This window comes from Tamandua tetradactyla, chromosome 11 (genome assembly GCF_023851605.1).
Source record: "Tamandua tetradactyla isolate mTamTet1 chromosome 11, mTamTet1.pri, whole genome shotgun sequence".
NCBI classification, from domain to species: Eukaryota; Metazoa; Chordata; class Mammalia; order Pilosa; family Myrmecophagidae; genus Tamandua; species Tamandua tetradactyla.
The window spans coordinates 1,826,522-1,970,700 of NC_135337.1; the positions used below are offsets into that span (position 1 = coordinate 1,826,522).

The 144,179-nt window shown below is 38.5% G+C and overlaps 1 long non-coding RNA gene, 1 other non-coding gene and 2 pseudogenes across 2 annotated transcripts; 1 reads left to right on the forward strand and 3 right to left on the reverse strand.

The window, feature by feature from the left end:
• Positions 1-1,594: 1,594 nt before the first annotated feature.
• Positions 1,595-2,610, forward strand: LOC143650995 (glyceraldehyde-3-phosphate dehydrogenase pseudogene; annotated as a pseudogene).
• Positions 2,611-4,543: 1,933 nt separating this feature from the next.
• On the reverse strand, positions 4,544-70,850 carry LOC143649354 (uncharacterized). Its single transcript, XR_013158954.1, has 4 exons — positions 70,781-70,850; positions 69,175-69,315; positions 52,208-52,295; positions 4,544-4,667 (listed from the first exon to the last, which is right to left on the reverse strand). It is a non-coding gene; the product is annotated as an uncharacterized LOC143649354 (long non-coding RNA).
• Positions 9,724-23,009, reverse strand: LOC143650897 (COX assembly mitochondrial protein homolog pseudogene; annotated as a pseudogene).
• LOC143651072 (U6 spliceosomal RNA) lies at positions 57,797-57,899 on the reverse strand. The gene has a single exon (XR_013159818.1). It is a non-coding gene; the product is annotated as a U6 spliceosomal RNA (small nuclear RNA).
• Positions 70,851-144,179: the final 73,329 nt, after the last annotated feature.

Consider the following 144,179-nt stretch of genomic DNA (forward strand, 5'->3'; position numbering starts at 1 on the left):
AATAGGTAAAATTTATAGTAGTAGAATCATTACCCCCATCCAACAGATAAAGGAACTGAGACCCAGATAGGTTAAATATTTTGCCCCAGGTTACAGAAGTAGGTGGTGCACTCAGTGTTTGGCACCAGGAAATCCATCTTTAGACGCTGTTATTGGAACCACTGCACCTCACTTCATCAGTCCCTTCAAAAGATGAAAATGTCTCCAGGTAAAGTGAAACTTGGAGTGCCCATCAGCTAATACTAAAGGATGGTTAGATTTCAGCCACGTCTTTAGCTTATGACTCTACTAGAACATAGCATGGGTCTGGAGGAGGATGGGTAGGGTATTTGCAAGAATTTTCCAGTTGAAGGTTAGTACTGCACAAAAAAAAGGACATGGGAAGAGCCCTAATGTTTAGGAGGGCAAGTATCAAAACACAGTTACTAGATAGAAGAAAGGTGGACTTCTGATAAGGGGCAGAATGTATATTCTGAGAGCCTAGAGGGACCAAGACTCATTAACGGGACCAAGACTCATTAACGTGACCAAGAGGATTTTAAGCTAAATATGCGAGATGAGGTTGGGGTAGAAGGTAAAAGTGCAGAATGAGCTGAACTTTGTGAAAAAATGTTCAAGCCCCTTTTGCTAAGCTTAGAACCTGCTCAGTCATTTGGTGGATGCTTATAATGTATGATAGATAAGAGAGGAAACAAAACTCCTCAGTTTCTAATAAGTTCCCATTTTCTTCACCAAGAAGAAGTGTCTTAATACTGTTATGTATAAAATGGAAAAAAATTAAAAGGGAACTGAAGTCCAGGAAAGGTGAGAAAACAGTATGAGAGCATAGAGAGGAGGTAGCATTAGCTCAGTGGGGAGAGTCTAGGTTTTGGAGTTGGGTGGACATAGGTTTGACTCCTGACTCTAAATGCATAACCGTGGTCAACTTTCTTCTCTGAAAGCTTCCATCGTATTGTGGATAGGATTAAATGCAGCGTACATGGTAAGGGCCTGACACATAATAGACCTTCAGCACGTAGCTGAGTGAACACACAGGTTTCCCAGCCTGGAGGTATTTCATAAATAAGATAAAGTCTCCTGACCTAGCTCTGTGATTATTTGTAGTCATGGTTACAGCTTATGGTAGCTACAGGTGATTTCTGTGACTAAGGGAGCTGAGCTTTAGACTTTATTGAGTTCAAGTCATCAGATCCAGATGAATCACATCTTGGGCTCTAGAAATCTTCTAGAAGAGATGATGATGATTAAGAAATGAATATTGAGAGAGGTCCTAGAAAATTGGAAAAGGGCAAATGTTATTTTGTAAAGGGGAGTTGGAAGGAAGAGAATTTAGACACTATAGACTTGGGGTCAATCCCAGGCAAAATTCTGGAATATATTAGTAAGCAGATGATTTGAGAGCTTAGAAAAGACAAACAATGATTACTAGGAGTCAGCCCAGGGCCTTTAAGACAAAGCAATTCCAACCAAATCTCATTTTGTTTTTTTGTTAAAGTTACTAAATAATTAATTAAGAGAAAATTACAGGTTCCCTGCTCCTCCCTGCTAGACAGACAGCCTCATACTTTCTTGCAGTGCTGATGGTGAAGTCACGATGGTGAAGGTCAGAATAAACGGATTTGGCCATACTGGGTGTGGGGTCACCAGGGCTGCTGGAAACTCCAGCATAGTGCAGGTTGTTGCCATCAGTGACCCTTCATTGACCTCAACTACTTGGTCTACATGTTCTAGTGTGATTCTTTCCGTTCCAGTGTGATTCTACCCATGACAAATTCAAAGGTACCGTCAAGGTTGAGAACGGGAAGCTTGTCGTTGATGGGAATCCTATTACTATCTTCCAGGAGCAAGATCCCACCAGCAGCAAATGGGGTGAAGCTGGTGCTGAATATGTTGTGGAGTCCACTGATGTCTTCACAACCGTGGAGAAAGCTGGACTTACTTGCAGGGTGGCACCAGAAGAGTCATCATCTCTGCCCCTTCAGCTGATGCTCCCCTGTTTGTGATGGGTGTGAACTATAAGAAGTATGGCGACTCCCTCAAGATTCATCAGCAATGCTTCCTGCACCACCGCCTGGCTGCCCCGGCCAAGGTCATCCATGACAACTTTGGCATTGTGGAGGGACTCATGACCAACGGCCACACCATCACTGCCAGCCAGAAGACTGTGGAATGCCCCTCCGGGAAAATGTGGTATGACAGCCATCGGGCTGCCCAGAACAACATCCCTGCATCTACCAATCCTGCCAAGGCAGTGGGCAAGGTCATTCCAGAGCTGAGTGGGAAGCTCAGTGACCTGGCCTTCTGCATCCCCGCCCCCAGTGAGTCTGTTGGGATCTGACCTGCTGACTGGAGAAAGTGTCGAAGTACGATGACATCAAGAGAGTGGTGAAGCAGGTTTAAGAGGGCCCTCTAAAGGGCATCTTGGGCAACACTGAAGAACAGATTGTCTCCTGCGACTTTAACAATGACACCCACTCTTCCAGTTTTGATGCTGGTGCTGGCATTGCCCTCAGTGACCACTTTGTCAAGATCATTTCATGGTACGACAATGAATGTGGTTACAGCAAGAAGGTGGTGGACTTTATGGTCTACACGGCTTCCAAGGGGTAAGAGCCCCTGGACCAGCATCCCCAGTGACAGCATGAGAGGAAGAGAGACTATGTTAGCTACTGGGAAATCCTGGTCCCAACTCAATCCCCAACACTGAGAATCACCAATCCTCCACAGCTTCCATCTGAGATCCCCTGAAAAAAGGAGAGGGTCTGAGAGCCATGCCTTGTCATGTACCATCAATAAATTACACCCAGCCAACAAAAAGAGAGAGAGAGAAAATACTACAGATTGGGCAGGCCACGGTGGCTCAGCAGGCAAGAATGCTTGCCTCCCACGCCAGAGGACCCGGGTTCGATTCCCGGTGCCTGCCCATGTTAAAAAAAAAATACTACAGATTAGTTAGTCACACTAGTAATGTGACATTTGACAAAGTCCAAGATATTTTGTGGATAAGATGGTGTGACATGGATTGGATGACAACAGAGCTTGAATTTATAGAATGCAAATACTCTTAATGACTGAACTGTACTGAAATCTGAAAAGAACCTCCAGGGGTTCCCCACAGGGCTCTACACTTAGCCTTATCTTCTTTGATGTCCTTATCAGCTATTTCTATGAAAATAAATTGCACTTCAGAAAAATGTTCAGTTTATGTAAGAGATGAGAGAGGAAAATAATACACTGAATGACAGAATCAAGACTTAAAAATATATTGGCAGACTTCAACAGTGGGCCATAATTAAAATCAGAAAATTTAGCAGAGATGTGTGTTTATCTTACTTAAAAATTCCAAAAAATGCAAGACTTGAAGGTATAGAAGGGGGAAACCACATTGCAAGAGGCACATATAAAAAGAAACCTATTGTTTCCTCTTGTTTTTGGAGTTGTTGACTGGAATTTAATATGAGTTAAAGCATTTTGGGATTCCACAAATAACAGATTCAATTTCAAGCTGGATGGAAGAGATTGAGATAATAGGTACACTGGACTCTGATCAGACTTTCTGTAATAATTGTAATAGTAGCAGTAGCACTCATTATAGTAGCAGTAATGGAGTCGTAGTAGCATGGTAGTTGTAGTTGTGCTAGTGGTTGTAGCAGTGATGGCTGTAGTAGTTGAAGGAGTGGTATTAGCACTAGCTGTAGTAATAGCTGTTGCAGTAATAGAAGTAGTAGTTGTAGTAGAAGTAGTACTCGAAGTTGTAGTAATAGTTGCAGTAGTCATTCTAGAGGTACTGTCGGTGATAGTGACAATGGCAAAATGATGGTAGCTACTATTTCTTGGGTGCTTACTCAAGGCATGGCAATGTATTTTTCCATGACTATATTAGCCTAGCCTATTAGCAGTTATAATCCTATTGCTGAAACTACTAAAATCTCAGTGACTTACTACAATAAAAATTTATGTCTTGCCTCTGTTTTACACTAGTCTGGATGAGGTGAGAAACAGGGATGAGGGGATGTTTCACACTATGCGGTCACACATAAACTCAGGTTCTCTCTGTCTTGTGGCTCCATTCTCCTCTGCATCCATTCAGAAGGGGAACAGGAAAGTGTGAGAACGGCACATAGGAATTTTGGGGGTGGATGGGAGCAGGCCTGGCCTGTATCACTTCTGCCCACTCTCCATTATCTGAACTCAGTCCCATGGTCTCCCCTTCCTGTAAGGGAGGCTGGGAAACGTAGCCCAGCTGTGTGCCCAAGAAGATGAGCAGATACCAGACATTGGTGAGAAACACAAACCAAGAATTAGATACTATTATTAACTCCATTTTAAAGAGGAGGAAAACAGATTCAGATTAGTGTCCTAAACTTAAGACTAATGACAGATTACGTGTTTCAAAGAAATGGGATTAATCTCTTTACAGTTGTCATGTCAATTTGATAGACCTGTTTATGATTAACCTGGAAAGGAGACAAATAGATGCTATGATAAATATCTTCAAATAGGTGAAGTCAATTTCAACATGTCATAAAGAAATGATTTTCGAAGTTGGAGCCATTCTATTAGGAGGCTTCCTGTCTCTGAAGAGTTCCTGCAGAGGCAAAGGAGTATCTCCCAAGGATATTGTTGAAGTGACTCCCAGATTGGGTAGAAGCTTTGGTTCTGTGATTCTGTGGAAACAAAGAGACGAAAACACTTTCTCACTTGGCATAATGGGTGGAAATAGGCTTTTATGAATTTGTCATGCAAACAGTAAAGTTTCTTCAAATTAGACTAAGTGGGCAGAGTATGTATGTGTAAAATTGGTGGGTGGTGGTAAGAAGGAAGTAAAATATAAGAAAGCTGGTCTGAATTAGGTATTTGGAATAAGTAAACACAATTTAAAAAAAGATATTTGATTTTATTCTACTTTTTCAACCATGTTAAATCTTACCTCCTTTTGCATGGGATTTTAGTGAATAATTTTCACTTATTGTGTGTGCTCCTTTTTTGTTAAATAATTCATGCTTCTAAATGGAATAATTGGTTTTTATTTTTCATTCAAGTGAGTTAATAGCAAGTTCCCCTCATATTCTTGGCATTCCACCCCACTAATTCACTTTGTTCATCTTTCTGAATGTGTATCAGAAATCAAACTAAGAGCTGGACTTTAGTCTAAGTATGAAAAATTCTGAATTAGGGATATTTGCATGAATGAGAAATATATACTAATGATTATTTTTGTGCCTTAAGGCAAATCTTTGAATAATTGCTACTAACATCTCACTTAGGCAAAAATAATAAAGTAAAACTGAATTTACTTTAAAAACACTCCTTTATTCATGCCTAATTAGGACTAGACTTCTTATTCCCTCCTTCTTTTCTTTCTTCCCCACCCACCATCTGCTTACTCTTGATAAATTAAGTTTGTGCTGTTTTTGTGATCCCATTCTCCCTCCCACATATATTGGCAGTGCTTATGTATAGAAAGAAGGCTCTTTAGTCTCAAGAAAGCTTGGGAGGAAGTGGGTGGAGCTGAAGAAGGGCACTGAGTGGCCAGATGACTTGCTGAAATGACTGACATTTTCTTTGTTTCACCTAAGGGACGTCATGGGTGTTGTGTAGACCCAGGTCTACAGGAAGGAGAGCAGAAGTCGTGGGCTGGAATCCCATCTCTGCCTCTCATCAGCAATGGAAATTTGGCAAATGCTTTAACCTTTTAGAACCTCAGTTACCACATTTTAAAATGGATATAAGATCACCTGTCCTATTTTCATCTACTCAGAGTAGTGTACCAAGATAGTGTTGCATGTGAAATTTCTTTGTAAGGCAGATGGTGGCTTTTTGATGTTTTCCTCCTTCTCTTCTGTCCCTCTCTCTTTCCCTTTCTTTTTGTCCCCCTCTCTCTCTTGCCTTTAAAAATTATGTCATGGATCATTTCAGGCAAAAGGTATTTCTGTGCACAACTTCCTTTGAATCAGCCTTAAAGTCTTACATGATAAGGGTTATAGAAGGGATTATGTCTCCACGACTGAATGATTCTCCTCTTTTGGATTTCAAAAACCCGGGAGAGTTGAGTTGAGCAGTGACAGAAGCATTCTGGGGAAATGTTTTGCTTCCTCATAAAGACAGGACAACTGTATCCTCAGCAGAAAGGCCAGCCCTCTGTGTCCAGGCCAGCCAGAATTTCTAATTCCAAGGAGAGGAATGTTCTGTGCATTCAAAAAAAAAAAAAAAGGCCCAAGAAGATACTGGGTTGGTTGACTTCCCTGTAGGTAAGGGTCAAGGGTGGATCTGGCTTTGCAGCCAACTCAATATCCATACCACATGCCTCACAGTTCTCCAACTACAGGGGGAAAAAAGTAACCAAGAGACCTAGATGCTAGCGATAAAATCAGCAGTCTCCTTTGCATGAGGCCGCACCACCCACGAGCTGCTCTAGCCAAGGACAGAGCAAAGGCAGGAGCTGTTGTGGGAGACGTGGGACTCTCCTGACAGCTGAGTCTGGTTGCTCAGCGACTCCTTAAAGTCTTCGTCCATCTTCCTTAGATGGCCCAGCAGCCTAGGAAGTCTCCACCAACCTTCTTTCTTACTTTCCTTCACTCAGGGTCAGATTTGTTTTCTGTTCTCAGGATTCTCAAAACTTTTCTCTGGCTCCCTCTCTGCTTCTCTCATGCACAGATTTTCCCTAATAAAATCTTCACACATTTAATCCCATCTTGACTTCTCAGAGGATCTGGAATAACACCCTTGATTTCTCATGTAAATCTCTTGGCTTCAATATTCATATTTTGTAAATTGGGAGAGTTGGGGGACAGAAGAGGGAAACTGAGACTTATTCAGGATCTATCAGGTATCAGACCCTGTCACATGCATTATTTGAGGTAATTATCAATATGCTTTTAGTATATCAGGCAGTATTGCTGTTTTAAAGAAGATGAAGCTAAGGATCAGAGAAATTAAAGAACTGTTCCTGGATTACGTAACTAAAAAGTGAAGGGTCTGGATTTGAACTCAGGTATCTTCTAATTTCAAGGTTGTATCTCCTTCATCACTGTTTCTCTTTTTCTGTCTCCTCTATTACCGTTTCTGATGATGAAAAATAACAGATGTAAAAGCACTTTGAAAAATGTAAAAAAAAAGTTACTCAAAAGGAAGAGATCATTATTTCCATTGGTTACAGTCAAGGACCATAATTGGTGGAGTCCAGTATAAAATGAAAATGTGGAGTGTCATACTCAAAATTTATGAAGACTTTCAATACAGCAATGGCAGCGCTGTTTAGGAGTCGAGTTTGGGATCCTTCTGGGTATGAAATCCATGAAACTCATTCTGATTACAACAGAATTGTCAATACAAGGGCAATCAAATTGAGCTTGTAGAGAATTTTCTAGCAGAATAAATAAAAAGTAAATTGTTCAGAGAAACAATGTAGGAAAAAGATTATATCTGGGGCTCTCAATGCACAGACATGATTTCTGGCTATCTTTAGGAGAAGCCACCATGTGTTTCAAACAAAAACAAAGACTTTTGAGCCAAAGTTGCCGATAATATTTAAGAGAAACCATGGGTCAGAGGGTAGGATGTTCTTGTAGCAATTTCTTACCAGCTCCGGTTACTCAGTGTGTTTCTGTTGCTGGATGCCTTGGCTCCTTCTGAAGACAGCCAGGAGCCTCTGCTCCAGGCCTTAGCTCATGGAAAAGCACAGGCCCTGCCATTTTCCCTACAGAGCTATATAAAGCCATGCCTGCTAAATTCGTTCTGGCCCGTTTGTGGGAAAGGCTGCTCTTTTGATGGCAAACCTTAATCTTGGCCCACAGAAACCCACACCCATTTTGCCTCACCAGATGGGTGGCACCATGGTTCTGTGGATGCTTCAGATCCAGGCAGCCTTGCTATGGGTGCCTGGATTTAGGTATGATTATGATATCTTAAGGCACCCAAAGCCAGTATGATCAGTTCTATGGATGGGGACATCTTTGGTCCTATAAAATATCCATTTACCTGAAAAATGCAGTCATGAGCTTCTTTTAGGACAGTACAAGGTGAGTGTGTGTATATATATATATACACATATGTTATATTTACACACACATGTTACTCTGGCCCATAGTGCAGTAAGTTTCCAGTGAGTACACAGAGCCTCTTAAGCTGGGCGGGGAAATCTATCAGCATGCTTCTCATTCCTGCTTGGGTTTGACCTTCCATTTTGAGCTTCTGACCTGGTTAATAAAAGCTGCTATATCATTTCATGGTATAAAAGCTGGTGACAGCCTGGAGGAAAATGGTCACGGATCTTAGAGTTATTGAATGGTGGGGACCTCGGTTTGTCCACCTCAGTGCCTTTAGATAATCTAGCACCAGCCTCATCTCTCACCACTTCCCCATTTATACTTCATGCTAACTAAAACCATGCTGTTTTACACTTGTTCACTTTTGCAGATTTCACTTAATCTGCCTGTAATGCCCTTATCTACCTTGTTCATGTGAGGAATGCCTCCATTTTCAAGATGCTGCTCAGAAATGTCCATTACTTGCTCCATCCTCCAGGCTCTCATTTCCCACTCTGAGTTAGCACTCAAATACAACCATTATTTGTTTGCATGTTGTTAACTGAACCAGCCAATGAGTGCCTCAAGAACCAGGAACTATTTACCAGGTCTTCATATACTTTACAGTGTCTAAAACATAATGCATTTTTATTAAATGGATTGTGAACAAAAAAAATGAATGATTCATCCCACATTCAGGATATCTTTCTCAGCATCCTTCCACCAAACTAAATCATCTTCTAATCCCATTTTCTCTTATTCTAGCCTCAGTGAAAATGTAGATGCCATCTCCATATAGCAACCTGTAGACCATCCTCAGCCTTCACTTCTCAAAATGAAGCAACCCTGTCTTTTTCATGAAGTCCTGCAGCCCTTATTTTTCAACAGTTTGGCCACATTCAGTGTTCTTCCCAGGAATTACTACAGGAATGAGTCATGCAAAGAACAGAGTTCATTATTCCAATTTAGTCTTTGATTTTCAGAAGGCCAAGATGCAGTCAGCATGGCTTGATAGGAAGTGTCCTGCTCTATGAAATCATTCCTCAGGGGCATGTGATTCAGTGTCCAGTTTGGGTGAGAGGAAAAAATTCCCCCAAAGATCCAAGAAGACCTATGTCTTGGGCCCCAGGCTAGGTTGAATCAACGTCATCAAGTTATCTTACAGGTTATAAGAGTCTCTGGGTTGCCAGAGGCTGACCTCTAGGTCACAGTGTCCCTATCATCCACTATTTATACTTAGAAATGCTCAGAGTCCCCTTCTGTCTCTACCTTCCCACTGAGGGTCCTGGGGCAGCCACAAAATAAGTGGATGACGGTGCACATCACCTGCGCATCATGTGAGATTTCAGAGGAATATTAATGATGGCCTGGAAGACCATGACCAATCCTGTAACAAATAGAAAAAAGAATTCAAAGCCTGGAGACTCTCCTTTAGCATTGATGGTTTTGAATGGAGAAATAAAAGATCCATCAGAAAGAAACAATCCTAAATTTGTGGTTGAGTAAAACAAATATCTAGGTCTCCAGGCTATAAGCATCTTCAGGCTGTAATGCCTAAAGATGCATCCTATGTGCAGGGCACTGTGCAACAGAACAAGTCTTTAGTCTTTTAGACACCTAGGTTTGTCAGAACTACAGCAGGTTGTGGTTTGTTTCTGTGGCCGTGATGACAAGTGTGGGGGTGGGATCCAGTTATTCATTTCTCTACTCCATGAGTCAGAGAGGAGGCTGCTTTGAGCCCGTGGAGGGAGGCCTCTGCAAGGATGGTGTGAGCTCCCTTTGCGCCTGAACACTTGGCCTCCTTGTGGCTGATTGCTGCCCCGGAGCGCGGCTGGGCTGTGGGACAAAGCAACAAGACTGCATTGCTGCCCCGGAGGGTTTCAGAGATAAGCAGGGGTGGGTTCGTGGAGCCAGACCCCACATGCTGCTGGCAGGTGGCTGAGAACTGTCCTGAGGCTGACAATGTGGGAGATGAGCGGCAGGGCCTGAGGTAGAAAACTCAGATTGTTTAGGTCTGTTCTGACTCTGAGTATCCTGTCTCATTTTTAGACCCTGTGCCTGAACATGCCTGAGTTTTAGTTCAACAATACGGTTATGACCAACACGGATAATTTGCCAAAGGCATCATCCACCCTACAGAAGATCATGTACTTCTCCCCAGAGTTCTGTCTTTGAGAGGTGCTAGCTGGGAAGAGCAGGATGTTGGGTCTCATACTTCAGAAAGCACTTTACAAACTTTTACCCAAGAACTGTCAATAGGAGTCTATTAAAAATCAGGGACTAAACAAACAAACAAAGAAAACAAACAAACAAACAGAAAACAAATCAGAGACTGTGGTTTAATAGGGATCAGCGATAATGGGTTAAACAAAGCTAAACAGATATCTTTATTGAGGGATTTCTCAGAGCCTTTATTTGCTAACATAAGCAGTAACTTTCTGAAACAACATGTAAGGTGCTTCCAAATAAGTATTGCCTAAGCAAACTTATTTCTCTGAGCATCTCCTGGTTCCACTATTCAAAAGAACACTCTTTAGAAAACGTAGCTTGGAAATAGAGTGACCTTTCAATTTTTCATCCAAGCTAGGGAAATTTTGAGAGCAAAAAGAGAACACTGTTATACCAGCACACTAGGCATAAACTAGGACTGTTCCGGGAAATCTGGGAACATATGGCCACTCTAGTTAGAAAGTATAAACTTAGCTTCTCCCAGAATAGGTTTGATGAAATGGCGTGGGACTTGTTGGCATTGAAAAGCATTGTTGCAGGGGATGCAAGAGACACCAGCGGCAGCAAAGTCACACTAGGCTGAGGGACTGTCAATGCACAGTGAGAGAAGAGGGCTCGCAAGGCTCCTTGGCAGAGCTGCAAGCAGTAGCCATCTGTAATAAAGCTGGGAAATGTGCTGCCACCCTCAGGCGGGGCCTGTGTGCCATCAGCCGACCCTACCCAGTCCCTCACGTCAACAGAGTGACATGCTCATCAGCGGCGGGTCTCAGTACGAGTGCCGGTGAGCCCTACTTGTAAAATGGCCAATTGCAAAAACAAACAAGTAGCTTTGAGGACGCTGGGAAGAGAGGATGCCATTTCACCCAGGATTTGCCAAATAGTCAGTGAAAAACAACAAAAAAAATAACTTTCTTGGGCCTAATGAGAAACAGCAAGTGTTTCTAGTTCGAGCTTCCTCTGGGTCTTCTCTCTGTGATGGGCCCCAGGAACCTGTAGTTGCTGAAGTTGCTGCTCTTTGACCACTCTTGACGTGAGCCTAGAGAAGAGGCTACCATTGGGCCTGCTGCTCAGTTGGCTTACATGGCTTGGGCTTCTTCGGAATGGTTGTAGGTATTCCATGTAGCATAGTGCCCATTTTCTTCTCCCTACAGCATGCAATTTTCCAACTCTATCATCAACTAAGACCTTTTGTTTGTTTTGCCTGACTCCTAGTCCCCTGGCTTCGACCACAGGGAGGTAAAGAGCCCACCCCAATGTCCTCTTCTTTCTCCCTGGGTCAGAAGTTGGTGAGCTCTTTGTCATTCATGAACTCATTATTTAAATGCATATTTTTGGTAAAAGCAGGGAGAGAGTGACATAAGGAGAATTAAAAAAATAAAATAACCCTCAGTTCACAGCAGCAGGACTGGTTAGAAGGAGGGGGTTCTGGGGGAAGAGAGCACATCAGGAGGATTTTGCAAGAGTCCATCTCCATCTGCACCTGGAGGCCAAGAGACCTCAGATTCCCCAGGCCCAAGTGTGCTTCTCCTGAGTTCCTCAAAGCCAGAGAAAGAAAGAGCCGGAGTTGGCAGGAGCCTGTAACAAAGGCTTGCATTTGTGCATAGAACATTAGTACTTTTTTTTTTAAACTTTTAAAATTGTATAGTATACCATATATACAAAGCAAAGAAAGAAAAAAGCAATAGTTTTCAAAGCACTCGTCAGCAAGTAGTTACAGGACAGATCCCAGAGTTTGTCATGGGTTATCAAATGATCCTCTCAGATTTTTCCTTCTAGCTGCTCCAGAATATAGGAAGCTAGAAGGAATAAATATTTTTTTTATCGTCACAATCAATTTTTTCTCTTTTTTTGTGAAAAATGCCATATATACAAAAAAGCAATAAATTTCAAAGCATAGCACCACAATTAGTTGTAGAACAGATTTCAGAGTTTGACATGGGTTACAATTCCACAATTTTAGGTTTTTCACTTCTAGCTGTTCTAAGATACTAGAGAATAAAGAGGTATCAATTTAATGATTCAGCAATCATATTCATTCATTAAACTTTACCTTCTCTGTATAATTCCACCGTCACCTTTGATCTTTCCATCCCTCCCTTTAAGGGTGTTTTGGCTATGGCCATTCTAACTTTTTCATGTTGGAAGGGGCTGTCAATAATATGGGTAGGGAGATGGAACTAGCTGATGTTCTGGAGAGGCTGGGCCCTTTAGGTCTCAGGACTTATCTGAAGCAGGAGGAAGAATATTAGTATTTTTAAAAGCACTTTCACATTTATCTCATGTGATCCTTACAGCTATCTTATGAATTTGGAATTGGATTTATACTTCCATTGAGGAAACTCTGAGACTCTCAGTGGCTGAGCATTTTTATTAATGGCCATGTGGAGGTTATAACAGAACCAAGACTAGAACCCAACCCTCCTATTTTCCAGTGATGAGTGTTCCACCTCAGTGAGCCTCTCAGCAGCCAGCAGTTCTTTCAGAGTTCAGGGTGTGTGTGTGGTGAGTTGGGGAGGGGACATGGAGGGGAAGTCTGTCTCCCCGAAAGGACAGGTTTAGCCATTCCCTGAAACAGCTCTGTCCAATAGAAATATGCAACCCACATATGTAATTTAAAATATCTTAGCAGCTGCATTAATAAAGTAGAAAGGAGAAATTAATTTCAGTAATGTAGTTTATTTAACCCAATATATCCAAACAATTATTACTGTAAAATGTCATCAATATAAAATTAATAATGCTGTATTTTACCTACTTCTATCAGTCTAAGTCTTTGAATCCGTTGTTTATTTTACATTCACAGCACATTTCAAGTTTGTCCCAGCCACTTCAAATCCTTAGTTGTCATACATGGCTAGCGGCTTCCATATTGGACAGTACAACCCTGGGCTTTCCTCTCCTGCAATAAGTTGTTGTGCATTGCATTGCTTCAGTGAGGGCAGAAGAGGGAGCAGTTCTGAAGGCCTTTTTCCTTTGGGCTGTGTCTCTTGGTGCTCTTTCAATTTCCCACTGATTTGTCCTAGTCATGTAGCTCTTCAAATTCCCACTCTTTCCCTATTAGGGGAGCGTCAGGGCTAGACTTGCCCCTGGACCACTAGAACTTCTGGAATAATGGAACAGGGCAGAATTCCTTTACAGATGTCCTGCTTCCTCACTATTGTTCTAATGTTCAACCTAGATCTTCCTCTTGGTCTGACTGAGTCTTGCTTCAGCTTTCTGCTTTCTCCCAGGAGTCAAGACTTTTCAGTCCTCCAGCCCCTAAGCTGAGTTCCAAATACTCAATGTCCTGGAGTATGATTTTAAACTCATGTTCCTCCTTCCCTCCCTTACTCTGCTGGTTGGGAGTGAGGCAGCATGCACAGCTCTGAATTTGACACTGACAAATTCTCATACTGATTCTAAAGAGATGCCCAAGACCAAATGTTACAAAGACAAACCATATGGGAGGCCCAGCTCTCTGGACCATTAATAGGAATTTTTAAATGACTGTGATTGATGTTTTAGCTCTTACAAGTCCAAGATCAATGAAAATGCATCTTGATCTTTTGAACTCCCTCATTTTTTCTTGGATTCTTTTCCTGTACAATGAGGTCCATTTCTGTGATGCCTGAAGGCATTTAGGGGCCCTTCTGATGGATTTGCCATCCATGCCTTCTCTAGCCAGCGTTTTGGTAGAATGGAAGAGCTAGGGCCTTAGAAACCAGAGTTCTCATGAGAAGCCGAGGTGCCCAAGAAGACCTTTCAAAGCAGAAAGTCCACACTCTGCCTCAAAGAGGTCTCTGGGCCAAATGAGGAACGTACATAGTGCAGACCAGGGGATGAGTATTAAGATAAATGTTTGTTCTTGAGCCTGTTTCTGTACCCCATCTACCTGGGAATAAAAGTATCCTTCTCCCCACCTCCATCGAACCAGTGTTTGTTAGAGGGGCTTGGGAGAAGACTTTGCCTTCCTCCTGTCTCGAACTCCTCCTCAAATCTGAGGGCCCCAGAATACATACACTAGTGCAATTTGGCATGAAATTTCAGTTTATTCATAAACTTCCTGTAACCCATTCATAGACCTCACATTAAAGACAATTGTTGCAGAGTTAACTATTATGGGCTTGATGCAAGGCAATCAGATTGAGGTGAGGTGTTATGACATTTACTTGTAAAATGGCAGGAAATCTCATGTTTCTCTTGTTTTCTGTGTTTCTCAGAAAGCCACAAGGATGCTTTATAAAAATAGGTTCCATGGCCAAATGAGCTTATACCTAATTATTTCCGTTCCAATCTCAGTTTGGAAAGTCACAATGCAAAATAGTATCTGCATCCATGCGCTAAGAAATTTTGGAAAATATCAAATTAATTTGAGCATGGAATCTTATTTTTATTAATAGCTCAAGCGTCTGATGGAATATACTTTGGGAAATATTGCCTAGATTAAATTTGGGCCAATGTGTAAACCACTCATCACCTTAGTTTCTCCCATGGAAACCACAGATCCTACTTCTTTTCTCCATTTCAAACTTCAGGTATGGGCTTCTGCTCCTGATATGTCCTGGGTAGCACAGCCATTAGTGAAAATGGCTAAGTAGGGGAAATAGGACCATGAATAAGTGCAGCAGGCTGACTTTTTGCACACTCTCAGGAGGTATCATGCACACTGTACTTTGTTGTGCATAGAATGCAATGCTAACACTTTGTGCTGGAGTTGTGCAGTTAGGTGGTAGTGGAGTGCTTAGTTCTTGGACATACTCATTGGCCTTTGCTCATTCTTTAGTTTGTGGACAACATTCTTTGGCATTTGCTGTGGTGATAACTCTCTGGAGTCATTCAATAGGAAGTGCATTTGTCAGGCTGTGTGAGAGACCTAGTTGAAGGAGGGTCAAAGAAAATGTTGCATGGGAGTTGGCACTGGAGGTGGCCTTGAGGGAGATGAGGCATTTAATCTAGCAATGTAGGACCTCCTTGGCAGAGGAGATGATATGAGCAAGGCCATGGAAGCTTAACAACTCATGGAAACAGTGGTCTACAGAGTGTCCACTAGAAACAGATCTATACAACTAAGGGGCATCCGATTGCATTTTTTCATGGTTCATATTCTAGAGAGGACTGTGTCAGCATGCAAACTTAATTTCATTTGAAGTAGGTTCCATAGATATATAGTAGAACATAAAGGAACTTATAGAGTCAGGTATTTGACAGAACATCCCAAACCCTTCCTCAAGGGTTTTGACACAGAAAATCCCCAAACATGGTTTCCCTCCTTCCCTTTTTAAAGCCTTTTTCTTCTGGTTAATTGTTAAGCCCTGAGTACTCTGTGGGAAGTTTAACCCATCTGTTCCTGATTCTTTCACACTTAACTTATCAAAACGTTGTTTTATAAGAGCTTTTGGATAGCCAAGCATCCTTCAGAACTATTTCCATAAGCTCTTTAAGCCTATTTACTTTGAAGCAGAAAGTTGCTATTTTGCCAAGAGAACACAGACTTGGGCTTGAGAGTCCCTACTGCAGGACATTCTGTGAACCTCACATGGGTTCAACACCTGGCCAAAGTGTCGCCTCATTTTAGACACAAGGCTGCATTCTCTCCCTCCCCACACCCCCATTTGGCAGGGACAAATTCTCTCTGTCTTTGCTATAATGGTCATTAGTTCTGTGAGAATGATCAGTTTCTTGGCACCATCAACTTGCTTAAAGCACCAAAGGAAGTGAGCTCTGTATGCAATTTTTGAATGCTCCTTCCAAATCAGATTTCTTCAAACAAGACAACTCATAGGAACATGTGGATACCTATTCACAGGGCAGCTGCCTCTCCAGGTTCCCTTTGGCTGCAATGCCAGAAACCACTTATTTATCTTTGAATCTCCAGTATTTGTTGCAGGGCTCAACATAAGATAAGTGTGCAGGAGATGTATACTGACTAAATGCTGGCTAAAGGGTCAGTGTGAAGATGGAACCACAGAAGTTCTTTTACTTCAACACAACTAAAGTAAACCAAACTTTTTTTAAAATGAATTTTCAAGGGATCCTTGTCTATGTGCATATTAAATCTTGTCCAGTTCTTAGAAGCAAACTTTATGTCTACTATATAAACAAAAACCATAGAGCTTCAATGAAAATACTATCATGCTATCAGAGTTCCAGGTGGTTTAATTTTCATGTGGGAGGATGAATGAGCTTAGAAAATAAAAGTTTTTCCTCTGGAAAGTGAAACACTTGTAAGACTGTATTGGTTCATGGCTTGGACAAGTCTAAAGCTTGCACCACAACAGGTTAGATTAGCCTAGTCAGAATTTCCAGTAGAATTTGAGAGTTTGAAATATAAATGCTCTACTCAGAGGGGGCAAAAATTCTGAGCAAAGTGGAATCAAAGAGAAGTTATGGACAGAGGAAGCTTGGTAGAGGCTCTGGCATCAGAAGACTGAGTTTGATGATAATGGTGAATACTTATTAAGAACTTGCCAGTAGGGTGGGCCACGGTGGCTCAGCAGGCAAGAATGCTTACCTGCCATGCCAGAGGACCCAGGTTCGGTTCCCCAAAAAACTTACCAGTTGCCAGAAACTATATTATCTTACTGGTAATTTTTATTTAATTTTCATAACAACCCTTGTGAGGAAGGAGCTAATATTTTCTCCATTTACCAATGTGGAAACCACAGCAAAAGATGCTGCCACTTGCTTGAGGTCATGTAGAAGAGGCAGAATTTGATCCTAACTCACAGGACAGTAGATTCTATGTTCTTAAGCCCTGCCTGGTATCTGCTTCTCAACTACATGTTATTGAGAAGGTCTTTCGAATCCTCTGACACTTGGCACTCAGAAGTATGAAGGCAGGATAATAACAATAACAATAACAATAATAATAATAATATTTATCTTTTCTAATCCTTATGATAATTCTGAACCATTTCAGGTAATAAATATGATAACATTTAAAATACATCCTGAGACATAACAGTACTTATTATCTTCTTACTTGAATAAGTGTCTGACTCAGAATAAGTGCTCAATACATATTTTCAAGTAGCTGAATAAGGAATAATACATTAACAATAAAGTAAAAGTCCCCAAATCCACTGCTCTATTTATTCAGTCCTTTTATTTTACTTAGCATAATGACTTTTTAATTATTAGTTATTTTTAATTAGAGAAGTTGTAGGTTTACAGAAAAGTCATAAAAAAGAGAGTTCTCATATAACCCCCTAAGGTTGACACTTTGCATTAGTGTGATTCCATTGTTACAACTGATGAAGGAATATTAAAGTGGTACCACTGAGTATCATCTATAGTTTACATTAGGTGTATTTCCCCCCATATAACATTAACATATTGAATAGAGTTGTAAATTTGTATACGTCATGAAAGAAGATTCTTACAGTATTAACCCCAGTCCATCGTCCATAACAGGGTTCACTGTGTTTATAGTCCTAGATTTTATCTTCTGATTTGCGCTCTAGTAACATACACACCCCCAAACTTTCCCTTTGAACTGCGTTCCCATTCATAACAAGCAATGTTAGCGACACTCACAATAATGCGCTGCCATTCACCTGATAGCTAGTGATGTTGTGCATCTTTTTATGTGCTTTTAAACCTTTTGTTTATCTTCTTTGAAGAACTGTTATTCAACGTTTTTGCCCATTTCGAAATTGAGTTATTTGTCATTTAATTGTTGAGTTATAGGATTTCTTTATATATTCTGGATATTAAATGCTTATCAGATATATGGTTTCCAAATATTTTCTTCCAATGAGTTGGTTGTTTTGCACAGTCATGAAAAAAAGTACTTTGATGCACAAATTTTTATTTTTAGGTGGTCCCTTGTATTTTTTTTTTCCTTCATTGCTTGTGCTTTGGGGGTAACGTCTAAGAAACTATTGCCCAACACAAGATTCTGAAGATGCTTCCCTACATTTTCTTCTAGGAGTTTTGTATTCCTGGCTCTTATATTTAGGTCTTTGATCCATTTTGAGTTAATCTTTTTTAAAAACATGTTTTTTAAAAAAATCTTTCTTTTAAAGATATTTTTGGCTATTTCAAGACCCCTTGCCCTTTGAAATATATTTGATAATTGTTTTTTCTATTTCTACAAAGTAAGCTATTGGGATTTTGATTGGGATTGCATTGGATCTATCAATCATTTTGTGTGGAATTGAACAGCTTAGTGATATTTAGTCTTCCAATCAATGAACGTGGAATGTCTTTCCATTTAATTAGGTCTTTGATTTCTTTTAGCAATGTTTTGCAGTTTCCTGTGTACAAGTCATTTATATTCTTGATTAAATTTGCTCTTAGATATTTTATTCTTTTATTTTAAAAAATTGTAAATGGATTTTTTCCTTAAGTTCCTTTTCCTCTTGCTCATGCTAGTGTATAGAAGCACTACTGATTTTTGACATGTTGCTCTTGTACCCTGCCACTTTGATGAATTTGTTTATTAGCTCTAGTAGCTTTGTTGTTAATTTTTAGGACTTTCTGTATATAGGATCAGATCATCTGCAAACAGTGAAAGTTTTACTTCTTTCTTTCCAACATGGATGCCTTTTAATTATTTTTCTTGCCTAACTACTCTGGCTAGAACATCCATTACAATATTGAATAACAGTAGTGATAGTGGGCATTCTTGTCTTTTTCCAGATGTTAGAAGGAAAGCTTTCAGTCTTTCACCATGTATATAATATTACCTGTGAGTTTTTCCTATATGCTCTTTATCAGGTGGAGGATGTTTCCTTCTGTTCTTGTTTTTCTAAATGTTTTTATCAAGATAGGATACTAGATTTTGTCAAATGCCTTTTCTGCATCAATTGAGCTGATTGTGTGGTCTTTTCCTTTCATTTTGTTGATGTGATGTTTTATATCAATTGATCTTGTTATGTTAAACCACCTTGCATACCTAGGATAAAACCAACTTGATAATGATGTTTAATTCCTTTGGTGTACTATTGGGTTTGATTTGCAAGTGCTTTGTTGAGTATTTTTGCATCTATATTTATAAGAGAAATTTGATCTATAATTTTCTTTTTGTGTATTGTCTTTATCTGGCTTTGGTATTAAGGTGAAGTTCTCTTCATAGAATGAATTAGGTAGGGTTTCTGCCTCTTCAATTTTTTGGAAGGATTTGAGTAGGTTTGGTATTAGTTATTCTTGGAATGATGGTAGAATTCACCTGTGAATCCATCTGGTCCTGGGCCTTTCCTTGTTGGGAGGTTTTTTTTTTTTTTACATGGGCAGGCACCGGGAATCGAACCCGGGTCCTTGGGCATGGCAGGCAAGCACTCTTACCTGCTGAGCCACCGTGGCCTGCCCACTGTTGGGAGGTTTTTAATGACTGAGTCAATCTGTTTATTTGTAATTGATCTGTTGAAGTCTTCTATTTCTTGTAGAGTCAGTGTAGGTTCTTTGTGCATTTCTAGGAATTTTGCATTTCATCTGGGTTGTCTAATTTGTTGGTATACAGTTAGCTGTTCATAGTATCTTCTCATGAGCCTTAACATTTCTGCAAGGTCAGTAGTAATGTCCCTCTTCTCATTTCTGATTTTATTTATTTGCAACTTCTCTTTCTTTTTGTCAGACTAGCTAAGGGTTTGTCAGTTTTATTGATCTTTTCAAGGAACCAAATTTTCATTTTGTTAATTATTTCTTTTGCTTTTTCAATTCTCAATTTCATTTATTTACGCTCTAATCCTTGTTACTTCTTTCCTTCTGCTTGCTTTGGGTTCAGTTTGCTGTTCTTTTTCTAGTTCCTCCAGGTGTGCAGTTATATCTTTGATTTTAACTCATTCTTCTTAAATGTAATTGTTTAGGGCTCTAAATTTTTCTCTCAGCACTACTGTCACTGCACCTCATAACTTTTTTTTTACTTTAAAAAATATTTTTATTGATAAAAATTAACATACAAACATTCCATACATGGTGTACAATCAATGGTTCACAATATCATTACATAGTTTTGTATTCATCACCATGATCATTTTTTGAACTTTTGCATCACTCCAGGAAAAAAAAATAAAAAAGAAAAACTCATACATACAATACCCCTTACCCTCCCTCTCATTGACCACTAGTATTTCCATCTACCCAATTTATTTTAATCTTTGTTCTTCCTATTATTTGTTATCTTTAGTTTTTACTAATCCATCCATACTCTAAATAAAAGGAGCATCAGACACAAGGTTTTCACAATCATCCAATCACATTGTAAAAGCCATATCATTATACAATCATTTTCAAGAAACAAGGCTACTGGAACACAGCTCAACAGTTTCAGGTACTTCCCTCTCACTCCAATATACTATAAACTAAAAAGGGAATATCTATATAATGCAGAAGAGTAACCTCCAGGATAACCTCTCGACTCTGAAATCTCTCAGCCACTGACACTTTTTTTTTCTCATTTCTCTCTTTCTCCTTTTGGTTGAGAAGGTTTGCTCAATCCCGTGATGCCAGATCCCATCTCATCCTGGGATTTCTGCCCCACATTTCCAGGGAGATTTACACCTCTGGGAGTCATGTCCTATGCGGAAGTGTTGGGGGGGAGGGCAGTGAGTTCACTTACCATGTCGGCTTAGAGACAGAGAGGCCATGTCTGAGCAACAAAGGAGGTTCTCTGGGTGTGACTCCTAGGCCTAATTTTAAGTAGGCTTAACCTATTCTTTGCAGGAATAAGTTTCATAGACGGGAACCCCAAGATTGAAGGCTCTGCCTATTGATTTGGTTGTCCCAATTGCTTGCAAGAATATCAGAAATTCTCTAAATGGGAAAGTTGAATATTTCCCTCTTTCTCCTCATTCTGCCAAGAGGACTTTGCAAATACTTGTTTATTCACTGTCCAAATCACTCGGCATCCCATAAATTTTGATATGTTATGTTCTTGTTTTCATTCATTTTAAGATATTACTGATTTGTCTTGCAATTTCTTCTTTGACCTACTGATTATTTAAGAGTGTGCTATTTAACTTCCATATATTTGTGGATTTTCCAGTTTTCTGTCTATTTTGGTATCCAGTTTCATTTCATTATGCTCAGAGGAGATCCTTTGTATACTTTCAATCTTTTAAAGTTTATTGAGACTTGTTTTATGATCCTTGTTTTATGACCTGCGGTTTATTCTGGAGAATGATCCATGTGCATTAGTGAAAAATGTATATTCTGCTGTTTCAGTGTGAAACGTTCTGTATATGTGTATTAGGTCTATTTCATTCATTATGATATTCAAGTTCTCTGTTTTCTCATTGACCTTTTGTCTAGATGTTCCATTGTCTATTGCTGAGGGCGTTGCAGTGCAGTGTCCAACAATTATAGAGACACCTATAGCTCCCTTCAGTTTTGCCCATATTTGCTCATGTATTTGGGGGCATCATGGTTAGAGGCATAAATACTTATGGTTGTTATTTCTTCTTCGTGGATTGCTCCTTTTATTAATATGTTCTGTCCTTGTTTGTCTCTTATAATAGCTTTTGCCTTAAAGTCTATTTTGTGTGACGTTGGTATAATTATTCCTGCTCTTTTTGGGTTATTCTTTTCATGAAATACCTTTCCCATCCTTTCACTTTCAACCTATTTGTGTCTTTGGGTCTATGGTGAGTGTCTTATAAACAACATGTAGTTGGATCATGCTTTTTTATCCATTCTGCCAATCATTGTCTTTGATTGGGGAGTTTACTTCGTTAACATTCAGTGTTCTTACTGTAAAGGCAGTACTTATTTTAAGCATTTTGTCCTTTGGTTTTTATATTTCATATCATTTTTCATGTCTCTTTTCCTATACTGTAACCCCCTTTTCTCTATAGTTGATCTTTTGTGATATATCAGACTGATTGCTTTCTCATTTGTGTTTCTATAAATGTTTAAAATACCTTCTTTGTAGTTACCCTGGGACTTACATTATACAATTTATATCTATAACCTACTAATTTGAAAAGACACCACCTTGCTTCAATAGCATGTGTTCTCTTCTCCATATCCCTCTGTTTCCCTCTTTATGTTGTTTTTATCCCACTTTACCACTTCATATTTTGCATGTCCATTGTCAGAAAATTTGCCTTTCCTTGTTCATTTGCATTCTGATTCTTATATGAACTAAAAATTAGAGCTGAATATTGAGGATACAGTACTATTGGGTTTTGAATTTGTTTTTTTAATTATCCTTAGTAGTGATTTTCATTTCTTCACAGCACTTCAAGCCTCTGTCTTGTCTTTTACTTTCAACTTACAGAACTCACTTTAGTAATTCCTGTAAAGTAGGTCTCTTGTTGATGGATCTCTCAGACTGCTTACTGTAAATATTTTAAGCTCTCTCTCAATTTTTTAAGAAGATCTTCATATCAGTTAAAATGGATATTTCCATAATATAAGATAAAGCAAAGACACTTCCTTATTTTGATCCCATATTTTGGGTGATTGTGCTTTGTGTAAGTATTTCAGTTCTTAAGTATCATTTGTATATTTGCCTCCATACTTGTGGGAAGCTCCTGTAGCCTTCTGGTAGTAGGTATTCCAGTTTTTCTGAATTCTTCACTTCAGGTATTCCATTTTGCACTCTTTGTAAAAGGCTGGATCATCATAGTAAGCAGTTAGATATTCTTTCAGTGCAGAATTTTATTTCCTGAATTTTATTGCCATAAGAACTTCAGAGTCCTCACAACATTTGGTAACATATGGAATGTGTTCAGAACATCTCTTTCTCTTGCCTTCTCTCTCATTATCCTAGGGATCAAAACATCTTTTTTTGACATATCTAAGATGATATTCTCTGTGGTTGAGCCTCATCTTGGTGAGCAGAAAAGGTGGTAGTCATTCGGCAGCTGCTCTCCACAGGAGGGGAAGGCCTGCTCTTGGTGACACATGCAGCCATCTGGAGCTTCCTGCCTGAGAAAGAGGAGAAGAAAGAGTACGGCACCCTTGGGGAAACAGGCCATGTTCCTTTGATGCCCTCACTTTTGAAGGACAGTTTTGCTAGACAAAGAATCCTGGCTTGAAATTTTTCTCTTTCAGTATCTTAAATATATCATAACATTGCCTTCTTGCTTCCATGGTTTCTGATGAGAAATCAGAACTTCATCTTATTGAGGATCCCTTGCATGTGATGAATTGCTTTTCTCTTGCTGCTTTCAGAATTCTCTCTTCATTTTTGGCATTTGACATCCTGATAAAATGTGTCCTAGAGTAGGTCTTCTAGGATTTATTCTATTTGGTGTACATTACACTTCCTGGACATGTATATTTACATTTTTCACAAGAGTTGGGAAGTTTTGGGTCATTATTTCCTCAAATAGTCTTTCTGCACTTTTTCCTTTCTTTTATCCTCCTGGGAGAAAGTTAATGTGTTTCAAGCTGTAACTCAAATCTCTGAGAAACTGCTAAACTTCTATTATTTTCTCTCTCTCTTCCGCTTGTGTTTTCAATTGTTCTGTCTTCTAGTTTGCTGATTCTTTCTTCTGTCTGTTCAGGTCTGCTGTTGTATGCCTTTACTGTAGATTTAATCTCTACTGTTATGTTTTCATCCCAATTTCTGTTGTTTCTTTTTATACTTTCAAGTTTGTTTTTTGTGCTCACATTTTCTTCCTAATATCTTTTATCTCCTTATGTATATTTTCCTTCATTTCCTTGAATTGATTTAGTAGACTTTTTGAAGTTTCTTGGTTAGTTGTTGAAAATTTTGAGTCTCCTCTGATGTTTTGTTTCCTTAACTGAGCCATATCTTCCATTTCTCAGTATGACTTGTAATTTTTGCTGATTCTAGGCATCTGATTATCTTGAGACGTTAACTCTGAAGGCAACTTTATCCCTCTTGACTAGGATTCTATGGTTGATTGGCTTTTCTAAAGTCTTTGATATGGCTTAATTTATTCTGAACCTTTAGAATAGTCAGAGTTTAACTGATCAGATTTTCTTAGCTCTTCTTCATCTGATTCTTGCCCTAGATATGCAGTGCAATTTTTAAGATTGCATTTTTGTGCAATTGTCACATCTTCAGGAGAGAGCTTCCTTTCCTCTGCTCCTGCTCCAAGAATCTTGATTTGTTTTGTGCAGAATTTTCTTCACAGCCTCTGTAATTTGTTTCAAATCCCTCCCTGACTCAACACCTTGTTTTCCTTGCAATTTTCAGTTCTGGGACTTATTTTATTTTACAGTAGCTCATTTAATCCCCTTTTCTTTTCTTTCTTTTTTTTTTCTGTGAGGATTTTATGCCTTCAGTTTCTTTCCTGCACTGGGAAGCCTGAAGGGGTTAATCCAGAAAGGAGGGTCACTTCAGAAAATTCTGTTTTGCATGTAAGTGTTTCAGATAACTGAAACTGGATTGGATGAGGGCCCAACAGTTCTTACTTAGCTTTCTCTTGTGGCCTCTGTCTCTCTCTCTTTTCCCCTGGAGGCATATATTTATTCGGCACTCCTCAGTGGCTGTATTTTGCCCTTGGTCTCTGTGGACTTATCCCTGTGCCTGGATATGTGTGGAGCTCTATCTCACTGCTGTGTGTCTCTGTCCATGGTGTGAAAGCTCCAGGTCATACTGTCTCTGTGTGACTCCCAAGCTGTACAGGCCCAAGTGATGGGGAGGAGAACAGGGAACTAGCCAGCAGTCCAGATGGAATTCTCCTATGTGAGATTTTTCCTGTTCTTCAATTCAGCATTGGTGAAGTCCCTCTCCAGACTCTACCATCCTCCAGGGTTCTAAGCAAGTGGGAGTTGTCCTTGTATTTGCTAAATCTATGGGGAGGCTTTTTTTTGAGGGGGGGGGGATCATTTGTCACTATGTTGATGATATCACTCTCCAAGTTCACACAGGATCTTTTAATTCACATATTTTAACACAGACCATCTCTTACAGGCAAGTCTTATAATTGGCATGCAAATCACGTAAACCTCCCGAGGAGCAAATCACGAAACTTCCCTGCATTTCAGGGGAGTTCGGAAAAGATGAGTGTCCTTAAAATCAGTTCACTTAATAATGACCTGGTCATTTATGGATTTCTGACTAGAGAGGGATGAAGATTTTAATTGTGAACCCTAAACGTTAGCAAATATTATCATTCTAAAATCTAAATATATATTTCATAGCTATCCTGCCCCATTGCTGAAAAATATTGCCATTCAAGATGGTAATGTACTCAGTAAAGAACACTGTAAACTGCATGATGACAAAAAATGTATCCCTCTTGCTCACTGCTGACCTCAAAGTCTGGCTCATAATAGGTACTCAATCAATATATATTGAAAGAATGAATGGATAAGGAATTTAGTAGAGGTCACTGCCCCACCTTCTGCCTTCCGGGTGGAAAAACCGGCCCAAGAGAAGGTTGGAAGTGAATAGCAGCAATTAGTCTTAAACTGGGTGAGTGGTGTGTGGTGAGTTGGCTGCTGCAGGAGGTGGCCGCCTGGAACACATTCATCCATGGCTGCTGCTTTTAGGAACCTCCCCACTCAGCCACTGGGAACTGTCCTTTCTGTGAAGATAAAACTTTCCTGTGTGCCCACAGGTCTCTTTCAACACCCAGGAGCAAAATACTTAGAGACGAGGTGAAATGAGCTTAGGCAAAGATGGAGGTGTGAATAGCTACACGTACATACCCATACTTGTAACTACACATCCATAAACATAACACATGGGGGTTGAACTGAACTAAATCATGAACCCTTGGTTGAATTTCTTGAATTTAAGCAGAAACCACTTATTAATATTTTTATGAACCTTGATCGTAATTGAAGCCTTTCCTATAATAACAATGATAATAAAAATCCCTAAATACACTCATGCACACCAAAGAAATGAAAACACTCCTCAAGAATCAGTTTGAACTAGAACTGACCTTCATATTTATAAAACTGTTGAGCTCCTAGGTCAAAATATTATCTAAATGGAACATTAACTAAACTCATCTTTTATTTGTTTAAATTCATTCAAATACAGAGCCGTTGTATTTTATGCAAAAAATATGGTATGGAAAAGGTGAATAGATCTACTTTTTGTGAAACAAAAATTATTTTAATAGTAATAGATGATGAGATATATAAAATGATCCTATTCTGATTAGTTTTAGAGGGAAAGATGACATTTGTGACAAGAATAATTGGATCTTGGTTTATCTTTTACATCAATGTAGATTTCCATATTGTGGCTTTTCTTGAAGTGGTCCTACTAACACACACATATAAGTATATTTTGGCAACCTGGGTGTTCTAGTTTGCTAGCTGCTGGAATGCAATATACCAGAAACAGAATGGCTTTTAAAAGGGGGGATTTAATAAGTTGCTAGTTTACAGTTCTAAGGCCAAAAATATGTCCTAATTAAAACAAGTTATAGAAATGTCCAATCTAAGGCACCCATCCAGGGAAAGATACCTTGGTTCAGGAAGGCAATGAAGTTCAGGGTTTCTCTCTCAAATAAGAAGCCACATGGCAAACACAGCCAGGGCTTCTCTCTCAGCTGGAAGGATACATGGTAAACATGGAGTCATCTGCTTACTTTCTCTCCTGGCTTCTGGTTTCATGAAGCTCCCTGGGAGGCGTTTTCCTCCTTCATCTCCAAAGGTTGCTGGCCGGTGGACTGTCTGCTTCATGGTGCTGCAGCATTCTCTGCTCTCTCTGAATCTCCCATTCTCCAAAATGTTTCCTCTTTTATAGGACTCCAGTAAACCAATCAAGACCCACTCAAATGGGTGGAGACATGTCATCACCTAATCCAGTTTAATAACCACTCTTGACTAAATCACATCATCCAGGGAGATGATCTGATTACAGTTTCAAACATACAGTATTGAATAAGGATTATTCTCCCTTTATGAAATGGGATTTTGTTTAAAACATGGCTTTTCTAGGGGGCATACATCCTTTCAAACCAGCGCACTGGGTCAGGGTAAGTCTTGGTTTCCACGGCTCCTTGTAGATTTCCTTGTCATCAAATCCCTGCTTTAAAGTACTTTACTGAGCCAAGTCAAATTCCAAAGAGTTTCTACAGTTATAGAGCCTCCTGCCCAGTGAAGGTGTTGGTTGCACATCCACATGAGTTTTGGGACATGATGTCACTGTTCCTAGGATGAAAATGAGCCCCCACGTATCCAGACACCTTAGTGTTTGTCTCCAGGCCTGATCCAAAGGGAACTGTTGCAACTCAGGACACTCCAGAGGTTGTACATGGTCCAGTAGACTTTAGTCTACTTCTGATTCTAGGTCTGCCTTCAGTGATCCATGTACAAGTAAGTAGATGATTTGATTTCCCACTGTGAAGTGTCAATTGGTAGATCCCTGGCCCGTTGAATTTGTGAAATAGAGATATTTTCTAATTATATTGTTTAATCACCCCAATTCACCATCCTGGTTCCTTCTTTTTGTAAGCCTTCCACACAAATTCTACAATAATGTTCTAAATTTTGTGAGCTATGATTATATAAGCCTGGATATCTGTCAGGAGTGATCTTATAAGGGTTAATGTATCTCACTCAGCACTATGTTGACACTTTTTTTTTTTTTACCATGAATAGTTTCCAAATTGAACTTTTTTTCTCATCATTGTTCTTTTTGTAAAAAATATTTTTATTGACAAATCTTCACACACTTACATTCCATACATCATGAATAATCATTGGCTCACAATATCACATGATTGTATATTCATCACCATGATCGTTATTAGAACATTTGCACCACTCCAGAAAAAGAAATAAAAAGAAAAAAAGAAAAAACTCATATATCCCATACCCTTTACCCCTCCCTCTCATTGACCACTAGTATTTCCATCTACCCAATTTATTTTGCCCCTTATTTCCCTTATTATTTATTTTTTTATCTATTTTTTTTTATTTATCTATCCATATCTGGATAAAACACAAGGTTTTCACAACCACACAGTCACATTGTAAAAGTTAAATCATTATACAATCATCTTCAAGAATCAAGGCTACTGGAGCACAGCTCTACATTTCAGGTACTTCCCTCTAGCCAATCTAATACACCATGAACTAAAAATTGATATCTATATAATGCGTAAGAATAACCTCCAGGATAACCTCTCAACTCTGAAATCTCTCAGCCACTGAAATTTATTTTGTCTCATTCTTTTCTTCCCGCTTTTGGTCAAGAAGTTTTTCTTAATCCTTTGATGCTGGGTCCTGGCTCGTCCTGGGAGTTCATTATTCTTTTATTGATTTTTTGGTTTGTTTTTGTGTATCCCTTCAGTTCATCCCCGACAACTCTTTCTAGACATTTCATTGAATCTACCTCTTTAGCGTATCCCACTGTCCAAGCCCACACTCTCCAACAAGAGCATTATCTAGCCCTCCATTAGAGGAGCATATCAAATGAGTGTACATAATTTTCAATTATCAGTCTAACTTAAAATTCAACACATATTAGTTCTACTCTGAAAGTGTTGCATTTGGAATTATTTCTCCATAGCTCTTAAAACTTAAAAATAGCTATGTATTTAACATATGAATAAATGTTTGTTGCGAAAATTCAAATATAAAAAATTTGTATTTCTTCTTTCTTCAGTTCTTTCCCAAGAAAAATGCTCTGAATCTAATGGCCCTTGTGCCTAAGCAGTCATTTGTTGAAGTTCATTGGAGTGTAGGTTAGTCTTTCTGATATAGGAACACATGGATACTCATCAATCTCCTACAATAATGATAGATATTTTAGCAGAATTAAATCTTCATCAATAATAATAATAATCAATGGTATTATTGATGCTTCTAACATTTATATATATTTATATATAATATAAATATATTATATATTTATATATATTTTTATATAGGTGCTTCTAACATTTAATGAGCACCTGGCATATGCTGGAAAGGTTTTCTTTAAATATATGTGTATACCTCATATGGTTTGCTTATGTTATCCCTGTCTAGAAGATGAGGAATATGAAGCTCAGAGAGGTTAAGTAATGTATTGGTTTGCTAAAGCTGCCAGAATGCAAAATATCAGAAGTAGAATATCTTTTATAAAGGGAATTTATTACATTATAAGTTTATAGTTCAAAGACCAGAAAAAATGTCTAAACTAAGGCATCCAGTAAATGAAACCTTGACTCAAGAAAAGCCAATGTCTGTCACATGGGAAGGCATGTGGCTGGTGTCCACTGGTCCTTGTTCCCAGTTCTGTTGCTCCCAGCTTCTGATGCCAGTGGTGTCCTCTTTAAACATCTGTGACCTTCACTTAGCTCTTCTGGGATACAAGTCTGGGTTGTGGCTTGCTTGGCATCTTGTGGGAAGGCACATGGTGACATCTGCTTGCCTCTGTTTATGTCTAGGCATCTGCTCTCTCCATTGGCACTCCAAGCATCTCCAGACATATTTGTCTCTGTCAGCTTGGAAACAACTGCTCTCCACACATCTGCATCTGAGGTTTCTCCAAAATGTTTCCCCTTTAAACTCTAGTTCTAACTCTTTAACTTTTAAATTCTAGTAAACTAATTAAGACCTACTTTTAATTAATGGAATCACACCTTTATCGAATTAAAAGGCCACACCCACAATTGGGTGTCACAGCCCCATGGAAACAATCCGATCAAAGTTTCTCATCCTAAACAATAGGCCTGGCCCTACAAGATTGGGTCAGTATTAAACATGTTTTTTTCTGGGGTACATAATAGTTTCAAACCAGCACATGAAACAAGTTCAAGATCACATAGTCAGTAAGGAGCAGACCCAGAATGTCAGCGTGATCTGGTTGACTTCTAAAATCTGTGAGTCTATCAGTGGTATGCTAGAGCAGGCTCATATCTGCTCATGACGGCCAATTCATCACATCTCTTCTCAACTCTGCCTTCAGAGACATCAGGCTGGTAGTTTGAAATCCTGTGCCTACACCATGGAAATTGGCAAATACTACAAATGAAAGTTTCTTCACTCCTTTGGAGAGCTGATTTACCAATATACCATTTTACCTGGTCTACTTTGCCAAGTCCACTTTTCTGAAAGGGAAGACTATAGAATTAAGCCATAGGGATGCTGAAAGGAAGTAGTTTCCTAAAACCTTTCCCCAAATATATCATATTACTTTTATCACTAAATGAGCTATGAAAAAATTCCATACCCAGAGATCTTCCATTGACATTCAATTGTTGCTCAGTAATCATCCTCATTCAATCCCCATATAGCACTTTTTGTGGAAGTTGTATCAATGTTTGCATACTCTTAACAAAGCCCTATTTCAGTGCCTCATAGTTTTACCATATTTCCTCTGAATTTCTCACATGCTCATGGGTTGAATGGGGATTCTGCAAATATAGTTAAGACAAATCTACCGGGACTGGTTATACAGGTCATGGATAATCCAGGCCCTCCTTTCCCCTACCCCTTATCACCTTCTGACCTTTTTTTACTGCTCATTAGCACCTCTGCCAGAGATTCAGGCTTGGGAAGGAAGAGTGGGTGTGAACTCCCATCAGCCCATCTGGCTTCTTGCCAAAAACTCTTGTGTAATGATGTAGAGAGGAGTAACCTAGAAACAAGGTAAATTGATCTGTAGCACATGTGGATTTTATTCAGACAAGCTACCAACCTCAGCCTCACTCACTCCCAACACACCCCGTACTGATGCCATGGATCATTAAATGTTTGTTGAATTAACTGTTGTCCTGCTCCATGGTTCTTTTATTCACCTCAACACATTTCACTGGTGGCCCATTTAGTTAACACCATTTGTGCACCTGGCCAATCATTGTGCAGGATCAGAGTAGAGATAAGATTCCAATTAAATAATACTCTCAGCGGTAATGTTGGGGAAAAGTAAAGTGCGGCTATTATGTCATTTCAGGGGCATCTCCTCAGCTGTTGCTCCCTTAATGCTGCCTGAAATTGGTGTAGTAGGAGTATAAAACATTTTATCACACACCTTTTCCTCCCCTTAAAGACCCTCCCTTACATGTTGCATCATTATAAAATTGAAATATGCCTATTAGTCAAGACTTTGGGTGTAATTGAATTTATCTCTTTCATTAATGTATTTATTCATCAAATATACTTGAACATTTACTATAAGCCAGTGCAGTGGTGGGACAGACTGGGTCTCTGCTTTCATGCTGTTTGCAGGCTTGTTGAAGGGATAAGAAAACAAATAAGTTAGAAAATTAATCACAAGTTATAATGGGCACATGATGCCAATAAATAAGATTTGGTTATGGAGAATAATGGATGATCAATTTTTTGATGTGTTGGAATGGCCTCAATGAGGAAACATTTAAACAGAGAATTGTGGAATCAGAAGAGACCAGCCATGTGAAAAGCTGGGGAAGTTTATCAAATGCAGGGCTCAGAGGCTCTGAGATGAGTGGCTGGTATGTATGAGGAAGGCTATCAGGGGATTCCCTGATGGTAAGGTTTAATAGTTTCATATTCTTTCTCCCATTCCTCAGGAGATTTTGCCAATACTTTTTGATTATCTGCTTAATATACTCTAGGATGTGTCCAGGCATTACAATAATCTATAAGGGATTAAAGGACCTTTTTTCTTGTTCTGTGCTTCCTGTTTCAGTTGTTCAAATGAGCTAAGCAGATAGGTTGATTTAGATTATGCACTACAGAGAATTTCAGTTCCAGACCAAATAAACCTTTTCCCATTGGTCTCAAAGAGTATGTGTGGTTCTAAAATAAAGACACTGTCTTCCTTACCCCTATGTTCTGAATTACTTTAACCCCAACCTGTTCGGCTTCGTTCTTATCTCTATCAGGTTATATATATAAAATTCCCTCTCAAAATCCAGAAATAATAAACACTACTCTGGACTTCATGTGTCTGCTCTAAAAGCTTACAATCTAGGCCCCTATTTTCTTATAAGCATTTTCTAAAGGTGACCATACCATTGTTGTATTTTGTTTCTGGCTTATTTTGTCTCACCAAATGTCCCGTATGTTCATTCACAATGTTGCATGCCTCACGACTTTGTTCCTTTTGCAGCAGCACAGCCTTCGTTTATAAGTATACACCATCGTTCACCAATCGACTTCTCTGTCAATGCATCCTTCAGCCACCTGAATTCATCGGGCATCATGTAGAGGGCCCAAAGCCCACAGTCCATCAATATTCTCAATTTTAGAGATTCCCAAGAGAAAGAAAACCAGTAAATACATCCTCACCAAATAGGAAATCTAAACCACCTCTTAACTCTTGTCCCTCCCCCCATTATTTACTTCTGCTGTTGCTGTGGTAGTGCTGATGTTTCCTTTTGAACATAGCTCATAGCATGCAATAGCAGTTTTCCCCTGTACCCTGGATTTAAATACTCCTTGTACAAGAATCATGTCTTTGAAGTTATTCTTGTGAGAACTAATTCATATTTCTAGTGTTAATCAGTGGGACACGTAGGTCTATACAACCCCTTTTGATCTTGTTCACCTTTAATATGGTAATATTATTTATAGACCCACTAGAGAATCACCTTCACTCCTATCTATTCCCTTACATTGGAGTTCAACCTCATTAGCTATCGGTTCACCCATCTCTAACTTCTATGTATCTCTAAGTCCCCTATAATCTGTATTATAAGCTTCTGATTATATCTTTATGCTGGTCATACAAGTGGAATTATACAACATCTATCCTTTTGTGTCTGGCTAATTTCACTCAGCATTATGTCCTCAAGGCTCATCCATCTTGTCATGTGCTTCAGAATGTCATTTTGTCTTACTGCTGCATAATAGCCCATCAAATGTATATACAACATTTTGCTGATCCACTTGTCTGTTGATGGGTGTGCTGGTTTGAAAAGAAGTATGCCCCCTAAGAAAAGCCAAGTTTTAATATAAACCCCATTTCATAAAGGTAGAATAATCTCTATTCAATACTGTATGTTTGAAACTGTGATTGGATCATCTCCCTGGTTGATGTGATTTAGTCAAGAGTGGTTGTTAAACTGGATTAGGGGATGACATGTCTCCACCCATTTGAGTGGGTCTTGATTAGTTTCTGAAGTCCTATAAAAGAGGAAACATTTTGGAGAGGGAGATTCAGAGAGAGCAGAACGACATAGCCATCTGTATTTGCTCTTCCAAAAAATGTCTGTTCATATCATTAGCCCATTTTATAATTGGGTTGTTCGTTCTTTTGTTGTTGAGTTGTATGATTTCATTGTTTATACAGGAAAACAAACCTCCGTCCAATATGTGATTTCTAAATATTTTCTCGCATTGAGTTGGCTGCCCCTTCACCTTTTTGACAAAGTCTTTTGAAGCGCAGAAGCGTTTGATTTTGAGGAGTTCCCATTTATCTATTTTTTCTTTTGTTGCTTGTGCTTTGGCTGTAAAGTTTAGGAAGCTACCTTCTACTACTAGGTCTTGAAGATGTTTCCATACATTTTCTTCTAGAAACTTTATGGTGCTAGCTCTTATATTTAGGTGTTTGATCCACTTTGAGTTACTTTTTGTGTAGGGTGTAAGTTAGGGGTCCTCTTTCATTCTCTTGGCTATTGATATCCAGTTCTTCCATGTCCAATTATTTAAAAGACTATTTTGTCCCAGTTCAGAGGATTTGGGGGACTTTTCAAAAATCAGTTGACCAGGGTGGGCCACAGTGGCTCAGCAGGGAGTGTTCTCGCCTGCCATGCTAGAGATCTAGGTTCGATTCCTGGTGCCTGCCCATGCAAAAAAGAAAAAAATCAGTTGACTATAGATTTGGTGGTCTGTTTCTGCACTCTTGATTTAATTCCATTGGTCAATGCTTCTGTCTTTGTGCCAGTACCATGCTGTTTTGACCACTGTGGCTTTATAATAGGTTTTAAAGTCAGGGAGTGTTAACCTCCCACGTTGTTCTTCTATTTTAGGATGCTTTTACCTATTCAGGGTCTCTTTCCCGTTCAAATAAATTTGGTAATTAGCTTTTACAAATCTTCAAAGTAGGTTGTTGGAATTTTGATTGGTACTGTGTTGAATCAGTAGATTAATTTGGGAAGAATTGACATCATAACTATATTTAGCCTTCCTGCCCATGAGCAGGGAATGTTTTTCCACCTATTTAGATCACCTTTGACTTATTTTAGCAATATTGCATAGTTTTCTGTGTATAAGTCTTTTACGTCCCTAGTTAAGTTCATTCCTAAGTATTTGATCCTTTTAGTTGCTATTTTGAATGGAGTTTTTTCCTTAACTGACTCCTCAACTAGGTCATTGCTTGTGTATAGAAGTGTTACTTATTTTTGCACATTCATTTTATATCCTGACACCTTGCTGAATTTATTAACTCAAGTAATTTTGCTGTAGATTTCTCAGGATCTTCCAAGTATAGTATTATATCATCTGCAAATAATGAGGGTTTTATTTCTTCTTTTCCAATTTGAATGACTTTTATTTCTTTGTCCTGCCTCTTTGCTCTAGTTAGAACTTCTAGCATGATGTTGAATAATAGTGATGACATTTGGCATCCTTGTCTCATTCCTGATCTTAGGGGGAAAATTTTCAGCATCTCTCCATTGAATACAATGCTGGCTATTGGTTTTTCATATATTCCATTTATCACATTGAGGTAGTTACCTTTGATTATTATCTTTTGGAATGTTTTTATCAGAAAAGGATGCTGAATTTTCTTGAATGCTTTTTCAGTATCAATTGAGATGATCATGGGTTTTTCCTTTTGATTTGTTAATGTGATATATTACATTAATTGATTTTCTTGTGTTGAACCATCCTTGCATTCCTGGTATTAACCCCACTTGGTCATGGTGTATAATTCTTTTAACATGTTGTTGGATTCGATTTGCTAATATTTTATTGAGAATTTTTGCATCTGTTTCCATTAGGGAGATTGGCCTGTAGTTTTCCTTTCTTATAGCATCTTTACCAGGTTTTGGTATTAAAATGATATTCGCTTCATAAATGAGTAGGTCGAGTTCCTTTTTCCTCAATTTTTTGGAAAAATTTGAGCAGGATTTGTGTTAGTTATTTTTGAAATGTCTGATAAAATTCCCCTGTGAAGTCATCTGATCCTGGGCTTTTCTTTGTAGGAATATTTTTGATGAATGATTGACTCTCTTTACTTGTGGTTGATTTGTTAAAATCTTCTATTTCTCCCTGAGTCAGTATAGCTTTGTTAGTGTGTCTCCAGGAATTTGTCCATTCCATCTAAGTTGTCTAGTTTGTTGATGTATAGTTGTTCACAGTATTCTCCTAAGGTTTCTTTTATATCATCAGGATCTGTGGTAGCACACCCCTTCTCATTTCTGATTTTGTTTATTTGAATCCTCTCTCTTTTTTCCTTTGTCAGTCTTGCTAGTGGCCCATCATTTTTTTTTATTTTCCCAAAGAACCAACTTTTGGTTTTATTGATTCTTTCTATTGTTCTTTTGTTCTCCCACTCATTTCTCTTTGCTTTAATCTTTGCTATCTCTCTTCTTCTATTTGCTTTGGGGTTAGTTTGCTGTTTTTTCTCAAGTTCCACTAGGTGTGCTAAGTGCTCAATTTTTGCTCTTTCTTTTTTTTAACATAGGCATTTATTATAAAGAGGGCAATAAATTTCCCTCTTTATTTATTACAGCCTTTGCCACATCTCATAAGTTCTGGTAAGTTGTTTACTCATTTTCACTTATCTCCAGATAGCTACTGATTTCTCTAGCAATTTCTTCTTTGACTAATGGTTATTTAAAAGTCTGTTATTTAATCTCCTTATATTTGTGAATGTCCTCATTCTTTGGTGGTTATTGAGATCCAGCTTCATCCCATTGTGATTAGAGAAAGTGCTTTGAATAATTTCAATGTTTTAAAATTTATAAGGACCTGTTTTGTGCCCCAGCATATGATCTGTCCTGGAGAATGTTCCATGAGCTCTAGAGAAGAATTTATAACCTTGTGCTTTGGGGTGCAATGACCTATACATGTCTGTTAGGTCTAATTCATTTATCAAGTCATTTATCTTCTCTATTTCTTTGTTGATCTTCTGTGTGGTTGTTTTATCTATAGAGGAGAGTGGTGTATTGAAGTCTCCTACTATTATTGTTGAAACATCTATCACTCCTTTCAGTTTTGCCAATGTCTGTCTCATGTACTTTGGAACTCACTGATTGGGAGCATGAATATTTATGATTGTTATATCTTCTTGGTGAATTGATCCTTTAATTAGTATGTAGTATTCTTCTTTGTCTCTTATGATGTCTTTACATTTGAAGTCTGTTTTGTCTGATATTAGTATAGCTACTCCTGCTTTCTTTTGTTTACAACTTGCATGAAAAATTTTTTCCATCCTTTCACTTTCAATCTATTTGTATCCTTGTGTCTGATGAGTCTCTTATAAGCAGTATATAGTTGGATCATGTTTCTTAATCCATTCTGCTAATTCGCATCTTTTTATTTTTAAGTTTAGTTCATTAGTATTCAAAGTTATTACTGAAAAGATGTTTCTTGATTCTACTGTCTTATCTTTTCATTTTATTTGTCAGATTCTTTCAGGACATCTTTGCCTGTGAAAACTTTGTCTTTCCCTCACTTTCGAAGGACAATTTGGTTGGGTGCAGAATTTTTGCCTGGAAGTCTTTCTCTTACAGAATCTTGAATATATCATACCACCGCCTTCTCCCCTTCAGGGTGCTAATTGAGTAGTCTGAACTCAGTCTTATTTGGTTTTCTTTGTATGTAGTAGATTGCTTTTCTCTTGCAATTTTAAGGATTTTCTGCTTCTCTTTAACATTTGACAGACTAATTAGTATGTGCCTTGGGGAAGGCCTATTTGGATTTATTCTGTTTGGAGTTTGCTGGGCTCCTTTGACATGTATATTCATGTCCTTTATGAGGGTTGGAAAGTTTTCCCCCATTATATCCTCAACTACTCTTTGTACCCCTCTCTTCTGGGACACCAATGATTCTTATATTTGTGCACTTTATTTTGTCTATCATTTTATTGAGATTTAATTCATTTTTTTCTATCTTTTTTTTTTTTTGCCATTTGCTGTTTTGAGTCTTTGAAGTCAGTTATCCTGTCCTCTATATCACTTATTCTTTCTTCTGTCGCTTCAAATCTATTGTTGTGTGTCTCTAATGTGTTTTTTATTTGGTCAACAGAGTCTTTAATCTCTGTGATATCTGCTATTTTTCTATTTTCTCTTTCAATTTCCTCTTTATGCTCTTCCACTGTCTTGGTCTCCTTTATGTCATTTGCTATCCCACTTATTTTATTAAATAGAATTGTATGAGCATCTTTGATTAGTTGTTCCAATGTCTGTGTCTCCTCTGGTGTTTTAATTTGGTCATTAGGCAGGGCTATATCTGTCTGCATTGTGATATGCTTAATGATTTTCTGCTGTCTTTGTGACATATAAATATCTTCATTGATATACTTTGGGAGTTGATTTCTCTCAGTTGTCTATGGCCTTGTGTTTGCAGGATGGTTGTATAGCAGGAAGCAGGGTACAGGGTGAGGCAGTCACTGTGGTGATTTGTTTCAGGGCAGGTATAGGTACAGGTTGGTGATGTTACACTGATGCTTGTGAATGTGGGTGCCCAGTGGCCAGGGAGGATGCAGCTGCATGGGTGCACCAGCCGGTGAGCCATAACCTGGTGTGCATTGGTCTAAGGCACAGGGCCCTTTGTGCACATGCATAGAGCTGTGGCAGCAGGTTGGCTTTATCCCTTCATGGATTGGGGGCTAATATGACCTGGCTGCATAGGTCAGCACTTTCTAAGAGCTGGGAAGTATGGCTTAGTACCGTGTACATATGTGGTTCCAGGTCTGCTGTAAAGTGTGGTTACCAGAGCTGAATGATGTGATTGGGGGCCCGTGCACATGTGTCGGCCTAGGAGTGCTGTCAACCAATGTGCAGAGCTCTGGTGGAGCAGGATGAGGCTGTGTGACACTATGGGCAGAGGGGAAGGGGTAGTTTAGGTATGAGGTTAGTGCCCACAGCCTTTATGCACTGGCAACAGCTTGCAGGGAACAGTGAGGGGGAGGTAGTGTTCGGGAGGGGTGTAGGAAAGGCGGATTTGGCTGCACTTGGGACGGGGGTTTGGGGCAGGTACATGCACTGGAGCCTGGTGGGGTGGGGGAACCTGGAGTGTGGGGAATGGGAGTGGGGGGTGGGGTTCGGGTATGTGGGGTGAGTCACTGGTCAAGGGGCTGCTCTGGTGAGGGTAGCATGCCCAAGGAACACAGCCTGGCTTACTTCCTAGTCCCTGGCTTCCGTCCGTGCACTCCCACAGGCTCCACACTATGCACCAGGCTCCAGCTTTCTGCCTTTCAGTTCCTTGGCCTCTGCAACCAGGGCTGCCCTATGTGGTATAGAAGACTCTCCCAGGTTAGCGGCACTGATGAATCACTGCCTCCATCACCCTCCTGTCCCGTCTCTAACTTTTCCATGAAGCAGGGTTAATCTTGAGCTACTCTATTTGGCCATCTTCCCAGAAGTCCTCTGAGTTGGTTTCCGTATAAAATGTGCAATAGGGTATCTCCTTCCTCTTCTTCTTTTTTTTTTTTTGCAAATGGACTCCAACTTTCCCAGCACCATTCACTGAAGACGCTATTCTTTCCCAATTGATTGGTCTTTGCCATCTCATAAATAATCAGTTTTCAGAGAGACTGTGGGAAGATGTTGGAGTAGAGAGCTCCAGGACTCAATCCTTCTAGCAGAACAACTATTAAACAGGCAAGAATGGACTGAAACAATAACTGTGAAGCTCTGTAGACCAGAAGAACACTGCCCAGCATCTACGGAAGAATGAGAGGAACAGGCTGATAAGTGACCGTACAGGGCAGCAAACTGGTCTCTCTGAACAGAGGCTTGACCAGCACCCACTTCCCATTCTCATGCCAGGGTGCTGTGGGGTGCAGCCCCTGGTTATCTCACTGGTCACAGAAATGGGCGTAAAAATCCTCTTCCACAAGACCAGGGATGGGTATGGAGATCACGGGTTATGGCTTTTGATTAGCAACTTCAGGTAGCTGGTGGCCTGGCTCTGCAGGTGGCCATTGTTTCAAACCACACTAGAGAAAGGCTGTGGAGGAGACTTAGGGCTGCAGGGGATGGTAGTTGAAGAGCTGCAAAGCAGTCCAAGAAAGTTCATCTTTGAGGATCCATGAAAACAGCTCTGGGCGCCCTTCCTGATGCTCTCCAGGGAACTCTGGGAGCTCGTCTGAAGCCCCTTTGTGAGTCCCTCACCCTGTCCTGTCTTTCCCAAGACGGACTTGGGAAAGTCCTCTCCTGAGTGCCCCCCCGGCCCGGATTTGCCCTCCAGACAAAAGCAGCTTGAGGAGTGTAAGAAACTATTCGAAACAGACAATATGGGGCAAAGGTTTGTCAGCTTCACACACCTTGGAAGGGACAACAAACTCCTGTAAACATGGAAACTCCAAAACAACTAACATGCAAAAGCCCAGGAAAGGCCCAGGTGCAGAAAGGCGGGGAAAACCCTGCCCACTGCATTCACTTTGCGCAGACCTTCCTGATAGAAGGGCTGTTCTGGCTTGCTACCTGCCGGAATGCAATACAACAGAAATGGAATGGCTTTTAAACGGCGAATTCAATGAGTTGCTAGTTTATAGTTCTAAGGCTGAGGGGCTGTCCCAATTAGACAAGTCTATAGAAATGTCCACTCAAAGGCATCCAGGGAAAGACACCTTGGTTCAAGTAGGCCGATGAAGTTTAGGGTTTCCCTCTCAAGTGAGTAGATACATGGTGAACACAGTTAGGGCTTCTCTTTAAGCTGGAAGGGACACATGGGGAACACGGCATCATCTGCTAGCTTTCTTTCCTGGCTTCTGGTTTCATGAAGCTCCCAGGGAGGCATTTTCCTTCTTCATCACCAAAGGTCACTGGCTCATGGACTCTCTGCTTTGTGACCATGTTATTCTGCTCTGCTCTCTCTGAATCTCTCATTCTCCAGAATGTTTCCTCTTTTATAGGACTCCAGAAACTTATCAAGACCCACCCAAATGGGTGGAGACATGTCACCTAATCCAGCTTAACAACTCTTGATTAAATCACATTTCCAGGGAGATGATCTGATTACAGTTTCAAATGTACAGTATTTAGATTAAAACATGGCTTTTCTAGGGGACATACATCCTTTCAAACCAGCACATTCCACCCTCTGGCCCCCCAAAAAGACATGTTTTCCCCATATACAAAATCCATTAATTCCATAACAATATCAGAAACCCTTAAACCATTTCAGTAGCAATACAAATGAAATACAAAGTTAGCAACAGTACAAACTCTTATCAAAGTTAGTTACAGGCATGGTCTGTTCTAAAGCAAAATTATCCTCTGGCTCTGGACCTGTGAAACTCAGAACAAATTATTTGCTGCCAACATACAGAGGAACAGTCATGGGATACATATAAGTATTTCCATAGGAAGGAAAGAACACAAAGGTCACCGGACCCAGACAATTTCGAAAACCCACAGGGCAAAGTCCACTAGATTTCAAAGTCTGAGAGTCATTTATCTTTGGAGTTTCTGAAAGCGGCAGTCCCACCCTTTCCAAGGGCCTACGCAGAGGTCTGCCTCTCTCCAAATGCAACCTTGGGGGACATTGGGGAGACCACCTTTTTCTTGTCTCCACCCTCTACAAGGATTGCAGCTGCACCTGGGCTTTCTGAAATCTTCAGGTTACACACTCAACCTCTCCATGTGGTGGCAGCCAGGCTCTCCTCAAACCCCAAGGAATGTGTTTCACCCTCTCCAAGGCCTGAGGCAGCATGACTCTTCCACTGCAATGAGGTGGAAGGCCCATTCTCTGCCTTTGGGGTAAATTCACCCTCCCCATGGGCTTGGGTGGGTCCACTCTCCTGGCCCAAGGCTTCTTGACTTCAGACCTCAGTCTCCATGGCTTTGCCTCTGAAGTTATTTTCCCCCCAATGTGTCCCTTCTCTGAACCCCACAGTCCAGACTGGCAGCAGCTCTATTTATACAGGTCCCACAGCACTCTCGTTGGCTTTCTATGCAGTAGCCTTGGATAATGCCCATAAGACATAAGGAGTTTCCACAAATCCTTCCTGGATAACTCCATGTCCGATCCTGGCTTTCTCTGAAATGGTTGACTTGTTTCACATCTGGTCAAGGCCTCACATGGAGCACTATTCTCTGGGGTCTCCCTTTCTGTAGGCCCAGAATTTTTCAGAACTTCAATTTCTGGTTTCTTTGTACTCAAGAGTTCAGTTCTCAGCTTATCTCTTTCCTGTCACATTTCACTATAAGCTGCGAGGAGAAAGCAGGCTACACTTTCCACATTTTAATTTGGAAATCTCTTCTGCTAAATATCCAAGTTCATGGCTTTTAAAATCTGCCTTCGAGCCAAAGCCACTAGTCAACTTTGCCAGATTATCTGCCATTTTAAAACAAGGATCACCTTCCTTCCAGTCTGTAATGACACGTCTCATTTCCATCTAAGGTTTTATCAGAAGTGTCTTTAGAGTCCACATTTCTACCAACAGTCTCTTCAAAGCATTCTAGACCTTCTCTATCAAGCTTCTCACAACTCCTCCAGATTCTTCCCCTTATCCATTTAAAAAACTTTTCCAACATGTTTGGTATCTGCAAACTGTAGCAGCACCCCACTCTCTGGTACCAAAATCTGTTCTAGTTTGCTAGCTGCTTGAATGCAATATACCAGAAATGGAATGGCTTTTAAAAGGAAGAATTTAATAAGTTGCTAGTTTATACTTCTAAGGCTGAGGAGATGTCCCAATTAGACAAGCCTATAGAAATGTCCAATCAAAGGCATTCAGAGAAAGATACCTTGGTTCAGGAAGGCCAATGAAGTTCAGGGTTTCTCTCTCAAGTGAGAAGGCACATAGTGAAGGTTCCTCTCTCATCTGGAAGGGCACGTGGTGAACACGGCATCATCTGCTAGCTTTCTCTCCTGGCTTCTGGTTTCATGAAGCTCCCAGGGAGGCATTTTCTTTCTTCATCACCAAAGGTCGCTGGCTCGTGGACTCGGCTTCGTGACTATGTTATTCTGCTCTGCTCTCTCTGAATCTCTCATTCTCCAGAATGTTTCCTCCAGAAACTTATCAAGACCCACCCAAATGGGTGGAGACATGTTGTCACTTAATCCAGTTTAACAACCACTCTTGATTAAATCACATCTCCAGGGAGATGATCTGATTACAGTTTCAAATGTACAGTATTTAGATTAAAGCATGGCTTTTCTAGGGGACATATATCCTTGCAAACCAGCACCAGGGCTGAAGTTAAAAAAAATCTCTGTGGTTATCAACAGCTATTTACAAAATAAAAAAAACACAAATATCTCAGAGAATAAATTCCAGAGTTTATATTTAATTTATTAAAATGTAAGTGTGCAAAATGAGCACAAGGCAAACAAAGAAAGAGGAAATGATGGCCACTCTAGAGAAAGAGGACGGAAGTTCAGAACACACTAATGAAGAGGAGCAGAAGGTGACATACTGAACAAAGTCTTTAAAAACTGTTCTTCTGTAATACAATAGCTTTGATTCTTGAAGATAACTGAATAACTACAGAGCTTTAAAGGTATGACTGAGTGATTGTGAAAACCTTATGATTGACACTCCCTTTATCCAGTATATGGATAGGTGACTAAGGAAAAAAAAAGAAACAAAAAGAATAATAGAGGGGATGAGATGTTTTGGGTACTCCCTTTTTACTTTTATTCTTATTTTAATTTTTTTATAGTAATGAAAATGTTCAAAAATTTATTGTGATGATGAATGCACAGATATATGAAAATACTGTAAACCACTGATTGCACAATTTGGATGGTTATATGGTATGTGAATATGCAATATATCTCAATAAATTGTGTTTAAAAATTCTTAAAAATATTCAAGGAAATGAAGAAAAATACAGTGACACAACTAAAGGATATCAGCATAACAATGAATGAACAATATGAGAATAAAGATATAAAAATTTTAAAAAAGAACCAAACAGAACTACTGGAGTTAAAGACCACAATAGTTGAAATGAAATATTCTCAGTATGGCTTCAAGAGCAGGTTTGATCTGGCAGAATGCACAACAAAGCACTTGAAATGAGGAGCAGAAAGATAAAAGAATAATAAAAAGTGAAAATAACCTAAAACACCCCTGGGACACAATCAAGCATGCCAATACACACATTATAGAAATGCCAGAAGGAGAAGAAGGAATAGTCAAAGAAAGAATGACAGAGAACTTCCTAAACATAGCAAAATACATTAATATGTACATCCAGGAAACCCAAAGAACACCAAATAGGATAAATGTGAAGAAAATACATGTCACTATATATTGATCACACCACTGAATGCAGAGAGCCAGGAGAGAGTTTGGAGGGCTACACGAGAAAAGCATGTACAAAGAATTCCCAATTAAATTGAGTGTTGATTTCTCATCAGAAACCATGGAGGCAAGAAGGCAGTGGTTTGAGATACTTGAAGTGCTGAGAGAAAATGACTGTCAATTAAGAATTTTATATGTGGTGAGACTTTCTTTCAAAAATGAGGAAAAGCTTAAGACATTTCCACACAAAGAAAAGCTGGAGTACATCATCACTAGATCTGCCCTACAAACAATGCCAAAGGGAGTTCTTCAGGCTAAAATTAAATGACATTAGACAGTGGTTCAAAGCAGCATAAAGAAGTAAAAACCTGCAGTAAAGGTAACCATTTGGGTAATTGTAAATGCCAGTACCAGTATTATTGTGCTGTATTATTTGGTGCATAACTCCACTTTTCATTTCCTGTAGGTGTTAAAATGAAAGTGTATAGAGGATATGATAAATGTAGTTTTTTTTCCATACAAGTACAAAGATACAAATGGAAACAAGTATCAAAAAGAATGGGGAACAATGGGGTATAAGAAAAATATGTGTATGCTATTGAAGTTAAGCTGGTATCAAATCAAATATGATTGTTATATATTTAGTATGTTCAATTTTATCCCCATGGTAACCACAGAAATAAAATGAAAAATATATCCAGATAGAAATGAGAAGGCATTCAATGTGATATGACAAAAAAATCAAATAAATATGAAAGTGAACAATGATAGAAGAATTTAGGGACCACAGAGGCATGACATATGAAGGCTAAATAGCAAAACAGTAAGAACTTCCTGCTCTGTTGATAGCAACTTTAAATGTAAATGGACCAGGGCGGGCCATGTTGGCTCAGCAGGCAGAGTTCTCACCTACCATGACGGTGACCCAGGTTCGTTTCCCGGTGCCTGCCCATGCAAAAAAAAAAAAAAGGTTAAATGGACTAAATTTTCAGTCAAAAGGAAGTGATTAATAGAATAGATAAAAAAATGCATCACTCAACTATGTGCTGTCCTTCAAGAGACTCACCTTAAAGTTAAAGACGCAAGTAGGTTGAAAGTGAACGGATGGAAAAGAATATATACTATGAGAGTAGTAACCAAAAGAGAGTTGGAGTAACTATACTATCTTCTAAAATAGACTTCAGTAAAAAACAGTTATAAGAGACAAATATGGTCATTATATGCTCATAAAGGGGACAGTCCAACAAAAAGACATAGCAACTATAAATAGAAATGAACCTAGAAGCAGAGACCCAAATATATGAAGCAAATACTGACCTTTTTAAAAGCAAAAATTGGTGATTCTACATTAATAGTAGACTAATTCAAGACATCACTTTCAATAATGGATAGCACATCTAATCAGAAGTTCAATAAGGAAATAAAAGACTTGAATGTTGTCTAATATCAACTAGACATAAAAGACACATACAGAAACTTCACCAAAAACAGAATACACATTATTCTTCAGTGTACATGGATAATTCTCCAGGATAGACCATAGGTCAGGTCACAAGACAAACCTCAATAAATTCATAAATATTGAAATTATACAATATTTATTTTCTGCACACAGCAGAATAAAGCTGGAAATCAATAACAGAGGGAGAAATGGAAAATTCATACATATGTGGAAACTAAACAACATACTCTTAGACAGCCAATAGGTTAAAGAGGAAATCAGAAGGGAAATAAGGAAGTATCTTGAGGCAAATGAAAATTAAAGACTTCAACTCAGACTGGAAGAGCTAGAAAAAGAAGAGCAAATCAAACCCAAGGAAAGCAGAAAGGAGTAAAAAATGAAGATTGAAATGGAGTAAATAAAATAGAGGATAGTAAATAATAGAAAAAAATCAAGAAAACCAAAAGTTGGTTCTTTGAAACATCAATAAAATTGACAAAACTTTAGCTAGGTTGACAAAGAAAAAAAGAAGGATGCTACAAATTACTAAAATCAGAAACGAAAAGGGAGACATTACTATTGACCCTGCTGAAATAAAAAGGACTAGAAGAGGATAATATGAAAAACTGTACACCAATAGATTAGGTAATCTGGATAATATGAACAAATTCTTAGAAACACACAGGCTAAATCTATCTCAATTATTAGTGAAGAGATTTAATTGGTAACTAAAAACTACCCAACAAATAAAACCCAGGACGAGATGGCTACATAGGGGAATTCTATCAAACATTCAGAGGACTTAACTCCAATTTTACTCAAACTCTTCCAGACAATTGAAGCGGAGGGAACATCTGCAAAGTCAACTTCACCCTCATTCCAAAGACAGATATAGATACCACAAGCAAAGAAAAATACAGACCAATATTTCTTACGAATAAAGATTCAAACATCCTCAACAAACTACTAGCAAACTAAATCTAACAGTATTTTAAGCAAAATATACACCATGATTGAGTAGGCTTTATGCCAGGTATGAAAAAATGGTTCAACATAAGAAAATCAATTAATGTGACATACCACATTAGCATAATGAAGGAAAGCAAAATATATGATCATCTCAATTCAGTTCCCTTGGTCTATATATCTGTCCCTGTGCCAGTACCGTACTGTTTCGAATACTGTGACTTTGTAATAAGTTTTAAGATCAGAAAGTGTGAGTCTTTCAACTTCAGTCTTCTTTTTCAAGTTGGCCTTAGCTAATCAGGGCCTCTTATCCTTCCAGATAAATTTGATGATTGGCTTTTCTATTTCTTCAAATAAGGTTCTTGGAATTTTGATTGAGATTGCATTGAATGTATAAATTGCTTAAGGTAGGATTGACATCTTAATGATATTTAGTCTTCCAAACCATGAACACAGAATGTTCTTCCATTTATTTCGGTCTTCTTTAATTTCTTTTAGGAATGCTTTATAGTTTTCTCTGTACAAGTCCTTTACATCCTTTTTTAGTTTGATTCCTAGATATTTGATTCTTTTAGTTGCTATTGTGAGCGGAATTTTTTTCTTTATTTCTTCTTCAGATTGTTCATTGCTTGTGTATATTAACACGACTGATTTTTTGGTTTTGATCTTGAACCCTGATAGTTTCTGAATTCATTTATTAGGTCTAGGAGTTTTGTGGGATTTTTCAGGATTGTCTACATATAGTATCACGCCATCTGCAAACAGAGAAAGTTTTACTTCTTCCTTTCCAATCTGGATGACTTTTATTCCCTTTTCTTACCTAATTGCTCTGGCTAGAACTTCCAGAACAATGTTGAATAATAATGATGACAGGTGGTATCCTTCTCTTGTTCCTGATCTTAGAGGGAAAGCTTTCAGTCTTTTCCCATTAAGTAGAATGTTAGTGGTATGTTCTCTATCATACTGAGGAATATTCCTTCCATTCTAAGTGTTTTTTTTCAAGGAGACATGCTAGATTTTGTTATATGCCTTTTCTGATCATGTGGTTTTTTTTCCCCTTCATTATGTTAATGTGGCGTTTTACATTATTTGATTTTCTTACTTTGCACCGACCTTGAACACCTCATATAAAATCCAACTTGATCCATGGTAAGGAATTTAAAATTTATTCTAAACGTATTGGAAAGACATTGAACGATCATAAGCAGAGGTGTGGCATGGAATATATTTAAAAAGCCAGCTCAGCCTGCTGCCTGGCGAATTTTTGTAAGAATCAAGAGTATAAATATGGAGTCCAATTAGGTTATCGTGAGCTTTTAGATGAGAGAGGATGTTGATATGAACCAAGGTGGTAGCACTGATGATGAAAGAGTCAAGATAAGTTTTAGAAGTAGAATTTATGGGACTTATTTGATGAGTTGTATGCAAGTAGGATAAGGGATCAAGATGACTCCAAGATTTCATTGTAGATGGTAGGACCACTTCTGAGATGGGGAAGTCTAGGATAGAGTCAGGTTAGTGGATGTAAGGAAGAATTAAGAGGTATGTTTAGCTAGAGATAACTCTCCCCTGAGCTCCAACTCAACATGCTCATAAAAATACTAAGAGAGGCTTCCAGAAATAAAAATAAAGGTGAGCTTCCACTGGCTTCTACTCAACATCCTTTCCCCCCCCCCATGAGTACTTTGAATAATCTAGTGCACACATCTGCTCTAGAATTTTGCAAGAAATCAATGCAGTTTTTGGGAAGTATTGTTTTGCCCTTTTTAGAAATTAGCTAGGATAGTTACTGTTAGTCTTTTGCTACCTCCCTCAAGCTCTGAATTGCATATTTAAACACTGATGGAGAAGTTCTTTCAGCTGTAATAATAATTACTTGCATGTATTGAGCACTTACTGTGTGACATGCACTTTTTGAAGAGTATGAGTTGTATTGGCTTATTTAAACCTCACAACAACTCTGGAAGATTACTATTATCTCCATGTTTAGATGGGGAAATGAGGAACAGTGAGGTTAGTTTACTTCTTCAAGGTCACATAGCTCACAAGGGATTGAGCAAGGGTGTGTCCCAGATCATTAGGATCTGTTATGTCCTGAGGGACCCAGTCTCTTAACTGTCAACCTCTATTGCCTCTTGATGACAGATTTGGAGAACAATCCATGTTGACTTCCCAACTTCACCCATTTTAATGGTCTAAGTCAGGGTTTCCAAAAGGAGCTGCTCATCAGAATTACCTAGAGAACTTGTTAAAACAGTGTATTTTCTTTTAGAAGAAAAACCTTCTAAATCAGAGTCCGTTTAGATTGGGGCCTGAGAATCTGTGTCTTTAACAAGCTTTCCAAGTAACTCTGATGCAGCCAATCTATGAAGCAACATTTGGGAATGAGAAATTTGAGTTATCATTTATTACCTTCTTCCCTGAGAATAAATTTCCTTGTTAATGGTGCTTATTCTGTTCTTTCTAGTTTGCAGGCAGTTCTCCTTGACTAGAAGATAGAAGCTAAATAGGAGCTGGATTTTTTTTTTCTGTCATCAGTTAAGATTTGCCCTCAACATTTTCCCCCTCATTCAAGGTATTATTTACAGTGAGAAACTGCATTTTCAGTTTTTGCCACCCTTAATACAAAGGTCAAGATTTCCTTAAGACATTTTCAATAACCCCCAGTATTTTACCATATAAGACTAATTGTTTTCAATTTGAAACCACTAAAATAAAGTGTGTAGCCTTTAAATTTTCTTGTCAGGAGTATTTTAATTTATTGGGAATAAAGGAAAACTTTTGGATTTTTGTTCCCGTGTTATGAATTTCATATTTTTCAGTCTCAAGACAAAAATGTGGTATGTTTTACTTCTGTCAAGATCTGGATCCCTACAAAATTGTTAAGGAGGCTAAGTTAACTTATTATTCTGCCCTACTTACCATTTGCATGCCATTCCTTGGTCCTGACTTGCTTTCTCAGTGGCGACTTAAAACTTGACTTGGGATGCTTTGATAGGGTGACCGAATGTCTCAGTTTGCCTGGGAATGAATGGTGTGCTAGGACATGGGAAACTAAGTGCTAAAACTGGGTCAGCCCTGGGACAGTTAATCACCCTTTTTTGTATTGTAGCAGGAGGACCAGCAGAAGGAAAGATTACTGTTCCCTTTCCTATTCCTGACATGTTATTAGCAGGTACCCCAAAGTAATAGGTTTACATTCTAAGACTGAGAGACATCACTTGTTAAAACTATACTAGGGCAAGCCACTGTCATGGTGGCCCAGTTTTAACAAAGGAAAACTGAGAGCTGAAGAAATTATCCTGAAAGTAGCCTTTCTTCTCGTTCTATTGAAAACGAAAATACAGTTTAATGTGTGCCTCTACATGAAATGTGTGGTCAAACTTTTTGTTTTAACTTAAGGATTTTTCCATAGTTTCCTGTGTACTGTTAACTACAGATTCGTTCATAGCAGGTGGGTGAATTTGTAGACCTGAACTCTGTCTGTGCTTATTCATGATATGCTGAGTGTAGATTTTTATTCTTTGCTGCCAGTGTTTTGCATGACAAGATTTTAATGGATATAACTCAGTCCTTCCATGAGGAAACACAGGCAGATTTTACATATTTCTTCCTCAATGCCAAAAAGAGTTTAGAGTATCTATCATACATAATTGCAAAATAAAAAGGCATCTTTTAACAAGAGGCCAAACATGGACTCTTTCATAAGTAGGCTTCTTTCTGGGAAGATAAACAGAGTCCACTTTGGGAAAGTTCTTGGGACAGTTCATCTTCATGGATGCTTTGCAGGAAATGCTTTAGACTCATATATTGATTTCCTATGGATGGTTAGACAATGCTTGATAATCTATGCGTTAAAACCTGGCTTCTAGCTTTATAACAGTAGCTGTCTGAATGATTGTTCCCATTTATGTTATGAAGAGGCAATATGTGTGAAAGTGGTTTTTAAATGGTAGAGGGCTGAAAAATCATATGGTGCCGGGGAATTGTTTGAGAAGCTAAATGTGGCATTTGAGGAAATTTGGACCTCTCCTATGAAGAGGGTTGGAAAACCTTACCACCCTTTCTTATGTCATCCTCCTTGTGTATTTATGTTTAATGTCCAGTCCTCATTTAGCCCCCCAGTAAATTATTTTTTTTCTAGCTCGCTATTTACATGGTGCTTTCCTTCCTGTTTTGGGGGACACATGCTTAACCTCTGAGAAATGGGAGTGCAGTGGGTGTGTGCATGTGCGTGCATGTGTATTTGTGTGCATGCACGTGTGCATTGGGCAGGATGGAAAAGGCAGGAGTTAGAAACAAACTAAATTCAGGGACGTCTGGAACCGAGATTTTAGATTTGTGCCGTTTAACTTCCTCTTCTCCTTTGTTTTATAGCTTTGTCTGTGTTATGGTTTACCTTTCTTATTTGTTTTCCACACCACCACCTCTCTACTCTCCACACTAGGCAGGGCAGGTGGGAGGAATTATTGGGTCCAGCAGTGGAGGGGTGCTGGGGCCCCATTATGTTGCATGCCAATCCCAGTTCGCCCTTTCTCCCCAGGCTCCATATTCCCTCTTAGTGGTCCTTCCTCTAACTAATTTCCACAGCTCAGATGCTACCCTTTCTTCAGTGTGCATCTCAAATGCTACATCTTCCTTGAAGTTGTCCCATAGAAGGCAGATCTATCTCCTATTTCCCAATGCATTTCATTGTTGCTGATCAGATAGTAACTTGCCTTGCAGTCTTTTGTGGCTACTTCTCACCTCTCTTGTTCTGTAATATCCTTTAAGCCTGGAATCCCGTCTTTACTTCTTTGCTTCTTCATCTGCACTTAGCACAAGGCAGGGCATCGAATGGGGTTTAGTACATGCTTGTTGATTATTACCATTGTACCTCAAATATTCTGGTTTTCTTCAATGAACCCTATGATGAGTCACTGTTCTATGGGCTTTTCTCACTTGCTTTGGCAACCATTTATATTTTCAGTCTGCATAACTTCCATAGTTATAAAATCCATCATGGAAAATGACACATTTAGTTATTTACTCTAGGTTGGCCTCGTTTCAGCTCGAGACAGTTTTTTCCCTAACGAAAGTATTTGTGTTGACTGGACACACCAGTTATGTATTCAGTAGACTTCTTGCATACTCCCTTCAGCCTTGCTCAAGAGCCTTAACAATTCATCCACTTCCCTCCCCACAAGTTCCTTCAACCATTTTGATTAGTCTCCATCTTTCCAGCTCTCTGTTGTGTTTTATCTTGTGGTTGAAGTCTTATGTCAGGAATGGTTTGGAAATGGGCATGGGGGGATGGTAATGGAGATGGAGAAAAGAGGGAAGTTGATATTCATGTCCTCAAGAAGCCTGAATTACTGTGAAGACATAGGTGTCTAATTTTCCTTCCTGGATGTGAGGTGGTAGAAGCAGGGTAAACTGGAGTTTTGAGAATTTGGCGGGGAGGGGGTGGTAGAAGCCATACGTAGGCAACCGTAAGTGTGAAGATGAGTCGATCTGTATAATTTACTATTTGATCACACGTGTGATTGGACCATTTTATACAGCAATAGATAATGACAACAGCTACCGCTCTCAAAGCTTTGGTTTTGTGCTATGTAGGTACCATCTATTTTTCTCTCTCTGCTTTATTTAATATTCATAACAATGCAAGTTAGGTATTATCCTTTTCACTTTATAATTGAGGATTCTGAGCCTCAAGAAAAGAGAAGTTAATGAACCAAGCTAAGCTCCTAAGACAAATGGCAGGCAAAGCTAGGATTTGAACCCAAATCTGTTTAAACCCAAAGTCCATGATGTTTCTGCTAAGTGCTAAAGCACTTCCCCCAGGGACTTAAAGGGTGAAGCTGGGATTTTAGTACTTTCCCAAACAAAGAGAAGGCTTTGAAGGGCCTGTTTTTCATGGAAAATCTTTCTTTCATGGGGAATGGGGGGCAGGAGACCAGATGAGTCATTAAGATTGGCAAGGAAATTGACCAGCTTGTGTAATGATAACTGCCTGGCCATGCTTGAGGGGTGTCTCCCCTGCATATCCTGGAAAAATAATGTAGACTCTTTGCTTGAAATGCATTCACTCTTTTAGGCCACTAGAGTACCATTTAGATAATATGAGAAACTGACTCTTATTAAATCAATATGTGGATGAAAATGCATTGAATAATATTGTGGGCCATCAGGTCTAGCAAAGCTGATAGCTGGGACATATTAGGATGGTCAAATCCAAATCTCATTGTTCATTATCCCTCCTGCACTAGTGGTTAAATATTTTGAATATATCTCAAGGAATTAGACATAATTTCCATCCTCAAGGAAGCAACAGAACATAAACACGTGAAACTAAATAAGGACAGCCTAGTTAGATAAAAACAAACACCATTCTCTGTCCTCCTCAATTAGTTTTACCTTTCTTCGCAGCACGTATCCACCACTGAGCATATTCCATGCTTGTTATTTTCTTATTGTTTGCTTCTGTACCTGCAGCATGTTGGTTCTGTGGAATGAGTGAATAAATGAATGAATATGGTGGGCACTTAAGGGAGTAAATACGTGCTGGAGTGTCATGGGAAGGAGAAGCAGGAGCAGGACCTGGAAGGCAGGTTAGATAGGAAGAGAAGAGGTCCAGGCAGGAGGATGATGCGGAAAATAACATGGCGTTTAGGTGATATAACTCAAGGGTAGGGTCTGACTAAACTACTTCGGCTGAAACAAAAGAGAGCCCTTAAAGTGGTCAGTTTCCATCTAAGAGTGTAACACACAATCTGTAAGAACTCCCTGGAGCCTTTAATTCTACGGACCTCTAAAACAGGATGGAGGTGAAAATGGTTTTGACCAGGAAGGAAACTCTCCCCCTCCCCTTCCCCTCACATAAGGAAGTAATGAGGATTAAAATATCATTTCTAGGAAACAACAAACGGAGGTTACATATCTTTCTGAGCTGATGCATAGAAAAGGCACATCATCTGTGAGAAATGTGCAAATAAGTAGAACTGGCCCAGATTTTAAAGATTTAGCACGAGACTCTAATTGTTTAGATTGAAGTTCTGTTTTCTTTACTTTTTCTACTTTAAATTGCAGAATTTAAAACCAGTTTTAAGAAAGACACATGCACACATAACTGTGCACTTGTGCAAGCACACGAGGGCATAGGAGCACTCGTGCACGCTCACACAAATGTTCATGCTCCCAGGCACACAGCTTCCTTCAGTTTAACTTCTATTTCCTCTCATCTGGCAGTTTTCAGAATAATCTCATCCACCTGTTAAATCAGAGAATGTCAAGTTTAATTTATAGCAGTGAGTAGAAACAGGATGCTACAGAAAGCATTTTAATTAAAATCCTTTAATTGGATACATGCTTCTTGTGAAAAGGGAGCTGTGGAGAGGGCCTCTTTGTCGGCACCTTTCACTCCAGTTGCCAGAGACTGTGGCAGGAATGGCCTTGCAATTGGAGCCAGTCCTTTAGAATGGTGGGGGTGGGGGCTGGGGGCAGAGGCTGGAAGGGGGAAATTGGGAGCAGGAGAAGGACAAAGAAGGTGGGGAATGGTTACAGATTCTGAGGAGAAGCACAGCCTTGGTGTTTTCCTGAGTCACTTCTGCCTACACCTATTCGAATCTTTTCAAGTTGGTTTCTCCTTAATCCTTTCATCATCCTGAAGATGGGATAGCCTCCAGGGAGAATCCACAAACATTCCTGACTGCAGGCATTGGCTTAGGAAATCTTGCTAGTTTAGGTCAATTGGTGAGTGTGGGAGGTGGGGAGATGACAGCATGGGGTTGGGGGAGGCCCAGCCTTTGCACCTGGGGTTCCTTAAGTGACAGCACTTAGCACTATCCAGCCCACACTGCAGGAAAGAAAATGTTGGACTCAATTAAATCCCACTTTAAAAGAAGGGACTTCGCACTAAAGCGGGGGGCCCAGCCTGGAAACCATCCCGCGCTCATGGGGTGACAGGAATAGTGTGGCAACAAAGCAGAAAGGCATGGAAGTAGTTTACTGGATACACTCAAAGTAGCTGAGAGGAGTGGGAAACTACTGGAAGTAGTTTTCATGTCAGGTGTGTTGCCAAGGAAATAGAAGTCCTAAACTCAGCTCCTGGGAGATAGGGGAGGGTGAAGGGGTTTTTACCCACTTAGTTTTACTTCAACTAGTTGTGCCAGGAGATTGTTCAAGAGGGTCTAAAGGGTACTGATCCTTTCTTCTGAGCTAAGAAAATAAGCATTAGGTCCTTTTGGGTACGGAAAAGAGACACGTCTTGAGGGTTTTTTAAGTGTGATTCGTCCATTGCTATTGCTGGGCTCCTAGAGGCCCCAGTAATCCAGGGAGTGGTAGTCGACTGTTCATTTGTGTGCAATTGTTGGTTCCGTCTAGTGGTGTGCTGGTAAATATGTAACAACCAGCTCTCCAGTGGTAACAACAAAACAAAACCAAAACCCCAATTTGTACCATTTGTCAACTTCTGTGGTGTAAATATTTCCACCATGGTCTCTTTCAAGCTACCAGCGGTATAACACTGTCTGGCAAAATTCTTGAAGTTAAAAAATTGTCTATTGCAAGCCAGTATGAGCTTGCTCCAGCCCATTGCAGGCTCCCTCCTGCCCTGTTAAGCTTCTCTGTAGAAGGTGTTCACGTCCCTGTCTCGTTGGTTTCAGGCTTGGCCATATGACTTGCTTTGACCAATGGAATATGAGCAGATGACATAAGCTACATCCAAGCAAAGGTTTACATGTGCTCTCATGGTTCAGCTCTGCACTTCTTGCTGCATTTGAGCTTCTGTTCTCAACTTAGAGAACAGCTTGCCCCAGTTAGTAGCTGATCCTCCTGCCTGAGTTCCAGATGAGGAGACACATGGAGCCCTCCAAACAGAGCTGATCTCAGCATAGCCTGGCAGAGCCGCAGCCAAACCACAAGTCTTGTGTGATATGTGCAAGAAATAATGTTCATTGTTTTAAGGCACTGAGATCATGGGATCTAAAAAATACAGAAATCTTGTTCAACTAGTTAACAAACATTTTATTGAACAACTGTCTGTGCATAGCCAGAATTATGGAGTCATATTTAGGGTATGCAAAGGAATGAGTCCTTCTCATTTCTAGAAGAACACTAAAAACCCAATCATTTCAACAAGTATGTGATGCTTTAAATCCCTTCTACAACATCTCTGTCAAGTGGTCAAGTGATTGTCCACTTTACTTGTCTTCTTTATGCTTCAAAACCTCTCCAATGATGGAAAACTCAACATCTCTTGAGAATGCACACATCATCTTTAGCTACTCTGAATGCTGGAAGATTCTTCCTTATATGAATCAGAAATTATTTCCTTGTAGCATGCACCTAGTAGCACTAGTTCTACTTTGCAAGATGACACAGAATGTTTAATTACTTCTCCAAATGAAACCCCTTCATTTGGAAGACAACCTATATTATTCACAATGAATTTTCTCTCCATGTCAACTCCTCAAAAGTCTGAAAGGGAATAACATCAACCTAGAGTAATCTTTACTGAGTAAAAGTGTTATTATTCAAGAGTTAGAATGAAACAGAGATATTTTCAGACAAACAAACTTACTGGACATGATTTTGAGGCTGTCGCATCTTGGTCCATCCTGTCTGTGCACTTCTACCAAGTATACATTGACACGACTGGTCTTATTGGAACTATAGGGTGATAGCGGATTCAGATATAAGCTCAAGAAGGTAGAAATTGAAGTCTTTATTCCCTTGGGAGAATAGGAGACATAGCTGAAGACCCATGAAAGAGAAGAACTGGAATGTAAAGTCCTTCTAAAGTCTAGTACCCTGGAAGAGTAGAGATGAAGAGATTGCCCAGAATGCAGAATAGATATATTAAAGGACAGGAAATATGAAGAGAATGCAAAATATGAAGGTTTGAAATGAAAGGAACAATAAATGCTTGATAGAAATTCAAAAAAGACAAAATGGAGAGACTAAAAGAAGGACCATATCCGAAGACATATAAGAATTGAGATTTTTTTTCAGAATGAGAATTTCAGATGCAAACCCTTAGTTTGAGAAGGCTCATGAGACATGAGCAAGATAAACAAAAAATATATTTCTATGCTAATAAAACTGTACTATGAAGAGTAAAATAAATTTAAATGTAGCCATAAAACAAAGAAAGCTGCCTAAAAGAAACAACAATTAGATAAAGAAGCCAATAGAATAAAATCTTTAGAGGCCTGAGGAAAAAAAAACAGAAATCCTATCAGCCTAGAGTTCTAAAGTTTTATTTAAGAGTGTCTATTAACTGTTAGTAGACCTGACTAAAAGAACTCCTGAAATAGTTTTCAGGAAGAAGGGATTTAGAGGAAGGCATAAGCTGTAAGAATTAAGACTATGCAGAGAAATTGGCAAATATGTAGATAAATCTAAGCAAGCACTAAATGGAAAAAAAAAAGTAATCTTGAAATATGGAAGGCAGGTATCACAGCTAAGGCATTTCAAGGTCCTGTAATTTTTTTTGGAGGATAGAGATATTTATTAATTTTAAACTTTATGCTACTTTCATATAATAAAAATGGAAGGTAACCACTAAAAGAATAGAGTTAGAAGGTGTAACTTCCAGACCAGTAGAAGAGGAATAAAGAAATGAATAAATCCAAATCAATATATATCTGGCCAAAGCCAAATAAAAGAACTAGTGGCTATTCCCTTTAAGTAAGGGAAGTGAATGGGATGTAGTGAGATTGGGGGAATCATCAACCGTATTTGTAATAATTCATTTATTTTAAAATCTGAAATAAATCAGGCATTAAATCTAATATTGATTTTGGAGGCTGGGTGCATCAGTGCCGGTTATATTAACTTTAATACTTTGACTCCCCTTGAAATTTTTATAATTGAAAATTTTAATAGTTAAGAGCAATCTGGATGACCACAAGAGTATGAAAAGATGCTAAACATTCACTGGTTGATAGGGAAATGCAAATTCAAATAAAAATGAAATATTAAATCTAGAACATCAGATAGGTAAAAATTAAAAAGAGCCATAGCAACAACTCTTGAAACAGATGCATGAAAAAATACAGTCTCTTCTGGTGGAGGCATTACAATTTTTTTCAGAAATAAAAATAAAAATGCATAAACTTATTTACCTATTAATTTCAACCCTGGGAATCTGTCCTACTAATATAGGGGCTATTTATTACAGTAATGCTAGTACTGGCAACACATGGAAACAAAAGGCCAATCCTTATGGGTATGATTAAAAAAGTTGTGTATCCATACTATGGCATATTATGCAATAAATAAAAAAGAATGAATTGAAGTTATATCAGTTTACTTGGAGAATTTTCCATAAAGAATTGTTGCGTGAGAAAAGAAACAAGATGTAGGAAAAATTTATAATATGATCCCATTTTTGAAAGAAAAAAGGACAATGATTCCTGGTCTGTATTTATATGCAATTGTCTAAAAATGCCTTTATAAGATCATATACCTATATATGCCTGCATATAAAATGAAGGTGGATGAAACTAGTTCTTGACATGGGCCTCTTGAATAGGGGTGAAGTTAATTTGGAAAGAATTAGGGAGGTGAGGATGAAGGGAAGACAAGCCAAGAGAAATGAGGTTTCTGACAAAAATCCCTTTAAAATACCCAGTGTGTGAGATAAATGATGACATTTATGCAATTATGTAAAAATTATACAAATATATAGGTATGTATACTCACAAAGAAAATATTAAGAGCATAAAATTAAATGACAAAAAGTTTGACAGTTTTACAAACTTTTTTTGGTACACGTTTATCGGCTTGTACTTTAGGAATCACTATCACGTTGCCTTTTTTTCCTTCTTCTAAAGACTTTTACTCTGCCAGCATCATGCTTCACTTTGAAGCCACTAAACAGTTCTGTCTCCCCACTCTGGACATTTTGGCTGTTTTATCTGGAATATTTTTCTTACTGAGTGTTTTAGCTTGCTAAAGCTGCCAGAATGCAACACACCAGTGACAGATAGGCTTTTTTAATTTTTAAATATGGAATGCTTCAAGAATTTGGGTGTCATCCTTGTGTAGGGACATTCTAATCTCTGTATCGTTCCAATTTTAGTCTATGTGCCGCCGAAGCAAGCACTAAATCGGCTTTTAATAAGGGGATCTGTTTACCTAAAATTTTATAGTTCTTCAGAGGAAAGGCATTTTTTTGGGGGGTGCATGCTCCGGGAAGGCAGCTAGCTTTTATCTGAGTTTCTCTGTCACATGGGAAGGCACAGGGTGATGTCTGCTGGCTTCTCTTCTGGCTTCTGGGTTCCAGTGACTTTCTTCGGGGTGATTCCTTTCTGCATCTCCAAATGTCCCGGCTTTGCGGCGAGTGCTGAGATGAGGTATGCTGAGATGCCAAGCTCTCTTCTGACCTCTCTTTCTCTTAAGCCTCCAGCTAATTAAATGAAATGCCACTCATTGTGGAAGGCACTCCCTTTAGCTGCCATCAGCCAAAGATGAATTTCACATTCCGGTGTTTAAGTCCTCGGAAACAGAAGAACAGGGCATTATCACCTGGCCAAGTTGACACCTGAGCCTCATGAGTTGACACTGAGTTTAATGAATGAATCTTTGTTTATTAGATTGAACTGAATTGAATTGAATTAATAAAACTTGCACTCATGTTGAGAAACTGAGTCAAGGGACTATGTCAAGATGCAACTCAACAATGGAGGCACCCACTCTGAAAAGGAACAGGATGTGTTTAGGAAAGTGACTTGTGACCAGTGAGGAAGTATGTTGGGGACAGTGCAGTGTGGAGTTGGGTGAATTGGCAGAGACCAACTGCAAGGGGTCTAGAATTGATTGGTAGAGAAAGATGTATATGAGGCAGTAGGTACCAGGGAGCCACCATAGGCTTTAGAGCAGTGGATAACAGTATGAAGGAAGAATTTAAGGCAGATTTGCCCTCAGGCTGTGCTCAAGATGGAGCAGAAGGGGAGATGGTGGTGTTGGACAATTCAAGACACTGACTGATGAAGAGTTGGTATGAGTTGGGGAAGGAAAGGAAGAGGCAGTGTGAATGACATTAAAGAGACAAATGGCAAGACTGTAATTTCCTGGATGCTATGGACAGACTGGAGGTCAAGGATGAGTGCAACATAACAACATTTCAACCGAGTTATTAGGAAGAATTTCGTGTTGCCGGGAAATTGTTTAGATTGATTAAGTATGTATATGTATGTTCAAGCACACACAGATTAACTATAAATAATACAGTTTTAATAGCAGTATGGTTTTAATATTACTATACAATTTATTTTCACAAAACTGTCTTCAATTTCTCTGAGCAGAAGTGGATGGTATAGAATCCACAAAAAGCCCCCTACTTTTAGGTGCTAATTCCACATAATCTAGTGATTTGCATTTGTTCTTCATTCTAATTCATGTTGACCTCAGCCCTATGCAAGCTTAATTTTTGTGCTAGAGCTTATCTACTAATTGAGACCATTTGAAAATCACTCCTTTCTTCAAGATTGTGCAAAGACTTTTTTTTTTTAAATAAAATGCTTCTGTCAAAAAACATCATTAATTTCATGAATTAAACTTTCATGTCTCTAGCCCTTTCTTTTCCACTAACTGTTGTACAAATTTACACTTATTCTGAATTGCTGGGAATGTCTTTCCTTTGATACAGTGCCAGCTTTTAATTCAAATGTTATTTGATATAGGAGTGGTGGTTTTATAAATATTCACTTGACCAAGGGTTACTTAGAATACCCCTCTACTAATTGGAGGCTCTAGCTGTGTGTTCACTTCTTTCAGATGGCCTCCTGGCTGCAGCATCAGAAATAAAACCTATCCAGTTGGTATTTTGCTGGGAGTTTTCTGTTAATGATTTAATTTCCACCCAAATGTAATTTAAATCTATGTAGCGGAGGTCTATGTGATTTATCCAGTAATCTCAGCAGTATTGATGGCCAACCTGTCAATGTACAACAGAAATTCACCTGGAGCCGTTGCTCATATTATTGGTCTCACTCTCTTTACCATCAAGATGTGGCTTTCAGTTGGAAAAATATCTGGGGCAAACTCTATGCACAAATTTCTAAAGCTCAAATAACCACTGCTGAAGTGTGTGCCTTGTCTTTGTGCCTTGACCTCCAGTGATGTCTTCTTTCTTGAGGTTCCTTCATGGGCAGAGAGTAGTTATATCTATCAATGCAGGTTTTTGTGGTCTGATAAATACTTGAAGTTGAAATCATTGGGAGGAATTTTTTTTAAGGCAAAAATGTTATGTTTTAATCTTATTGTAGAACTTTTTTTTTTGAATAAGGAATGATAGTTACCCCAACCCTGGGCAATTAAAAAACACCCATTTATACCCTTCCAGGTGTTGAATTGTGCCATTCACTTCAAATGTAGGAATGGATGTGCACACAATCAAAATATATAATTTGGGACTAGAGGGCCATTAAAAAATTAGAATCAGCTATTATAAGAAGAATACTCATACTTAGTATATAAACATTTAGAATATAGCATCCATATAGAGCCAGTCTGACTGAGGTCAGGCAACCCATTTGAAGTCATAAACAGAGAGGTCCAGCTTCGATCTTTGCTTTCAGTTGTGTTTTTCATTCTCTGTGCCCTCCCTTAGATGCATGACTCCAGCAGTAAGGTCTTAAGAGGCATCCAGATAGCTCGGCGGTTGGTCTTCTGTAGCATTTACATTATTTATTTGTTGGCCTCCTTGTAGCAGGACTGCTATTTCACCTGCATCAACTCATCATGTCCTAAGGGAACTTCATGGAGCTCAGAGAAAGGGAGTTCCCACTTTATTCCAGAGGAGATATGTCTATGCAAAATCAAAGCAAGTTGACTAAAAAAGTGAAACACTTTAGTCAACCAAACAGGACTTTTTCAAATCCACTGCTTTGCAGAATCCTTTTCTGTCTCTTTTACTCTTTCTACCCCTTTTAGCTGTTAGGTATGGCCATTAAGAAGAATACTAAAATTTAAAATCCAACAAAACCTATCTTTTTTAAACAGGGGCTATTACTACTGGATATTTCCATCTTGGAAGATCTCAAGGTACTTCACAATTTTCAGCATGCTCAGATGCAAACTGTCATTATTGGGATAATTTTTCCTTCCACTACATGTGTCCACATTAATGGTGGAATGTGGCAGCTGTTTAACCCTGAGTCTTCTTGGCACTTGAAGACAGGGAATGAAGGAGAATCTGGTATCCTTATTCCCTCTATAGTCTTAAGAGATGGAGACAAAATATAGTATTGCCAGATTGGAATCCCCCAAGCCTAAACTTGTATTACCCAATAAAGAGTAGTGGAGTGACCACAAATAGTCAAGAGCTTGTATTCGGGGCCCTGTTGTATTCAGTGGTAGGGGATAGAAAAGAGAGAACTCTAGCTGCCTGTTCTCACACCCACTGAAGTATAGTGTGAAATCCAGAGGCAAACTCCATGCAGTCAGCATGCAGAGCAGGGCTAACTGGGGAACGGTGGAGGAATGAGTTCAGGGTTAAGAATATGAACCCTTGGGGGTCCTTCATTATGCCTGAAGACAAAGAGCTGTGGATGAACTCTAGGGATTGAGTTGCATACATCTAGATGGAGAAAACCCAATGAAATGGGAGCTGGGACCTTGAACCGTTCCTTAAATATCATTTTTTGTTGTCTATTGTGTTTTTGTCTCCCCTCTTATTTTAAAAGTGATACAAGTCAAAATTTTTGAAAATATTAGAATCACCCTGAATACTACTATCAATAATTAATTGCTATTTGTATTTTGATGAATTTCTGAGTAGGATTATATATACATTTATTTATATATAAAATTGAGGTATGCTTCTTATTCTAAAGGATAATGTGCCAAGCTGGAGGAATTTTAGTAGATCTGGAGGAAAAATAAAAGAGAGAGAGAATAAAGAAAGGAAGGAAAGAAGGAGGAAGGAAGGAAAGTAAAAATGAAGGAAGAGAGGAAAGAAGAAAGGAAAGTAGAAAACCCTCCATATTTATGCAGAATGTTGAAGCTTGGGCTGGCCGGGCATAAAGAAGCAGAACGTGAATGATGTTGTGTGACTCCCTAAATCATCCAAATATGATTTTTTCTTTAGTAGAAGAGGAGAAGAGGAGTTAGAGTATGTTATTAGTGATAATAATCTATGATGAATTTTCTAGAGAAATTTCTAAGTTTCAGTTCCTACAACACAATACAAAGCCTTATGACTTTGTAAGTATCTGTAGATCATGGTTTGATGGGGACAAAACAAAACAAGACTATTTTAAAAATCTGAAATTATAGGAAAACTATGATTTTATTAAGTATAAATAAACATCTTTGTAATTAAACAAATCTTCAGGCACAGCTTTTATTCTAATTTCTTTTTTTAACTTTTTGTGGTTTTGGAGGAGAGGATGATGGGAAACAGAAAGTTTTGAGGAGCAGAGCCAGTTGAGAAGGGATTCCAATTTAAGGCTAAATCATTTCTGCCTCTCACATTTAATGTTCAGACTCTTTGTGCCCTTTTGTATCTGTTCATCTGTCCAAGGGGAATACATGGTAGTTGCATATATTTCCACCATTTTACCCCTGGGGGACTTGGTGTTAATGATCACAATTAATCAGGAAAATATCAGAGATAATGTATCGATGACTGCTAAGCCTAATTATAAAATCTCGGAGATGCCCCTAAGGGTCTTGTTTTATCAGATGTTTATCATACTAAACTAAATCAAGATGTTCACTCATCATTTCAGGTGCTAGTAAATGCGCTAAATGGTGTGGAATTTTATGACCATAAAAGGTCAAGTTTCAAGAGGTTTTTTTTCATGGAAATTTCCTGGAATCTAAAATGTGAAGTCCAATCATGCTGAATTCATTGGCAACCAGACCTGCTTCAAGGTGAAACCTCATTTCTCTAAGGATTTCAAGTTAGGGCGGAGAAAGTCCCCTTAGTTTTCTCCCTCTCCTGCCAGGTTTCAGTTATAACAGAGAATCTTTTCACGAAATGTAGTCAATTTATATTTCAGGCATTTAAAACATATTTCATTGATTCATCTGGATTCTGGAAAACCTTATATCCCTTCCTGAGAGAGTTGGCACATTACTTTGGCACACACCAAAAACTCACACACCTGGCAAACATCTCGACTTTCCTGACACTCAGAAGGAGGTCTCCAAACCTAGAAGCATTTTGGATGGTGAACTGTGCGAGTGTGCCCAAATCCGAGAAGCGTGAAAACAACCATTTACATTTAGGGATGAGGAAAGGGGCCTGAGGACAAGTGTGAGAAGAAAGGCCAAACCGAGCAAAGGAAAAGCCTTATTTTTGCCGGAGTCTCAGTAGGAATGGATCTATTCATTTCGCCAACAGTTAGTAAAGACTTATCCCAGTGAGTTTATTCTTGATTTCATTAATAAGCTCTCTCAAAGACCAAGGTATCCCCTTTGTGACTAACTTGAAATCAATTTTCTGATCTCAGATTAATGCAAGTCTAATAATTCTACATTGAAAAGTGCTTAAAGTAAAGTTTATTCTGGTGGGAATCACAATTCTGCAAATACTAGCAAGATCTATAATCTGATTGGCACAGTTGCTTCTGTTACCTGTGACTCAGTTACTCGTTTAAACATAGCCAGGACTCTCTTGCAAATACGTAGACTGTAATCAATGCAATAAAACTGTATCCAAGGACATAATTCCTTAATCATAGTAATGATTCTTTTATTTATTTTCACATGGACAGGCACCGGGAATCGAACCTGGGTCTCCAGCATGGCAGGCGAGAACTCTGCCTCCTGAGCCACCGTGGCCCGCCCAATAGTAATGATTCTTTATGAAATATGTAAAGTATCCAATGCAGTGCCTGGCACATAGTAGGGGCTCAGTTATGTCAGTTTTCCCATAATAATCATGACTGAATTGGGATTCAGCAATGGGAAAACTTGGCATTTCAGCCCTAGGAATACCTTTTTTTTTTTTTTTTTTAATGCAGATTTTTAAAATCACTGCATTGTAAGTCCTGCAGTTTCCCTTTGGGAAATTTTGTATCAGTATGGGTAATGGTGCACAGAAGTCACTAAAAAGCTATTTGTTGAAAGAATGAATGAGTTAATAAATGAATGCTTGAATGAATGAAATCAGGGTTATTGGGGGCATAGTGAGGCAAATAGGTATTTTCCCCCCCAGGGCTGTAGTAGCTCTTGCACAAGTTTTAATTTTGTTCTGCACTTGCTGATAGATCAATTTGTGAGGATCAATAAGAACTAAAGAAAGACTGGGAGAGGGAAATTTCCTGGTGGCTGAAAAACAGGGCCTGCTAGGAAGGAGATGGGAGAGAATGCTGCAAATCCAGATGAATCCTGGCTATACAAGATTTCAAGGTTTAGAAAAATAGGTTTTCTATAGAAGTTGTGGAGTTGCAGATAGCAATTATGGAGAATGGTCATAATAAAGTTCATTGACTCATTTATTATTTATCCACATTTATTTATCCTATAAATATTTATTGAGTGTCTACCACACACGAGGCACTTCATTACTTAGCCAGATATAACAGTGAACGAGAGAGATAGGTTGTCCTTTAAAGTCTAGTTGAAAGAAGGCAAAAGGATACCACTTTAAATTATTTTGTGCTTACATGACATTCTGCATTCTATAGTCCCTTGCCATGGAAATATTTAGTGTCTCCTTCTCAAAGAGCTCGCTGAGGCAAACACTCTTATCTTTGTTGACACTCTGATTACTTTGTCACTCACAGAGAATAAGGAGGAACTTTTCTATTCATTTATGTGTAGATTTTTTTGAATTTCTAATTGTACTAATGGATTTTCTTCTAACTCAAAATATAAAACACTTGGTTGCATCAAATGTATATGGGCAAGAACTATGGGGGGACTAACTCGTAATAACAAAAATGACATCTTGTGGCCATGGCTAACAAGGGAGAAAGAAAAGGAAACTGCTTTCTCTAGAAGAAGGAGGGAATGTGGTAGAATAGTTGATTCCGGAAGGATAACAGGAGATGTTCAAAGGAATTAGGTACTACAATATCCACAATTTTGAAAATCATATTTCTTACATCAAAATTAATTTGAATAGAGACTATTTCCTTGGAATGGTTTTCAGGTATTTGGGAGTGGTCGTAACCAATGTTTGGTACAACCAAATAGTAGAACCTTGGAAGTGGGAGCATTTGAATGCTCTTTCCTATTCCTTGAAGCTCATTTGACCTAAAAACACTCTTTACACAGCCAGCTCTGAGTCATTGGTGTGAATACAGACCAGGGCTGGCAGACTTTTTTCTATCCATTTGGGACAATTCCAGGTGGTGTAAAGTGCCAACAGAAGCATGGCAGTAATGTTTATTTCTGGTTTGAGTGTGGTTTTATGACTGTGTCTCCACAGAACTCCATGACATATCTCCGTCCTTCTTCTATTGACGCTGCCTTATGTAAGAGCTGTTAAAAGTCTTATACAGCAAAGCAGGGTGTGTGGAGAGGCTATTCATCAAAAGGGAAAAATAAGTTACAGTCCCTAAAAAAATTGCATTTCTTTCAATTACTAGTTCCTAACTGCACTCTACTTTAGGAACCATTGCTATCTTTGGCTACCATATCTCACTTTCTGTAATTCTCTCTTTGAATGGCTATGGGATAAGTATGGGTCTTCGAAATACTTGGCTTGCACTTCCCTGGAAGCCTCTCCCATATTTTTTTCTAGTGTCTTTTCCATTTTCTATTTGTTGCCCAACCTCTATGAAAGTTTCTTCTCAGGAAAAGATCTGTCATCAGTTATTCACACCTTGTCACAAATTTGGACCAATATTTTACATCTCCCCAGAGGGTATGCTCTTTAAGATTTTCCTCTAAATATGTTTTGCCTGTTTCTAGGGGAATTTAAGCTCTAGTCACACAGCAGTGGGATTAGTATTTACTGGGCAGTAACCCTCGCTGGTACCCCTGATACTCTACCAAGCCAGCAGCTTTGCTGCTCTTCCATGTAAGGCTGGCTCTTCCCATAAACTGTTCTGTAATTACCCATCTTAGATGTAGCCAATAAGTCTGAACGATCCCAACTTAAAGCTCCATGGATGGGAAAGAGGAAGCAATTTCTATTTCTGCAATTAGATAGACGGTCCTAGAGAAAGGATCTGTAGAAAAGCGACTGGATATAGCCCATCTTCTTTATTTATGTAATATCTTGCCTTCAAGACACCCTCCAATGGTTCATATCTCCTAGAATTTATACACTTATGTAGTGTCTTCCAACTTTGAGTTATACCTGGCTCTGTGTGATCAGTATAATGTGGTGGAGGTGGCAATGTTTGATTTCTGAGTCCAAGCCATGAAAAGCATTGCATCTTCTGCCTAGGTATCTTGGACTTCTCAATTTATAGGATAATGGCTGTCATGTTATGATACACTCAAGCAGCCCTGTGGAAATAACCAAGTGGAGTGAAACCAAGGTTCCCACCACCAGCCAGACCAACTTGTAAGTCATGCCATTGAGCCACTTAGAAAGTAGCTCCAGCCCCAGTCAATACTTCAAACGTTGCAGTCCCACCCGACATCTGACTCCAGCCACATGAGAGACTCCCAGAGAGAACTGCTGGCTGGGTCCTTTCCAAATTCCTGGCCCACAGAGACCATGGATTCTGATGAACTATTATTGTTGCTTTAAATCGCTGTATTTTGGGGTAATTTTTCATTCAGCCTCACTCTTGGGTCTTCCAGCACTGGTCACCTACCCTGGGAATCTTGATCTGAAATTCTTGCAATGAGCTTGCTCCACAGCGAGTTATAATTTTTTTTTTAATGGGATAGAGTGTTTCAACTGAAGGCAATTTGGCCAAATGCAATTTCTTATGAAGCAAGATAGCTACTAGGATAATTTGTTGGAATATGAATAGCCTGTGTCTCGTTTCATGATATGGCTTATTTTGGCATATCATGGAAGGCATTTTCATAACCCCTTAGAAATCTCTAGGCATTTTTATCTGTTTTTCAGGATTAGAGGAGGTTGTTCTTTTATTTTGCATTTGTCTTTCTGTTTCTCCAGTGGCATACTTTTACCAAATTGTTCTTGGACTAGCTCTATTTCAACAAACTTGCTTTCAGTCATATTGTTTTTGCCTAAACCGTATATCATCATGAGACAGTAATTTTTATACCTTACCTCTCATTGATGTAGAAAACTTTAAGAAACACATTCTGTCAATTCACATAAAAAACAAAACCCTTGCGTTAGAGTGAAACAATGATGAAGAATGCAATAGGCAGCCTCTGAGAGGACCTCAATTATCCTCGGTATTCATGATCTTGTATAGTTTCTCTCCTTGAAGGATGGGGTTAATTTATCATTATGCTTTACTGAATAGAGTATGGCAGATATGTTGGAATGTGACTTCTATGATTAGGTTCATGGATTGGAAGACAAAATATCATTATGACGTAATTGTACCCAAAGAATTTATAGGTTCAATGCAATACCAATCAAAATATCAACAGCCTTCTCTGAAGAAATTTATAGAAAGACTGTGGTTCCCGTTTTGGGCAAACTCTCTCTCCATATCACTGGATTGTTCATCCCAAGGAAAGCCAGCCCTGTTATGGGAAATCTTGTGGAAAGGCCCCCCATAAAAAGATCATATAAAAATCAAGTTGGAACTGGAGAGAAGATTCAATAGTTGGATGAGTAATTGTTTTGTTATTTAAATAACAGCAAACTTCCCAAACCATGAGGGCATGTCTTGCTGGGGACAGCTGGCCCCTCAGTGCTTGCTGGTGTCCCAGACTGCACAGGCTTCTCAGTGAGTGCAGACACTGGGTCTAGGGGTGTCCTCTGTACGAAGGACCGTGTCATGCAAACAATGATGTGAGTGAATTTGGAAGCAGATTCCCCTCAGTCAAGCCTTCAGATCAGACCGCAGACCTGGCTGACAACTTGACTACAGCCTGTTGACAGAACTTGAATAGAATGTACCCATTCAAGTTGTGCCTGGATTCCTGACCCCCTGAAATGGTGAGATGAATGCTTGTTGTTTTAAATTCCTGAGTTTTAGAGTAATCTGTTACAAAGTAATAGAAAACTTAAAAAGGGGAGAAGAGCTTTGACTTCCCAGTAGTGTCCTAAAAGGTGAATCTGGACTCTTTGCTTCATTCCTTCAGTAAAATAAAGCCCTACTCCTGACTTCGTAGGAAGAAAATGGCTCAGTGTATGGATTGCTGACTCTTCCCCCTTTGTGCCCTCCCCCTCTGTTGAGTCAGTCACACTCTAGCATAAGCAGATGGTCTCCACTTCCCACTACTAAACCACCCAGTCTCTCTCTGCACCCCCCCCCACCTCCTCACTCCTTGTTTTTACTCAGAGTAGAGGAGGGATAAAGTGATCTGAATTAAAGCAAAGAGTTAATACCCATGAACAGATGCTCTTGGGAGAGATGTGACAGAATGTCCACGGGCATGTGCTGGAGCACTTGGAATCTGGCCGAAGATGTGACTGGTGCTGATCACCCAGGGTGGCGTGCAGAAGCAGGGGTGAGGGCTGCGCTCAGTGACAGCTGTGCTTTATACAGCCGGGCTTTGGGGACAACTCAAGAGGAGTCTATTCTGCTGTTTTTTGTTTGTTTGTCAGGATTAAGATTTGTCATTAGAATCTAGAATCTTTCTGGTTAGTAGTAAAAGCTGAGCTAGGACGGATTCTTTTTTTCCAGAATCACCTCTGTTCCTCATTTCCTCTGAGTTGAGTGTAGGAGGGAGAACAATTTCCAGTGAACAATTCTTGAGGGAGGGGGAAAATGCCCGCACAAGCAATACCCTGACTTCCTTTGCAAGCGTTAGAGCATATGTTTTAAGAAAAAAATAATTCCATTTGGAGTTATTGCAAAAGTAATAATGACAAAGTATTTAATAAAGATATTCAAAAGATACCCTCTCTCTGCATCCCGTCCTTAGGCCTCATGACCCTTTCACAGTCTTAGGCTGTTGAGAGCCACATAACTTAAGCCTGTCCTGGTGAAAGAGGTTCTTCATTCTTTCTTGGATATTTACGTTTTCCTATCAATGTTTTAGTGTTTTATTCTACAGATATATATTGTTCATCTACTATAAGTGAGACACGGTGCAAGTGCTAGTAGTACACAGATACACATCAGGAGTGTACGGTCTGGCCAGCCCATTGTCTCCCCATTGCATCACATCTCATCCCATCCTACCTTAATGAAGAATGCAATGGCCAAAGGTTTCCACTGGGTGGACTGTGCTGCAGTTAGGAATGCAGGACCAGAAAGGGGTCTGCTTAACCAAGCCTGGGGTTCATAATCATGAGTCCCCACAAGACGATTAGGTTCCACCACTCTCCCTCACATCCCTCTGCATTCCCCAGATTCTCTTATACTCACTTAGGCCATGTGCTGACTATGTAGTCAATAGATCACGAGCAGAAGGGATGTTTGTCACTTTTGGGACTAGATGCTAAGTATCTGCTTGTCTTCTCCATATTCTTTTTTTTCCCTCTGTGTAAAAATTGGGTGATGTCAGTGCTGCAAGAGGGAGGCAACATAAATCCCTCAGTTAGGTTTAAAGGAAAGCCACCTGCTCTAGTTTGCTAGCTGCCAGAATGCAGCACACCAGAGATGGATTGGCTTTTAATAAAAGGGGATTTATTTCATTAGTTCTTTAGAGGAAAGGCAGCTAACTTTCAACTGAGGTTCTTTCTTACGTGGGAAGGCACAGGACGGCCTCTGCTGGCCTTCTCTCCAGGCCTCTGGGTTCCAACAACTTTCCCCAGGGTGATTTCTTTCTGCATCTCCAAAGGCCTGGACTGAGCTGCGAGTGCTGAGATGAGGTACGCTGGGCTGCTTGGGTTGTGCTACGTTGCAGTCTCTCATTTAAGCACCAGCCAATTAAGTCAAACATCATTCATTGCAGCAGACACGCCTCCTAGGCGACTGCAGATGTAATGAGCAACAGATGAAGTTCACGTACCATTGGCTTGTGCCCACAGTAACAGAACTAGGCACCGTCACCTGGCCAAGTTGACACCTGAATCTAACCACCACACCACCCAACCTGTATTGGACTGCGATGCCCTTAAGAAATGAGCCTTTGCCGTATTAAGCTACTGGGATTTGTCTGTTTGTTGTGATTGTGGTTGTTATTACCCTGATGTAATAGCCTGAGCTGTTACAGTAGCTCATGGCTTGGCTTGGGTGACTGTGTCCCTTGGAAAGGGACACATGCTTGGGTGGTGATCTGGGAGTGACAACGGGTGCCCGGACTATTTATTTATTCATTTTCACAGCAGTAAATATTCTGAAGAAATCCTGAGCAACACCGATGGGTGATGTTTTACACCTTGATGAGCGTACTTCCTGACCTTTCTAAATGAACAGAAAAGCAGTCTTATAGGCAGACAGTCCTTGAGCCAGAGCCCCTGTTTGGAAGAGACTCTCAGATCAATGGAGAAAACGTAGCCCTTTCATCTTAGCACCTCCATGTTCCACATTTTGCATTTTATTAAAAGGAGAACACAAACTCTACCTTATATTTGTATCATTCTTAACATTTTTCAAAGCATATTCATATCTAGTGGCTAGTTTGACTCTCATTGGCCTCGGTAACATAAGCAGTATAGTTGTCAGCAAAACATTTTTTAAGAGATGGGGAAACTGAGACTCAAGGAAGCTATATGACTTTCCCAAAATCATACTGAGAATGGGAAATTGGTATTAGAATCTTGCCTGAATTACTACTTTGCCCCTCATCTTTAAGCAGTGTGCTTATTATGCTGCTTAGGGTTTTTCAGTAGCGTATGTAAAGTTATGGAGCAATACATATCAATTAAACTATAAGTACAGATTATTTTTATTGTTAAATTATATTATTTATATATTCATAAAGCTCACATTTGTCCAATAAATTACATTTTCCCCCAGAGCTATCACATTTATCATCTTATTTAATCCCTATAAAAAAACTTGTGAGGAAGGCCAATGCCTGTCTTACTCTTTACAGCTGTGGCAACTGAGGCCAGGGGACTTAAAGACATGTCTAGGATGGAAAGAGCCAGGACTTAAATCCACGTTGTAAAATTCCAAACCTAAAGTTCTTCCCCTCTGCCATGTAGCTTTATGACATAATACAAGAGCATCTGTTCTACAAATAATAAAATATATTTTAAAATACCCAATGAAATTAAATTCATTCGCTCAGCAAACTTCATTGTGCAGCTACCAAGTGTCTGGGTTGTTCCAGACCCTTCTGCGTCCCAAGTGCTGAGCAGAGCTCAGCCTGGCCCGTCTTATCCAGCCTGCCAATTTCCTGCCAGACAAACGGGCGGGTCTGATTCTGTCTTAGGAAGGTGCCAGCTTTTCTGGAGAAGCAGTTAATTCAAAGCCCATTCAGTTTTCCCTAAGCAATGAAAAGAACCTCCCTTCAGATGGGGGCAGAAGGTACCTGTGGGTTTTCCGTATGGGAGAACAGGAGTTGTGACTTGGGACAATCGAATTAACAGCCTGTCAAACCTTGCGTGGTCCTAGGGGCTAGGCAGGTGATGAAAATTTCCCAATTGCCTGGGTAAGTGGAGGACGCGTACACTCTCCAGGGAATACTGCAGTCAGTGTATGCTCTGCTTCTTGGTAATTCTGTGTCTCCAGAGGTACAGGCCCAGTGCTGCTCTAAGATTGCTCCCTTACCTTAGATTTATCTGGCTTAGTTCTGTAACTAAGTTCTGTAACAGAGTTCAGTCATTCAGGAAATACTGAACATGCACTATGCTGGGCTAACATATACAGGTGTGTATACAAGTCAATGTTTATGTTTGTTTTAAATGGAACTTTCTAGAAATGCAACACTTTCACCAAAGGAAATGCTCCAATATCAGGAATAGGGTGGCTGAATTATTCATTTATTCCTCTGATGGTTTTTAATGAATGTGGTAGGTTATAAGCCAGCACAGGGCATAGAGTTGGGAGAAAATGTTGACATGGTTTCTGGCAGTGTTGGGCATGTTTTGGGAGAAGCAAGGATTTTTGTATCTTATGAATCATACAATACAGGAAGTTATCCACACTGGCCCAGCCCTGCATACAAGGATGAGGGTTAGTGGTTTAAAAATCTGTGTTGCCTTCACAATGTTTCTAAGAATCTAATAAGCGCTTGCGGAGTCGCTGACCAACGCCTCACTGTAAGATGTATGAATCCATGATAGATGCTTATCCAGGGTCATATTTTTAGTTTCATTTCTAGACATCTTAAGATAAATAAACATGGAGAGAGAAAGTTCAGGAAGTTTGGGGACAAGAAGGCATAATTGGAAACACCACTTTGAGTGAGAAGCGTGTCATCCAACTTTGCCCCCTTTTCTTAAATCAACTGGATTGTTTTCTATCTCTCTTCGTTCTTTGATCATCAATACCTGGATGTTTGAGTTAATGGGATTAAAGGTGGGTTTTTCTCTCCATAGATTCTGGTTGGTTATGCTCTGCAGCAAAGAGGGCAGTCACTTGCCAGCAACAATTTTTCATCATTTCCTCCCGTGTGCATTTCCGAGACTGTGCGTGACCCCAGGCCTTTCCATACCTCAGCTAATGATTGCCCGATCCGCTGGAGAAAATTGATTGTGTCAAAACTCACGAAGGGCTGCCAGCTGATCAATGTCTCACTGAAGTCAAGTTTCTCACAAAACTGCCCAAAGCTGGAATTAAATGTCAAGTACAATTTAGCACTGATGCCCTCGTAGCGCCTTTGGAGAGGGAGCCTCAAGGCTCACTCCGCGTGTCAGGTTAACTCCCCTATAGCGGGCTCCCCCAGCCAAGGGATCAGGCCCTGGCAAGCTGCCACACCACAAGTCTCTAGGTGAGATCTCTGCAAAAGTGGGAACGTGGTGTTCAGGGCTGCTCTGCAGCCATGCATCCTGTCAAGGCTAGAAGGGAAATGTCTTGGGGAAGAAAGGAGAGAGGTATTGGGTGTCATGTCTGATTTTAAAAAGGCCTTGGCGTTGAGCATGGAGCCCTATATGGTAGCTTTCTGGAAGGAATTCTGTCGGAAGCAAAGGAGGACTAAACGGAGAGGTGGAGGAGGATGCTTTGAGCCACGCTGTGGCCAGACTTCGGGGCCTCTGTGGTTTAGTTCTGCCGAAGTTTTTGCACTAATGCCTCGCAATGTTCTTCACATGCCTTCCAATCTAGCCAAGGAGCCACTGTACTCTATGAATGCCACATCTTATTGTGCCTTTGCTTTCTTTTCCCTCTTTCCTCCCTTTTCGGCTAGCCGGATCCTACCATCCTTCAATACCCAGATCAAATGCCCCCTCCTTCATAAATCTTCCCCTAATTTTTCCAGCTTTAAAGTGTTTATTTCCTGAATTCCTGTAGAACCTAACCATATCATCTTTTGTGCCATTTTTCATAAGCATTTTATATTATAGTCGATTATTTATGCATTTTATCTTCCAGATTAGGTCATAAATGACTCGAGGAGAGGATCTAGGTCAGATTCACTTTTCCATTCCAAAATTTACGTACAATATTTTAACCATTTATAAATGTAGAGAGTACTTTTCAAATAATGGGCTTACAATGTTGAATTTTTAATGGTGAATTTTCACAGCTCTTCTGACTCTAGGAGTCAAGAGTCCCAAGTTGCCCAGTTGAGAATATCTGACCAACCATTCTGATTAAGTTTTTCTCCATATTTCCATCCAACATCTGGTTTCTAAAATGAGAGATTTTGGTCCTTTCAGTGACTTGTGGATAAGTGAGACTGCATTGTTGCCCATAACCAGAGGGCCTATTTTAGAATCAATTCCAGAAAATACACAATACACTTTTCAGCTTCTTCTGAGGTTGTGTTCAATTTCCCTGCTAACATATTAATGCTGATATGCTCTATATTACCACAAATATCTCAAACACGAGAGGATGAACATTTTCCGAGGTAATCCTCAAAACCCATCACCAGGAAGTCATTTCCAGCATCTGCTAACATCCCTCTGGCCCCATCAAACTCGACAAACTGAAGTAGGGTCTTTACATGGGAAAGATTCCTCTTTCGTAACTTTGGCTGGCCTTTTAGCACGTGCCTGCATCTCCCACCATCTTATTGTGACTGCTGAAGTCAAACAGTAAAGAATATGTGGATGCACTGTCCGAATTGCATTGACACTGTGGCTGTTAAAAGAAGAGATTAATATTTTAACAGATTTTGGGGTCGTTGAAAAGAACAAAGAAACCAGTGAATGGGCCCCACTCACTGGTGAAGAGACTGGTGTGGAGGACTGATATATATATATTTAAAAAAAATTTATAGTCTTTTTAAAAATCGTGTTAGATCTTGCAGGCTGCATCCTAAGTCTTCGTTAGGATTTCAGAGGCCAGCAGCCCCCAGCATGAAATCAACACATTTCTATCCATTGCTGAGAGCAATACTTCAAAAAAGTAAAGCTATTCTATTGTTCCTGAGTAATTGCCACACTGGTGTCAGAATTTTGTGCACCTAAGAACATGTCTAAATATTCCTGCCTAAGAAAAACATGCTTACCAGCCATGTTTATCCTTTATCTATAGTTTCTTTGAACAGCTTCACAGTTTTTCTGCACGAAGTTGTTTCATTTAGGCAACAACTGCAACGCTTCTTTTTCTCTCAAAACAGCATGAGGAATATAATCAAAATAAGGGTTTTTGTAAATACCCATAATGGCATTTACCATGGTCCAAACTCCCTCACAGGAGTGGTTATTTTTCATTTTATGTCTTCTTTATAAATAGAGACTCAATCAGCAGAAAGTTTAGATCCCAATCCAAATAATGTTGATGAGAGAAATCAAGTACTACTTCGCCATCTAGCCACTTTTATCTTTAGCACTTAACACAATCCCTTTCTTATAAATGGTGTTAATAAATACTTCATCAATACTTGAATGATGAATGACTGAAAATTATCAAAGTACTGTTCCTCAAAATACGGAGTCAGTAGTGACTTAAGGCTAGCTCGACCCAAATTTAAAAAAGAGGTTGCAATGACAGGAAAAGCAACTCTGTAGTCCCATACCACATCCTAGCTTGCCAGGGTAGCTGCGACACCACCATAAACTGGTCGGCTTAACCACAGAAATTTACTGACTCACAGTTTGGGAGGCTAGAGGTCCAACATCAAGGCGTCAGCAAGGCCGCGTTTCTCCTGACGTCTGTCACACTCTGACACCGGCTGGCCTCCATCTTTGGGCTTCCTTGGCTTTCAGCTTTGCCTCTGGTCATGTGGTGATTTATCTCCTTGTGGCTGCTTTTCTGATTTCTGCTGATACTTGCTGCCTTCTACTTTTGGCTTCTGGCTTCTCTTGATTGTGTCCAAATTTACTGCCTTTTTAAGGACTAGTAGTCAGAATGTTTAAGAAGAAATTTTGGCTCTATCTCTCTGTCTTGCTGTGTGACCATGGCAAATTCCTTAACCTCCCTGAGCCTTGGTTTCTTTATCTAAAAATTGATGATAACTTCTTAGTAGGCTTGTGAGGCTGCCTAGCACACAGCACTTGGCACCTGATCTTACAGATAAAGAGACTGCAGTGTAGACACGCCATGTTACTTGTCAGTAGGTCCAACCAATAGTGGAAAAAGGACACAAAACTCCAATTACCATGGCGTGATTTCTTAAATAAGAAACTCAACTGAAGCCTTCTAGGCTTAAATTGAAGAGTTCTTACATTTATATGGTGCTTAATGGTTTACATATTAACTTTATTTTATTCTTATTTGGTTCTTCCAGCAACCATTTTAGAATTAGCCAACTCTTAGAGATCTATCATTAAGGAAAGTAGGACCTAGAAAAACCAAGACCTGTTCAAAGTAGCAGAGCTGGAAAGTTAGACTTCTGACTCCAAGTCTGGGGTTCTTTATACAGCATGGAATTGCCTTGAAGCTTGCTGCACAGTCTTCAAATATCTTTAGTGAAAGAAAGTATTTTTCTCTGGGCATGATAGTTACAGTGGTGCAGTGCTGATTAAAATGACCAATCCTGTTTTAGTAAAACTGGAGGTGCGACTCCAAAGTCAAGAGGTTGGTCTTGTACATTTTTTGTGTATGGTGACTTGTAAAATATGTTTACAAAATTCCTTAAACAGCAGCACATTTGTGGGTTGATCAGGCTGATGTTGACTGAGGATGAATTCTTGCCAAGGGAGTTATTTGAAGTGGGCCATACTCTTCAGGAGTGACCTCAAGTATTTATCAAGGAATTCATTCCATTGCTGGACAAAGTGTACCTTCACTCAAAAGCCACATGAATGGGAAAAAGAAGTTAGAAAGTAGAGGACAGAATTGGCCCTTAAGTGGTTTAAAAGATAGGAGGGAAGAGAAGAGTTGGAAAAGGCCAGGGTAGATTTTGACCATTCTGCTTGGGTTTTCTAGGATGTCCTTCTTTTGCTCATTTTCTCCTATAATCTCATCATGGGTTCCAACTGTTGGTTGCTGAAATATTAAACGTTGGTTTGTTGCTTGCTGGCCCAGGTTTGGGATTAGAGTAGACAGGTGTGGAGAGATGTTCAGCCCTGTGCACTGGCATCCTAATCAGGGTGGACAACTGCCATCAGTGCTCTCTCCCGTTCCTGCTGGGTGCTGCGGGAGGGTCTCCTTTCTGAAGCTCACTCATGCTGGATGGCATGCTAGCAAAGAGCCCACAGGAATTCTTTCTGTGCAGTTGTTGACATTTCTTAAAAGGTCTCAATGTGAATACATTGTAATATAAAAGTCTACAAAACATATATGTACCATCTAAACAATCAAACAAGCATTTTAATTCACCATTCAATTTAAAAACTAGAGTATTATCAATACCTTAAAGGCCCTCTCTAGACACATACCTAATCACTAGAAATAGTGATGATCCTGAATTTTGTGTTAATATTTTCTGGCTTTTTTAATAGTTCTATCCCTTACATGTGGATCTCTAAGACACTATCTTTCGTTTTGCCTGTTTTCAGATTTTCTATGGATTGTTTCATATGCATGCATTCTTCCGGGACTTGCTTCTCTCTTTTTAAGACTTTTGCTTTTGAGATTCATTCATGTTAATGTAGTAGATACTTTATTTTCACGACTGTGCAGTGCTTCATTTTATGGATGTGCCGTAATTTACTCATCATTCTATTGTTGATGGATATTTGGTGTATTCCTTTTTACTGTTATGAACGATATGGCTTTGGACATTTGCACAGGCATCATGGTACACACAAGTGCAAGAATTTCTCTCCAGGGTATGTACACCAGGAGTGGAATTTCTGAGTCACAACTTATAAGCCAGTTTAGATTTACTAGGTAATTTGAACTGTTTTTCAAAGTTGTTCCACCAATTTATACTCCCACTACTCATGAATGGAATTCCTCTTGCTTTACATCTGTCCCACTGCTTGATATTTCCAGCTTTTCAGGCTTTTGCCAATCCCGTCAGTATAAAATTACATATGACTCTAGAGTTATAATTTGCATTTTTTCCTGATGATTAATGAGGTTGAGAATCTTTTCCTATACTTAGGGATCATTTGTACTTTCTGTTTGTGAAATTTTCATTCATGTGTTTTTTCTTCTTTTAAAAATGAGTTTGGTCATCTTTTTCATTTTGATTCTGCTTTAAGCTCCTCAAATATTCTGCATACTAATACTCATTAGTTTCATATGCTGAAAATATTGTTTTCCAGCAACTAATAAACATACTAGTTTCAGCTGTATCTATTAATATATCTATTATTATGTAAGCCAATGATTATCTCGCTCAGCCTGTGACTGAAAAACTTGCTCTTTCTGGTCTTCTACCTCGATTACAGGATTGTGCTGTGCAGTTAGGACCATCAGATTATTCCCTTTTTTGTTGACTGGTTCTGATGCTTCAGAAGTGTGGGTCACCGATACAGCATAAATTTGGAGTTGGGTTTGGATGAGTTTGAACTCAGAGTCTGCTATTAATTACTATTGATCTTGGGCAAATTCCTTAATTTGAACCTCAGTTTGCTCATCTGAGAAAAATATGCTAGTCTTCCTTTGAGGGATGTGTGGCCTGATGTTATATTTTGTAGTTGGTGAAACTGTCTGACAAATAATTGGCGCTCAAACAACATTTGGTGTTTAGATTTGCCTCATTCACTGACATAAGCACTGTGACCCCCACGACTAAGTGGAAGTAGAGCCCGTAACCACTTGGTGCATTTGACCAATGATGATGGTAGAAACCATGACATGTGTGTAATTAATCATTTTTAGGCGTATTTGGTTTAGAGTTAATGAAATTAATGAATGCAGTGTCATGAAGGATCAAAAGATGATTAGGGCAAGTCCCCTCCATTAGGTAGTATATATATATATATTTATTTATTGTGAAAAATAACATATATACAGAACAGCAATACATTTCCAAATGCATTTTAACAAGTAGTTATACAACAGAATTTAAAGTTTGGTATGGGTTACAGTTCCATGATTTTCACTTTTTCTTCTAGCTGCTCCAGGACACTATATTATCAATATATTGATTCACTAGCCATATTCATTTGTTAAGTCCTATCTTCTCTATTGTACTCCTCCTTCTCTTTTTTGTGAAAAATAACATTTATACAAAAAAAGCAATAAATTCAAAGTACATTGCAGCAATCAGTTGTAGAACAGATTTCAGAGTTTGGTATGGGTTACAATTTCACAATTTTAGGTTTTTATTTCTAGCTGCTCTAAGGTATTGGAAACTAAAAGAAATACCAATATACTGATTCAGCACTCATGCTCCTTTGTTAAACCCTACCTTCTCTGTATAGCTCCACCATCACCTTTGATCTTTCTCTCACTCTTCAGGTGTATTTGGGCTATGGCCATTCTATCATTTTCATGTTGGAAGGGAGTGTTGATAATATGGGGTAGGGAGATGGAACTAGTTGATGCTCTGGAGAGGCTGGCCTCTCTGCATTTCAGGACTTACCTAGTCCAGGGGCCCATGAGGTTGTATGTTTCTGGAAAGTTACCTTAGTGCATGGAACCTTTGTAGAATATTAAATAATGAAGTAGGTATTCTTTAGGATTGGCAGGAACGGTTTTGGTTGGGGTTTGGCAAGTTATGATAGGTAGCAACATCTAACTGAAGCTTGTGTAAGAGTGACCTCCAGAGTAGCCTTTTGACTCTATTTAACTCTCTCAGTCACTGAAACCTTGTTTGTTACACTTCTTTTCCCCATTTTAGTCAGGATGGCATTATTGATCCCACGCTGCCAGGGAGACTTTCATCCCTGGAAATGTCATGTCCCATGTAGGGGGGAGGGCAATGGTTTCACTTACAGAGTTGGGCTGAGGGAGAATGAAGCCACATCTGAGCAACAAAAGAGGTCCTCTGGAGGTGAGTCTTAGGCATACCTATAGTTAGGCTAAGCTTCTCTGCTACATACATAAGCTTCACAAGAGCAAGCCTCAAGATCAAGGGCCTATTGATTTGGGTGTCCCTAATGTTTGACACAGTATCTGAGGTTTCCCTGGTGGTAAAGTTGAATAGTTCCATTTTGTTTCTCCTATCCCTCAAGGCACTTTGCCAATACTTTTTAAATATTTGCTTACTTAATATGCTCTGTGATGTATCCAGGTATTACATGAAGCTATAAGGATTAAAGACTTTTATTCTTATTCTGGGCTCCCTGTGTTTGGATTGTTTAAATGATATATCCAGACAAGTTGAGTCAGATTATGTGCTACTGAAAATTTAGCTTCTAGACAAAATAAACCTTTCTTCCATTGGCCTCAAAGAGTAGGTGAAGTTCTAAAATATAGGCAATGTCTTCCTTACCCCTGTATTCTGAATTACCTTAATCCTGACCTGATTGGTTTTGTTCTTTTTTTTCTAAATAACAGGCTATACATGTATCAAACAGCCCCTTAAAATCCAGAAATAACAATTACCACTCTACACTAAATGTGACTACTAAGAGCTTACAGTCTAGACCCCAGTTTTCTTATAAGTATTTTCTAAGTGAGATCATACAATATTTGCTCTTTTGTTTCTGGCTTATTTTGCCTTGCCAAATGTCCCACATGTTCATTCACATGGTTGCATGCCTCACAACTTCATTCCTTTTTGTAGCAGCACAATGTCATATGTATACAACATCATCTGCCAATCCACATCTCAGTCAGTGCATGTTTCAGCCACCTCCATCTACTGGGCCTCATGTAGAATGTTCAAAGTGAACAGTCCATTAATTTTAGATAATTTCATTATTCCCAAGAGAAAGATAACCAATAAAACACCTTCGCCAAATAGAAAATCCAAACCTCCCCCTAACTCTTGTTTATGTACCCCTGGTATTGCCATGGTACTGTTGATGTTTTCCTGTTAAACATAGCCCAGAGCATGCAATAGCATTTTCCCCCATACCCTGAGGTTATACACTCTCTGTACAAGATTCATTCCTTTGCAGTAGTCATGCAAGAACTTATTTATATTTGTAGTGTTAGTCAGAGAGACACAAAAATCTATACAACCCCCTTCAATCATGTTCACCTTTAGTATGGTAATATTACTTATAGACCCTCTAGTGAACTGCCTTCACTTCTATTTATGCACTTACAATTAATTTCAACCTCATCTTAACTTATCACCCATCTCAAGCTTCTGTGTATCTCTAAGTCTTCTGTATTCTGAATTATAAGCCTCTGATTTGACCATGAAGATTTACCATGGTCATAAAAGTGGAATTATACAGTATCTGTCCTTTTGTGTCTGGCTTATTTCACTCAGCATTATGTTTTCAAGGTTCATCCATCTTGATCGTGCTTCAGGACATCATTTTGTCTTACTGCTGCATAATATTCCATCATATGTACATGCCACATTTTGTTGATCCACTTGTCTGTTGATGGGCACTTGGATTGTTTTCATCTTTTGGTGATTGTGAATAATGCTGCTATGAAAATCAGTGTGCAAATGTTTGTTTGTGTCACTGCTTTCAGCACTTCTGGGTACTTACTGAGTAGTGTTATGGCCAGGTCATAGGACAATTTGATATTTAGTTTCCTAAGGAACTGCCAAACTGTCTTCCATAGTGACTGTACCATTATGCATTCCCACAGCAGTGCATAAGTGTCCCAATTTCTCCACATCCTCTGCAACATGTGTAGTTTCCTATTTGTGTAATAGCAGCCATTCATATAGTAGTGAGGTGGTATCTCATTGTAGTCTTGATCTGCTTTTCCTTTATAGCTAATGAGAATGAGCCTCTCTTCATGTGATTTTTAGCCATTTGTATTTGCTCTTCAGTAAAATGTCTATTCATATCTTTAGCCCACTTTAAAATTGGGCAGTTTGTTCTTTTGTTGCTGAGTTCTAGGATTTCTTTATGTATACAGGATATCAAACGTTTACTGACGTGTAATTTCTAAATATTTTCTGCCATTGAGTTGGCTGCCTCTTTACCTTTTTTGACAAAGTCTTTTGAGGTGCAGAAGCATTTGATTTTAAGGTATTCTCATATATCTATTTTTTCTTTCATGGCTTGTGCTTTGGGTGTAAAGTTTAGGAAGCTAACTCCTATTAATAGGTCTTAAATGTGTTTCCTTACGTTTTCTTCTAGGAGTTTTATAGTACTGGTTCTTATATTTAAGTGTTTGATCCACTTTGTGTTAATTTTTGTACATAGTATAAGGTAGGGGTCCTCGTTATTTCTTTTGGCTATTGATGTCCAGTTCTCCCATGCCCATTTATTGGAAAGACTGTTTTGTGTAGTTCAGTAGATTTGGGGGCCTTGTCGAAGATCAGTTGACTATAGGCAGATGTATTTTTAACAGGATATGTGGAGAGGTAGATCTTCATCTTGTTGGAGATTTAAGCTTCGTGATCTTTTCTGTGCAATTGGATGCAGAAAATCACCTTGAAGCAGGTGCTCTGGGTTAAGTCACTGAAATTGCTCCTCTTTATCATGAAAATTTATCGCAAATATGCACCTATGGAACTTTGTTTCTATTTTGTTTCTTGTGCTTTAGAAAATGTTGCCCTCTCCACTTAGAAGGCAAAGCTCTGAGGAAAAGGTGTCTTTGAGAGTCATCCTCCACTTCTCCCTTTTATTATCCTTTTATATGCAAACTCTGACCAAGTCCTCTCAATTCTTCCTCCTTCACTTATTTCTTGGTCTATTCACTCCTTTATGCCTTATCTCCTGCTTTAGTCTGGGCCTTTCTCATCTCTCACTGAAAAATTGGAATAGAATGCTAACCAGTCCCCTTCTTTCCATCATGCACACCACCCCAGTCATCTCTTATCCTGCTGCCAGAGAATGGCAAACATTTGAAAATCTGAATGTTGTTATATCATGTCCCTGTTTTTAAAGCTTTTAATGGCTTCCATGACCACAGAATAAGGTCCTGAATCTTCAGAATATTACCTGAAAACCAACCCTGCCTTTTCTCTCCTGCTCATTTCTCACTCTTAATGTCCTTTCCTGTATCTAGACCTAAACCACTGATAGTCTCTGAGGCAGTCACACTTTTACATGCCCTGGTTCTTTGACTCATGCTATCCACAAATATTGAATACCATTTATCACCTTGTTTGCCTGATAGGTGCCTAATTACTCAATACTTAGCTCAAATGCCAGCTCCTCTTTGAAACCATTCCTCCTGAACTCTCCAGGTTGCATTGACCATTTCTCTATGCCTTACTACATAAATATTTCTATTATGGCTCTTATTATGTTTTAATTATTATTACTTCTTTATTTTTTGTCTTTCCTTACTAGACTGTGAACTTTTAAGAGTAGGGGAGTTCCCTCATTCATTTGCATATCTCTTGCACTTAGTTTGGTACCTGGTACATGAGAAGTGCTCAACAAATATTTTTTGATAGAATAGATAGATGCAATGAATAAGTGTTTCAAAGGGAAAGTTGTGTTTGAGCTGGCCCTTAAGGAAGCATATTAGTTCATTAGGTGAGGAGGGGTGGAAGGGATTTCAAGTGGAGTGACTTGGGTATGAAAATCCCTGGAGGCTGTTGAATTCAAGGTTGTTATGTTATGTAATAAAGGTAAAAAGAGATACGAATGAAGGATTCAAGTTCAGCACTGGAGGACCTGAAATGATAAGTTTGGAAGTATAAATATTTTATTTACTAGGCTGCTGAAAGCAGATACCATGAAATGGGTTGGCTTAACAATGGGAATTCACGAGCTTACAGGTTTGAGTAGAAGAAAAAATGTTCTAATTAAGTCATCAAGGAGAGGTTTTCTTCCCAAAGACTGGCTGCAAGGATACTTGACTCCTCTTCTACCTAGCAAAACACATGCTGGTGTCTGCTGGTGTCTGCCTTCTTTTCCTGGTTTCATTGCTTTCAGCTTCTGGCTTCTAAGGCTTTCCCTCTCTCTCTCTGCATTCATCCGATTGATAAAGGCCACTAGTAAGGGAACTAATATCCATCCTGAATGAGATGTAGCACAGCTTCACTGAGGTGGCCTCATCAAGAGTTTCTACTCACAATAGGTCCACACCCACATTTAATCCACATGGATTAAATTTAAGACTGTGCTTTTCTGAGGTACTTACAGCTTCAAACAACCACAGAGCCTGTTAAAAAAAATCTGAGCTATCAGTACTGTTTTTACTACAGAGCCAGGCAGTGTACTGCATTGTATTTTCTTTTTATACAGAGCTTGATTTCACAGAGTTATGGTTGCATTCTTTTAAATTTCAATTTTGGAATAATTTTAGATTTACAGAAAAGCTGGACAAATAGTGAAGAGAGTTCCTGTATGCCCTTTACCCAGTTTCCTCTAATATTAACATCTTACATTATCATGGAACATTGTAAAAATGAAGAAATCATCATTGGTGAGTTACCATTAACTGAACTGTAGAATTTGTTAGGATTTCACTATTTTTCCACTGATGTCTTTTTTTCTGCTCCAGAATCCTGTCCAGAATGCCACATTGCATTTAGTTATCATATTGCTTTAGTTTAATCTGTGACATAGTCTATTCTTGATTTTCATGACCTTGACAGTTTTGATGAGTTCCAGTCAGATATTTTGTAAAATATCCTTCAGTTTTGGCTTGTTTGATATTTTTGATATGTTTATATTGGGGTTATAGGCTTTTCGGGAGGGACACTACAGCGGTGAAGGGCCCTTCTTATCACTTTGTATCAGTGGGTACATGCTATCAACATGAGTTATTGATTGCCTGGCCAAAAATAATGCTTACCAGTTGGTTTACTTTCCCAGGTTGCTCAAGCAAATACCATACAATGGGTTGGCTTAAACAGTGGGAGTTTATTAGCTCATGGTTTTGAGGCTAAGAGAACATCCAAATCAAAACATCAATAAGGCGATGTGTTCTCCCCAAAGACTGGAATTCTGGGCCTGGCTGTGGCAATTCTTTGTCCTTAGTTTGTAATTTTCCTGCTCAGTCATAGAATCAACCATTTCTCTAAGGATCTTGGCTGCTTTTATTGAAGAATCATCTCTAGAAATCAGGATGTGGGTGTGGATTGATTTATTTTTCATTTGCTTGTTTTCTATGTGTTTATCACTCATTTTTACGAAATGCTACAATGGACCTGCCATCTGCCATTTAATTTTATTTTCCAAAAGCTCAAACAGATAAGCTGTTAGTTCCATTTCCCTCTAGATACCTGTGTGTCTGAGTCATCTGTCTCCTTTATTCCACTTGCCCTGTATTCCAGGCCTGTCTCACAGCTGTCTTCCTGAGCTCTCCTCTCCTGTCATAAGAGGAATTCTCTTGGATTCTAAATTAAATTTGAACCCATATCTCTAGAATCCCTCTTCTCATCCCTCTTTGGTTTTACTGGAAAAAGTATTCATTTGCTAGGTAAAGATAAATTTTTTGACCTGCAAAGGAGAAAATGTATTTATTCTATCTTCCCACTAGATAGATTAGATAGGTTGTGTATTGAACCCCAGATTGCAATCACATTTCTTCTCAATGTTTAAGGCATTGTAACATTTTCTCTATCACCAGTAGCTGCTTTTGAAAAGCCTGAATTCATTCTGATTTCCAATTATAAGTCATCTGTATTTTTTCTCTTGGAATGCTTCTGAATTTTGCTAACTATATACCCCTTTCATTCATAGTATTGTTATTATTCACCTTAATAAGTTACAGGATACAGTGTTCTAATCTAGAGATTATTTTATCTTTCAGTTCTGGGGAATTTTACATGTTGTTTGATAACTTTATTCCTCTCTTTTTCTTCCTCCTCTTTCTTTAGAGCTACTATTAGATGAATGTTTTCCCTGAATGAATTTTCTTTTATCTTCTACTTTTATTTTGACATAATTTCCTTTGTTTTCTTAGATATTTTCTTTATTTTATCTTCCAGTAGTTCTAATTGAATTGTTACATTTGCTTTCTTTTAAAGTTATTTTCAATAATTCACTCCCAGTCTTTCTCTCTCTTTTATTCTGAGTTTTCCTTTTCATGGTATCCTGTTTTTGTGTTATAGGTGAATTATCTTTTCTCTCGAGGATACTGATGGTAATGTGTTATTCTTCCTTTGCACTACATTGTTAGATTGTTTCTTTACAGAACCAAGTTGAAAACAATTTTCTTTCAGAATTGTTTAGATATCATCTCATCATTTTCTATCTTTGATGGTTATTGTTAAGAAATCTGATGTCATTCTTATTTCAAATTATTTGTTCACAGTCTGTATTTTTCCTATTAGAATTCCCTTATGTCTGGCATTCTTATGTCTTATAATCATTTGCTTTTTTGCATTCATAATGCACGACACATGTTGATCATTAATCTGGGTATATACTGTATCTATGAAATTAGTAATAACAATTCCTAACATTTATTGAATATCTATTGTATTAGGTACAGTTCTCTAGAGAAACAGAACCAGCAGGAGCTATTCATGGATGTAAAATTTATAATAATCATGGGATGTAGAGTCCAAGGTCTGTAGGGCAGGCCACAAGCTGGCAGCTCTGATAAGGACCTCAACAAACTCAGGAGAGGATGGCTGGACAGCCATGGGAATGGAAGAGCCCAAAATCTGTACAGCAGGCTGAAGCTGGCAGCTCCCATGAATAGTCTGGATGAACTCCACAGAAGAGGCTGGCTGGCTGAAACAGGAAGTGACTATCTCTTCTGAATCCTCCTTAAAAGCCATCCAGGGATTAGATTAAGCATCACCCATTGCAGAAGACACTCCCCTTAGCTGATTACAAATCCAATCATCAGTGAATGCAGTCCACGTGATCATGATTTAAGTCCATGAAATGTCTCATAGCAACAGACAGGCCAGCACTTGCCCAACCAGACAAGCAGGCACCACCACCTGGCCAAGTTGAAGCGTGAACCTAACCATGACACCTATTATGAGCTGGATACCGTGTTAAGCTTACTTTTTGCTGATATACACCCCAAACAGCCCTAAGATACAGATACTCTGATTATCACTGTTTCAAAGAGGAGGATGCTTAGGTGTAAAAAATAAAGTTTTTTTAATATGCCAAAGCCTACTTAAGATAAAGAAGGAAGACGAGAGCTTTCCCACTGCAGATTGCATGCTTATACTTGCTATCAAGTCCACAGTAGATGTCAATGATGGGTACTGGCAAGATGGTGGTTTAGTGAGATGTGGAATCTAGTTTGTCTTCCAGAGCAGCTAGTAAATAGCCAGAAACAGTACAGAACAATTGCTGGGGCCACATCAGTGACTGGACACACAGTGTACACTGGTCTGAACAAGCTGGACTGGCTGAGATCCCACACAGAGCTATAAGTCCCCCAAGCTGCAGAGGCCAGCACAACCTCCCCCATAGACATGGTAGCCTGGTTCCCAGAGGGGAAAGGAAACAGATTTTACTAGCAGCAAGGGCTTACCTCAACCAAGCTCCAATTGCAAAATTAAAGAGCAAAATCTGACTACTGAAAATAAGCCCTCAACCCTGATAAATCTGGAATAATAAGTAAAAGTAGTAGGAGTTTTGCCCCAGCAGAGAGGGGGCAGGGCTGACAGGGGTAAAATAAGAGAGTTTTTGAGTTGGACAGCACAAAATACTTGAAAGGGCTGGAGTGTAAAAAAAAAAGTGGGGGGGGGGCACATAGAGACTGGAGATACATAAAACAACATACCAACTTAAGCTCTTGATTAACTAGCCCGCGAATGGGGTTCCTGTTCTGAAAAGGATTTTTATTTTGCTTTGTCTCTGCTACTTAACAGCTCATTAGATAGAACTGCAAGGCTTCTCTGGCTCCAACTGCCCCAGGCAAGGGCTGAAATAAGCTTGTCTAAGAGACAAAGTTGCTGGTCAGGTGAAAGAAGTTACGTCTCTGGAGGCTTTGCCTTCCCCAGGAGAGGGGTGGTGCTGAGCTCAGGTGGAATCCATCCCTCAAATAATTCAGGACAGGGACTAGAAAACTGAAGCAATTAATGTCAACCTACAACCTCACCTCTGTCTCAACCATGTCCCCAGCAGGGAAAGTCTGCTGAAGTTAAAGGCACCATACCACTTTACACTGGTGGGAAGCCACAGGCAGACAAGCACCACATTCTGGGCAGGATAGGAAAAACACAGTCTAGAGAAGATATGGGCTAGTCAAATGAACAAAGCAACAATTAAAATGAGATACAGGAGTCAAAATAACTAATTCAGGATGTTCAAACAGACATGAAAAGTCTCATCAAAAATCAAATCAATGAGTTGAGGGAAGATATAAAGAGAGTATTCCGTGAACAAAAAAAAAAAGAGATCAAAAGTTTGAAAAAAACAAATCACAGAACTTATGGGAATGAAAGAAGGCACAGTAGAAGAAATGAAAAAACACAACAGCAACAATAGAAACCTATGGTGATAGATTTGAAGAAGCAGAAGAAAGGATTAGTGAACTGGAGAACCGGAAATCTGCAATCCAATACACAAAGAACATATAGGAAAAAGAATGGAAAAATATGAGCAGGGAATTGAATGACAACATGAAGCACACAAATATACACGTTGTGGGTGTCCCGGGAGGAAAAGAGAAGGGAAAAGGAAGATAAAGACTAACGGAGGAAGTTATCATGGGAAATTTTCCATCTCTTATGAAAGACATAAAATTACAAATCCAAAAAGTGCAGCTTATCCCAAACAGAATAGATCCAAAAAGACATACTTCAAGACACTTACTAATAAGACTGTCAGATGTCAAAGAGAAAGAGAATTTTGAAAGCAGCAAGAGAAAAGCAATCCATCACATACAGGGGGAAATTAAAACATTTTCAGAGAAACAATCACTGAAAGAATTTATGATCAAGCGACCAGCTCTGCAAACAATACTAAAGGGTATACTACAGGCAGGTAGGAAAAGGCAGGAGAGAGAGGTGTAGAGAAGAGTGTAGAAGTGAAAACTATCAGCAAAGGTAAAAAGAGAAAAAAATTAGATATGAAATATAAAATTCAATAGGCAAAATGGTAGAAGAAAGTGCTGCCTTTACAGTAATAACATTAAATGTTAATGGATTAAAGTCCACAATCAAAAGACATAGACTGGCAGAATGGATTAAAAAACAGGGCCCATCTATACGCTGTCTACAAGAGACTCATTTTAGGCCCAAGGACAAAAAGAAGTTGAAAGTGAAATGTTAGGAAAAGATATTTCATGCAACAACAATCAGAAAAGAGCAGGAGTATCCATGCTAATATCCAACAAATCAGAATTCAAACATAAAACAATAAGACACAAAGAAAGACACTATGTATTTATAAAAGGAAGAATTCAACAGGAAGACATACAAATCATAAATATTTATGTACTGAGCAAGGGTGCTCCAAAATACACGAGGCAGACACTGAAAGGAGAAATAGACACCTCTACCATAATAGTTGAAGACTTCAATTCCCTGCTCTCATCAATGGACAGAACATTTAGACAGAAGATCAATAAAGAAATAGATTTTGAATAATACAATAAGTGAATTAGACATAACAGACATATATAGAACATTACAGCCCCAACAGCAGGATACATCTTTTTCTCAAGTGCTCATGGATCATTCTCAAGGGTAAACCATATGCTGGGTCACAAAGAAAGTCTCAATAAATTTAAAATGATTGAAATCACACAAAAACACTTTCTCAAATCATAAAGGAATGAAGTTGGAAATCAATAACAGGCAGAAGGCCAGATAATTTACAAATATATGGAGCCTAAACCACACACTCTTAAACAATCAGTGAATCAAGGAAGAAATTACAAGAGAAACCAATAAATATCTCAAGGCAAATGAAAATGAAAACCCAGCATATCAAAATCTGTGGGATGCAGCAAAGGCAATGACATTTAAATTTCAGGGGAAATTTATTGTCCTAAATGCCTAAATCAAAAAGAAGAAAGAGCAAAAATTGAGGAATTAACTGTTCACTTGGAAGAACTAGTGAAAGAAAAACAAACTAACCCCAAAGCAAGCAAAAGGAAAGAAATAAGATTAGAGCAGAAATAAATGAAATTGAGAACATGAAAATGATCGAGAAAATCCACAAAACCAGAAGCTGGTTCTTTGAGAAAATCAACAAAATTGATGGACCCTTAGCAAGGCTGACAAAAGAAAAAGAGAGAGGATGCAAATAAATAAAATCAGAAATGGAACAGGAGACATAACCACTAATGTCATGGAAATAAAGAAGATAATGAGAAGATACTATGAGCAATTCTATGCTAATAAACTAGACAATGTAGATGAAATGGACAACTTCCTAGAAAAGCATGAACAATCAACATTGACTCGAGAAGAAACAGATGATCTCAACAATCCAATCACAAGTAAAGAGATTGAATTAGCCATCAAGAAGCTCCCAAATAAGAGAATTCCAGGACCTGATGGCTTCACATATGAACTCTACCAAGCATTCAAAAATGTATTAGTACCAATCCTGCTCAATCTCTTCAAAAAAATTGAAGAGGTGGGAAGGCAACCTAACTCATTACAACATTATTTTCATACCAAAGCCAGGCAAAGATACTACAAGAAAAGAAAACTACAGACCAATCTCTCTAATGACTATAGATGAAAAGTCCTCAACAGGATTATTGCAAATTGAATCCAGCAACACATTAAAAGAATTATACACAATGACGAAGTGGAATTTATTACAGGTATACAAGGATGGTTCAACATAAGAAAATCAATTAATGTAATACACCATATCAACAAATCAAAGCAGAAAAATCACATGATCATCTCAATTGATGCAAAAGAGGCATTTGACAAAATTCAATATCCTTTCTTGATGAAAACACTTCAATGAATAGGAATAGTAGGGAACTTCTTCAACATGATAAAGGGAAAATATGAAAAACCCACAGCTAACATCATTCTCAATGGAGAAAGACTGAAAGCTTTCCCCCTAAGATCAGGAACAAGACAATGATGTCCACTGTCACCATTGTTTTTCAACATTGTGTTGGAAGTTCTAGCCAGAGCAATTAGACAAGAAAAAGAAATACCAGGCATCCAAATTGGAAAGGAAGAAGTAAAGCTCTCACTGTTTGCAGATGGTACGATACTCTATGTTGAAAATCCTGAAAAATCCACAGCAAAGCTACTAGAGCTGATAAATAAGTACAGTAAAGTAGCAGGGTACAAGATCAACACTCAAAAACAGTAGTACACTAGTATTGAGAGATCTGAGGAGGAAATCAAGAAAAAAATTCAATTTACAATTGCAACCAAAAGAATCAAATATTTAAGAATAAATTTAACTAAGGATACAAAGGACCTATACACAGAAAACTACAAGAAATTGCTAAAAGAAATCATGGAAGACCTAAATAAATGGAAGAGCATACTGTGTTCATGGATTGGAAGACTAAGTATAGTTAAGATGTCAATTCTACCTAAATTGATTTATAGACTCAAAGCAATACCAATTAAAATCCCAAAAACTTACTTTGCAGAAGTAGAAAAACCAATAGCCACATTTATTAGGAAGAGCAGGGTGCCCCAAATAGCTAAAAATATCTTGAGAAAGAAAAAGGAGTGGGAGGTCCCACACTGCCTGACTTTAAAGCATATTATGAAGCTACAGTAGTCAAAACAGCATGGTACTGGCATAAAGATAGATATACCAGCCAATGGAATTGAATAAAGTGTTCAGACATAGACCCTCTCTTCTATGAACAATTGATCTTTGATAAAGCAGTCAAACCAATTCACCTGGGACAGAGCAGTCTCTTCAATAAATGGTGTTTGGAAAACTGGCTATCCATATGAAAAAGAATGAAAGAGGACCCATATCTCATACCTTATGCAAAAATTAACTCAAAATGGATCAAAGATCTAAACGTTAAAGCTAAGACCATAAAACTTTTAGAAGAAAATGTAGGAGAATATCTTATAAAACTTGTAATAGGTGATGATTTCCTAGATCTTACACACAAAGCACGAGTATTGAGGAAAGAAATAGATAAATGGGAACTCCTTAAAATTAAACATTTTTGTGCATTAAAGAACTTTGTCAAGAAAGTAAAAAGGCAGGCTACACAATGGGAGACAATATTTGAAAACCACATATCAGATAAGGGTTTAGTATCCAGAATGTATAAAGAGATTCTTTAACTCAACAATGAAAAGAGAAACAACCCAATTAAAAAATGGGCAAAAGACATGAACAGATGCTTCTCAGAAGAAGAAATACAAATGGCTGAAAGGCACATGAAAAGATGCTCAAGTTCACTGGCTTCTAGGGAAATGTAAATCAAAACCACGATGAGATAAAATCTCACACTCACCAGCATGGCCATTATCAATAAAAGAGAAAGTGACAAGTGCTGGAGAGGATGTGGTGAAAAAGGCACACTTGCCCACTGTTGGTGGGAATGTCAAATGGTACAACTGCTATGGAAGGCAGTTTGGTGGTTCCTCAGGAAGCTAAGTATAGAATTGCCATATGATCTGGCAATACCATTGCTAGGTATCTACTCAGAGGACATGAGGGCAAGGACACAAATGGACATTTGCACACCAATATTTATAGCAGCATTGTTTACAGTTGCCAAGAGATGGAAACAGCCCAAATGTCCATCAATGGATGAGTGGCTAAATAAGCTATGGTATAAACATACGATAGAATATTACACAGCTGTAAGACAGAATAAAGTTATGAAGCATGTAACAACGTGGATAGACCTTGAAGACATTATGCTGAGTGAGTTAGAAACAAAACGACAAATAATGTATAGTTGAACTGATGTGAAGTTACATTAATGAATGAACTTGGAGAATTTATTAAGAACACAGGTCATCAGAGATTGGGTAATTAGTGCTGAAGGAGTATACAGATTGTGCAACAGGACTGATTGTAAAAATTCACAGGTCATCAGAGATTGGGTAATTAGTGCTGAAGGAGTACAGATTGTGCAACAGGACTGATTGTAAAAATTCAGAAATGGATAGAACAATACTACTTGATTGTAGCACCACAATGTAAGTACACTGAATGAAGCTGAATGTGAGTATGATAGAGGGAGAAGGTCTGGGGGCACATATGAAACCAGAAGGAAAGATAGACGATAAAGCCTGATATGGTATAATTTAGAAATGCCTACAGTGTATAATGATGGTGATTAAATGCACAAATTAAAAAAAAATTACAGTAAGTGTCTCACAAGCTTGGAAGCCACCGAGGTGACTTTGCAAATCTTTATTACAGTTTATGACATTAATCTCAATGCCAAGATCTTGGCAAGGGGTGAAGGTGGGAGGGAGTACTGAACAGAAAGTTTTAAATTGCATACAAATATCAACAAAGAGTCACTGTACCTTCTTGGGCATAAACTCAAAATGATGAATTTGGTGTTTGAAAAAGATTATTCTCAAAAATTTAAATCTCCTTGGTCCCAAGGGGATTGCCATCTCTGGGACCAATGTCAGTAGCTGTGGTGATGGGGGAATAGGACAGAGTTTCACCCTTGTCTTGCTTCTATTTTTTTTTAAATAAAATTTTATTGCAAAGTGGAAATGTTACGTGCAACATTGTGTAGGTTATTACATTCATAGTCTTTGTTTAAGGAACAGATACAGGTTTAGCAAAGGAAGAAGTTGGAAACTTGGAACAGGTTTCCATTCGCAATTTTCCAGTTTTTTTTCCCCAAACAGTTTTAAATAATCAGATCTCAATTGCGCAAACTATATAGGTCATTGAAGGAAAAGTGTATTGTAACTACTTCCCATAATCAAAGATTTCGTGCCTTGCAGATTTGTCTTTTACCAGAATTCCAAATCTGGTGATCTGATTCTGTCCTAAAAAGACCCTCTGCATGCATAAGTGGGACAATTACCAAAAGACTACATCACAAGTAGGTTTGATTTGTTTATTTTCTTATTGCAAGTTAAGTTCCACATGCTCTTTTTTAAAATATATATGTAATTTTTTAAACCCTTTTGAGAAATATCCACACTCATACAATCCAACCATATTATACAATTAATGGCTCACAATATCATCACATAGTTGTGTATTCTTCACCATGATCATTTTTAGAACATTTGCATTACTCAAAAAAAGAAATAAAAAGGAAAAAAAGAACTCATACGTCCTATACCTTTACCCCTCCCTCTCATTGACCCACAGTATTTCAATCCACCCAATTTTTTTACCCTTGATTTTCCTCTATTATTTTATTATTTTTTATTTTAAAAAACTCATCTGTACATACCATAGATAAAAGGAGCATCAGACACAACATTTTCACAATCACACAGTTACACTATAAAAGCTATAGAGTTAAAGAAGTCTTCTTCAAGAATCAAGGCTACTGGAACACAGTTCAACAGTCTCAGGTTCTTCCCTCCAGCCACTCCAATACACCATAAACTAAAAAGAGATGTCTACGCGTTAGAATGACCTCCAGGATAACCTCTGGACTCTGAAGTCTCTCCACCACAGAAACATCATTTTGTCTCATTTCTCTCTTCTCCCTTTTTCCTTGCTTCTTAAATGAAGTTCAATACTGTAAGAACAATAACATGGTTGTTCAGAAAATTTGCCTCAGGAATAAAATGGTCAATCCAAGTTTGATCCAGACATTTACTGAAACTTTTTTTTTTTCAGGGATGTTTTCATATGTGAGTGAATTAATCTTTGGGGAGACAGTCTTAATAGGCACTAAGAATCCTGCGAAGTGGGGAGCTGGGAAAAAGTTTGGACAGCAAACCGATTCAGTCAAGTGTGACATGTTTTAATACATTTTCATTCAACTGGAATGACTGGTCTTCCTGAATAAATTTTTTTTTGAATAGAAGTCCAAATTACCAGGTAATTAATGGTACTTCTCTAGAATAACCTTCTGAATTATCCAAAATAAGCATTTACATGCAGGCACTTAATTCTGGGCAATTAATGTCTGTCTGAATAACCCAGAAGCTTCATGAGCTAGGGTGTAGCAAGGGCACACTGAGTCACTGGAGAACGACAGAGGACTGGCTGTGAACATAGTCCCTCGTCTTGCCAGGGTTTTCACTAATAGCTGGAACATTTTTATAGGAGCATCATTAATGAGTTCCAGCCTAAAGGCGTATTGGCTCTAGGCGAGGTTTCACGCGCCCTATTATATATTGTAGATACAAATGTGTCTCTAGATTAACTGTGACAATCAACTCCTCCATTCTCTGTGGACAACACTTCTAAAAGCATAAATTCTCTAAAAGCATAAATTCTCTGCAGCAGATTGACCATGACCTGGGAGATAGGTTTGGCCTAAAAACCAAAATCGTCAATTATATAATCTTTGATGTTTCCTTTTGTGGGCCTTTCTCTCCCTCTTAAATCATCCTTTGGCACGCTCCCTATCTGGGTTTATCTTGTTCAGAGGAATTAACAGTTTACCACTACTAATTACCAAAGAAGTATTACACCATAATATTTTATCCAAGAGTATTTGCATTTAAGAAGAGCTTTGGGGTAAAGGAATCCAAAGGAATGACTTATATGGAATTTTAGGCACTACATTCATTCATGGAACATTAATTGATCTCCTGCTTTGTGTTAGATGCTAGAGAAATAAAAATTAATAAGATATGGCTCTATACTTCAAGATGTTCACTGTCCAGCAGGTGATATAGCCACATAAATAATTAACTTTATAATAGAATACGATCAGTTATAATCATAGAAACAAGATGGGGGTGACACATCGCATTTGGAGTGGAAGGCTGAAGTGGAAGAAATCATGAGAGGCTTCATGGAGAAAGTGATGTTTGAGTTAATACTCTTTAGGGATGTATAATAATGGGTAATTCTAAGCATCCAATACATCTAAGGAGTGAAGCTGATTGTCATCTAGGAGGGAAAAGAATTTTGGTCCTCGGGTCTCCATTGGGCTCTTTTGAATCATATCGAATGCACCCTTAGTCTTCCTGTCTGGAGACAGCACCAAAGCAGCAAAACCAGAAACTGACAGCAGAGCCAGGAATGACAAAGAGCAGGAGGTGTCTCACTGAGCTCCCTCTAGGAGAAGCAGCAATGCCCATAACTTTAAAAACATGTTCAGAAGGCTACTCTACACCCTCATAAGTCCAGATTTATTAAGTGTCCTAATATTGTGCTGCCAAAAGGGAATAACTGGAGAATTTTCTGGAGCCAAGGCAGGCAGACTATGCAGTGATGAGAAATTAGAAAGCAGCATTATCATTTTCCAGACTGGACTGCCCTTTGTTTCACTTCAACCAATGGCCACGTTGGTCCAAAACAAAATTTGAAACAAGGCTATATTAAGTCTTTGTTCCAAATGAGAAGATGGAAAATAATAAATACAATAAAAATAGGGAAATTCTTCTGCAAGCGTCCTTGGCAGGAAAAGGTGTTAGGGCAGGGCAGGGAAAAGGTGGACGAGCAGGGGAGAAATGAAGCTGGAACCAGTGGTTATTAACATTTTATATGAGGCTCCATGTAATGGATGAGCATGTTGCTGAAATGCACAACTGTCAATTATTCCATACTTTTTTTTGAGTGTTTATTTCACTATTTATTTTAGTGATTAGAAACCTCCTTCCTGTGTCCCAAGCAGCTGCCAGTAGGAATAAGGTGTACCCAGAGAAAGGTGCCTCCGTATGAATATGAGCTTTTTGTTTGTGATTCATATGCTATGTTTGTAGGAAGAATCCGAGATGACTTATCTAATGTTTTTGGCTATCATAACTGCTAAATTGAAAGACTGCATGGATGACCTGTATTACTTCTTTGACTGACAATTTAAAAAGTTTCTGCAGAGAAAAAAATGATTACTCACCAACATGGCTTATGTGCATAAGTATGCTTGCCAAAGCCAAGTATAAATTATTTTTTATTAGCAATTTTTAGTTAAATGTATTCCTTATGTGTCTTTCTCCAGGATGGCTTCATTCATTAAACAAATGTTTTTTTGAGCACCTACTACGTTAAAGCACTCTTTTTACCGCTTTAGATGAAATAGCCATAGGCATGACCTCCAGTTAATTGGTCTCAATGCATACCAATCATTGGGGATGGCAACGTATTTTTAAAATTTTATTTAATTTTTATTGTGGTAAGAAAACATAAAATTTGTCATTTTTTATTAGAGAACTTGTGGGTTTAAAATTTGCCATTTTAAGGCAACCATCCCTAACTATCTATTTCCAAAATTTTTCATCACTCCAAGTGGAAACTCTGCACCCATTCAGCAATAATTCCTCATTTCCCCACTCTGTGCAGCCCTGGTAACCTGAAATCTACTTGATACCTCAATGAACTTGCCTTTTCTAGCTATTTCATGTATGTGGAATCATACAATATTTGTTCTTTTATATCTTGCTTATTTCAATCATTTGTTTTCAAGGTTAATCCATTCTGTGGCTGAAGGACATTCCATTATATGTATATACTGCATTTTGTGAATAATGCGGCTGTGGCCATTGGTGTACAATCATCCGTTTGAATCCCTGTTCTCATTTCCTTTGGGTAGGTGTCTAGAGTGGAATTGGTAGGTCGTCTGATAATTTTATGTTTGATTTTATGAGGAACTGCCAAACTGTTTTCCACAAAAGCTGCACCATGCACAATGGTTCATGTAAGAAGGTCCTTATTTCTCCACATATTTGCCAATACTTGTTATTTTCTACTTTTGAAATTATTACAGCCATCCTAATAAATGTGAAGTTTTTCAGTTTTGATTTCTATTGTGGTTTTAATTTGCTTTCCTTAAAGACTAATGATGTAGAGCATCTTTTCATATGCTTATTGGCCGTTTGTATTTCTCCTTTGGAAAAATGTCTATTCAAGTCCTTGGTCATATTTTAATTGGTCATTTGTAGTTTGTTGTTGAAGTTATAGGAGCTCTTTATAGTCTGTATTCAACCATTATCAGATATCAAATGTTTTCTCCCATTGTGTGGATTGTCTTTTCATCCATTGCCAGCATCCTTTGATACACAGGGTTTTATAATGTTAGTGAAGTTCAATTCATCTTTTTTTCTTTTGTTGCCATTTCTTTTGGCGTCATGCTTGAGAAACTATTGCCAAAACCTAGATCATGAAAGTTTGTCCCTATACTTTCTTCCAGGAGTTTTAGTGTTTTGGCTCTTCATTTTAGGAATTTGATTCCTTTTAATTTTTGTACATGGTGTAAGGTAAGGGTGCAATTCCCATCCTTTTCAGGTAGATATCCAGTTTTCCAGCATCATTTATTGGAGCAGCTGTTCTTTTTCCACCTAATGATCTTGACACCATTGTTGAAAAAGCAACTGACCATAAATATGAGGGTTTAATTATGGACTCTCAATTCTATTTAATTGGTTTACATGTCTATCATTATGCCAGTACCACATATTTTTGCTTGTCTGTTTGTTTGCATGGGCAGGCACTGGGAATTGAACCTGAGTCTGTGGCATGGCAGGCAAGAATTCTGCCACTGAGCCACCGTTGCACTGCTCACACAGTTTTGACTATTGTAACTGTATAGTCAGCTTTGAATTTGGGATGTCTGAGTCTTTTAAAACTTACTGAGACTTGTTTTATGACCCAACGTGGTTTTTCTTGGAGAATGATCACATGCAATGCACAAGAATGTATTTCCTGCTGTTTTAGCATGAAATGTTCTGTATATGTGTGTTAGGTCTAGTTCATTTATCACATTATTAAATTCTATTTCCTTATTGATATTTGTCTACATGTTCTATTGATGACATTGGGGTACTAAAGTCTCTATATTGTAATGGTGTCTATTTCTCCCTTCAAATTCACCAGTGTTTGCCTCCTGTATTTTGGATCACTATGGTTACTTACATAAATGTCTATGATTGTCATTTCTTCTAGGTAGATTACTCCTTTTATTAATATGTAGTGTCCTTCTTCATCTCCTATGGCAGCTTTTGACCCAAATTCTGAAGTTTCATTGTCAATTGACTTTGTGTTAAGGTTCTTCTTTAACACTTGCTCTTATTTGTTCTGGACCTTTGGAATAGCCCGAGTGTAACTGCTCAGACTTTCTTAGGCTTCTTTATCTGATTCTTGCCCTGGGTATGTGGTACAATTCATACAATTGCACTTTTTATGTAATCGTTTCACCTCCAGGAAGACACGTCCTTTCTTTTCCTCCTTCTCCAAGAATCTTGATTGATTCTGTTTGCTTTTGTGCAGAATTTATTCCACAGTACCTAAGATTTTTAAAAATTCATTCCCTACTCAGTGCCCATTTTCCTTACACTTTTCAGTTCTAGGAACCTCCTCCTTTTATAGCAGTTCCCTGCTATAACCCATCCCCTCCCTTTTTCCTTCCGCAAGGCTTTCCTGCCTCCATTTTCTTCCCAGTTAGGGTATTCTGACTCAGTGAGCCAGATGGGGCCAATTCAGGAAAGTGGGCCAGTCCTGAGGAGTCTGATTTGCATTTAGGCGTCCAGCCAATGGTGTCTGGATTGAGTGAGCCCACCCATGGCAGCTGCTGCTCTACTCCAGTCCCTCCCTTTCCCTCTTGCTCTAGCTCTCTGTCTCTGTCTCTCTCTCACACCTGGGGGCTCCTTTTGTGCGCAGCACTTCTTAGCAGCTTGTTTGTGCATGGGGTGTCTGTGGATTTGGGTCTTTGTTCCTGGATATGTGTGGGGGGGGGGCTGTAACTCACAACGGTGAGGAGCTTTATAGACTGTGTTCTTGATGGGAGGTGGGAGAGATCGGGGCCGATGTCTCTAAGCAAACTCCAAGCTGTGTGACCCACTGAGGGGGTGGATAGAGGACTTGTGAGCCTGGGATGGAAGTTTCCTACCTCTTATTTTTCTCTTTCTTTGATTCAGCATTTGTGGAGTCCTTCTCCAGTCTCTACCATCCTCCAGAATTCTAAGCACATGAGATTTGTCCTTTTATCTGCTGAATCTCTGGGATGGTGTTTTTTTTTAATTTTTCAATTTTTTTTTAGGTAATGTCTTAGCTTGCCACGTTGATTATGTCACCTTGCCCATTCTGTTGGTGGCAGGTAGGGGGGTGGGTCTTGCATACTGTCCCCTTACTTGTTAGAGGTCTATTCAAATTTTCTATGGCTTCTTAAGTCACTTTTGTATTTTGTGTGTTTCTAGGAATTTGTCCATTCTTCGAAGTTACACAATTTGTTTGGTGTTCAAAGTATGCTCTTATAATCATTTTTATTTCTGTACAGTTGGTAGTAATTTCCATACTTTTCCTTCTGATTTTAGTAATTTGCGCTTTTTCTCCATTAATTTAGCTAAAGGTTTGCCAATCAATTTGTTCTTTTCAAAGTCCCAGCTTTTGGTTTTGTTGATTTTCTCTACTGTTTTCCTATTCTCTATTTAAAAAATCTCCACACTAATACTTATGATATTCTTCCTTCTGCTAGATTTGGACTTAATTTGCTCCTTTTTTCCACTAGTTTCTTAAGGTATAAGCTGAGTGATTTGAGACCATTCTTTTTTAATGTAGATGTTTATACCTATAAACTTCCTCTGAGCACTGCTTTAAGTTTCAGTATATTGTGTTCATTTATCTCAAGGCACGTTCCTTTATGATTTCTTCTTTGATCCATCAGTTGTTAAGAATGTTTTGTGTAATTTTCACATATTTGTGAACTTTTCTTCTGTTGTTGATTTCTACTTCCATTCCATTGTACTTGGTAAAGACACTTAATATTCTTTCAGTCTTTCACAATTTATTAAGACTTGTTGTATGGACTAACATATAGTCTATCCTGGAAAATAGTCCACGTGCACTTTGGAGGAATGTGTATTATACTGTTGTTGAGTGGAATGGACTATACATGTCTGTTAAATTTAATTGGTTTGCAGTATTGTTCAAGTCCTCCATTTCCTTATTGATCTTGTTTTCTGCTTGCTCTATCCATTATTGAAAGTGAATCTTCAAATAACATTGTAATTATTACTGTCTATTTTTCCATTCAATTCGCTCAATTTTTGCTTTATGTATTTTGCAGCTTTATTGTTAGGAGGTGCATACATGTTTATAATTGCCACATCTTCTTGATGGATAGAATCTTTTATCGATATATAATGTTCTTTTCTCGTCTCTTGCTAATTTTTTTTTACCTAAAATCTATTTTGCCTGGTACTAATATAACCACTTCAACTTTCTTTTGGTTAGTATTTGCATTTTCCATCCTTTTATGTTCAACCCTCTCATTGTGTATGCAATGTATTTTTACTTCTTCCTTCCACTATCAATTATCCACTCATCTATCTATCCATCCACCCAATAAACATTATCTCATGGAAATGAACCCCTTTCTATCCATCAAAAGCCACACATTCTCAGAATTCTAATCTAGGTAAAGTTGATATTTGATTCCAGGAACAATGTATCCCAGTTAAAAGTTTTTTCTACTTGAGCCCCTCATTCAACTAGACAACACAACGATCAATCATTCAGTTTCAGCTATGGAGAATATACCAAGAAAAATGAAGTGGAAAATTAAGTCATGTATCTGATAATTCAGGCCTCAAATTCTCTTTTTAAAAGAATAAATAGGATTTGATTGATGTTGAGAAAGTGTGATACTATGGTTAACTGAAATTAGCCAAATTAGTAATATTTAGTGATTATTTACAGTATCATCATCTGATCCTTCATTTAATTTGATCATGCAAACATTGGTAATAATAAAATTCTTACTTAGAAGATAGAAGACTCTTAACCCATCTTGTTTCCTTAATCATTGAAAATAGTTACGCCCCCTGATGTTCGCTTGGAGCTGCAGGCCCAAATGTTTCTCCATACTACCCTCCAGAAAAATTAATCAATATGACCAAGATTTGCAGCTGAAGTGTCCCAGATCATGTCTGAAACTCTTCTCTATCAGCACTCACCAAAATGAGCTCACCCAGTCTCTTTGTTTGAAGTGTCTTCTATATGCTGATGATTCCTGAATTTATATCTTTAGTCTAGACCTCTCTTCAGTAAATCTGTTCATCTGCTTGAACCCTCCACCTGGATGCCTAGAATGCACCTCAAATATAATAAGTCCAGAACTGCACTTCTGGTTTTCTTCTTGATACTTATTTTTCCCCACAGAAAATCACTTCTCCACTCATCCAATCAATCAGACCAAAGATGTTGCTGTCATCTTGTTTCCTCTTTCTCTTTTCCCACTTCTCATCCAACAGCACATTCTCTCAGCTCTTCCTTTAGACTCCATACAAGGTTCCCACCACTTCCTACCATTTCCACTGCTCCCATCATAGTTTAAGCTGTCGTCATCTCCTGCCTGGATTATTACAGTACCATTCTAATGTGTCTCGTGCTTCTGTCCTTGACCACCTACCGTGTTTTTCAACTCAGTAGCTAGAGTTCTCTGCCTACATAGAGTAGCTCTAGCCTCTTTTTCTTTTTACTATGAATTTCTTGCTCTGCAGAGGCTACCTACCAAGCTCAGTTCTGGTTGACACATTAGGCCTGGATTGCTGTGGCTACATGCCCAGAGCAATCTGGTTTTCTTCACTAACCACCGCTTACAGTTTCATTTGTATCATTAGAGAAAAATGTTTGAAGCTTCCCAAAAAAGCATAATACTACAATCCTTTTAGAGCCTTCCATACATGACTAGCTAGCATTTAATGACTCTTGGACCATTGCAGTGAGGCTAGGCTATGGGATGGGTGGATAATTTTAAGAATCCAAGCTTTGCTGCTTATTGACCTGCTTCACTTAGATGCCTTTGAATACTGCAATTACCTACTAGCTGGTACTTTCCATCTGTAACATAGGGTTATTAAACCTGTTTTTCTGACTAAGCTAGGAAATTCTCTTGATAATTATTCCTAAGGGGCTAAAGATTGCACTTGCTTTTCTTCCATCTTAATAAACTATATAAATGCCAATTGTGGCATGTTGACGTACCTTATGTAGCCAGTCATGGGGCCACATGCCATACATTCTAGGAATGTATCTTTCTCCTTGACATTGGATATGAACATTTTCCTACTTGATTTTCAGAGCCCTTTGAAATGTGGTGTTAGTTGTAGGACATGTAAGCTGACAGGAGAGTATCAATCAATCAAATATTTATTGAGTGCTTACTATGTGTTAGGTACTGTGTTAAGCCAGGTTTAAGCAGAGTATTAAGAGGAGTTGGAGGAAAGTGTTCTTTTTTTAGAAGCTCTCAGAGGCTTAGCGTCAGACAGAAAGGAAAAGTCATGCAGAATAATACTTTTCCAGACTGCGGAAAATTGCGAATTAGACATTGGCACTTCCCTACTTTGTATTCAATTCCTGTTTTGGTTTGCTGAAGCTGCCAAAATGCAATATAGCAGAAATGGATTGACTTTTAACAGTGGGGATTTATTAAGTTACAAGTTACAATTCTAAGGCCATGGAAATACCTAAATTAAGGCATCAATAAGAGGATACCTTCACTGAAGAAAGGCCAATGGCATCCAGGGTTCCTCTGTCACATGAGAAGGTACAAGATGACAACTTTGGTTCTCTCCAATATGTTTCTGGGCTACTGTAGGTCCTTGCTTGTTTCTTCCAAGGTATTTCTACGTAAGCTGTCTCCGAAATGCCTCTGCTTTTTATCCTTTCCTAAAGGACTTCAGCAAGGGGGTTAAGACCCAGCTTGAATGGGCAAAGTCACATCTCCATGGAAACAGCCTAACCAAAAGGTCCCACCCACAGTAGGTTTTGCCTCCACAAGAATGGATGAAAAGAACATAGCCTTTTCTGGGGTATATAACAGGTTCAAACCAACACAATTCTATTTATTGATTCCTCTTTCACATATTTTCCTATATATCCAGGCCCTTTACACTTTGCTGTCTTGCAGCCACACAACCTGGACTTGCATGATGTCTTCAGCTGTACTTAGGCTTTTCAGCACCACTGACACTTATCCAAATTTACCATTTCTTCAGTGCCATCCCATTGGATTGCAACCTGCTTGCCTATGAACAAAAGTGTGGCTGCTGACATATTCATTTCATGTTATGGACCAAAAACCATTTAACGTATTTCTTTACCAGGGCCATTTATTTATATTCACTAGGTATTCTGTTCATGACAATACATTACTATAAAAAAACAAAACCCCCTAACGATGGCATTAAAAGCACACTAGCAGATTTAGAGGAAGTGCTTTGCTTTTTAGGTGAGAATCTATTTCTGCAACCTTTCAAATCATACTTCTGTAAGCAACCACATATTTTGTTCATAGGTAAAGTTAGTTCTATTTACTAGTCATTTACTATTTTCCCCATGGATTCTGTTTAAAAGGAACTTGCAATTGCTTACACGACCTAATTTCCTTTCCATCCTTTCATTCGGCAGGTTGCTAGGGAAAGAAACTTCTGCATTTTAGATTGTACGAATCCTAGAGTTGTTTTTTTTTTTTTGGTATTTTTTTCAGGAATTTGGGGTGTATCCGTCAGTGTACAGGTGATTGTTTCTTTAGATTTTCAAAAAAATTGGTTTTGCATTTCCTAAATCAGATCTTTTTTTACATGAAAACTATTGAGAGAACTCTAAAGTAGATTTAAAAGCTATTTAATTGGGCAGTGTGACAGTGGCTCAGCAGGCAGAATTCTCACCTGCCATGCCAATGACCAGGGTTTGATTCCCTGTACCTGCCTATGAGAAAAAAAAACTATTGAAGTCTGTTTAAAAATAGATTATAATTTCAGAAAAAGCAAAAAGAACAAGTAAATGTAGGCTAGCTATGTAATAGATAAGGCTGAAGAGTCAGCAAAGGGTCATCAAGGAGGAGTCCTGCTGAAATGCGGACGCAGGTTCATTTTTATCTAGGTCTCCTTGTGCTTAATGGGAGCTATACAAGGAGTAAGGAAGGAGGGGGAACTATGTACAAATGGATATTCCAAAGCTGAAGAAGGCAAGGATAGTCTGGGGCACAGGAATAGGCAAGTCTTCTCTAATGAAATAAAGGCAGGAAGCCATTACAGCTTTAATGAATGCTTAAAATCTTAGACTTTCAGAAATACTCTGAAGCCCAGAAGCCCCAAAGAAATCAAGAAAGCTGGGGGTAAGATTTGGCAGGAAGCCGAGAAAAGGCTTCCTTGAGAGAAAGTAAGGTCATGAGTTAAAACAGTTAATGATAGGAAATGGAGAGGAGAAAATATGAACATGTCTGGGTTGTATGTCTTTTCACTCTTCCTTATTCATCGTTGTTCAGGCCCAGACCAATTTCATGCAGAGCACGGGCTGGTGCTGCCGTAAGACTGAAAAACCTACCAGTTACAGAGGTAGACATAGTTTTATTAGGACTTAAGAACAGGAGAGATTCTCCAGTGGCAGTGATTCCAGAGGGTCAGTATCCCCGAGGGAAGGGTGGTCCAAGGAATAAGATGTGATTTTAGAACAAAGGTATTCCATGTGGTGTGGGGACACTGTGTTTCCAGTATAATCATGTAAGGGGCCTAAAACCTGAGGTTTTACTAAGATCAGTGTCTGAGACTAAGGCACAATCAATGCTTTTGTTTTCCCCCTCTGGGGAGTTTATTTACTTTCTTTACCTTTATCCTTGGCTAAAGCAGGTTTGTGAAGGCTGTTTAGGAGGAAACCTGGGCCCTGAGCTGCCTCAATGGTCCTTCTAAGAACCTTTTATTCTGTTACAATCTAACATTTCCTCTTTCAGTCACAGTCAGATATAAAATCCAGCGCTGTTCATATGTTCACCATGTTGTGCCACCATCAGCTCCCTCCACAACCACAACATCTCCATCATTCCGAAATGGGGACCCTGTACATTTTTAGCCTTAACTTCCCATTTCCTACCTCCACTCCGCCCCCGGAAATCTATATTCTAGATTCTGACTCTATGGGTTTGCAGCTGTTAATTATTTCAAATCTGTGAAATCATACAATTATTAGTTCTTTTGTGTCTGGTTTAGGTCGTTCAACATTATGTCTTCAGGGTTCACCCATGTTATTGTACGTGTTAAAAGAATTTCCTTTTAATGGCTGAAAATATTCCATTGTATGTATATGCCACGTTTTATTTATCTATCCATTAACTGATGGATATGGGGTTGCTTCCCTCTTTTGGCAATTGTGAATGGTGAACATTGGTGTGCAAATAAGTACATTGATATATCTGTTCAATCCTCTGCTTTCAATTCTTTTGGGCATATACCTAGTAGTGAGTTTGCCGGTCATATGATAGTGCTATACTTAGCTGCCTGAGGAACTGCCAGCTGTGTTCTACAGCAGCTGCACCATTTTACATTCCTACCAGCAATGAATGAGTGCTCCTATTTCTCTGCATCCTCTCCAATACTTATTAATTTTATTATTTTTTTAATATAAGCCATTCTAATGCGTATGAAATGGTTATCCATGGTCTTTATGTTTAATCTTTTAAAATCATTTGGATAATGATCAGTAATTGTACAGAAGAAACAATACTAATTGGATTCTGTGGGTTTTCTCCTTCTTTGGCCCACACATTGCTATGCATTACGTGCCTCTCAGATCTTGTGTTTAATGGGAGCTAAATAAGGAATAAGAAAGAAGGGGAAACTATGTACAAATGTTGTACAAACTATGTTACTCTCCGTAAGAACAAAGCTTTCCTCCACGTGGCAACCACAGAATTAAAGGAATGGTAACCTAAATGGCAGCACAACACATATTTAGGTTTGCTTTGCAAATCTAGCAAGTAAATGATAGTAACCTACAACCCCCAGAAGACTGCTAGAACCAGTGTTGCTGGTGAACACATTTCAGATGTAAATTTGAAAATTTTAGACCATCCCAGCTGGTTAGCCTGAAAAACATCCTGGCATCTGGGTGTTTGTGGGTTTGCAGATTCCTGGCACTGACAGCATTTTCTGTGCCATCGCAGGGCGGTCAGAACTAATATCATGCAGATTAACAAATGTGCTTTTCATTCCCCTCAAACAGTCTTTCTGAGACCACAGGCTCAGTCCGCAGGTCAGAAATCAAGACAGGACTCAGAATGTGTGTGTAACTTGCTAAGAGGCATCTGGCACTCTTCGGAGTCAGCCGTTCCTGTGATTGAGCAATTAGAGGAACTTTCTCCCATATGGCAAAAGAACTAACTCCTCCAGACTGACAGTTGCATGTGAGAGTTGAGATCTGAGGTGCTATTTTGATTCTGTGTGGACTTCTTTACTCTCTTGTCTGCTGCATAAACTAGCCCTCTAGCTACGCCTCTTGAATTCAATTTCCCTATAGTGCTGTTTACAAGTTTCTCAAGTGTACACTAATGATTTGCGAAGAGTCTGCTTACACAGAAAGTAGAGAGAGAAAAAGGGAAAGCATTTGGTTCACAGGGTCACTGGATTACTGCATGTGTAAGGGAGGCATTGTGCCAGGCACCGTTATTGGGAGATTGTAGGTACTCAATTACCAGCTCAAAAAGTTCTATCCTCCCCTTCAACTCTTACTTTTCCATCATTTTCCAAGATAATCCCTTTCTTTTAATTCGTTCTTCATATGTGAAATAAACATACCATTTGGTAGCCTATTAATGTAAAATAAAGCATCAACCAGAAGTGAACCACACAAATCTTAGACGAGGATTTGTCAACCTTATGACATTTTGGGTTGGATAATTCTTTGGTGTGGGCTTCTGTGCATTGCAGGATGCTTAGTAACACCCCTGTCCTGTGTGTACTAGATGCCACTAGCATGCCCCTTCCTATAGTTATAACAACCAGAAATGTCTAGGACATTGCCAAATGTCCCCTGGGCGTTAAAATCACTCCTGGTTGAAACCCAGGTCTTAACTGGATTCATCACGTCCATTCCCCTTTTGCCTCTCCCCAGCTCCCTATTTTTGAAACAACAACAACAAAACAAATGACAAGAGAAACAATACTGGTAACCCTGCCAGGCAGGACTGCTATTCCAGGTATCCCATTTACAATGCAACCATCATCCAGGGGGCACGATTTCAGGGCTCCGTTTTCAGTGTCAGTGGTGTCCCCTGGGCTCGGGCTCTCAAGCGGTTGATGTGAGTCCAGGACACAGCAGCCCAGTTCTTCTTCCATCTGTAGACCAACGCAGGGAGAATCAAGCCTCTGTGACACCCTGTTTCCCAACAGCAGAGAAACTCTGTTCTGTAAATTGCAGTAAATAATTTCCAAACACGTATATGAGAATGACAAGGGTTTTCTGAGTACTTTTTAATTTACTGGTGAGTATCCTTTAAATAGAATGACTCATTCTCTGAATATTCCATTTATTTGAGTGGGTTGTTACTGTCTCAATAATAAGTATTCTCCTATCATATTTTGGCAAACCATAGAAATAAATCCCAGTTATGGGATGGGATAGTTCATTGATTAATATTTGTTCCAGGATAAATTACTGCCTGATAAAATCCACAATTCCAGTCGTTTTAGATATATCTGTTTACAATTGCTAGTCATTTCATCTGATGGTTCACAGTTTTCCATTCTCTCTGAATGTGTTAAAAGCCAATGTCCTTCTCCTTAGCTTGAACTCATCTTCTTCCTTAACCAGTCCCGTTCCTGGTTTCTACACAAACTTCTTTAATACGTCAATCCTCTGAGCAAGTGGTCTAGTTAAAATCTGAACAGCCTTCAATCTTCTATAATCAATAATTTTAGGGTAATAGAATGTCTTTTTGATACTGAATGTGCCATCCACCTTACTATTATTTCCCTAAATATCTACAGATACTGAGGTTATAAAGATTTTCAAAGCTACATGGCTGTGAGCCAATCTTTTGTTTTTGTGAGTCATATTTTCATATCCCAGTTTTTGTTGCATGCAGTAGAGGCCAGATAGGGATCCAGTGCTTTGATATTACCTTCCCTAAACAAATCCTTTCCTTTCTTTTTTACTAACAATGTATGAAACAGACATTCTAACAATATTAACTCGTATTCTCTTTCCCTGAGAACATCCAGACCTGTTTTATCCACAAGGGAACCATCCGCCACTGTGCACTTGTGAAATCCAGGGAGCTGGAAGTTTCAGCAGTGACATGGAAAGGGGGTGAAGCTGCCGACCATATGACTGTGGAAAGCAGAACTAGCCTTCAGAGTAGATGCTGAGTGTGGGGGAGGTAGTGGAAGTTACTTGGGCGGCAAAGGCAGAAGATGCAATCTTCAGAGACCTGATGTTCAAACCAAGGTGCAAGACGTGCGCAGATGTCACCCTCACCGGACTCCTGTTCCCTAGCTTCAGTTCTTACTATGACTGAGCCAAAGACGAAGGTGTGTTTTTTCCTTAATAAACTTCAGTCATATTAAGAAGTAACAAACATACTGCCAAAGCTACTTCTCTATCTGACACCAGAGGATTACTTCACTCTGGCTTCTCTTTCAAGTCATCACCATTGCTGCCGCTGCCTTAAAGTCAAGTTCCTATTGCGCAGCTGCCATTTGTGGTGAGTGCCTGTCCCAGGCCTGGCGATTGGTGTCCCTGATTGACTTTCCATTATACTGTGAATCAAACTTCAATATTGCGTCCTCTTTTTCAAGTCGTCATGTTAGAATGGATTTGATATTTTGTAATCTCCTATTTTATCATCCTTTACCAAATCTGCTCAATACCCTTTCACCATCCTGTTTCTGCTTTTAACTCCATTCTCCTTTAAATTTGCCCAGTGTCTGAACTGTTCTCACTTTTTCTTTCAAGGAACTTTTTATTATTATTATTTTTTTAATTTACACTCCACAAGAAACCTTCATGAGCTATATGTAGAAGCTTATATGATCATCACAGTGTCATTTCCCACAAGAGAATACCGAAGAGTGAGGAAACCCAGATGTTTTGATTCTTTAAGATCTCATGTAATCTGTAAGATTCAAAGGAGTAGCCAGCAGCTATGGGTGTTCTGGAGTGAGGGTGTTTTAACGACAGCCAGCCAGGGATTGGAGTTCACAGAGTATGTCAATAATCAATTTGATTTCCATCTGAAAACCTAATAAGGAAATGGCTCCCTTATTGTGCTGGGAACAAAGTGTAGGCATAATAGAAATATATTATTTATTAGTTATTTCCTTTTTGCATCCATTCTTTGTTTCTTTTTATATGTAATTGATGTTTATTTATTTCTTATTTTTTAAACTCCCACAGACAGGAGCTTAATTTTATTTATGTCATAGTTTTTCCAACACAGGTTCAGAGATAGATCAATCATTAAATAGATAAATAGACAAAGTGTCTTGTTGATAATGATGGTGTTTAAATGAATATTGATCCTCCAATATTTTTAGCATTTCTTATTGGTGATCATTGCCTACAATCTCTTTTTCCTGATTTCTGTAAACACTTTGCAAATTTAATTTATTTGACAGACATTTGGTCAAGGGACTGAAGAACTTGAATCCTGCTTTCGGCGACAGTCCTTTTTCTATGATGTCCTCAGGGAAATACACAGAAGACATATGGAGGCCCTCCTAATTTTTAAAGAGGGAAGTTAAAAAGAGAAAACAGGATCTAAATTTGGATTTGGTATAGATATAGCTGGGAACCAGAAACCATGAATTCTATGGTGGAAATTCCAATATCTTCTTGTATGACTACAAACCAAAAAAAGAGTTTAAGTTCTACATTTCTTTCATTCTGGTTGGGTGACCTGGAATTATTTCTTGCACCAAAATGTCAAGAAGTCTGTTGCAGTGAGGGGAAGAATGGACTGAACTCAGAGGTGGAAGACGTAAATTTCTGTCCTGGTTCTGCCTCTGAGTGAAGGTATGACCATGGGCATATCCATTTCTGCTGCAGGTGGATTCCCCAGAAGATGTCCAAAATTGATATTCAGATGCAAGTGAAGCATTGAGGCAATACTCCCTGCGGAAACCTGGAAGGAGATGGGGGAACAGGATAGGAAAACGGCAGAAGCCAAAGTGAGCCTATGCTTTCAGGTGAAGTCGCTTCCTTAACCTAATCTCCGAGGGGTCAGGGAAGTTAAATCATACTTAGGAGTTTGCCTTAAGGCAAAGTTCCTGGGTGTTAGCACCCATATACCAGGGAGCTCTTGACTGTTCTGGCGGGTTGGGGTTGGGTGGGGGGGGGACCTAGAGAATTAAGCTTTCTGTAAAACGCAAGGGCAACTCTCTACAGTCCCAGAAACAAAATGCTAGCAACCAAGCAAAATTGAATCCTTTCAGTGGGGCACCAACAGGATCTGCCTCAAATTCAGTTTTCTGGGACTTGAAGACTTTACATATGATGAAAAGTGGTTCAATTAAATGCACATAAAATGAATATTATGTGATTATGAATTCCACAGATCTAAGTTTTTTGTTTTCTCTTTTAGGAATACTGCTTATAACATGCTACATAGCTTGAAAAAATTAAGAAAGCACAATTATAGTCCCATAGAAAAGTGAATGTGAGTTTTTACACCATCTAGAATCTGTTAGCATGGAAAGACACACAAGAGACTTTGCCTCTCCTGGCGGATTCAGAGACAGATTCAGTAGTACATGAGGGAAGGGACAGTTTGGGAAGGAGCCAAGATCTGAGCAGGTGTTTGAAGAGGGCACCTTGTAAACCAGGTTGAAAGCCAATTATGGAACACTGAGTGAAGATGACCCAGCCTTGGGTCTGCAGTGGCACTTGCTCAGACCAACTAATGCTTTTGCTCTACTGCCTAAAAAAGATGGATCCATTTTCCTTAAGGACCAGTAGCAGGTTGCTGGAAAAACGGCTCGTCCTTCCTTATAAGCATATATTAAACCTGCTTGGAGACGTGAGGCTCTGTAACCCTTAACTCCCATCTTCTTCTGTGGGTAGATCTCTCCATCCTTCTTCTACCCAAACCCAGGAGGAGGGAAGGTGGCAAGAAACTTTATTTGTACTTGATCAATGCTCCTTCAGTCTGGGTCTCTGGGAAAAGGCACATTTGTTTATCCCCATCTCCAACTTTAGAACTAGAAATTTAATCCTGATCAAACAAACACATTATGTGACTATTGGCACCACTTCATTGAGCTTCAGTTTTCTTATATGTTAAAGGGGATAACGTGAAATCTATCCAATATGCTTAATATGAGGATCAATTTAAATATTGCCCATACAGCACTTAGAACAATGCTTAACATGTATTAAATGCTCAATAAATGTTAGCCAATGTTGTCATTGCAGGTTAAATAATGTTTTGAGATCAAGGCATATATAAGAGACATTAATTCCCACACATAATATCTGCAAGAATAAATACAAAAGCAAAAGCAGAAATTTGTATTGAGGATTGGTGGATTATTCAACTGGACCTAACTGCTTTCAGATATCTTTACACTTCATATATTCCAAGTTTCTCCTTAGTTAAGATCTTGATACTCCATCCTCTTTAAAATAGCTGATCAAGATAAAACTACAAAGTAAAATAAATAGCATATACCAAGTAGAACAGAAGCTATAAAATCAATGCATTGGGCAGGGCACGGTGGCTCAGCAGGTAAGAGTGCTTGCCTGCTATTCCTGAGGACCCAGGTTCGATTCCCGGTGCCTGCCCATGTTTTAAAAAAAAAAAAAAATCAATGCATTAGTTCTTACAGAAAAATTAATATATAAGTTGTTATTTAAAAATGGAACAGGCTGAATCCCTTTGTTAAAAAAAAACAAAAACAGAGGTGATCAGTTTTGGTTAAAAATACAAAACCTAATAACAGATTATTTACAAGAAACAAACAACTCCAAGTGATAAAGCAAGTTTGAAAATAAACGAATAGTGAAAAAGATATCATGCAAGTAAAAAGGAAGCACAAGTAAAAATAATATTATCAGATGAGAAAAAATTTAAATTAAAAGGTGTAAAAAGGATAAAAGGATATGGAGAAACATTACGTAATGTCGAGGCACAATCTAGGAAGAACTTCTATCACTTAAAAAAACCCATGTGCAGCACACCACGTCAGAATAAAATATGCAAAGCAAAAATTAAGTACAAGAGAAATTTGAAAAATTAAACTTAAAGAGGGAAATATTTTTTTTCTCTTTCAGAAATGAAGAATATAGTTGGCAGACATTACTAAGGATATAGAAAACTCACATTACAAACATGATTACACATTTATACACACACAAATTTCAATTGAATAGGTATGCATGTACTATTGAGAACTTATCTCTATATATCAGTGGCTCTCAATCATTTTGGTCATGAGGGGGGGCCCCAAATAGCGTTTGCTTATGGAGGTTATAACATGGGTTATATGTAGGATTATTTGAATAAATTTACAACAGGAAGGTTATAATATATCTGTGTTTAGGATATTAATAATTAAAACTGAGAATTAAAAATATTTATTTATTCATTTAAAATAACAGCAAACTCTTTGCTTTAAAATTTTATATTTTAATGAAAAATAGCTATATTTTCAAAACCAAAATATAGTAAACAGAAGAGTTGCATTGTTTTACATTTTTGCAAATCTCTTTAATGCCTGCTTAATATAAAGAAAAACATGCCCCTGTATTCTGCTTCTGCATTCAATCTGCAACGTATTGATTTAGTTGAAGTATATGAAGAAAATCCAGCCTCACAGAGATAGGTAGTTAGAAAAGAGAAGAGCTGTTTAATGGCCTTTCCAGAAAATTGTGAATATTCTTCTTTAATACCACACCAAACTGGACAAGTGGTAGGTTCTTAAATGTTGGTAGCCATGTGGAATCTGAAACTATATCAGTGAAATTTTCATAATCTATTCCATTAATACTATTGGGTCTCCTTTTGTGTTGAGTGACTCCTTTACCTTTACCCACATATGATTTTGTAACATCATCATTGCTCACTTGAAAATTATTGGTTCATTGAGTTTGCAGATCTTCCAAATGTTGACACCTTGAATTTTGCATGATCAAAAACCTAGATTCATTAATCTCATCTGATGAGATTACATTTTTATGGAGAATAATAACATTTCCCTCTTTAAGTATTGGGAAGAGGTCAGGCTCAAGGTGTTTTATCAAAACTCTAATTTTGTTTAAAAGTACATTTTTGTCTTTAACAATAAATATTGCCAGATATTTTCCTGAAGTTGTAGGATCACTTTGTTCATTTGTGGGAAAATGTCTGCCAAATATCCAAGTCTGAATAAGCATAGATTGTGAATGGCGTTTTAATCATAAAAGTATGGCAAAGAGTTCAGCTTGCAATTCAATCACCAAGTGATTTTCCTTTAGACAAATATCTTATTTTTATATGTAGAAGATTTTAATGAACATTTTGTATTTTATCACACAGAATGTGAAAAAAATGTGCCCAAAGATAAAGTTTTAATTAAATTAATTATTTTTATTGCTTCGTCAAGGGCATTCTTAAATGTGACATGCGTTTTTCTTATTACCACAAGTGTGTGACAGTGAAGAATCCCATGATTACCTGTAAACGGAACCATTCCGTTTTCTGCCTCAATTTGTGCTAAGCAATTTTGCCTACCTTTGCTTTTGCATATCACTGCAAATGTTGACACAGCAAAAAATTAAAATGATGCATTAGTGTTATTATGAAAATATTTTTGACCTTGTGGTCCCCTTGAAAGGCTCTCAGGAATCCCCAGGTATCTCAGACGACAATTTGGGAACCGTTGATTTTATATATTGTATACATCACATCACATGTCATAGTCATATGCTATATAGTATCCATATCACATATATGGATTTTATTTCCTTTCATTATATTGCTCTGTCATCCTTAAGACTCCTTCATTGCTTGGTCTCAGATGGGTTACCACAGTTTCCAGCTGGTCTGAAGGGGAACGAAAGCTCAGAGGAGGCATGCCTGTTGTCTTAAGGTCTAAACCTGGATGTTTGTAACATAACCTAAGTTGAAATTCTAGACACTGTTGGCCTGTGAGAGAAGGGTGGAAAAGGCCACAGAAATACGATAGCATGCCAGAGTGCCTGTGTTAGTGAAAGGAGATTATAGGTGGTGCTAAGGACAATATAAGTATGAGTCTTGGGACGAGGACAAAGTATAAAAATAAATATAGAATGTAATAAAATTCGAACTATTAAGAAAAAAGTCTTTGATCTCTTCATTAGAAAGCAATGTAGGAGAAAAACAAAGCAAAACAAAAGTCTGGGAAATAGAATAATTGAAATAAAATGATAGTAACAATATTAATTACAATGAAGGTATTATGATTATTTGGCTAAACTCAGCAATTAAATACATTGTCCAAAAGATACAAGTTAAAAGATACAGAAACTGAAAAGAACAAGAATTAACAGGGAAATGCTAGTTAGAATGAAATGGAGTACTAGGTATCTAACACGTGATAAAATAGAACTCAGGCAAAAAAATCACGAAGACTGAAAATGAAAGTGGCTATATTCCAATAACAGGGATAAAAACAGCAGAAGACCTGGGAATTATGAGTACTGACACCTGCAATACACCCACAGCACACACTCCTCAACTTGTAGACGGATATTTTAACATGATCTGCTTGCAATGAAATAGGATAAAATAATTAGCAGAGATACAGAAGCTCTGAACAAGTGGTTAGTCTACCCAAGCTATTAGTATAGAGCTCTCAGCAACACCGAATATACAGTTTTCGAGCACTCACTGGATATTTACAAGATCTGACCTTGTGCTAGACCATGCACAATGAAAGCCTCGATACAGTCCAGGGAATCAGAAATAATGATTGCATGAATGTAATAACTAATAGTTAAGTACTTAAGATATGCTAGGCCCTGTTCTAAGTAACTTGCATTCTTAAAAAAACAACTTGTCAAATAAGTCCATTTTAATCTCCATTTTACAAGAGGAAACTGAGGCACACAAAAGCTAAGTAACTTGTCCAATTCAACAACAGCACAATTACTCTTCAGCATTATGTCATGCTAATGAATTTGCAAGTCTGGATGAAATTTAATATATTTTCTGGAAAAAAAATGTAAAATACCAAAGTTGGTGCAAGAAGAAGTAGCAGATGTGAACAAACCATTAGAAATTAAAGAGATACAAATGGTAATTGAAATCATATGTCCTCCCATGTTAATATATAACCCGCCTTGGATTAAATATAAAATCATGAAGGAAACAAAAAAAAAATTCTTGGAACTGAAAGAAAATCACAAGGCTGTATGTAAAATTTATGGGAAATAATTAAAGTGGTACTTATCTGGAAATATAGAGCATAAAACGTTCATTAGGAAACCAGAACAGTTGAAGACAATGAGATCCGCAGTCACCTCAAAAATGTATCAAAGAAGCAAGAAGTCAAAGAAGGAGGGGCAAATAAACAAGAAGGAAGTTGTAGCAGTTAAAATTTGGTCAGGAAGGCATTAAAAGTAGGAATAATATGAAATAGGACTTGAATTGTGGGAGAAGCAGGTAGAATAAAGATGCAGAAAGGGAAAATGGAAGATCAGAGAAAACTCTTTAGCCATGTGCTATGGGGAGGGGCTTGTGCATTCTATGGAACGTTTCTCCTTAGGTCTGGAGGTGGTGGAAAGTTGCTGTGGGTCAGCAGGGCAGGCAGCAGGGGAGAAATGCTAGATAAAAAGTGGAGGGAAGCAAGAACAAACAGGAATACGTGTCTGTCTCTCACCATTTTTAATTTAAGCAACTGCTCTGTATCATGTTTTAGGAAGTTCCCTTCAATTCTTATTTTTATGAGAAGGTGTTGGATTTTGTTAAATCCTTTTTATGCTTAATTTGAAATGATCATTTGGTTTTGGTTTTTCATTCTCTTAGTATGGTATATAACTGCTATGTTGAACCAAACTTACATTCCTGGGAGAAATCTTACTAGGTTGTGGTGTATGATCCTTTTAATATGCTGTTGGATTTGATTTGCTAGAATTTTGTTGAGGATGTTTACATCTGTATTAATAAAGAGAATTGGTCTATATTTGTTTTCTTGGGATGTCCTTATCTGGCTTTGGAATCAAGACAGTGCTGGCCTCGTAGGGTTAACATACTCAATGGTGAGAAAATGAATGCTTTCCCCTAAGATCAAGAACAAGATAAGCATGCCTGCTTTCACCATTGCTATTCAACATTTGTCTCCGAAGTTCTAGCTAGAATAATTAGGGAAGAAAATGAAATAAAAGGTATCCAAGTCAGAAAGGAAGAAATAAAACTATCTCTATTCACAGATGACCCTTTATATAGACAATCTCAAAGAATCCACAAGAAAACTGTTGGAGCTAATAAATGAATTCCACAAAGTTGTAAGGTACAAGATTAATGCACACAAAACCATATACCGGCAGTGAATAATCTGTTGTGTTTCTATATACCAGCAGTGAATAATCTGAAATGGAAATTAAGAAAGCAATTCCATTTTCCAAGAGCATCTAAAAGAATAAAATATCTAGGAATAAATTTGACCAAGGCGGTGAAAGACTTGCACACTGAGAACAACAAAACGCTCTTTAAAAAACTAAAGAAATCCTAAATAAAACTAAAGAAATCCTAAATAAATAACAAGACATTCCATACTCATGGATTGGAAAATTTACTATTGTTAAGATGTTAATATTACCCAAATCAACCTACAGATTCAATGTAATTCCTGTCAAAATTTCAAAAGTTTTTTTTCTCTCTCTCTCTTTTTTTTTGCACAAATGAAAATGCTAATCCTCACATTTACATGGAAAATCGAGATCTAAAAAGCTTGAAAAAGATCTTGAAAGAGAAGAACAAAGCTGGAAATCACACCCTTCCCAATTTCAAAACTTACTACTAGCCACAGTAATCAAAACAGTGTAATACTGACACAAAGATAGACATCTAGACCTATGAAGTAGAAATGAAAGTTCAGAAAGAAATCCATACCTCTATGGCCAACCGTGTTTTTATTTGTTTTCCAACTGATTTTTGACAAGGCTGCCAAAACCATTCAATGAGGGAAAGAATGCTCTTTTCAACAAATAGTGCTAGGAAAACTGGATATCCATATGCGAAAGAATGAAGAATGAAAGATTTTGAATAGCATATTAACAAATAAAAGCCAGTTGTACATACCTGATTATCAACCGAGTAGTATTATAGAGGAATATATGAGTGGTTCGATATCTGGAAAATTAGTCACATGATTTTATTAACACTCAATAGGGAAAATTCATCTGACTATATCCAAAAATGCAAAAGAGATGTGGTTAAATTCAGTGGGCATTTCTAATGTTATTTATAGATAAAATAAGAGGAAACTTAAAAGGGGGAAAGGCTACTTACCCAAAACAAACAATAAACACCATTTTCACTAAAAATGGACCACAGTTGAAATATGCAAGTCAGGGATGCCTGCTTTCCCCTTATTAATTTTGTTCTGGAGCTTTTAGGGTCCTCAATGAGAGAAGAAATAAAATATTGTGTATAAATAGGGAAAAATAACATTATTTCTTTTTCTGTATACCTAGAAATTTCAAGGGGAATTGGCAAAATTACTACTTGGAATAATAGAGGGATTTCTTTATGTTGCTGGATCCAGAAGTTAATAGCACAGACTCAGGAGCAGATTTCCTCTCTTGGCTTCACTTCTGGCTCTGTGTGACCTTGGGCAAGTCATTTAGTTGCTTGTGCCTCAGTCTCCCCATCCATAAAATAAAAATAATAATTGCACCTTCCTCATAAAGTTGTGTGAAGATTAAATGAAGTATTACATATAAAAAGTGTGTAGAACAGGGACTGGCACAAAATGCACATAATATGTATTATTCTTCTTTTCATAAATAACAGAACTAATCAGTCAGAAATAGAAATTGAAAATAATATTCCATTATAACAACTCCAATGTAACAAAGACTAGAAAACACATAGAATTAAATATAACAGAAAAGGTATTTACATGAATTAAACTCTAAAATTTCATTCAAGGGTATACATTATGATTTAAACCAAGCATTAACAAACTTTTTCTTTTTTTTTTTAACTTCTTTTATTGTATAGTATAGCATATACACAAAAGCAAAGAACTCTTCAACAAGTAGTTACAGACCAGATCCCAGAGTTTGTCATGGGCTACCATATGATCCTCTCATATTTTTCCTTCTAGCTGCTCCATTAATGTAGAAGGTTAGATGGCCAAAGTATTTTTTTTATCATCACAATCGACTTTTTCTCTCCTTATTTTGTGAAAAATAGCATATGTACAGAAAAAGCTATAAATTTCAAAGCACAGCACCACAATTAGTTGAAGAAAATATTTCAGACTTTGACATGGGTTACAATTTCACAGTTTTAGGTTTTTACTTCTAGCTGCTCTAAAATACTGGAGACTAAAAGAGATATAAATTTAATGACTCAGCATTCATATTCATTTGTTAAGTCCTATCTTCTATGTATAAATCCACCATCACCTTTGATCTTTCTATCCCTCACTTTAAGGGTGTTTGGGCTACAGCAATTCTAAATTTTTGATATTGGAAGGGTCTGTCACTAATATGGGGAAGGGAGATGGAACTGTCTGATGTTCTGCAGAGGCTGGGCTAGGTTTCAGGACTTATCTGGACCAGGGACCCATCTGAAGGTTGTAGGTTTCTGCAAAATACTCTAGTGCATGGAACCCTTGTGGAATCTTATATATTGCCCTAGGTGTTTTTTAGTATTGGCTGGAATGGTCCTGGTTGGGGTTTGGCAAGTTATGATAGGTAGCAAGGTCTACCTGAAGCTTGTGTAAGAGCAACCTCCAGAGTAGCCTCTCGACTCTATTTAGCAAACTTTTAATATAAGCATCCAGATAATAAATACTTTTGCCTTTGGGGCCCTTATGGCTTTGGCCTCTTTGCAGCTACTCAACTATGATACTACTTAGGGCATTCATAGATGATACAAAAACCAACAGGAACGGACAATTTGGCCCATGGGTTGTGGTTTGCTCACTCCTGATTTAAACAAATGGAGTGATATATTATATTCTTGGATGGAAAAATTTAACAAGTGTCAATTTCTCCAAGGTGGTGATTAAAAACAGCAATTTACTAAGAAATGTAATACTTCATTTAATCTTCACACAACTTTATGAGGAAGGTGCAATTATTATTTTTATTTTATGAATGGGGAGACTGAGGCACAAGCAACTAAATGACTTGCCCAAGGTCACACAGAGCCAGAAATGAAGCCAAGAGAGGAAATCTGCTCCTGAGTCTGTGCTATTAACTTCTGGATCCAGCAACATAAAATATAATTGCATATGAACAACTAGGAAAATTTAAGTAGAGAGCCCAGAAAGAGTCTCTCTCTGTCTCTCTTTGTCTCTCCTTACTCATCTGTAAGAAAATAAAGTTAAATCCTTCTTCAGGTGTTATACAAATGTAATTTTCAAAATTAATTCAAACCTCTTAGAAACCATAGAAGGAAAGACTAATATTTTTATGCATAAAAATTAAGAAGTTCTGTACAGTATAAGCTACCATAAACAAGATCTAAAGGAGAAAGAAATAATCTCTAAAATATGCAGAGAGCTCTTTATGTGGACATTAAAAAGACAAAAAGTACAACAGAAAAATGAGCAAAGACAATTTGAAAAATGCATATTCAAAGAACTAATTGAAATATGAACCTACGCTTGGCCTCGGTAGTAGAAATACTGTCCCTGCCTGATTGGCAACAAAAGATGTTCATTGCAGTACTCTTTATGATGGGAAAGAAAATAGGAACAGAGTGAAAACTCTTCAATCTGAAAGTGGTTAAATATATTTTGGTACATCCACTTCAATGAATACCATGTGAAAATTAGAAGAATGTTAGTGTTTTCCAGGTAATCGGAGGGTTTCTAAATTATAGAGACAAGCAAGATATACAGGGATGCGTATAATATAATCTCCCTCCCTTTTTTTATAAGCAATGACCCTCCCAAAATCTTGTGTGCATAAAGGTGTGTATTTATATATAAATTACATGGGTGTGAAAAACTGAAGGATATTGTTACTTGGAGGAACGGGTATAAAGAACAGGTAGGAGGAAGCAAGGCACACACACAGTTTATAAGAAAAAGTGCCTGTAATTGAAAAACTTGTCTTACTTCTATAAAATTGTATTTATATATCCATAGGTGACATTAAAAATATTTAAGAGTCAATATGGCACAGTTACGGGCACACTGTCTGGTATATTATACAGGTGTGTGTGTGTGTGTGTGTGTGTGTGTGTGTGCTGAATATTTCCCTGTTATTTCCCTAATAGTCATGCCTGTATTTCTGTGGAATAGTTTCCTAGGAATTAGATAGCTGGGTCAAAGGGTATGTGTATTTCTAATTTTATAAGAAATTGCCAGATTGCTGGCTATGGTGGCTTGGAGATATATACCCCAGGAAAACATGCTCTTGCTCTTAATCCATTCTTATGGATGCGAGCCCATTTTTAGATAAGACTTTTCGATGAAGTTACCTCAATTAAGTTGTGTCCCCACTGAATCAGGATGGGTCTCAGCCTTATTTATTTTTTGCATAGGTAGGCACCAGGAATCGAACCCAGGTCTCCGGCATGGCAGGCGAGAGCTCTGCCTGCTGAGCCACCACGACCCGCCCAGGTCTCATCTTATTACTGGAGGCCTTATAGAGAAGACCACAGAGAGAGGAGCTCCTGGGAGCAGCCAGAAGCTTGAAGTCAACAGAACCTGGAAGAAAAGGGAGAAGAACATTGTCATGTGCATCGCCATGTGACAGAAAAGCCAAGGATCAAGACCTCAACCCACCATGGAATGCCAAAGTCTTTGGGGAGAAAGCACTGTTTTGCTGACATGTCAATTTTCAACTTCACCTAACCTCAAAACGGTGAGCCAATAAACTCTCATTGTTTCAGCCAACCCACTGATTACAATTTGTTTCAGCAGCTGGGAAATTAAGACTGACCAAAAAGATTGCAGCAATTTCCATTTCTTCTGGTGATGTATAAGAGCATCCATTTCCCCCCACATCCTCACCGGTGTAGAGAGCATACCTATCGCTGAGCAGGGAGATATTGTAAGAAAGAGGAATGTTCTGTCCCTCAGCTGGAAGCCTCAGCTGTTGAAAAGAGTGAAAGGAGCTTGTGGTTTTAAGGAAGGTCTCTGACATGCTAATCTTAAACTCTGAATACAATGTGCTTGAGGTGGAATGTCTACCAGCTGCCCCTGCCTTCCCCCATGTTAATCCTGACCAGTTCCAATTTAGACCTCGTCCCTTCTTCCTATGTGGAGGTGATAATTTTATTGCAACGGATGTTCCCGTCTTTGAGGTATGTGGTGTCATTTAAAGCTTTTATCACTAAACCCAGAGGATTTCATGGTTCCTTCTGCAAATGGACACCATTATAACCTACTACTATTTTTAATAAGCCAAAGTTCAAATCAGAATATTCCAGTAACAAGTGCATGTCTGTGGATAATGTAAACTAATGGATCTCTGCAAACTTGTTTGGAAATGAAGTGAATAGTGTCTTCTTATAAGATGTAAACATTCACATGGCCTTGGCTAACACATTTGGCCCAACAAACATGCAGAATACTGGAAGGCCAAAAAGAGGGATAAAATATGAATTATTTTCAGGATGGCTAATGGGATGGATAATATTATTATTTGTTGGGAAATGGCGAAGAAGCATTTTTCAAGAGAAAAACTCAATACAGAGTTTTATTTAGTAAAGCATTTATTAAGTGTCTAATATATTCTGGGTGCTGGGGATACAGATATAAATGACACTTAAGCCTTCAAGACCCACGGTCCAGAACTATATTTGGACAATTAAAGTATGTTGTATATACTTTGATTCAAATTATAATTTCAGGATGCTTTAAGAGAACAGAGCAAAAGATATCTAGTCCCAACTAAGGATTACTGGAGTGGTGATACCTGAGCTTATTATGAGGGGAGACTAAAAGTTCAGGGAGATGTGATGAACAGGCATCCTGGCTGGAGGGAAAGCAGGTGCAATGGCATGCAGGCAGGTTGGGGGAAGCATGTATGGCGAAGATTTAGCTGGATGTGCATTGAGCATGAGGCAGTGGTAAGAAGTGAGGTTGATAAGTAGAATCATGAAAAGCCTTTCAAGTCACACTAAGGAATTTAGGTCCTGTCTTATAGTTGAGGTGATGAATAATTGATAGTACTCGAGTAACGACCACACTTGTATTAAAAACAGATCATGGGCCTCTGTGAGGAAGGGGGACTTCGGGAGGAAGGGAGGAGAAAGCTGATCAGGAGGGGCTACAAGCATTTGATGGGATCCCAAGGCAGGGTGGAGATAAGTGTCAGGTCATAAGGACCCAGAGTGGAGCTTCCCCTGCCACCAGGTGTCTTTATGCCACCTTTTGATTGTCCCAGAATTCCCACTGCCATGTCTGCTCTCCATTCTGCCCTTCTAGTCCTCCCTCCCATTTCTATGTAGCAGAGACATCTTTGTTAGGTACTGGAATAATAAAATGTTTCCGTTTGCCAAAGCTGCCAAAATGCAATATATCAGAAATTGATTGGCTTTTACAAAGAGGATTTATTAAGTTGCAGGTTAAAATTCTAAGGCTGTGAAAATGTCCAAATTAAGGGGCCAACCAGGGGGCATCTTCTCAGAGGAAAGTTTGCTGGCCTCTGGGGTTCCTTTGTCTTATGGGAAGTCATGTGACAATGTCTTCTCTCCACAATGTCTCTGTGAGCGTTTTCTTTCTCTCTTAGTCTCTCTTGGCTCTGCGCTCTCCCCAGAATGTCTCTCCCTTAAAGGACTCTGGCAAGCAGATCAGGACCCACCTTGAATGGGTGGGGGTCACATCTCCGTGGAAACAGCCTAATCAAAGAGTCCACCCAGCAATAGATCTGCCCCCACAAAATTGGATTGAAAGAACATGGGCTTTTCTGGAGTATTCAACAAATTCAAACCAGCATAGCAAGCAATTTAACATTGAATAATGAATAAGTCACAGGTTCATTTTAAGAGGACCACCCTTAATTCTAAATTGGAGGTGTTTCAGGTAGGGTTACTTAGTTAAAAGCATAGTTTTAGGCTGTGTGAGAATGTCATTTAAGTTTCATAGCTGGCCACCTGCTTTGCTTGCTTATAAAACCAGTTTTGTGCTGCATACAGCATGGCAGAGGTGAACTGGTGACTGTTTGCTCCCTTACTGTTGAGAAGATCTCTGTATCAGTTTCTTTAGTTGTGAGATTTAGCTAACTTGTGAAAATGTTATGAGGCTGGGGGAAAAGAAAGGGTGGGTTTTTTGTGAAGATACATGACAGGTCACGAATTCAGAGATCAAGAGGGAACAACCAGACTGGAGAAGTTAAGTGTCCCAGGAATATTTAAGTCAGGAAACAGCCATTCCCTTTGAGACACTGCTCTAGAAGGAGGCGATTTGGCTCCCAATTTAGATTCCATCGGGAAAGGATCTGACTGGCTTAGTTTGATTAATTTATCCATCCCTTGGGAAGGGAAGGGAGAGGGTGAATGGCACTATGTCTCAATCCCTACGGTTCTGCTCAGGATCAGGGGGGTAAAGTGGAGTCTCACCAGGAGGGAGGGAAATGGGTGTTGGGTAGGCAAGTATGACAGATATCTATTAGGCATCATGTTGCTCATTTGTAAATTAAGGGGACTAGGAGATTTCCAGCCCTCTTCTGCTTCTAGTATTTGGAGTTTCTGAGTCAAAAATGGTTCAGTACCTTTGTATTTTTTTTGAGACTATGAATATCCTTTCTCAGTTCTTGAGTTTCAAATGCTTGGCCTGATGGTTTCCAAATAAAGCTACCAGTGTTTGTATGCTGGATGTTTCCGATGGCTTGCAGCTATGGAAAAGGTAGTGTTAAAAGAATAAAACTGTGAAGGAAATCTCCACAAAGGTGATGGAAAGATACAGGTTTCATTTCTCTGCAATTCCAGGAAATTAGCTTTGTTTAAAGTGTGCAGAATCTTTAGTTTCAGGGTTTTCTACTTTCCTTTCCATTTCAAGACCAAGAATGTACACTAATAAGACTGTTAAAAACTCAACTTTTCCATTTCTGACCAAGCAAAATGTTGACTGAAGAGTGAGTTAGAGCAGAGGCTGCGTAATCGGTTAGTGGTGCAGCCACTTCCGTAAAGGACATTTCCAGAGACCCTCTAACAGTGTTCCTCACAGACTCTAGGCAGCCGGGGTCTCTGGCTTGCTGAGGCCCTGGCAGCAGCCCTGACTTGCCTTTTTACAGCAATAACAGATGCCTGGCACCAGTTGATGTTTGCCACCATAAGCTTCTTTCTTCTCAATACCATAAGATGTTTTCTGGTTTTGTTCCGGCTTCATCATGAAACTTTCCCTTCCTCATCAGAGATGGGTAATGTCCTAGTGATTTGGGTTCTGGCTTTGATTTGGGAAATAAAATTTAAGGACAAATGGAGCATGTTCTTTTGATTTCTAACTTTTCTTTTCACTTGTATATGACTCAAACTGAAATTACAGCCTTCTATTCTTTTCTTTTTGAGTGATTTTTGACCTGCTTCTAACAAACAGGGAAAATAAACTTATCCCACATGAGAAAACCAGTGTCAGCATTAGAAAACCATGTGCAAAAGCAAATGGAAAACCAATGTCCACGACTCATAAAAATTAATGGCAGGGTGTGGCACACAGCTGCCCAACTGAGGGGAAGAAAGCTGTATTGTGAATTGCTGGGGAATTAACTATGGTAAGAGGAGAAGCACAGTAATAGCGTATTTGAGCTGAGTAAAATAAGTGGAGAGGATGGCAGGGAAGGAGAGCGATATTTAAACACTTTCCTGAGAGTCATTGGCTGTCTTTGATACAAAGATATTTTTTCATCATGGAAATAACCACTCAGTGATAACTGCCATGGTTATTACAATAGCTGCTGGTAAGGGCGGAAAACAAGAGTATTTTAAGGAATGGATTATTTAGGTTATATTCTTGGTCTGGAAATGAGAATATTATTCAGTTCTGAACACACTAGGACACACTTCAATAAGTCAGAGGGGAAGGAGAAAAGTGAAACTAGAAAATGATGGAAAGCAAGCTAAGGCTCAGACATGGAATATATCACTTCTGTCCACACCCACTGACCAAAGTAAGCCATGTGGCTAAGTGTGACATCAATCAGAAGGGAAATTCACTCTTCCCATCAGAAGGACACAGTAAAGAGATGCAGCAAGTATTTTGAACAAATAATGCAATCAATCATATTTCTGATTTGATTTTTTAAATTATCATAGATTTTCAGTTTATTAAAGTTTATTCTTTAGACATTTTTGCTAATTCTTATTTTTCTAGAAAACAATCCACTTCATCCAATTACTCAAATTTATTGGAAAAAAAGTTTTTCATACTATTCTTCTACTTTGTTTTATATCTCTTCTTTATCTCTAGGTATGTCATTTTCCCTTTTGGTATTTCTGATTTGTGACTCCTCTCTGCTTTTTCTTTGATTACTTTTGCAATGGTTTTGCCTGTTGTCTTTACAATCTAAAGCGTTTTCTATAATTTCCTGAGTTTGGTATCTTAAATATGTCCATTTAGTTCAGCCTTGCTATTTGTGTTCTTAAAATATTATAGATCCGTAATCATTTCTATCTGTTTATCTATTATTTGTGATAGATGTATATTAAAGCACTTATAGTGATTTTATCCTTGTAATTGTCCATTCTCAGGCCATGTTATAACTTGCATATACATTTGGGATTGCTATAGCTCCTCGCTGTACTTTTTATTGTACTTTTTATCATTATGTAGTGACTCTCTCAAGCTCTGATAATATTCCTTGATTTAAAATATATTTTCCTGAGGTTAATATAGCTATTCCAGCTTTATTTTACTTAACATTGTATGGTATATCTTCTTTCATTCTCTTATTTCCAATTCTTTTTGTTTCTTTATGCTTTAATTTCTTTTATTGTAGCTGGATTTTGTTTTTGTATTCAAGCTGAAAATCCCTGCATTTTAGCTTGTTGATTTGATCCATTTACAGTATTGTGATTGTTGACATATTTAAATTTTTTCCAACTATCTTATTTTATTTTATTTTTCTTGATTTGAGGTAAATTAGAATCCAAGTGTACATGAGGGTAAATAGGTGATTACAAAAGTAGCATCCAAGCTAAAACATCAATCTTAATTTTCATCTTCCTTTGCCAGTGGGTAGATTGCTATTATAGTTTATCCTTTCATTGAGGGTGTATCTCTTCTGGAATCTAAGGTTGATGGGTGGTATTTAGTGTTCTTCTCATTTGGGCCCAAGGCCTTGATTTCTACCTTTGTACAGCTGCTAAAATCCAATCCCCTATGAGGAGGGTAGACGCTTCTAGGATTACAAAGGCCAATTCGAATTTTCAACTCCCTTTTTGCTTTTTGGCTCCTGGACATTTTCTTATTTAGAATTCAGCTACAAATTTAAAGAGATGTTTGATAAAATTTACCTTTAATTTCTGCATAGTTTGAGGTTGAAAGTTTTTCTTTGGAATGGCATTCCCATCATATTGCTAGAAATGGAGGTGTTACTACTTTTCGTTTTTTTTTTTTTTTTTTTAAACTTATCCCTTCTTCCTTCTCACCTCATTTTCTTTTTCCTGGATGTATACATCCTTTAGCTTCCATTACTACAGCTGTACCTGCTAGGTCCTTGAAGAAAATAGACATGCCATCTACAACTAGCATTTCCCAAGAATTTAACCAAACAGGAATATGTATCTGATCTTATTCAATGTCTTTACATATTTCTAGCATTGGTATTTTATTTTGACATCACTGCTTAAGATGTGAGATAAACTTTACTTACTTCCAAGTAAGTAATATTGAAACGTTAATAAAGTCCAAACTGCAAAATATTTTAAAAAATTATTTTAAAGTATACACTAGCTCTGAATTTCTTTTCAAGTTTGCCCAAACTTAAATTTGATTTAGGTATTTGTAAGGTCTATGGACTCCACTCTTTAAAGATATCTGATAACCACTATTCTAGTTTATTTGCAATTTGGTAAATATAACAAAGTTACTTTTGTTGCAATTTGTGAAGCTTAGCAATAATCTCATTTTTACATGAATATTTAATATAAAATTTAAATGAAGTGAATACTAAATATAGAAATTCATAATGTATACTAATGACAAGGAAGTCTAGAGTCAAATGAAAATGTTGAATCAGTCAATAAGAGGCTATAGGCTGAAGGTCTATAATAGTGAAAATTTCTAGTCTTATCTGTAACTTTTGTAGATATCAAGCGTGACTTTTTAACAGTGCATCATATTATAAGACTGATGAGCAATCAAGCATAGCAGGTACACCAGCAACTGGGGTCTAAACAAAGATTTAGACCACTGAATCTACCAACTATTTAGAATATGTTTTCTGCCAAAAACTCAGTACACTGTATTGCTTATCCTTTCTGCAACCCTGCAGATAAGGAAAGGAAGGCACAGGTAGTTTAAATAACTTGCTACCTGCCCTTTAGAACCTTTTTTTCTAAAATTATTTGACCCCAAATTTGGTAGACATATGTATTTAATAAAGTCTATCTAATCAAAGTACTTGTATTGAACTTTCTAACTCTGCAGAGCTGATGGAAAACTAAACTTTGCAAGGGACCAATTGGCTAAGGAGTGATGAAATAACTTTGGAAGTTTGTATAACTACAAAGCTTATAAATAGGGCAATAAGCCAAAACACAGTATTATCATGACCACAGTTAAATGTTCACTCATTTGCCCATTGTTTTTACTTTAAAACTTCCTGCCTATATGCTAAATGAATAACTAAAAAATTAGAATTTAGAAATGTGATGACTACTGCATACCAAAGATAATGTTAGGATTATCTCAGAAGACTAAATAATTGTCATGTACATTTCTTCCTGAGAGCCTAGTCAATGCTTGTTCATTTGATTTTTTATTTACTCACATAAGCACCACAGATAATTTAGAGGCAGGTGGTCAATGACTGACAGAGGCCATCTAGCATCCAGTATTTTGGGTTTTTATCATTAAGTATGTTACACAATGGGAAATCTTCACTGTCAATGTTAGATATAGAAAGAAAACAAATGCCATATGATGTAATATGAAGCAAAATTTTGAAGAGAGTAACAGTCAAAATGCTGTTAACCCCATTCAATTAAGGCTCTAATCTCCTTTGCCATTTGCAAAACTACATACATTATGGAAAATTATAAGCAAGTTACAAATATATTTGTGTACAGGTTAAATAAGGGGGGTTAACAAGATAATGAGAGAAGCCAAATCAAAAAGCAATAATTTCTGCTTCATAGTCATATCCCACACATGCTGACATGTGCCTTTTGATTCACGTCCCTTAGAAGTTATCTTGTAAAACATGATCGCAGTGATTACCCTGATGAGAAAAGAGACCTTGGAATTCTCAGGCAGTCTACTGTCAGAGTTTTCTTCACTTCCAGGATATTCCCTGAAAGGTGGGGCCGGCTACGGTGGCAATGTTTCCTATTGCTGCACAGTTGGTTGTACTTTTCCAGGGGAGAGTCAAAATCAAGTATTCATATACTCTGACAGGTCCTGCTAATATATGTATTGCATTCTTGTCATGAGGCACCATCTTTCAATCCTTCAGTATCACGGGAAGCCTGCTGGTATCATTGCTAAGTAGCATTCTGCAGCACGTGGAATTGCTGCCGTCCATTTAAATCTGAATTAAGGAAATATGATATGGCATACTAAGAATGCCCTTGGCATTGAAACATTATAACCGTCCACATAATGTATCATTGGATGAACACTTTTTGCAATTAATGTCTGAAATACCATAGCTGAAAAATCTGCCTCCTTTATCATTCATTTCACAGTAGCCCTTCCTTGGTCAGTCTTTGCTTCTTGACCAAAAACGTTTCTATATAGCTGTGGGTTAGAACTTCAAAGACTACTATCAGCGGTGGGAATCTTGCATGCATGGGTTATGTCTTGAACATATACATATATTGGACACTCTTCTAAGATTCCTGTACAAAAGTTTTGATCATACTCATTTTTCTTCTTTTTATAAATGTATCCAACAGGAAGAAAACTGCATATATGCTGTACAGCAAGGTTCTAAAGTACAATTTACTCCTGGTTTTCTTTTACAATCTAACTGACAGCAAGCATACTTCTCACTCCCTTTGGCTGAAACACAGTGTATTATTGAAACACTCAGGACCACTGGATATCCATTTAAAATAGTCATCAGAACTATCCTGTGAGACTAACTTATGCAGAATATACTTCTCCAGAAACATGGACAGCACTGCTTACCAAGACTGCCATGGAGGGGATGACCTATTTCCTGAGTTACAAAAAAAATCCAATTTGGTACCCCTGAGAGGTTGCAGTTGTTAAATAATAATTTCTAGTACAGACCAGGGTCATTGATTGTACTGAAAAGAAAATGAAAAGAATGGCAGCACAAATAATGAGGAGTTGAATCTTTACTTCTGAATGCTAATCTGGAGCCATTGGTCACAACTTCCTCCTACTTTTCTCAATAAATTATCAAAATTAAAGTCAAAGACATGCTGGCTATTTGCAGCCTCGTAATAACCCTTCCAGAGGAAACTCAGCTGGTGTCAGGTAATTATTTGTCATTTGAATCTAATACTTTTTCTCCCGCTTGCCAAGTCATTTTGACGTGTCTTACTTGGTGAAAGGAGAATTTGTAAATACCTTTGCCATCCGTCACTGCTGCAAATCACTAGAGTGGGATCCCTCTGCTTGTGTTTATCTAGCAACCAAAGTTGTGTTGTTAGTGCAAAGGTCGCCCCATATGAACCCATCACTCATCAAGCAGAAGCTTTTAGCCTCACTGTTATGACTGAGTCTCAGTAAACATCTAAAGTTCTCCTGTGGATTTATGAGTTCATGTAAAAGAAAACAGAGAAGACACATCCCGGACACACTCAGGAAATACATGAAAACCTAATCTACTCATTTAGCAACAGGTCTGTACATATATTTAAATGAAAAAATTGCAACATACCCTGGTTAGCTGCCGGGGACAGTAGGGAACATAAAAATCTTCTCCAAGAACAGGGGTGTGCAAGATGGATCTTTGATCATGGCCTTTGATTAGTGAATTCTCAGCACTGGGTCCTGGCTCTGAGGGCAGCTGTTGTTTCAGCCCACCCTGGACAAAGGTGGCAGCAGTCATTGTTTCAACACTGCTGGACAAGGGGTGAGCAGTGGAGGTTTAGACACAGGGCTTACTGAGGGCTGTAGGGACAGTTAGCTGAAGGGCAGGCCAGGAAAGCTCAGCTTTGGGGAGCCACAGGAGAGGTTTTTGGTGCTTTTCCTGACCTTGTCCACAAGCCACTTTGGAGCTGGTCTGCACCACCTTTGTGGGGCCCTGGCCCTGTTTGGCTGAAGGATGGAATTGGGAAAGTCCTGAGGGGTGATCTTCCTCCTAGAACTTACCCTCCTTCATTGAACACGTAGTTGGCGCTCCATGAGTAGCGGTTGGTGATAAGGAGGATCTGTATAGTGGTTAGTCATTCTGCACACTTTATAAGAATGCTCAGTAGTAGGAAGCAGATTTCTTTCAATTCTTATTTAAGTGGTATACATCTGTACTGTTAACATGCACAAGTTTATGCAGAAAACAGCGCTTTTTCTCTCAAATATTAATGGAACTTTAAGGCATCTATATATTTTTAAAGCAACATCCTTGGTTCGATGAATATATTGGCTGCAGGGCTGGTGACTGTGGTCAGTAGACTGCTCACCCAAAGCTCCTATGGACAGCTGGTCAAGACTGACCCTTTATGTGGAGAGGGGCTACAAGGGTCAGAGCATTGTGCTTTGGGAAACAGACTACCTGGAGTGATATGCAGCTAGTCTGTTTAAGAGTAAAAATTAGCCTGACAGTGCATAGTTAACCTTACATTCACATGACAGACACAGAAGCGATCTCATTCATTCTCTCTCTCTGTGTACCTACATATGTATATATATGCACACATACACGCACACGTAAGAAACTGTGTGCTAAGCACACTCTTGGATACTGAGGAATAGAGCAAGACGATAGGACTTCTAAGAAGTTCAGGTTTAGTAGTGGAGGAAAGAGCATAAGTCCACACTTACCTTCCAACAAGTGAATCGTCGGTCCTGACACTGCCGTGATGCTGGAGTGGGGATTCTTTCAGGAGCGGGATCTCTGAGTTAAAGCAATCCCATCATAGGCTTTCTGAAATGCCTATTTTCAAAATTTCTAAATTACAGCTTAAACAGCCTACTCCTGTGTTGTATAAGAATGTGGGTAATTTTTAATGATGGTTTAATTTTATGGCCTTTATTCTTATTGTTTAATATTAATTATTCTTCTGCTAGAGGTATACGTAGGATAAAGAAGAGTTATGGTTCTACCATCAAATGAGGACATGTGGGGTTCTTGTGCTGCTCCTCTCATCCCTAGTTCCCAAGAAGTATTTTATTTCCTTTCTTGGTAGGCTTGTTCCTGACCTTTGCATTATCCCTCAGCTCCTTAGACTTTAATATCTGTGTTTGGGTGGGAGTTTCTCCAGGTCTTCATTAAGGTGTTAGTTTCCTCGCTTTCACTTCTGTCTTCTTCTCACTCTTCCATCTTCACCCAGTAACTGAATCTTATTTACCTTTGTGTTACTGGGCCAAGTACATTGCTTAATATTATGTAAAATAGATGAATGAATGAGTGAATGAGATTTCTCTGGACAACATATGAGGATATTTTGGAGAGTATTGAGAGATGGTTGGAAACATCTGAAGTAGGAAATTTTTCTAAATGAATTACATAACAAAAAAGAAGGATAAATTGGTACTGAAAAAATAATCTTGAAATCAATAGCAGATCATTTAACTTCTGAGAAGGAGGTAGAAGAATAGGTGGTTGTAAAATTCACGTTGACCTGTAGAGTATTTGAATGCCTGTTAAAGATTTTTTTCACATTCACGTGCTCAAAGTCAGCACACAATATCATTTGAAGGTTTATGTTGATTTTATACTACAAGGATATAGGACTCCTCAATTCTGTGATGCAGATCTTTTATTGCACATGCTTTATGTAATCAGTAAACAGGGCATTAATAACTTGCAGAGGAGCAAACCTGAAATCAAAACATATAAATACATATATTGATGTTTGTCTCTTCAACCCGGGAGCTGAGGCTACTGAGGTCTGGTATAGCTTGGATATTTTTCCAGAAGGAAATACTTTACCTCCCTGCTCAATCCGACATTCACTGAGGTGCATCACTGAGGTCACTGCCATCACCTCTCCTCACACAAAGGGTTACCCCTCAGCCTCGGCCGTGGTGGTTTCACACCAGATCCTCTCTGCAAACCACTCTCGGCTCTCACACGAGGACCAGGCTTTAGTGTCTCTCCGGGACTCCCAGCCTCCCTCTGTGACGATTATTGGTGCCCAAGTGTGTTTCCTAGTCTAAAACGTCCAAGCGTGTCTCCTAGGCTAACATGTCCAAGTGTGTTTCCTAGGCTAAAACGTCCATGTGTGTTTCCTAGGCTAAAACGTCCAAGTGTGTTTCCTAGGCTAAAACGTCCAAGTGTGTTTCCTAGGCTAAAACGTCCATGTGTGTTTCCTAGGCTAAAACGTCCATGTGTGTTTCCTAGGCTAAAACGTCCAAGTGTGTTTCCTAGGCTAAAACGTCCAAGTGTGTTTCCTAGGCTAAAACGTCCAAGCGTGTCTCCTAGGCTAACACGTCCAAGTGTGTTTCCTAGGCTAAAACGTCCATGTGTGGTTCCTAGGCTAATACGTCCGTGTGTGTTTCCTAGGCTAAAACGTCCATGTGTGGTTCCTAGGCTAAAACGTCCATGTGTGGTTCCTAGGCTAAAACGTCCAAGTGTGTTTCCTAGGCTAACACGTCCAAGTGTGTTTCCTAGGCTAAAACGTCCAAGTGTGTTTCCTAGGCTAAAACATCCATGTGTGGTTCCTAGGCTAAAACGTCCATGTGTGGTTCCTAGGCTAAAACGTCCAAGTGTGTTTCCTAGGCTAACACGTCCATGTGTGGTTCCTAGGCTAAAACGTCCAAGTGTGTTTCCTAGGCTAAAACGTCCAAGTGTGGTTCCTAGGCTAAAACGTCCAAGTGTGTTTCCTAGGCTAAAACGTCCATGTGTGTTTCCTAGGCTAACACGTCCATGTGTGTTTCCTAGGCTAACACGTCCAAGTGTGCTTCCTAGGCTAAAACGTCCAAGTGTGGCTCCTAGGCTAAAATGTCCATGTGTGTTTCCTAGGCTAAAACGTCCAAGTGTGTTTCCTAGGCTAAAACGTCCAAATGTGTTTCCTAGGCTAAAACGTCCAAGTGTGTTTCCTAGGCTAAAATGTCCATGTGTGCTTCCTAGGCTAAAACGTCCAAGTGTGGCTCCTAGGCTAAAATGTCCATGTGTGTTTCCTAGGCTAAAACGTCCAAGTGTGTTTCCTAGGCTAAAACGTCCATGTGTGTTTCCTAGGCTAAAACGTCCATGTGTGTTTCCTAGGCTAAAACGTCCATGTGTGTTTCTTTGACTTCCAAATGCTTTCTCCTCCTAATTTACCACCCATCTCATTTGTGTTTTCTTCCTTACACCCTCCCCCAGAGTGTGTGATAAAGTTATTTCTAATAGTATGCTATAGTACTCCCTCAAACATTAAATGGCATCATAAAATAATGTGCTTTTCATAGAAAATGTGGAAAGTCAAATAGAAAATTTAAAAAATTGTTGTTCTTTCATCCATGAAACTATTAATGTTTTAGTTTATTTCCTGGCAGTCCTTTTGTTCAACATTTCTTTTTCAAACATGATAAATCTTTGAAACCTAATTTTTAATTAAATATTACCAAAAACATTTTTCTGTATTTTTATAACTCTTGATAAGGGCATGTGTCTATTTTGCTTAACTTATGAACTCTATGTTACAGAGATAAGGTGACATGCTCACCGTACTCTTTTGTCTTCCTGGCATATAGTAAGATTACATTTTGAAGCCTTCCTTACCATTAGTTGGGGGCTGTGTGGCTGAGTTACAGCCAGTGGAGTGCGAACAAAGTGATACAAGCCTGAGCCTAAATGACACCCTGCATGATCACTCAGTTTTCTTTTCTCTTCACTTCAAAGTCATGTTTTCCAGATATCACAGCTATTAGTTCATAATTGAAAGTGCCTGGATTTCTGAATTACCAAGGAAAGCCTTCCAATCTACACTGGTTTTTGCCACTTGTCGTGTTGTCACTGAAATCTCTGTTGTTGCTGTTGTTGTCACTACAGCATAGTTTAGCCCAGACTGACCAATATGCATTTCACTGTTTTTGGTAATTGCTTTAATTCTTCCTTACTATCGTAAGTCACAATATGATGATTATCTTTGGCATTGACTTTTCCCCTTCTGTTTCAGATTATTTGCTTAAATGGATTCCCAGTGGGAGAAGTTTGAGATATAACACTTCAATACGTACTTTGATTGTCTTGATATTACACTTCTCTCACAGCATTGCCATATTGTGCTTATATTATAACTAATTAACATGTCTCTTTCTCCTGCTTTGAGATAGCAAGTTCCTCAAAGTCATAGACAGCATTATATTTACCTTTGTATCCCCTTCCCTAGCAGGGCATTTTCCACATAATTCATAGGTTCATAGGCACTAAAGGACCATTTTCAGAATATATGGATTTTAGTCATTTCATGGATTATAAATGCTGGTAATAGCAAATTCTATTTCTAAGAGCTTAGTACTGTACATTTTTTCCCCCCCAACCTAGGCAGTCACTTAACACTAATACTTGACTGTCAAGCATGCAGCACTTGGGTAAAAGGGTACTAGAAACAACTAGTAAGGGTGACTTTTTTCTTCCCATACTTATCATGTCTCTAATTTGCTTTTGGCTGTATCCTCTCTCATGTCCTATAAAGTTAAAAACTGTGTCTTTGTGATGTAACATTAGAAGGGATGGGGCTTTTATTCTTTGAACAATTAGGTAAAACTATATAATACATAATAATCCAGATTGATGATCGTATGGTCACAGATATCTTAAATAAAAGGATCTTACAATGGTTATATTAGTTAGCATTGAAAATAAATTGAATGAGTGTTGCATTTGATAATTATTCCATTGTAAGAGCTATAGTAGTGTAGTAGTGAAGTGTATGCTTATTATATAGATTTAGTTGTGCTTTGGGTCAATTCATACTTGTTTTCTTGTGGATGTATAATTATTTATGCAACAAACATTGCTCGCACCTTTACTTACCCATATAGAGAGCCTGGCCTTGGACATGAGAAAAAAACTCCTCTTCTACTCAGATGGAAGGAAGGAAACAGAGAAGGGAATAGGCAAAGATACATTTTCAAGAGTGTTTGTGAAGAGGCCAGGAAGTAGAAGAATTCCATTCTGCTGTTTTCTGTTTCCTTTGTGCAGCAGGAGATGAGGTCCATTGCTGAGTGTTGGGGAAGAGATGGTCATCCGCTTTGCTGGCCTAAGATCCACCCCCTTCCTCTCAGACCTTGCTGTTTCCTCATCTTTCGTACTCAATACATATGGTAGAATTAACTATCTGCCCCAACAAACACATTCCTGTGCCTTGGGTGTGATTTTATTTGCAAATACAACATTTTGAAGATATTCTTATTAGTTAATGTGTGGCCAACTGAATCAGGCTGGTCTTTAATCTGTATTACTAGAAGCCTTATAAACCACAGGGAGAAGTCAGAAGTCTGAAATCAGAAGAAGCCAGAAGTCAAAGGAAACTGGAAGAGCAGACATAAAGAGAGATTGCCATGTGACAGGAGGCAGAGACGCAAGCCAAGGAACCCTGAGGATGGCAGTGAGTTAGTATCAGAATATTACAGACATCGGGGTGAAAGCAAGCCCTGCCAATGCCTTGATTTTGGACATCTACCCTTTCAAAGTGTGAGCCAATAAATTCCTGTCCTTAAGCCAACCCATTGTGTGGTATTTTTCATAGCAGCTTGGCACCAAAACAATGCCTTACTTGCTTCTGGCTTCTTCTCTTCAGCCTGTAATCAAGATCAAGACTCTTTCATATCCTCCTCCCAATGTTTCCTTGGCCCGTGTTCTCCTTCTAACTAATATCCAATGTTTTTCATCAAAGGTGGGCTCTGTTATCACTATAGCTACTTTCTTGTTTCCCCTTCCCTCCTTGAAACACGCAGTGTCTCCATTCTTTGCATAATTTAATGCTCATATTTTTACCATCGACCTCTGTTTTAGTTTCCAGGATGCTATGATAAACACCATACAATGTGCTGGCTTAACAACAGACATTTACTGGCTCATGGTTTCTGTTGGTTTTTTCTTCCTGCAGTTGGTAATCTTCCGGTTGGCTGTCAATTCTCGGGTTTCTTGGCTCCCCTGCCACGTGGTGATGTCCTCCCCTTTCTCTCCCAGGTCCCACTGGCTTCCTTCCTCTGTCTTATCTCTGTGGCTTTCTGTCCGCAGGCTCTTCAGTAATAGGACTCTGATGCATTGTGATTCAGACAGACACCTCTTAACCAAAAATAACGTCATCAAAAGGTCCTATTTGAACAGGGTTACGTTCCACAGAAATGGGATTAAGATTAAGAACATGTTTTATTTCCTGGGTGTGCTGTGTTGAATCTGTTCTATACCCCAGAAAAGCCTGTGCTCTTTTAATTCCTCCTTGTGGGTGCAAATCTGTTGTGGGTGGGACCTTTTGCCTATGTTGTTTCTGTGGAGACATGACCCAGCCTATTCTAGATGGGTCTTATTCCCCTTGCTTGAGTCCTCTGTGAAAGGATAAAAGACAGTGAAAGGCCAGAGCGTTTAGACAGAAACACCCCAGGAGACCCAAGCAAGGACCCACAGAAACCCTGAGACGTTCTGGAGAAAAGGACCAGCAGACATAGCCATGTGCTTTCTCAAGTGACAGAGGAACCCTGGATGCCAGCAGCCTTTCCCTAGAGAAGGTGTCTTCCTCATGATGCCTTAATTTGGACATTTTCATGAATTTAGAGCTATAAATTTGTAACCTAATAAATCCCTATTGAAAAAGCAAATCCATTTCTGGTATACTGAATTCCAGCAGCTTTAGCAAATTGAAACAAACCTCCAAAGGGTTGAGGTTGGATGGTAGGCTCCATAGGGCAGACTGGAAATTGAGAAGCTTTTTTCTACAAAGTAGGTTGGAGGTCAGGTAGCTGTCTCCTCAGGGCAGGCTGGAGATTAGGTGGCTGTTTCCTCAGGGCAAACCATTACAAGATTATCTAGCAAAGATTTAGCAGAATCTAAGGTTTCAATTTCCCCACTGCCATCATTATCAGTCCATATGGTCCCATCTCAATTTTAAGGATCCCATCCCTTTCTAGTCAACACTCTCACTTTAACAGCAGACACCCTGCAAGGTTGAGAATTTAGTTTATGTTGTAAATCTGCTATTTACACAATGCAACTCAGGGGCTGCTTTTCAGAGATCTCAAGTCTGGGCCACAGGAAATAAGATTTCCTGTCAGGTCACACATAGAAACCTTTACATCTTTCATATGGCGCATAAGCTGCAAATTTGAAGACTTCAGCTCATCCCTTTTTTTAATGACTGTATCCAGCACATCTAGGAACAACCTGCCAACATCATTATTCCTTCCAACTCCACAAAATTCTGTTAAGGTGTCAAAAATACTGTCACCTAGAGTCTTGTCTCATATAAGTATATGATTAGCAGAATTAAATGGTGATATTTTACATATGTCTATTTCCAATTCATATCATGGACTGTTAGTGCCATCTTGATTATTGGAAATAGAGTCATTAGTGCCTTTGAATCCAATCAGAGTAGAAAGTCAGTTGCAAAAGCCCCATTTTAAAGACTGTTTCTCAAGAACCATTTCTGGAACCAAAGCTGCATTAGTCAATGTTCTCTTGGGAAAAAGAATCAATAGAAGATATCTGTAAATAGTATAAGATTTTATAAAAGTATCTCACACAATTGTGGGGATGCATGAACACAAATTCAATAGAGAAGTATACAAGCTGGCACTCCCAAGAAGGCCTTCAATGAATTACCCAGGAAAGGCTGGCTGGCTGAAGTAGAGATGAAAGTTCTCTCTTCTGGCTGGTGCAGTTGTCATCTCTTCCTTAAAAGCCTTTAATTGATTGAATTAAATGTGCCTCATTGGGGAAGGCACTCCCCTTAGTTGTTTGTAGATGTAATCAGCATCTATGGCTGATTCAAAATAAATCTTATTGCATGAAATATTACAGAACTAGGACCAGAAAGATGAAAGTACTTATCACATTAACCTTTACTGCACTTGGCACATGATTGAATTTGAATGGGATGAGAGTACTTCACACTCAAGAGGAAGTCATAAAAGCAAATGCCAGGGGCAGTGTGATGGTGGCTCAGTGGCAGAATTCTTGCTTACTATGTGGGAGACCTGGGTTCGATTCCAGGTGCTTCCCCGTTCAGAAAAAAAACCCACCAGATCATCAGCTCCAAGCTTAGTAAGCAATTTGTTTTTCCTGAGAGATTCAATAAAAGGCTTGAGACAGTATGAAACCTGAATAAAAATGTAAAAGTAAGGAGAGAGTATGTTTCTTAATTTTAATTGTAGAGTGAAATGCAGTGGCGTCCATCTGACTTGATTTTATGAAGTTTACTCACAGGACAGATAAAGTTGCCTTATTTTGGGTAACTGAATCCACTTCACTTATATGAATCCTGGGAATGAAGATTCTGATGCATGTCTGAGAAAACATTGAGAACCTAGCAGCTTTTTAAATTTAGAATGTGAAATGTAGAAGGTGTTGACATTTTAGACAATCTGTGTACTTGATGATGTTTGAGCTGTGAAAGTCATGATTAATTTCCTGACCTCACACAGTGCTGATGACATCATTTTTCTGGTTTCATTTTCACCGATGATAACATAATAGGACTTTAATCACTTTGAGTAAAAAAAATACAATTCTTCTATAATTCTTCTAATTGCATGATTACTCAAAAGCTATGCTGAAAATCTACTTTTTAAATATCATCAAGATGGAAAACCTTGGTAAAAAGTCATAAGGACTGAATTAATATAAGGAAGACTACAGGATTCAATGCATGAATATGTGAGAAAGCTTCCTGAAGAAATCAGGAAGAAAATGGTAGTGTTGATAGGTACAATTAAACTCAATAATTTCTCTTTAGGTTTTATTATTTATAGTAAGAGACCACCAGAGTGGGATTCCTCTGAATGAAACTCATTAAAAATTCAAGTAGAAATAGCAAATGAACCACTAGTTTGGAATCACAGGTATGCTTTAGAGTCAGCAGTGGAGATTGTATGTATGTGAGTGTATGTGTGAGTGTGTGACTGTGTAATTCTGTGTCTGTTCCTGCTTTGACTTAATCTCTGGACATTTTAACTTAATAGATTAGGGGTAAGACCTGGAATTCTACATTTCTAAAAGAGTTCCTCAGCAGATGCTCATGGTCACCCCTGTTTTAGAACCACTGGATTATTTTAAGTGTCCTATGCCCTGGGCCAGAGCTGAGAGCTAACAAGTAACGAAAAGTGTGAGAGGAAGTTGGAACTATAATTTTCAGGTCAGGGCACTGGCAAATATTTGCTGAGAAATGTAGAAGTTTATAACAAAACATTGTGAACATAGTAGCAATGAATGAATAAATTACTTTAGTGCAATGTTGTCTGCATTTTTTTCCTTTTTTTTTTTTTGGTATGCCGTATGGCAGGGTCACACTACTTTATTTTCCCATGTTATTTTTGCTTGAACATTTGTTGAATTTGTGTTTGTTTGCTTTGGGGGAAGTGCATGGACTGGGAATCGAACCTGGGTCTCTTGCATGGCAGGCGAGAATTCTGCCACTGAACTGTCTTTGCACCCCTTTGCCTGAATTTTTTCATTCCACAATGCAGATGTAATTTTCTAAGCTGACTGATCCAAAGTTGGGGTGAAAAAAGCCCAATACTTTCTGATAGACAAGATTACTTCATAGCTATTCATTAGGTACATCATTGTGTCAGTTGGGGTTCATCATTGCAAGCATATAGACTCCATCTGATTTAAGCAAAAACATATATAGAAAGCTATTAGGTAGTTACAGTACCCCTGGAAAGCTAAAGAATCAGGCTTGGCAAAAGGGCAGGGGTAAGGAAGGGCAGGTAGCCAAAGCCATGCCACAGAATTGCTTGTAGGGTCTCCACTGCTGCCCCTAGAGACCCAGAGGCCATGGCTTGCAGCAAGCACCACCATCACTATGACTGGAGCCACTGCTGCTACTGCTGCTCAGAGTGGGATTTCCACTCCTTACTTCTCTGTCACCCAAGGTCCCAGATCCAAAGTCTGGCACAGAAACATCTGATTCACCAAATATAGGCCAAGCGCCTACATCCAAACTAACACTGCATTTGGGAAAGCAAATATGTAACTTTTTCAGTCTCTGCTGGGAAGCAGTTGTGCTGTCACCAAAGCTGATAAAGTAGAAAATTCCCCAGACAAAAAGGGGGCTAACATGTGGAGCATTTATTGGTTGAGAAATTCAGTTTTCTGGTTAATGGGATTTTCCTGTTAATTTATAACTTGATATGGTAAATGTTTCTGAAATATTAGTGCATTTTTTACTTCAATAAATGTAGCAAGATAATTTAATGTTCAAAACCTGGTTTTATAGTTCATGTAAATGGTCATTTTAATAACTCTTCTCAAGATTGCAACTCAAATAAATTCTTGCATGCTAAGCAATATGTACGCTGAAAACACAAAGAATCATCAAGCATTGTTACCATTCTTTTGGTGTCTGCTTGTACTTTTAACTTCACATGCTGTAGCTGTTGATACAGAAGATGGAGGAGATGGTCCTAGAAATTTATCTCCTTTTTTTAAAAACAGAATGTGAAGAGTTATAGTTAATTGAAAATGACAATTGTTTGAATTCTGATTAAGAAAAGGATGGTACTTTGTTAGTATTTTAAATTAATTTATGAAATAACTGTTGGTATTAAAATTTTCTGCTTATGTAGCACATAAGTTGCAGTACTACATTCATTCATTCATTCCCTCCGCAAACAAGGCATCCTAACTATGTGCTAGGTGCGTGGATACATGATGACTAAAACATGACCCCTGTCTTCAATGGACTCCCAATAAAGTGGACAGACAAGTAAATAGATAGTTACAGCATTGATGCCTTTTCACCAGGAATGTATACTTCTTTGGGGGTGTCTATTTAGAATACTAAACTCACACTAGTGATCCAGATTAAAACCTAAGATTTTAAACACAAACTTGCTTAATTTGGCCTGGATCATGACCCTGAAGTTCTTTAATTTCACCAAGCTAAAAACCTGTTGAACTGTTTATAAATTTTTCAGTGTTCAGGTTTTATTAACTCAGACCAGTATTAATTTGGAATATTAATTTATAATTGCAGTTGTTCAGCTTGGTAACCTAAGAATAGTACGCTTTGTGTCAGTTAATTCAATGTCCATTTTTTTTGGTCTGATTTCCTACTAAATCCCTCAGTATAGACTGAAATTCGGTAACATTGAGCTAAGCTACTCTCTAAGAGCATTGCTCTCTGGTGGTTTTGCCTATGCACTTGCTTACTCTGGAACTCCCTTCTCTGTCCATCAAAATCTTGCTTATTCTCCAAAATGCAGCTCAGATGTCATACTTTTGCTTAGTTTTTTTCCAGTTCTCTGAGCTGGAATTTAGTTTTTTACTATAGTATACATAAAACTGTATTTATTTGCAACTCAATTTATCCATTGATTTAAATTTATAAAGGCAGGGACTAGATCTTTTTTTGAATCTCACTATCCCCTCAAATATAGTATCTTGCATTTAATGGAGGAGAAGACTCCAAGTCTAAAGGGGCTTGTTTGAGGTTCGTGGTGGCTGTAGTTGGGGAACTTTAATGGGTCCTTCTTGTGAAGGCCAGTACTTTGGATTTTTAAGCAGGGGAGAGATAATCACAGCACTGTTTTGAGGAGTTTGAATTGAGGGCAATCTTCTAGAGTCTGCCTATTTGAGATTGCTAGAACTGAATCTTCCAATGACTCCATTAGTTTAGAATTTCTTTTAGCAATCAATATGAGACATGGGTCCTATCACCCAAGTGCCAATGAATGCGTAATTGAGCAAGAAATATTAAACTTTATAATATTATTTTTCTTTTCAAAAGTATATTTTTGAATGAATAAAAAGGAAAGGGTTTGGTGTAAAAAAAAAGTATATTAGTACTTAAAGATAAGCAGAGTAATTTGAGAGGACCTGAGACTACTTAAAATGTCTTCCTTATGTAACTGTTAAGGATATCTGGAATTCTGCCCCATCCATTGAGTGAAGGGATTATCAGTGGTTAAAAAATGCAGATATCCTTAGAGAAGAAGAATTACCTCTCACCTAGAAGACTAACTGCTCCAAGGGGGTCAACCCACATCCATTTCTGCCTCCTTTTGACCTTTTTTCACTGAAGTGTTCTAATTGAAATGTAAATAATTGATCTCTCTACCAAAGACTCAAAACACTCTACAATCTCTCCATTGCTCTTTAGATAACGACCATGCATAGATAAATGCCATGAAAGGGAGGTAAAAGGATGGGGGCAGGTGACCATAGGGAGTGATAAAAATCGATTTACCTACTCTGTGACTTTGCTGCATCTGTGCTCTTCAGTTCAGTCGTGTGCTCTGCATTTGCCATTTTAAATCACACCAGCACAGCAAATGCAGCCCTTCATGCTTGAATCATGTAAAACAAGTCTTCTACAAGATGTCCCATAATGGCTCTAACATTCTGACAAAGAAAAATTAGATGGCAGAAGGACAGCTGTGAGATCCTGTGGGGTAGGGTCTAATTTCCTGCATATTGTACGGCCAACCAAAATTCTCTTTGCAATAACAAAGTCCATTTCCTTTGCCTGTGTGCTGTTTTTCTATTGCATCATCTGTATGGGAATCCAGTGACCCACAGGAAAGTTCCCGGCACATCCTGACTTCACCCAGGTGATGAAGTTAAGATGTAGTAAGGAAAAAAAATAACTGGGATTTAAGAATATATATATTTTTTTAGCAATTTCTTGGTTTCTGGCAAAAGCTGGAGTATTAAAACTACTATCTAGGTAATTAACATTTTGCCCCACCCCTACTGCACCATAAGAGCACCTTTAATTGTCTCTAAAGATTTTAAGGAAAATTCGTTTGAGGGTCAGAATTCGTAGTAAATTTAACCAACTTAAAAAATTATTCTTTTTGCCTTCTCTTCTAAACTATCAGTAATAAAATCATGCAGCTAACTTAACTGGAGAAAAAAACTAAGTTATATTTTTAATCTCTCTAAAGAAAATGATATTACAAAATTGTAACATGTGGAAAGGGAGTCAAAGGGTAGTCAACTGAAAAGTATTGGCAAAAGCACAGACAGTTACCAAGCAGTTGATTACTAAAAAATATAATATTTTCCTAAATTTTGGAATGTTTGTGGTATTTTTCCACTTTTAAATATTTATAATTCATTATGCTTCCTTTCTTTTCTCATTCTAAAACTGTCTTCCCTTTCATATTTTTTTATTCTTTTTCTTAAGGAGTGCTTCAAATATTATATAACACTGTGTGTCAGGCCTCACAAATTCTGGATCTGTCCTTGCTGATCCCTACATATAGCACAGCATCTCTCTTCTCAGATCTGCCCAGCTTCATTTTTCTTCATTCATCACTCTCTGAGACACTATTAATTTACTGTCCTGCTTCCCCATAAACCCCATCAAGGCCAAGAGTGAAACTGCTTAAGTGTTTTTCTCACTGTTGTTTCTTCAGTATCCAGATGCTGCTTGACAAACCATCGGAGCTCATCAGTACTTGTTGAATAAATAAGTGGCTATGGAAACGTTAAGGGTTTAGAATGGCCAAGAAAGTGTAAAAGAGTAAAACCAAAAGGAGATCTACCATACAACATGTTGATACTTATTTCAAAGCAATAGTAGTCAAAATGGGTTAAAGTGGGAATGACAAAGGACACAAATGCAACAGAACAGGGAGTCCTAAGAAAGAAATGTACATCTGGAGACTTAGTCTACGAAAATGGTGGTGCTGCAAACCAGGGGGGAATGGATGGGCTATTCAATAAATGCATTGGAGAAGAAAAACTAGGAGGCTG